The sequence below is a fragment of the Sciurus carolinensis genome, chromosome X, assembly GCF_902686445.1.
Source record: "Sciurus carolinensis chromosome X, mSciCar1.2, whole genome shotgun sequence".
In the NCBI taxonomy this organism is placed as follows: Eukaryota; Metazoa; Chordata; class Mammalia; order Rodentia; family Sciuridae; genus Sciurus; species Sciurus carolinensis.
In genome coordinates, this window is record NC_062232.1 from 91,765,107 (window position 1) to 91,887,002 (window position 121,896).

A 121,896-nucleotide genomic window follows, 5' to 3' on the forward strand; every position below is an offset into this window, starting at 1 on the left:
GGTCCTGAGGGCAGAGCCCTCATACTTGGGATGGTGCACCAAGGCACCAGGACAGTTTATTTATCCTTTCTAACATGTGAGGACACAGCAAAAAAGATGTTTTTTATAAACCAGATAGCAGGCCCCTACCAGACACTAAATCTGCCATCACCTTGATCTTGGACTTCTCACCTTCTGTAACTACTAGAGGCAAATTTCTGTTGTTTATAAGGTGCACATTTTGTAGTATTTTTTATAGTAGCTCAAATGGACTAAGACAGTGAACAAGGAACATAAAGCAACTATTACAACTATGTTCAGTGAAATGAAGAAAATACAGTTTGAATCAATGAAATGATAGAAAATATTGGCAGAGAAATAGCAGTTGTTTTTCTAGAGAATGAAATGGAAATTTAGAATTGAAAATGCTTTATACAAAATACAAACACAATGGATAGTCTTAATATCACAGAGGACATGACAGATGAAAGAATCAGTAAATTTGAACTGAGAGTAACAAAATATGACCCAATTTGAAGGAAAGTGAGAAATAAGGTTGAATTAGCCTCCCCAGGGTATTAGGGTCCTGTGAGACAGTACCTTGAGGTTTAACATAGATGTAATTGGATTTCTAGAAAGAGAGAAAAGTATGGATGGGAAAATATTTGAGGACATAATGACTAAAAACATTCCAAATTTAGTGAAAGTGTCTGTAAGCTCAGTGAACCCCACTGTAGGGTAAAAACAACAACAAAAAAATCATTCATGGACATATCTTAGACATATTTTTTAAAAACACACTTTTGAGATGGACAGGAAATGACGCTGGAGGGAACTTGGGATCTTCAATAATGACAATAAAGTGGATGAAATAATCTCTAGGTAAATATAATACACTATTCTTAATTTTGAAAAAATCAGTTATAATGGTTAAAAATAAAAATTAATGCAAATGGGGTTTTCAGTTCATATAAACATCATATATAAGGATTACAACATATGGGGTAGTTTAAGGAGATCCATATAGTGGTAAAATTTCTACATTCCACTTGTGCTGATGAAATATTAATTATAAAATTAAAAATTTTAAGTTAACTATATGCATTTTAATCCTTACAGCAATCACTAAAGATATGAGCTTTATTTAAAATTAAATGAAGTACAATAGTGAAAAATACCCAAATGATAGAAGTAAAGCTGGAGAGTAGAAACAGATCACCAAACATAAAAACGAATGAAAATTGTAGAGTAAATCCAAACATATTGCTAATTGTATTAAGTGCAATTGGTACAAAAGACACTACACAAAAGATAGTAAATCAAAGTGATAAACACCCTATACACTGAAAATTATAAAACATTTATGATGAAAGAAACTGAAAAAGAAACAGATAAAAGTACCCAGTGGTCATGAATGGAAGGATTACTATAGTTAAAATACCCATATCACCCAAAGTGATCTTTGGCTTCAATACAATATCTTCTAAAATTCTAATGCTATTTTTCACAGAAAACAACAATCCTAAAATTTGTATGGAACCAAATAGTAAGCTGCCAAATAGCTAAAGCAATCTGGAATTTTTTAAAAAGCTGAAATTATAACTCTAAAGGCTAGAGATTCCAAAGTTCTGAAAGAACTTTGTATACCTAAGCTGTACATATAATTAAAAGCTACTTTCTACTTTTGAAAAAAAAAAGCTGATCTCAAAATCTATAAAGTTCTAGTAATCAAAACAGCATAGTACTGGTATAAAAACAGACACTTAGGTCAATGGAACAGGGAAGAGAGCTCCAAAATAAATCCATTTGTTTATATCCAACTGATTTTTGACAAAGATGCCAAGAACATGTCATGGCAAAAGAATAGTCTTCAACAAATGGTAATGGGAAAACTGGATAGCCTCATAGAGAAAAAAGAAATTGAACCCTTATCTCATGTAATACACAAAAAACAACTCGAATGTATTAAAAATTTAAGTGTAAGACTCAAAGCTATAAAATTATTAGAAGAAAATATATTTTAAATATCTATGCATTTAACAACAGAGCTTTAAATACCAGACCAAAAATTGATAGAAATAAGGAGAAATAGACAAGTCCACAATTATTGGTGAAACTTCAAGATTCCTCTCTTAGTAACTGATAGAATGAAAATACAGAAAATAAGTAAGGATACAGAAGACCAAAAATATTAATGAAAACTTGGACCTAATTGCCATTTATAAAACACCTCACTCAACAATAGGAGAATAAACATTCTTTTCAAATGTGTGTGGAACATATACCAAGAGAGGGTATATTCTGAGTCAAAAAACAAACCATGAGAAATTTTAGAAGATGTGAAATCATTCAATGATCTTAAGAAAATTAAACTAAGAGCCAATAACAATGATATTTAGAGAATCTCCAAATATTCAGAAAATAACTCATTTCTACATAACTCATGGGTCAAAGAGTAAGTCTCCAGGGAAACTTATTTTTAAAATATTGCAAACTGAAAATAAAAATATAGCATGTCATAGCTCTGAGATACAATTACAGCAGCACTTAAAGGGAAGTTAATCATATTTAATGCTTGGAAATAAGCAAGGTCTCATTATGTTAAGTGAAATAAGCCAAACTCAGAAGGTCAAGGGTTATATGTTTCTCCTCATATGAGGAAGCTGTATAGGACACAGGAAAAGAAAGTTGGGGACAGCAGGGATCTCACAAAAAATCAAAGGGAAATCAGTAAAGGACCAAAGGGTGGGAAGAAGGGAGGGAGTGGGGAAGTGCTGGGGAGTGATATTGACTGAATTATATTGTTATATTGTATGCTATATTGTATGAATATGTAAAAACAAATCCCATAAACATGTATAATTATTATGCACCAATGAAAAATTTGGGAAAAAACATTATTCACAAACCATTGAGGGTTTTTTTAGTGGTAGAGCCATTATATTTGAGATTGCTGACTCTGTAATTAGTGTCTAACAATGAATAAATACAATTCACATAAACTAAAAAAGAAAAGGGAAAATGAAAAAGGGAAAAAATATGCAAGGTCTCAAATCAGTATTCTAACATCCATTTTGAGAAACTAGAGAAAGAATAGCCGATTAAACCCAAAGCAAGAAGAAATGATTAAAAAATAAAAGGAGAAATCAATGAAACTAAAAATAGAAAAGCAAATGAATATCAACAACACTAAAAGCTGCTTCTCTGAAAGGAGCAATAAAATTGACAAACCTTGGGCAAGACAGACCAACACTAAATGAAGGAAACACAAATTACCAATATCAGTAATGAAAGAAGGGGCATCATTACAGAACCTATAGGCACAATGAAGAAAATGAAGGAATATCATAAACAACTCTATGCCCATGATTTGATAACTTAGACAAAGGAGGCCTCAAATAGTCCCATGTGTATTAAAGAAATCAAATATATAGTTAGGAATGTATAGTCCAGAGTGGATGGGGAGAGTTTATTAGGATTATGACAGAGGAAGCTACTATAAGTTCCTCTGCTATTGGTATCTCATTCAAGAATTGACATTTTGGGCTGGGGATATAGCTCAGTTGGTAGAGTACTTGCCTCCCATGTACTAAGGCCCAGGGTTCAATCCCCAGCATCACACAAAAAATGAACTGACATTCTGCTAACTACAAGATTGTATGTCAAATCCTTTTTACTGGTGACATTAATGCCATATTATTATGTTGTATTTTAGAAATGGGTTCCTGTTTGTAAATTAAATTTGTTCAATATATGTGAATTAACTAAAACAAATTGAAGATACTCCCTATCTCCATATAAATAAAGTTTAAGAATCCACCAAGACTTTTACTTGTGCTCCATAGGATGACATGATGACTTGATCCTGAAGAGTCCTGTGTTCAGTCATTACTTAAGGATAATTGGGATCACACAATGCCAACTTGAGGATATATGTTGCATCTTTCATAAGATGTGCTCAGAGTACCTAAAAGAAGATAGATCTAAGGCTTCATTGAGTTTATGGAACAGGTTTTATGATGCATTATGCTTACTTTGCTAATGAATAAATGTCTGTATTAAGCAGAGTTTTATTTGCACCTTTCTTTACATTAAAATCTAGTAGGGAGTGCACAGAGAAGTAGATAGACCTCACCACCTCAAACTTCTTTGGCAGCTGTCATTATTTATGAAATAACAGTTTCACACTATCAAAAGGCCTTAGGGGAGTTTGCATCTGCTAGATATTGTTAAGCACTTTGTGCCCATTAACTCATTATTCCTCAAAGCAATGTTAGGAGGCAGGAGCAATTAATATGATAAAATATTAAGAGGAGACTCCACAAAGACAGAGACTCAGGGTGTCTGATTTCAGTGCTGGCATTTTATAAACTCTACCCCACTTCACTATTTCATATTGCTCATCCTTGTCTCCTCTCAGGATACACAGTCAACAGACAATATCACTAGGAGTCAGCCTTTTGTGGAGCTGAGGACGCCTAAATTCACAGGCCCTGGATATTGGAAGGTCAAGGATCTCTAATACTGGGAACTTAATAAGGTAACTATGTTGAGCTCAATATACCTAATGACATCACTGAACTTGTTTTCGTTAAATAACACATTTATTGAATTATAATTCACATATCATAAATTTGCCCTTTTAAAGAGTACAATTAAGTGCACTTTAGTATATTCATAGAGCTGTCTGGCTTTTCATTAATCATGTTTGGGGAGACTGATTCTTTTGTATTTGTGATACTAGAGAAACTTGGATGAATGGCTTATTATTTGACAATCTCTGCTAGCAAAAGTCAAATACTCAATGTTCCACAAGTTTCCTCCAGCATTTTTCTCTGAGAGTCTTTCACATGAGCATTTAGGGTGACTTATTGAAACATGAACATTTCTTTGTTTTTATTTTGTCAGCTTTAACTAGCCCCATCCAGATCTCCTATAGAAAATGCATCTGCAAGGTACATTGGAGACGCTCCACCCTACCCTGCTGACACAAAAATACCTTCAGTACAAAACTTTCAAAGATTACATGTGTCATTTCAATCAATTTTTCTGGTTCAGTTAGTGGTTCTTAATCCAGAGCCACAACTCTCTGGGGAGCCAAAGAATTACTGTGAGGGATATGAAAATCTGCCTGTGGATAAGGTGTTTTTTTTTTTTTTTTTAATTTTTTAGTCATAGATGGACACAATACTTTTATTTTATTTATTTATTTTTCTGTGGTACTGAGGATGGAACCCAGTGCCTCACACATGCTAGGGGAACACTCTACCACTGAGCCACAACTCCAGTCCCAAGGTGTTGTTTTTATTTTGAAAAATATATCTCACACATATATTTACTACTATTTTCAAGATAATATGAATGCTGTTACAATTAATAGAGCATTAGAGTTTCTAAACATATAGTTGAATTCCTAGTAATTTTTCATTGTATATATTCTCAATCAGCAGACACTAGAAGTACAACTACTGTCATGAAATAATCACTGAAAGTTTTGATTGACAAGAGAAGTCATGTGTAAGTAAAAAGCTGAGAAAATATTAAAATAAATAAAGTACACAATTTTCTCACTTGGTAGGACATCAATTGGTTAGCAATCATTAACACATTAGTTTGAATTAATTGTTTTGCTTCGGGGTGAGGCATTAAACAATCCCATCCTAAAAGCACAATGGGAATCAGAAATAGTCCTAAACAGGTCTAGTGAGTTAGAGAAGCCAGCCTTTGGGTGCCGTGTATGCTTGGGGATATCAATTACTTTTGTATGTATGAGAGTCACACTTCAATAGATGGATTATTGGGGCTGGGGATATAGCTCAGTTGGTAAAGTGCTTGCCTTACAAGCACAGGGCCCTGGGTTCGATCCCCAGCACCAAAAAAAAAAAAAAAAAAAATAGATGGATTATTGTTTGGTTGGTACCACTCTAAAGAGCTAAACTCCAAATATCCCACCAATGTTAGGAAACACTCAAGGAGAAACAGGAGAATTCAACCAGGGATGGGGACTAAAAAGCTGAAGTAGGCAACCAAGTATGTGACCAAGACAAAAATTTGCCTACTTCCTAGTTTGTTCTGAGGGCAAGGACAAAATGTGTGCCCCAAATTTCAGCAGACTGCAGTGTAGAGAAGACGATTAGGCTTCCTTTCCTTTTGAGGTTCTCCCTCCCCTTTGTTCTTTCCCAGAAGCTTCTCCCCCGATACTTGCTATCAAATCTTGTCCATCTCATCAATCCAGAGTCCCATTTTTCTATCCAAAGTCATTCAATCAGCTGGAATTGTCTGTGTTTTTCTGGAGGGGTTCGCTTTCCAAAGTAGTCAGAATGTCTCAGTATTTTTGGAGCTTTGTCCTCATTTCCAAAACTTCAGGGCACCCCCATAGGCCATAGTTCTTATTTCAAAAGTGCACTGACCTTTTCCTTTCAACCAAACACCCTTCTCCTTCCCCTTTGCATTGCATCAGAGCCTTCTCTCAAGGCTGTTGTCTTGCTCCAGGCATCCCCCTGACCACGGCTTGGGGTTAATATCTGGTCCTTTCCAATCCCACCCCATGTGATTATGCCTTTGTTTCAGATCCAGGAAAGTAATCATACTCAGACTGGGTCTTCACTAGCCAAATCAAAAGGGACATTTGAGGAAACAATCAGCCAGTCCTTACAGAAGGGGTTTTTCGGTTGCCTGACAACCAGCTGATTGCCTCAATTCTTCTCCCTGCCTGACATGACCTCAGGGCCATAAGTGGCTACTTTCCCCCGGCACTAACACCGCAAGTGCACAATGATGACTTCAGCTGCTTGAGAAGGGGCCATATCCCAAGAGGTCCTCCAGAGAACTGATTTTCTTAGAATTTCAGTGCAAAAGGCTCCTGAGAATTGGGCTGAAAATTCGCCTTTCTCCAACTTCTGTCTGACTGCCACCTAGTGGCATACGGGGGTGGGGTGGAAGTGCTCCAACAAGGTGCGCTCAAAGAATGGGTGCATTATCTATAAATTTCAAAACGTATTTAAAACAATGAAAATTTGGTCAGAGTTTTATTATTACCCTGTACCAGCAATTCTATACAATATCAGCGGTAAAACACTCCTGACTTTGGTATACCACTGTCCCCACCCAACACCTGAGTGGTTCACTCATCTACTTTGCAAAACAATGCTTAAGACTGAGTTGTCAGGAAATAGTTTGGATTTATATCCTTTCACCCCATAAAAATTTCCCTCTCTTGTGTCCCATATCTTTAGGGTTCTGCTCTTTATTTTTTCTTGATAAAATTACTTGGGAAATTCTCTATAGGGGAGGGTTTATAGTGGGTGCCCAGCTTTCTGTACTGGGGTCACTTAACATTGTAAGAGGAGTCACATGAAGAAGCAATGCTTTAGTCCAACAGTTGTTCAAACCCTTTTAAATCAGTGAGACCCTATTTTAAAGCAAAATATGCTGTGGAACCCCAACTTCTAACTTTGAAGTCTCACCTTAAATGTCATTTGCTCTGGAAAATCTTCTTCGCTTCTACAAGATAAAGACAAGTTCCCAAGACCTTCACTATCACAGCACCTTGAACTTGCCCTTTTCATACCATGTATCACATCATAATTACTTGTTCAGTGTCTGTATCTCTGGTAGACTGTCACCTCTTTACAGGTAGATTCTGCTTCTATCAGTTCAGCCTTGGAATCCCAGAGCCAAGCATAGTGCCTGGTCCACTAGAGGTGTACCATAAATAGCCGATGAATGAATAGAAGCTTGCCTCTGTTACTACAACCCAAAATTAAATGAATACCGGAAATAGCCGCAATACATATTATACCATGGGCTTTTGTTGAAATTATAGTTAATAATGATCCTCAGATAATTTTTAGATTAAAAAGGGCAATTAACCAGGTTTCCCTATTTTCTAGTCAAAAATGACATTTTTAAACTAAATGCAGCAGCTACAACTCCTAGTTTCTGGTGGGTAGCTTTTTCCTCCTCTCCTTGGAACTAAAGTCAGGTTCTTGTTCTAAGTCCTAGCTGAAGTTGATGGGGACAATCCCCTTTCATTTTTTACACCAGGACACCCAAAGGCTTCTCTGTTGGCTATCTCAGGTTGACACTTCCTTCAAAGCCATGCTCAGGTTCCACTTCCTGCCTGAAATTAACCCTAGCAGATGCTGCTTTCCCCCTTCTTTGACCTACTAGAGTTCCAGGATTAATTTTTTAAGGGCATTTACTGGGCCCTTACTATCATGAGGACTTTACATAATCTTATTGAAGCCTTACAAGAACCAATGAGACAGGGATTGCTCTTATCCCCATTTAACAGAAAAAGGAAACTGAGATGAAAAGATGTAGGTAACAGGGAGAAAAGGAAACATGAATCATTAGCATGTGTTAACTCGCTATCTCCTGGTTTCCTGATCAGAGTGGACTCCTCACTGGCTTTGCTCCCAAACTTATTTTATTATTAATTTTGGTGATTCCTTAAACAGAAATGAATACCTTGAGCTAAAGCCTTTCTGAAGCATTATCCCTTTCCCCCTGCTTTACCTCCTGATGAACAGCGTTCTCTACAGGAATACGTTCCCAAGCTTCAGAATTCCTTTTGCACCTGTTTCCTCCTAGGGCTAGCGCAGAACCATGCCCCAGTGAGTACCAATGGACAAAGGCACAGACCATCTCAGTAACCCATGGAGACAGCAGCCCCTTCCTCTTCATCAGCACCTCTGCTACTTTCCACAGTAAACAAACGTGCACATTTTAGAGAAGTAACAGGTTCAGAAGTAAAAGGAAGAAGTGAGAAAAGCAGGAATAACATTAATTTTTATAAGGGGTGGAGGTTAGGATTATAAAATCAGGAACAATACACATAGCTTGCTTAGTGCTGCCTACTTCTCTCATTCCCCAAAACACACTCTCTCTCTCTCTCTCTCTCTCTCTCTCTCTCTCTCTCTCCACCCCCTCTGCTACTTCTACTGTCTGAAGGATCTCACTCACTTTAGCTGTCTGCTTGTAATTTTATAATTGGGGAATTCAGTTTGAGGATAATAAAGTCTTTAAAAGTGAAATGGTATCTGAAAATTAAGCAACTATCATTCATTTCACTAAACTTGCTTCCTTCCTAATGCCAGACAGCTGCCCTGAAGAGATTTAAGATTTGATTACTGAGCCAGGTGGTTAATGGTGGTGTGTGGGGTTCTTCGTGGAGCAAGGCAGGTGGGGTAGTTGGATCCACAGTTGGATCCAAAGGATATAGTGATGCCACTGGAGATCTGGAGAAGGCATGATGAAATGGAGGGAGAGAGGAGGCTGCCAAGTACAAACTTAACCTTTGCCTTGAGATTTTGCCTAAAGCCTGCCCTTCACCCCAACCCAGTCATCCCACCCAGAAAAGGGAGAGGAAACTCCCTGTTCACTTCTCTCTTCACCACCTGCCCTTGCCCCTAACCCTAGGACCAAGCTTAGGCAGGTACTAATTAGTTGTATATATAACTTGGCTACATTCAGGGTTCAAGAGGCCCGTGTGGACTGGCCTGAGAAATCTGAGCATCAAATAGAATGGTGTTTCTATAAGAAAATGCACGCTGAATTGTAAACTTTTGGCTAATACTTCATTCCTAGATGGGGTCTGCTTAGACTTAGAGACAATTCAAAACTCCTCTTGTCTACATTAACTTGGAAGCCAGGCCCTGAGTCTCTTGTATGCGTAGTTTTGTAAAGTCTTCATACACATCAGATTGGAGGTTAATTATCCCCACCCCCCTTTCTCTCTCTCTCTCACACACACACGGAAAGGTACAGAGATGTATAAGTATTATAATATGTATTACAGGTGTTCTAAATATTATAATATGGTATAAATAGCATATATACTATATATAATATAATCACAGATGTTACTTCTTAATCATAATACTGAAGTTATAGCAAGAACTCTCCACAGCTGAGCATTGCTGTGAGACCTATACCACAAATGTAGCAATATCTGATTTAGAATTTTAAAAATGAAATTTAAATTTAAAAAGTAAATCCAATATTTATCAGTTGTTCTAGATGACATCTTGTGGCAATTCACTTTGCAAAGCAAACAAGTACGTTTTCATTTGTATTTGTTAACACAGCTTTTATTAGTTTTCCTTAGAATAGGTTACAGAAAAAATGTTCTGAAGGACTACCTAGTCCCAGCTTATTTAAGCATTCCCTAAGCTGCTTTCTTTTCCAACTGGAGAAAGAATCTCATCTGATGGACTCTTCACTTGGCAAATATTTACTGAATGTCTGGAAGTGCTGGGCACTGGGTCCCTGCCTTCTCAGAGTTCTCCAATCTAATTAGGAAGACTGTGGCTGGTCAAATATTTCACATTTTTACATATACAGTCATGTGTAGCCTAATTACCACGATATATTATGAGAAATGTGTTGTTAGGTAATTCAGCTTTTGTGTGAACATCATAGAGTATACTTATACAAACCTAGATGGTTTAGCCGATTACAAATCTAGGTTACATGGTATAGAGTCTATGGCTTCTTGGCTACAAACCTGTTCGACATTTTACTGTAGACTACTATAGGCAATTATATCACAATAGTATTTGTGTATCTAAACATATATAAACATAGAAAAGGTACAAGAAGAATATGATATGGAAGATGAAAAATGGTACAAGTATATAGGGCACATATCATGAATATATCTTGCAGGACCGGAAGCTGTCTGGGTGAGTCAGTCAGTGAGGGGTGAGTGAATGTCAAGGCCTATGACATTTCTGTACCTTTTTGTAGGATTTATAAATTCTGTACACTTAGACTACATGCAAAAATCATAATAATTGAATCTTAGATTACTGTAACTCTTCTTTTATAAAATTTTAGATTTTTTCCAAACTCTTTGGTAATAGTACTTAAAATATAAGCACATTGTACAGCTGTCAAAAATATTTTTTCTTTACATCTTTATAATTTTTTTTTCACTATTATAATTATTATTATTTACTTTTAAAACTTTTGTGTTAAAAATTAAGGCACAAACACATTAACCTAGGACAACATGAGGTCAGGATCATTAGTATCACTGTCTTCCACCTCCACCTCTTATCCCACTAGATCTTCAGGGGTGGTAACACCCAGGGAGTCATTATCTCTTATAATTCAATGGTTTCTTCTGGAATACTTCCTGGAGAATTAACTAAGGGTGTTTTGAAGTTGAAATTGTGGAAGGAGGGTGCTGGGAATCAAACCCAGGGCATTGCTGTGCCACTGAGCTATATCCCAAGTCCTTATCTTTTTTGTATAAGTAGGAGAACATTCTAAAATAATGATAAAAAGTACACTACAAAAGTTTATAATAATCATTTAATATAATTATCAAGTATTATGTACTATACATAATTGTGTGTGCTATACTTTTTATAGGAGTGGCAGGTGTGGCAGCACTGCATGTTTTCTTTTACACCAGCATCACCACAAATATATGAGCACCACATAGGTCTACCACATTACAGCAGCTAAGATATCACTAGGTGATAAGGTTTTTTCAGCTCCTTTATAACCTTATGGGACCACCACTGTATATGCAGTCTATCATTGACCGAAATGTTGTTGGGCAGTGCATAACACAGCATGTGAAAGGTAAAAATCTTTAATGTTCCCATCTCTAAAAAAATGGTCCTTACAATATACAGCTCTGGGGAAGATTAAATGAGAAATAACGATTACTACAGTGGCTGGTGCAGGGTAAGCCCTTCCGTTTTATTTCCTGTGAACACAGAGGAGGGAACAATCAACTACATTGAGGAGATGGACAAGATCTCAGATGAGCAGTATGGAGCTTTAAATGATGAGTAGGTGTTCACTAAGTAGAGACATCAGCAGATGGATATTCCAGGCAAGAGGCACACTGTATGAAGGCATAGAAGCATTAAGAACATGGTAAATTCCAGGAACAGGGATTAACCTGCCAGGGTTGGATGATACAGTACATATAAAGGCAAAATGGTGGAAAACTAGGAGGGGAACAGGCAACGCTCCACAGAAATGGTAATGTTTGCAATGGGTTTTGAAGGTTGAGAGTGGAGTTTACCAGTCAAAGAAGAGAGAAGAACTTTCTGGTGGTGGGAAGAGCATATACAAAGACACGAAATTATAAATGTGTGTGACATATTTTGAGGACTGAGTGCTGTCACTGAAGTCCTGAATTCAAGGAACCACCTATCCCATTTGGAGATTTCAAGTGTGTCTGGGCATGTTGGTTAAATTGGTGAAATAAAACTTGAAGTTAGTTTGAATGAGGGTTTTGGTGAGAAATGGAAGCAGTACTTGAGTCCCAAGGGGGAGAGAGACTTGTAGGACAGTCATATTTGTGTCTTGGGAAGGATGTACTCAACATAGACCCTGCACCCTGGCAATTGATCCCTGACAAAAGGGATGAAAGTAGTATGTGAAGGACTTGTTTCCATGAAAACTCTTGAGACTTGGGCAGAAGACATCCCTCTTTTTGTGTATATAATACACACTTCAGAATGAGTGTGCCTATTACAGAGGTAACAGTTGGGGAGGAAAAAAAATCACCTTTTATCTTCTTAGGTTTAGTGACAGTGGCCCACAAGTTAAATTAACAAAGGATGGATTAACAGAAGAAAAGGCACATTATTTTTATGAATATTTACATGTACAGAAGTTCACAAAAAGGAAGTAAAACTCAAAAAATCATCAGATTTAAGGGCTTACATACCTTTTAACAAAAGAAAGAGGGTTTGCACTTCAAGGGATTAAAAATAATGGAGAAGTCACTAGGAAATATAATTCACAGGGGGGAATTGATGGAAGATAAAGGCTATTTCAGTAAGATTTGTTTATGCAAACTGATCTTGGTGTCCACTTCCCCCTTCAGTGGTGAGTCATTCTTTTCTCCTTGGTACAGGGGAATGGGCACCTTCCTCAAAGGGATATTTGTGTCCTGCTTTTTGGCAGATCAGGGAAGGGTAGAGAACTCTTCCTGCCCCTATTGATTTTCAATTTCCTTTAGTTCAGAATAATCCTTATGCCAAATGGCAATATTTTTTGAGTGGCATATTCTTCAAGTCATATTCTTTGATTCTTCTCTAACAGTTAAAGCAAAAAATGAATTAAAGGGTAGGTAACATGTGATAGCAGGCAAGACCTCCCTTTGAGCCCATATGGGATGATCTTTGGTGCTTCCTTGGAATCATAGTGGGGACAGGTGGGTGGAGATGATGGGGTTTGGGGAAAGATCCCGCAAGAGGACTTGATAGTAGAAGCCTATAAACTTCATCTCCATTTAGGAGACCAAATTGACAAGAATGGATGAAATCTAGATGCAGTTAATCAGGTAAAGGGAAGAGAGCAAGATGGAACCAAGATGTTTGGTTTGAGTTATTTGCAGCTCCCTCAATGGAGGTGGACCAATATTAGGATTTATAGCTCATCATTCCAGAAGGAAGTAAGCTGGGTTTAAAGTGGGACCAAGCTAACAGACCAGTAGGACTAGGTGCACCTCAATGTAAGGTACTGGCCAACAAAGGTCAAAATTTCATGTAGGTGGTGGGTTAAGAATTTTGAGTTCTGTGGTGCACCATGGGAGAATGCTCCTCACTTATTTCAGATACCATTGCCCACTATCTTCAATTTTTCCTTTCTATTGTATCTTCCCCAATACTTTGATATGGTCAAATAGACCCCATTTTTAAGACAAAATTACTTTCCTTTGATCTTATTTCCTTTTCCAGCTACTTCCTTCACCATACCTCTCTATACCCTGCAAACTATTCTCCAAACAGTTGTCTTGAGCTGCTATTTCCAACTGCTCATCTCCCCATTCACTCCTACAATCCACTCCAACGAGGGCTCTGTTCCAGTCACTCCAGCAACACTCATTCTTTGTTGCCAACCCCAACACATAATTTTGTCCTTATTTGATGTCTTAGTTGCAGTTGATACATTGGAATGCTCTCCTGAAGCACTCTCATATTTTGATTTGTTACCACTCACATTTATCTGATATTAGAGGTTTGAGGGAATTTAGTCTAGATCAACATGCATGACAAAACTCTTCCCTCTCCCTATGTGCATTTTTTGTATAAAAATGATGAGCAGAGGACCAATATTGAGTTCCCTTTTAAATATAAATCAAAGGCATAAAGGGAAATGGCCAATTTCATTTTCATGCTATCCTTGAATATCTATGGTCATTAATGAATGCTCACTATGCACCAGACACTATTCTAATCACTTTATATGCATTGACAAAAGTAGACCTCACTATAACTTTGCATGCAAAGGGCAATAATACCACTATTATCCCACTTTCCAGTTGGGGAGACTGGCAAACACAGCTGGCAAGTGAAGAACTGGCTGGAAAATCTGTTAACCACTATGCTATGGTATGAGAGGGGTGTCAAGAGGACTGCAAAATCACCAGACCAACCCATCACATGTTACCCAGTCCCAGGTCAGAGAGTCAATTACTCACACGGCTTGCCTGCAGATGACTTTTCAAAATTAAAACTTTATTAATTTAAAAATCCAGAAATACAGTGACTACATAAATAAGTACCATATTCAGGTACATGTCCTGTGAGAAGAGTGAAAGGGTAATACTGTTATGTTACTCTTTACTTGTTTACATGAGTTAACTAGAAAATGGCTACAACTGCAAGGTGGTGCTTATGATCTTTGTTGTTCCAAGGGTTTATGATACAAATAAATACACAAGAAGAACCAAATCCATTCTTCTCTACTAACTACAGTGGCCTCTTTTCCCTATGTCCTACTCCCTACACAACACCAAATACTGGAGGGTTTCTACGTTGGCTTAACACAGATCCTGGCTCCTGCTTCTCACAGCACTTTAGAAAGGTGTGTCCCAGCACCTGGAGGCAGGAGTCTATCTAGGGAAGCTCTCTGGGTGTTTCCTTAAGGCTGAGCTTTCAGAGAACACCTGGGTGGGAAGGCTTTGGGGTGATTCATCTAGAAGGGGAATCACCACTTTTCTTCAGGATCCGGTTACTGGTCTCCATGCTATGGCAGTACTGCCACCTCTAAGAGAGAGACAACAGCTGCCTAACCACCCCTTCCCCCACCAGACACACACAATGTCTGGGGCATTTCAGCCCAGGATGCCTTCTTCCTGCTCCTGAGAGGAATGTGTGTGATGGGCTTGGGAAGGGCTTGTTCTATGAAGTCCTGGCTGCAAGGCCCTTGTGTCTCTTATGGGAACTGACCCTTACGCCAGGTCCATCAAGACTGAACCTTTTATATTTCACCCTACCAGTGTCAAATACACTAAGGAAAAACATATTTTCTCTCTTATGGCCATGGGATAGGAAACAATGGAATTTCTTGGTCTTCAATATTTCCAAGTACTCATTAGAGTTCATTCATGTTCCTTAGAGGAGACAAATCCAGAGGAACAACTTGAGATCCTTGCTGTTAAAATTTTTTTTCCCAAAGAGATGATTTCTAAAGCTGGATCTCAGAATGGATAATTTATGTTCTGCTATTGGGCCATAAATAGGCATTTTAGGAGCAACCTTCTCTAGAACCCTCAATGCAAATCCACTATCCTTAATGGATAAGGCAAGGATGGTGGGAGGGTTTAGTTTAGTTGAAAGATCTTTATCAGAAGTTCATGAGGGCTGAGCCTTTTTTCAAAGTAAAAAATAAACTCCTGTAACTGGAGAAGAAGAAAAACTTTCCTTGTAAGGAGCTTCTACAACTTAATAACTCCACCCCAATTTTCTGGCTAGACAACTATGGCCTCAAGAAAATTAGTATCACTCAATTAATTGGTGAGTTTCATTGCTGTGAAAACAAAAATGACCTGCTTTATTATTATCAATTCCTTTCTTCAACAATTGTTTTGTCTTACTGACTTGGATTCTGGCAATTTTACCTAATTCTAGTTTCTTTATGGAGGTTCCACATGTTCAGGCTGAAAAGAAAAAGGGTGTATCATTAGGGAAAAGTTATTTAAAACTTCAAAGTGAGTAAGCTCATGGAATAGTGCTCTTATTCTTCACCCTGCCACTACTGTTGGTGACTTCAGCAGCTACCTCAAAGACCTAAGGGCAGAGCCTTTTTCTTCCAATTCTTTCTTTTTTCTCCAAGGGTACCAACACTCTTCAAGGTACTTCAGGGCCAGACTAAGGGAAGAAGGGCAGCGTCTAGGCTGGCTTTGCCTCAGAATGGACACTGGAATTTCATGTGCATGTGGTTGTACATATGTATGTGTTCATGCCTGTGAGTGTGGGGATGTAATGGTTTTATAAAGAACAAAAGACATTCTGAGATTCAAAGATTATAATTTCATACAAATAATTGCTCTATACTCCAGAACTTCTATTAAGCAATTCCCTTCTCTTTCTTTCATTTGAATAACTTTCTAGATAGAAACCCTGGGGTTTTGTTTGCTCTTTAACCCGTAAAGAAACGTGATTCTCCAAGAAACTAGAGCTGCAGTGTGATCAACTCTGCTCCTCCCACTAATCATTCAAGACTCTTTGAGTCTCTCTAGAAAAGATGTTTAAGGTCTGACACACCACTTCACATAAAGGAGCAAGTTATGCTGTGCATGGCATGAATAACTGACTGCATTTGAGTTTGGGGTTTTAGGGCACTGTTGACTTAAGCAAAATAAGCTGACAGTCCTGCTGCAGCTTGGGTTGTCTTGCTTGACCCTATCTAATACTGTCTGTCTTGCCTAACAGTGGCCCTTTTCAGACTTCTCCAAGTACAGAACCTTGACCAAATCTTCAAGTTCTGTTCTGCACACACGACTCGAACACATCTGGCTGATCTGAGCTTCTCCTTCAGTGAATATCTTCCACTGGCCTAAAAGGCAAACACACAATATCCAAAAGAGAATAAGAGCAGAGCACAGCAAACTTGGAATACAACCAATACATGTCCCCACCCTTATCTACCTACTCATGGACCCACCAAGAGATCCGAAACACAAACATACAAATATCAGGCAGTATCAGCAAAATCGTTCCCAAAACACTTTTCTGGGAGAAGATATGGAAAACAAGGCATGGAGTTTTTACTACAACACATGGCATTTGTAAGAATCCCAAGAATAATACATAAATTCCTCTTGAAGAGTAAAACCTAAGAATTTTGGAGAGAATATTTATAGCATATTTAGCATTTGCAAAATGATCTACTATCTGCTAACTATTTAGGAGGTTCATTTGGTGCCAGATCAAAAAAGGCACTGTGGAAAATAATACCTGCTACATTGGTAGGGCTTTGCTTAGTCTTAGAGACCTTACATACTGTTGTGGATTACTTGATTATTTACCACCCTTTCTTTATTCCTGAAATGTGTTTGTCAAAAACTGTTCTCTTCTACTTCCTTCTATATCCACATGTTCTTTATACTCCTCCAACCTCTTTAAATTCCCTCCCATGGCTCCTTATAGTGTTCCATTCTCATGTCCCCACAACCCTTTCCACTTTAGGTAAACTCAGCTGTATCATTTCCATTCCCTGTTGTCTCTGCCCACCCTGGAAATTCTCTTCATTCTTCTTATTCCTATTTATGACGATGAAACCTGGAGAACCCCTAGCCTAAGGTCAGAAAGTTTCTCTTAACACCAAACCTGTTGTGAACTCATGGTTTTCCTTAGCCACATATGAACATGATTCTCTCCCCTTGAGACTTGGTGTCTTTGATCCTTTCTCCCTTGGATTCCTTGCATTTCCAGATTCTTTCTACTCAATGGGAAGGTACAAGAGAAAAAGAAGGCCTAGGCAAGCAACGAGGCTCTGCTAAGCACCTATGTAAAAGAGTTTGGTTTATTCTTCATCCTCAGGTGATCCCATAGAATCACCTCACCATTCACTTCCTTCAGATGCACAGTTTGAAGCAAATATCATCTACTTCCATGGTACACTCTAATTCCTAACTGCTATAGGCACAGAGTGTGTCTAAATAATCTTTTAAATCCTCTGGAGCCTAGCACAGTACCTTGCTAGGTACTAAAATACATTCTTTGAAATTAAATGTTAATTTCAAAAGTCACACCATTGATCTTTGGATGCTAGACCCTACCTCCCTCCTTTACGCCCTGCAGACCTGAAAGGACTCCCACTACTTTCATTCAAATTCTTATACTATTTACATTTTATTTTTTATTAGTCCAGCAGAAGACATTGTACCTAATTAACTCTATTTCCAGCTACTTATTGAATAACTGTTTTCAGATGGCTCTCAAGCATCTTAATTTAAACATGTTACAATTGATGGGAATTTAAATTAGTACAACCAATATGGAAATCAGTATGGAGATTTAAAAAAAAACTTATGAATGGGAACACTCCATATGACCTAGCCGTACTACTCCTTGGCATTTATCCAAAAGAACTAAAATCAGCATACCATAGTGATATAAACACATCAATGTTTATAACAGTGCAATTCATAATAATGAAGTTATGCAACCAGCCTGATGCTCATTAATAAATAAATGGAAAATGAAAATGTGGTGTATATGCACAATGGAGTTTTACTCAGCCATAAGGAAGAAGGAAGTTATGTCCTTTGCAGGAAATGAATGGAAGTAGAGAGCATCAGGTTAAGTGAAATAATCCAGACTCGGAAAGTCAAGGGTCATATGTTTTCCATCATATGGGAAAGCTGGAGAGAAAAAAGGGATCTCATGAAGACAGAAGACCAGTAGAGTAGAGGAAAGGGATCAGGTAGAGGGGGAATGGAAAAAGTGGAGGAACTGGGCAATGAAACTGACTGACTGTTATGTGCATATAGTTTTATGCCACAATGAAACCCACTATTCTATATCATTATTATGTACCAATAAAAATTTTAAAAATATAAATACAAGAGTTTAGCTATAATTTAGCTTGTATAAGGACTCTGATAATAATGATAATGATAATAATAACAACGAAGTAAACATCTTCCAAGTGAAACCCTCTCTTTCTTTTACTAATTCCCATTGGTGAATGGAATTACTATTCTCCATCTATGAAATTGATAATATTGGAGTCAGTTCTCCCTTTGACACCTATCTTGTTGATTTAACCTCAGAACTGTGCCTTATAGGGAGCTCTCCTCCCCTGTCTCACCAACTCGAGATAGAATTATAGCTTCCAAGGTCAGACTATTGCCAGCTCATTCACTAATAGTCCATTTCTCACTCCAACAACAAGAACCTCTTTCTAAAAAAACATGTGAATATGTTAACTTGCTTAAGTGCTTCCACTAGGATTCTCTGGTTTGGAGTTCAAATCCAACTTCTTGGCACAGCAAATTGGACACTTCAAAATCTGGCTTCATCAAAATAGGTGCTTAATGAATCTATACAATAGCCCAGAGACAACTTTCCAAAGCACCATTTTGATACCACTAGGCTGTGTGTACTTCTGCAGCAACTCCCATGGTTACTTGTCTTACCTGTGAACTTTTCACTGGCTTCTTCTAGGCCTTTTGACTACTTCCGATCAACTCTTCTCATCTTTCAGAGCACCCTATGTGGCCTTTGTGATTGTTCCTCACCCCCACCCACATTTCTTGTTTGCTCCTGTCTGAGGCTTCTCTTAGGCTGCACCCTCTTCCTGGACTGATTTCTTGACCTCGTGCCCAGTCACACCCTTCTCTTTCAAAACACACCTCCTCCCCGAAGTCTTCCCCGACTAAGCCCACCTGGCTCTCAGCTCATTGTTCTTTGCAGATTCCCCTGAGCACTTAGGTATTTAACTCCTCAGAACTATACTAATTCATACTGAAGGCATTTTCATGTTCTGTCTCGCCCATTAGAATTCCCTGTGGATAGAAATTTTGTGCTTTTTATTCCATTAGATGTGCTCCCCACCCCACCTCTCCATTGCCTAGCAGTATCTAGTCCCTAGGCTCCATCTAGCGTAGAAAGTGGGAGAGTTGCAAGCATGCTTGAATGCCTGAATGCTTTTAAAGAAACATGACCACCCAGGGACAGTTCTAAAAGACTCAAAGAGCTTTGATACAACACAGGAATTGATACACATTCCTTTTTTCCTCTTATCCCCACCACCAGAGAACATAACCTTCCAGATGTGAAGTGTCCACAATTATATCAGACCTGGAATATTGGGAGGCTTTCTCCAACCCTCTTGAGACTTTGGGTTTAGCAGTTTCATTAAAGACATTCAGGGGTGCTTGACCCGAGGTAGCTTATACTCAGACTACATCTGGGTTTCTATTCATCATGTCCAAGCTTTTCAGTTCACATTCAGAAATCCTATTTGCTGCTAAGTCCCCCAGAGGAGAAATGGGTCATCCTATAATTTTGACACTGAGCATTGCTAATGTTCACTAAGAACACAGGGACTACAGTTTTGACTGTACTGTATTGAAAAGCTGGATGCATTGTTCAGGGAGGAATAAAGAGAGGTACCACTTACTCATGGTTGTCCTGGTCACCAGCTTGAAGTGATGGAGCTCCTCAAACATCCTCTTGGAGATCTTCTCAATGTGGAAGTGCTGGAGGATGCCTGGGGCCAAGCACAAAGTAGGGCAGGTGGTCAGGCACTCTCTATGAGCATATCATCTCATTACTGGGGCTTAGGAGTATCGAGCTAGGCTGTGTAATGTGCTTAACCAGGAACTTGGATGGCTCAAAGGTTATAATTGACTCCATTTGTTTCCTTGGCTCACTGGCCTCTATTTGGCTTCTCCAGGGAATAGAGATAAGGGAGATATTACTGCTGACCACAGGACCTCCTCCTAGGGAAAGCCACATGGAATCAAGCATGGGTGCTGGTTGGAGCTTCTGCAGCCAAAGGCAGTATTAGAAATTGTGCCTTTGCCCCAAATCTGGGTAGACTACTATGTTCCTGCCAAACCACTGGGCTGCCCTCCTGGCTAAACAATGAGAGCCAGCAGTAGGATAGCAGACAGGTTATTTGTGTAAATGGAGAAGCCACCCCTGTTCCTGAACTCATTGAAGAGCCCATTTTTCTTTGGGAAATACTCAGCTCCTTTACCCTTCCTTTATTAAAAGGAAGGGGGAGGGTTAAAATAGAGTAATCTGCACAGTCTCAACCTGGCCTGAAAAGCTTTAATCAGAGTAATAGGTAAATAACTGAAAACTGCTTATTAGTTAAGGAGCAACATGTCCCTAACCCACTTAAATAATCCTCAAGAGGTCTACAGGGGGCAAAGGAGATGAAGTCTGGGTTTTTCTCTGATCAACAACACAGACCTTGATAACTCAGCACGGTGAACATGAGGCTATTTAGATGCTACACTAGTGAGTTACAAACCATCCACCTACCTTAGAGGGGTGAGAGATGTGAGGTGACAAATACTGGGCCTACTGCTGGGGAAGCCAACAGACTAGTGCCTAGATGACCAGTTATAGATACGCTATGGAGTTAAAGATGGAAAAATTGACATGCCTAGGTATAAAGCCAAAATAAGTATGGACAAAAAAACACATGTGTATACTAGTATATTTATTTTCTAAGGGGTAAGGAGGAACATATTCTTTGGAGAAAGAAAGGCTGTTGTGAAAAGGGAAAGAAAAAATTCCATAAATATTCAATCAGCATTCCTGAAAGTGTGGTCCAAGTGTCACCTGCATTAGAATCATCAGGCTATGTTTTAAACATGTAAATATTTAGACCCTACCTAAGGTCTGCTGAATTCACATCTCTGGTATAGGGCCAGATAACTGCATTTTAAAGCAGCTCTCTGCATGATGCTGAAGCACACCAAAGGTTGAGCACTCTCAAGCCTTATATGGGAGCTAGTAGCAAGAGGATGTGTATAATGTTCCAACTAGAATCTACCTCTACACTTGGATTCCTAGAAAAGTTGACCAGACTAGACCAGCACTAGCCTTGTACCTATAGAATGGTGTGAATAGCTATAGGATTTCAGTGAACAGAATATGGCTTGTTATGGTTGTCACTGTGAGTAATCAGAAAAAGAACTGGACATCATGACAGGGATTCTTTCTCTAGAGAGTCTATAATCTTCTCAAGTCAGGGATGATGTTTTTAATTTCATACCCCAGAGTATACAACATGATTCTACAGACTTAGCTTGACACTGATTGAATAGGTTTCCTGTTTGTTGAGCTTTGTACTGGAAAGGCAGAGCACAGTTTGGTAGTTTGCAACCCTGACTACAGATTAGAATCACATGTGCAACTTGAAGAACACTGATGCCCAGGCCTTACCAACACCAACTAATCAGACTCTTGGGGTAGGGTCCAGGTAGTTGGTATCAAAGAAAAATAAAAGAGAAAACTTGTTCAGATGATTCTGATATGCAGCCAGGATTAAGAATCACTCCTTCAGCTTTTGGTGGCATGTTTAGGAACCTCAAGGGTTAATACTAATCTTTAACACAGACCATGGTTAAATGTGAAAAGCCATAAAGACAATTGTGTTAGACATGTCAGTTTCTAAGCAATCAGGAAAACTTCTGATCCAAACAGAGGAACATGTTGAAGCAAAATTGAGATGAGTCTTCCCTTCCTTCTCTGTCCCCCGCACTTACAAAGACAAAAAGTTAATGTTATCTTGCTCACCCTTTCGAATGGTCCAAACATGGACTTCTACCTGAGGTGGTCTCTCGGTCTCCAGGGCTATTTTTCTGGTAGTCTCCCCATCCTCCATGAACACAGACTCATACACAGGCATTGTTTCTTCTCCACAAAAGTAGCCTTTGCTGTCAAAGTTTTGGCCTGGAAGTTCTTCTGGAATTAGGGAGCAAGTAGAACAAGTAGAGTTTTATCATGTGTTTCTAAAACGAGAAGTGAACTTCTGTGCTTACCTGTCTCATTATTAGCTATAACACCTTAGAAAATCAACAGGCACATCTTTACAGAGACAGATTCCACCCATATTTTATTAGCACAGCTCAGACTACCCTTTAACAATCACCAAATCAGAAAGGAGCACACAGTTGTTGATTGAAACCCACATGATGTCAGAATCCATAGTTGTATAGAACACTGGCCCAACAGCTAAACTGGATCTCTTACCACGATCCTTGAGAAGTGGACTTTTATGAGGAAGAAGAATGTAGCCAGGTACAAATCTCTTTGGCACTAAAGGGATTTTCCATACTGGGTCAGGATAATTCTCTGTCCAGCCCAGTGTTGCCAAGAGAGGCCCAGGGAATGGGCGGACAGAGAGCCTTGGTTAATTTCCCTGACATCATTTATGTATACTTAGAAAACACTCATGACACTCATTTATGTGCATATACTTGCCCAACGGAGCTATCCAAATTGGCTTGACATTTCTGAATGCTCTTTGATTTGTTTGTAAGGGGAATGATAATACCGGATCAACACTAGTGCCAAAACCTAGATGTCAGATTAGTCATATGTATGCTATGCCAAATGAATGGTTAGGAGACACAAAAAATTGGTCAAATCCCTCAACCATGGATCATTTAATGTGTAAACTAAACTGCTGAATTTTAGCTCCCAGGCATAAAGGTGCCAGCCCCCGAATACTCCCCATTCTACTCCACCATCTCCACCTCAGTCCCCTTCCCCAAAAAGTTCCTCCTGGTTGGTTATCAGTGAGTTAAGTTTCTTTGCTAGCTTCGTAATCAGCACCCTCTTCAGCTGCGTATTTAAAGCACACACTCAAATCAGGAACAACAAAGAGAAGCCTTAGACACCCTGAAAACTTTGAGTATGTGCAGAAGCCATCTGTAAGAATGTCTGAATTGTTGAGGATGAACCCGCTGAGTGTTGAGTGCTTTGGAGCAGTGACTCTAATTGGGGAGACTCACTGTCAGCCAATCAGACACATTTGGACGAGAAGTTGTAATCAAATTGCTATTGTATGTCTCTTGCTGACCTGATTAGCTTTCCCACCCCCACCACTATTTGGCACTGTAAGGATAAAACTATTGTCTTCTCTTGACAATTCCAGGTTGGATTACTCAATTTGTGGATTATCTCAGAATCCAGCTTCCTTTCTCCTTTTGTCTTTCTTTTCAGCTAGTTAATTACTTGGCAGCCCAGTCTTTTTGGTGATATGTTAGGCAATTAAGGGATGTATGCTAGCAATTTCCAAATGGGTGGAGGGAGGAGGTTACTGAGTTTATAGGGACTTCTATGTATTCAACTATCACCTTTAGAACAAGAGCTAAGTTCATTTGTTAAACTTTGCTCATATTATTGACTTCATATTGGCTATGGCTATGACTGATCTATGAAATCCACGATGTCACTGGAAATACCTGTAATATGCTCAAAGTTCTCCCAGTATACTGACGAGTCCTCCTGCCTCACCACCCTCTCACCTCCAAGAGCTGAATTTATTAGACCAAAGGGATCTACAAACAACAAAAGCCATTAGTGACTCAGCCCTGGCTGGCACTTGAAAATACTAAAGGAAGCAAAATTTGTCTTTTTCAGCAACATCTTCCTTCCATACTCTACTTGAAGGCACTTTCTGACCACTGCAGTCTCACCTTACTCTTATTTCCTTTCTGGCGAGCATGCCCCATTTAACATCATTTTTGACTATTCCCATTTCCTGTAAGAGTGCTCCTGTCCTGAACCCTCTAGAACTAAGAAACTGATGAACCATTCCTTATGGAAGTAGCGAAGACTGATGAAGAAATGTGTTATCTCAGCCCAGGTCAGTTTTAAGTCATAACAGGGCATTTTATGACAAAAATGCAAAAGGAATGTATAGGGAATTCTAGGTATCAGGGTGGTCTAATGGATGTGAGAGGTGAGTTGGGGACCTTCAGGAAGCGAACATCTTACCCAACCCTGTAGGTGACCATTGATGTGCAAGGCAAGGCCAGCTTCTACCAGAGTAATGGGAAGAGAGACAGGTAAAACACGTTCTTTTATTCTGGTCCTCGTTTGTTACTGGGAGAGCCTGCAATCAGTTGTTGCAATTAAACTTTTGGCTGGATCATCAGAGAATTTTATTTACCTCTTGTCCTTTCTCAACATAAATGAATTTATATTTTTTTCCTTAGATCTTCTTCCCTCCCTGGTTCTTTTTCCTCTATTGTCAGGTGTCATTTTTTAAAAAGGCTCACAATGTCATGATCTTCCCATTTCTCATTCCTTCACAGCATAGAGGACTCTACTCAAATATCATCTCTTTAGAGAAGCCACTCTTTAGAAAGTGCTTCCCACCCCAGTCACTATCAGTCCTGATCCTGTTTGGATTTTTTTTCATAGTGCTCCATCAAAACCCAAAACTATTTGATTGATTTGGGTTCACTGTTTCTCTTCTCCACTAGAAAGCCAGAACCACCCCTCTTCCCTCAGTGTTTATAACAGTGTCTTGCACACAGTAGGCACTTAGCACATGTGTCGATAAAATGTGTGAATGGGGGCATGCGCCTTGGTGCTCTGCAGTTGCTGAGTACCTGGAACAGATGCCCTGGGTCACATTACTGGGGCAATGTGACCAGCAGGGGTGATTCAACATGCAGACGAACATGTCTGGCCCAATGAGAGATATATCACACAGAATGGGACAGAAATTCTCTCCTTCCATGTTGCCCAACAAATCTGTCTCCACACATGTGATCAGAATGGGAAACAGGAAAAGCAAGTCTTTTAGAGAAACTGTTTTAGTCAATCAGATTCTTCAATATATTGCCAATTGGAATTTTGCAGGCCAGTTTTAAAATGATATTGATCATTTAAAAAATTTTCATTGGCACTTTTTAGTTATATAATAATAGGATTCATTTTGACATAATTATAAAAGCATGGACTATACTTTGCTCTAATTCAGTCCATAGTGCTTCCATTTTCCCTCTACTCCTTCCTCCCCCATTCCCTTCCCTCTACTCTGCTGATCTTTCTGATATTTATTTATTTATTTATTTATTTTTAAATTAGTGTCTTGTGAATACACATGAAAATGAGATTCACTATGTTATATTCTTATATGTACACAGGAAAGTGCATGGCAATTTTTAAAATGGTGACTTCTATTATCATTTCTAATTGTGGAAATACTACACATTTACTAGTGAAAATTTAGAAAATACAAATAAAAAAAGAAAAAAGAATTACCCATAACACAGTTACCCACAAATGATCATTGTAAACATTCTGCCATATTACCTTCCAGTTTTAAAAAGCTAAGCATATATATACATGCATATATATTTATATATCAATATAATCTAAGAATATATATGCTGATACATATATGTGTGTATATACTTCCTTTTTAACACAAAAAGTGTTACCCTCCTAAACATTTTTGTACCTTGCTTTTTGTACTTAATATATGGCAAACAACTTTTTTTGCCATCAAATCTTGGTGTGCAATGATTTTTAATGGCTGTATAATATTCCATAGTGCAACTACACCATAATTTCAACATTCTCATAATGGTGAACTTACAGATTGTTTCTAATTTTTCATTGTTATAATAGCACTGCAGCAAAAATCCTTCTTTGTATATTTTTGTGTATCTCTGATTATTTTCTGAAGATACCTATGAGTGGAAATGCTTATCCAAAGGTTTTAAAAAACATTGCAAACCTGAGAGGGAAATTATTTGAAAAGTAATACCTACTTTGTGTACGGTTCTCACAACTTTTAAGTTCTTTCCCTTTTTGTTTGAATCACTCCATCAATAAAATCCTAAGCTTTTTTTCTCCTCCAGCTCCCTAAGATGCCAAAAGGAAAGAAGGTCAAGGGGAAGAAGGTGGCTCTGGCCGCCGCCTTAGTCAAGAAGCAGGAAGCCAAGAAGGTGGTGAACCCACTGTTCGAGAAGAGGCTGAAGAACTTCAGCATTGGACAGGACATCCAGCCCAAAAGGGACCTTACTCGCTTTGTAAAGTGGCCCCGCTACATCTGGCTGCAGCAGCAAAGGGCTATTCTCCATAAGCGGCTGAAAGTGCCTCCTGCGATTAACCAGTTCACCCAGGTCTTGGAACACCATACAGCCACACAGCTGCTCAAGCTGGCCCACAAGTACAGACCAGACACGAATCAGGAGAAGAAGCAGAGGCTGTAGGCCCGGGCTGAGAAGAAGACTGCTGGCCAAGAGGATGTCCCCACAAAGAGACCACCAGTCCTTTGAGCAGGGGTCAATACTGTCACCACCTTGGTAGAGAACAAGAAGGCTCAGCTGGTGGTTACTGCACATGACGTGGATCCCATTGAGCTGGTTGACTTCCTGCCCACCCTGTGTCGCAAGATGGGAGTCCCTCACTACATCATCAAGGGGAAGGCCAGGTTGGGGTGTCTGGTTCACAGGAAGACGTGCACCACAGTTGCCTTCACACAGGTTAATTCAGAAGATAAAGGAGCTCTGGCTAAGCCAGTGGAAGCTATCAGAACCAACTACAATGACAGATATGGGGAGGGAACATCCTGGGTTCAAAATCTGTGGTTCATGTTGCCGAGCTGGAAAAGGCAAAGGCTAAAGAACTTGCCACTAAACTGGGATAAATGTACACTGTTGGGTTTCTGTACATAAAAATAATAAATTGTCCTACATCCAGTGGAAAAAAATCATAAGCACACAGTGAAATGGGATTTGGTCTGAAGGTCTGAGATTCAATTGGAATATTATATAGTAACAGGGTTTATTTTACCTTGGGAAGTTTAGGTAACTATTTTATTTTTCTGAAATTATCTTCTATTACTATTTAAACTATAGATGTTAAGACCCTTGACAGAAAATTATGTTGGTGGAATTACAGAAAGGTGCATTAAAAGATGTGGAGATCCGGTGAGACCACAGATGTGGAAGTCATAACAGTTCACCATCGTTGGATGACCCCAATATCCAAATCATCCCTAGAATGTCCTCTCTCTCTCTTCCCCTAATAAGTGCATTTCCTTGTTAATTTTTATCCCTCATTTCTACTCTATGTCATTTAGTTCTTATCCTTCCTCTCCATGCCATGCTCCATTTACTCTGGAAAGTTGGGATCATTATATTAAGGAAGATTTTGTGCCTTAAATCAGGGCCTCAAAGTTTAACATATGGTAAATTAAAATCAACTGGGGATCCCGTTAAAATGCCAATTCTGACATAGTAGGTCTGCACTGGGAGCGCAAGATTCAGAGCTGTAACTAGCTCTCAGGTACTGCTGGTCCACCAGCCACATTTTGAGTGGCAAGACCATAGTAGTTGCCAAATTTTCTGCACATTAGTAATGCCTGGGGATCTTTAAAGTTTTCCAAAGCCCAAGTCACACAGCAAATTGATTAAATCATAATCTCTGGGGATGGGACACGGGGGTTTTCAGAAGCTCTTGAAGGATTCCAATGTAAAGACAAGTTTGGGCACCACTGGTCCACATGAAAATGCTCCATAAATACACATTGACTAAGTGTACGTTTGTCTGTTAGTCAAGAGAGATTGCCTAAATTGAAGGAATAAGTGATTTAGTTCTCTGCCTACATTAAAAAAAAGTTTTTCATCTGTGTGTATAAAAATTATTTGTAGAAGGCATGACAGAAGATAAATTCATGCTACTTCATTGACTGTACAATGTTGGAACTGGCCAGACCCTAGGAAATCAGCTGCTCTAACCCTCTAATTTTGCAGAAAGGGAACCTGAAGCTCAGAGAAGTTGTTACTTGGTCTCAGTCACACAGGAAACTAGTGGCAAACCCGGGTTAGAATACTTTATTACCCATCTCAGAATTTGTCATTGCCAGGTATACCAATGATGTTTCTATTTACTCATGTCTTTAAAACAAATCAGCATTTAAACAATTACTTTGCCTTTCTAAAAAAAATTAGTAAATATTTCTACTGGAGAAGACAACAGGGCTAGAATTGACCTGGGTTATAGGATTTGGTTTTTCTGTTTGTTTGCTTGTTTTTTAGTTTGACCAGATTTACTTTTTATTTATTTATTTTTAATTGGTTCTTTTTAGTTATACATGACTGTAGAATCCATTTTGATATAATTATACAAGCATGGAATATATCTTGTTCTAATTCAGTCCCCAGTAACTCTCCCTCCCCTTCCCTGCCCCACCCCCTGCTCCCTTCCCTCTATTGATCTTTCTACCATCTACCCAGAGTTTTTACAAATTTTATTAATTTTTTATGGGCCTTGTTTTTTAAAAATATTTTTTAGTTGTCAATGGACCTTTATTTTATTTACATGTGGTGCTGAGAATCGAACCCAGTATCTCACACATGCCAGGCAAGCGCTCTACCACTGAGCCACAACCCCTGCCCAGGCCTTAGGTTTTATTATCAATTAGTTCCATGACTCTTGGGAAGTCATTTTGCATATCTCAGTTCCCTTATCTTTAGAATGTAAATAATATGATTACATGATTTTAGTGTTGGAAGATAGGGCAGGAGGGGAGATAGAGGTTAGACAACAGGTACCAAAATACAGTTAGGAGGAATTAGTTCTGGTGTTCTATAGCACAGTAGTATAAGTATAGTTAACAACAATTTATGATGTATTTCAAAATAACTAAAGAAAGAGTTCAAAGGTTTCCAATATATCAAAATGATAAATGTTGGAGAGGGTGAAAATGATAATTACCTTGATTTGTCCACTATGCATTTTACACATCTATCAAATTATCATAGTATGCCCCATAAATAAATACAAATATTATGTTTCAAAAAAGAAAATGCAAACACAAAAAAGAAAAGAAAGGGTTCTAGAGATCAATTGTTCTATCCTTCTCACATGAGGCTGATGAGGCCCAGAGTGGATATGGCACATTTTTAAAGTCACACAATAACAGATTTGGAGCTGAACCTGCTCTCTTACTATAACTCACCTATCTTTCTTCCTATCGGAACAGGGTAATGTATGTGATTGTGTTTTGATGAGTTAAACAGTAATAAAAAATAAGAGGTGGTACTGTTTTTCCAAATAATTATAATAACCTAAACTCTGCTATTTAGAAAAGCAAGGGTCAGTACAACATTTAGTGTTGTGTGGGAGGTGTGGTAGACAGGAGGAAATTCCCTAGTATGTCTGAGTAGTAAATTTCTTCCAAGTAACCATCTTATCAGTCCCTCAGTTGAAGTTAATTCTTACTAGAACTATTATCATTACAATTATATGACAGGTTGATTATGTTTCTGATGCCCAAAGGAAGTTGAGAAGAACTATGTGTGGATCTCAGTCAACCAAAGGCAGGGCCTCCATCCAACGCACCTTTTGCCTTTTTACCTGGACACACCTTGCAGCACTTTCCATCTATTTTTTGAGGATACTTGCAGGGGTATCGATTGGGGCAGTGGATTTTCTTACACTCTTGCTTGGTGACATTACAAGTGCATAACACACACTCCACAATGCCAAATGCCCGGAGGTTTGGATGCCAGGACTCGCCATGAGAATAGGTCTTTCCATTGGAAACACACACTGAAAGAGAACATAGGACTGGAAATTAAAGGCAAGGGAATAAGACGGGTTCCTATGCTCAGAACCCAAGGCCTAAACTCCTCAACACATCAAGCATTCTTTTTCTTGTCATGGGCATGGAGGTACATTTACAGACCAGTTTCTGTGACCAAAGCACAGCTTGGGTCACATTCTACCATCATCAGCTCTCCAGTTCAGCTGCAGTGGCCTTTGATTGCTCACAAATGGCCTGACACATAGTAGGCAGACTATAAATATTTTTTAATGAAGGAATAAATGAAAGTAGAGTTCTATCCATCCTGAGCACTTGATAGAGTCTATAGTAGAATGTGGTATTAATATCTGCAGCTCCACAGAAGATTTGTATGGCACAAGTGGATAGGCTTTCAGGAATGAAATTTCCCAGGCAGATTTGCTGTTCAGGAAGGCTAGATGCAAAAACCACTGCTCTTCCCAAAGAGTCAGTCTATTCCAGATCCTGAAGCAAATCCATTCAAAATGTCAAATACTCTGAGAGTCTGATCTACCAATATGGATGGGTATGGAACTTAATGCTGCTGGTCCACTCTCTGGTGTGAGAAGGGAGGTATTGTGACTGAAAGGAAAAGGGCCTGTAACTTATGAAGGGGTGGCCTTTTATGCCTCTAAGCTTCAGGCAATTTCCTCAGTCTCCCACCTTGTAGTGGCTATAGAGATTTGCCCACTGAATTACTGCCTGCCCCACAGATATCCTTCATCACTCTGGCATTTGTTGAGTGGGAAGTATAATTTGCTTTCTGAAGGGCCTTGAAAGAGCAAACACCTGCGCTGTAGGCTGAGGGACCTATGAAGGGAAAGGATCACAGAAACATCCTTCCATGTGAATCAACCCAAAACTTATTAGGCTCCTACAGTAAGGCATGGACTTAAGCTCTGGGGGAAAAAAACTGTGCAGGTTTGTGAATGGGGAAGTCTGAGAAGGAGTTGTCTCCCTTTTTTAGAGTACTGAGATTGTGGAGATTTCAAGCTATGACTGAGTCTGAGTGTGTTTTTCATTATTCCCATCACCTCATCACACCCAGGGAGACCTGTCGGCATCCCAATCAACAACATCTCTAGGGTGGGTTGTATCACTTTGGGTGGGACTGGGGGGTGAGAAATAGGCCCACTTGGGGCGTTTCTAGGAATTGACTGATTTGGCTGCAAGACAACAGCTCAGGATGAATCACTGGGTTATTTCTTTCTCATCAAATCCACTGGGTCACATTAAGAAATATGAATGATGTTGGCTGCCTCTTACTGTCCTTTGCAAGAGCTGATAGAATCCTGGGCACTCTACGGGGTCAATCCATGTAAAGATTTCCAAGAACCTTAACCAGAGAGGCTCCCAATCTTAACGTGAGTCAGAATAGAGAATTGGTACCTAAACTGGGGCTCAGGGCTGTGGACAGAATCACAAAAATACAGATCAGATGTGTTATTCTCTCGCTTGCCCTCACTTCTTGGTCTTCCTCAGAGAGTGACACTCCCTTCCAGGCAATGTGGGCAGGTGGATACATAGTCTGCTTTAAGAAAATTCAGGCTGGATTCAAGTTCAAAATGGTGGAGTACTATCACTTCTCTTTGATTCTAAGAGGGAACCAACAGATATATCTGAAAGACCAAATTATTAGCAAGAGGGCTAAGGAGAAGGGTAATCCATGCCAAGGAGCAGGGCAGGAAGTCCTCCCAGTGTTATGTAGCTAGGTTCCCTCTCTAAACATGTGGAGTAAGGGAATAGTCCAGACTGGGTGAGAGCCCATACTCCACAGTGGAATATGGTGAGGTCAATTTTCTAGAGGAAAACCCAGCCTTCTCCCCACCAACAAATTCTCAAGATGATTTTGAATCATCCAGCTGGGGAGTTGGGAGTTGGGGGTGGAGACAAGTGATTCTCCAGTGAACTATAATAGAAAGGTCAGAAGAGAACTGCTGCATCCAAGTCAATGGGGGCAGATGAATAAATGTAAACCAGCTGGAGCTTTTATACAACACAGAGACAATCAAGGGATGAGCCTTACCCTGAAAATGAAGAAGCCTTATGGAAATTATGGGATTTAGGACTTTTAAAGTCCATTTCCCCACACTTGCTTTAAGGTTTTGAAATACTTTCAAAGCAAATGATATCTATTGGGGGCAATCTGGATTGAAAATAAGGCTGCATCTTTACCTAATTCCTCCTCATTTCATGAACTTGTATCAGAATGCTTTAGAACTTAAAATATAGCAAGTTTTGAATCAAACACAGATCAATAGCAAATATTTCCAATTCTTTAATACATCACCATTTTATTGAGAATCTTATTTAGAGTGTTCTTTCAAGCCTTTAGATTTCAAAAGCAATTTAATTTTATCTGTAATCTGAAATTTACATCTAACTAGTAACAGATGTGATCAACTAGCTTTGGCTTGACTAGCATTGTTGAGATTTATAGTAGGAGTTCTTTGTAATGGATTGTTTTTCACCCCTCTTATTCAATAATTTGGTTTAATAATTTATTACCTTAACCCATTCAGAGAACTGCCTTTGATTTGTTTTTCCTTTAAAGGAAATAAAAACATGTTTGTGGTTTTGTAAAAAAGAACCAGCTGAACTGCTACTCTGAAGAGCTGGTTGACAGGATGCTTAAAACAGTAAGAAGCAGTCAATTGTTTGAATTTCTCCTCCTCCTACCTCTGCTACTGGGGTTGGGTTGGTGGAGGCCAGATAAATCAGTGCAGGAGAAAACAGGGCCTGTGCATGTGGGGGGTGGTGCTTGATGCAGCCAGTTGGTCAGTTGAGTGGGCTGTAGGTCAGTGTTAATCTGATCAGTTGTCCTGGTGCTTGGCCAGGTGGTTTCTGGGTTTCTTCCTGAATTATTCATTTCTTAGGACAATCTCATATGCTCCACATTGAACCAGAATCTCTGAGCATGGGTCCTGGAATATTTAACAAGAGCCCCAGGAGAATCTTGTTTGCAATTAGGTGTGCAAAAGGCTATTTCTAAGGTGTGGATAAGAACTTCAGAAATGTTTGGCACTTTGAACGTTGGATGCCCTACTGGTTAAAGACATCAGGAAATTTCTCAAATGATCCGTGGAGGCAACTGTGGAGGACTGTTTCACAAGCACCAAGGAGACTTGACTATGCTCCTTTGGATGCATTTTGGGAAGTCCAAAGAGTACCCTGGAGTCGCTTGTTCGTAACCACTTATGTAGATGTGAGAGTGAATGATCCATATGTGATTATGTGTTATTGGTGAGAGAACAGGTCCTTTCCCAGGTCTAGTCCTTTAAAGAACAGGGAGACTGAGACCCTTATATGGAGGTAATACAAGAGGATGTCCCTTACCTTGTCCATGCTTGTGTTTGTTATTGATGACGATCTGCACGATGGTCCCTGATCCTTGCTGGGAATCCATAAGAGCTCCCCGGTGACTTCTAGCCCCTGGAAAGCGAGACAGACTGCCAGCCTGTCGGTTTGGTGGAGGATCATGGTGAGGGCGGTGGTAAGAATGTCTCTATAAAATGATAAGAACATATTTCGTACAAAAAAAAATCCTCCAACAAAGTGGCTAAGATTGAGTTAGATACATTAGAAGGCATTTGATGATTTTGATTTTTAGTGATGAACTCAGATCTTAACTGCATGTTCCCCTACACCAACAGAAGTGAGAACGTGATAATCTGAAAGCAGCACTGGCAATGTCTGAGGTTTTTCTATTTCCTTGTAGAAGATCGGACTAGATTCAGAAACAAATTCCTGAGAGAGAAAACAACCAAAAAGGCTAAAGTGTCCTTCCTGCTCCTGAGACTCTCACATTTTCCAGTTTCAGGGTTAAGATAATAGTCTGTAACATACAGTAGAAGGTAATGAAGGCCACAGGAGAAGTCTAAAGTGCTGTGCAAATTAGGAGAAGAAAGAGAGCTGCTACTCAGGAGGGTTTGTGACCTGGGCCATGACGGGTGGGTAGACTTTTTACAGGCAGTTTCTGGGGAAAATTCCAGGCAGAGGTTTCCAAGTTGAGAAGGTGTAGCAGAGAACATAGAGTCCATAAAAGGGAACAGTTGAAGGATAACATTCCAAATGGGGGTTGGAGCCAGATCATGGAGGACTTTAAATGACAAGCTAAGGGGTGAGGACTTTATTTGGTAAACGATAGAGGTGGGAGTGTGGAAGCATTTGAGGGAAAATTTTTTTTTTAAAACAAGAGAAATAACTTGATTAGAGCTATGTTTCACAGTACTGAACCCTGATTATGTGTAGGGTAAACTAGAGAGGAGAAGCAGGGAGTCAACTACAGTCTTAATAAGATGTACTGAGACTGTAAACACAGGCAATGGCATAAGATCATACAGGAGGACTTTTATAGACAGATATTTTATAGACAGTACAAGACAGGATTACAGTGTAAACTCCACAGAGTGGAGAATTTTGTTTTGTTCACTGCTGCAATTCCAGTGTCTAGAACAGTGTTTACCATCTAGAAGGTGGCCATCCAATGGCCTATTGAATGAGAGAAACTACGATCCCTAAGAAAGCTCAGTATTGTAGTATAAATAATCTAAACATTTTGTGTGTGTGTGTGTGTGTGTGTGTGTGTGTGTGTGTGTGTTTAGATTAAACCCAGGGGCACTTTAACACTGACCCATATCCCCAGCCCTTTTTAAAAATTTTATTTTGAGACAGGGTCTTGATGAGTTGCTTAGGGCCTCGCTAACATGCAGAGGCTGGCATTGAACTTGTGATCCTCCTGCCTCAGCCTCCCAAGCCACTGGGATTACAGGTGTGCACCACTATGTCCAGCTCCAAGCATTGTTCTTCATCACAGGTTTAAGACACAAGATGAGCTCACTATTCTGCTACCTACTCCTCTCTCAGGAGATGAGGTAGACTGTGAGTACACGACAATGCAATGAGAGAAGAATAGAACTTTAAGATTTAAAGGCTTTAAGCCAAATAACATTAACTGTGTTGTGAGTTAAGGATGGGAGACTCATTTAAAAATCTTTCATAGGCAATGAAAAAGGAAGATCCTTATATTCAGAGATAAAAATAGCAGGGAATATTAGGAAGATAGTTATGGGGTCCCTTGACCCCAGCATTCAATTAAAAAAATGTTAAGTTATATGCCACAGACACACATGTTGCAAATTTAGCTTTGGGAACTAATATTGCTTTCTTGGTGGGAGGAGGGAAGAGTGAACAGGAGCAAGAGTAAGTGGACCTTTTCTATCCTTTTGGAAGAGAACATTATATCTAAAAACAACCCATCCTGGTGCTTTGCTATAAAATTCACGCACATAAAATTTTGCAACAATTTGTTATCATGCACATGGATAGGATTTTCAGTGCAAATATTTCTCATTCCCACAATGGCTCATATGTCTTTTTCTGCCATAATCACTCACATTCCACAAAGGCCATTACAGATTGTTCTGTCCTTTCTGTAGTTTGGCAAAGTTTTGCCAAAGTAACACAGAGAAGATAGTTTGCCTGGTGGGTGTCCGACTGATGCTAAAAGAAAGGAGTTCAACAGGGAGAGAATTTAAAGAGGAAAGGTCACTGACCCAGGACAAGTTGCAAGTACAAGAAGTTCTCTGATTCGTAATGGTAAGCACAAATTGGAAAGCTGTTCTTCAGCACCAGGGATTGGTAGGATGGGAAAATGTCTCAAGACAAAAAAAAGAAAAGTCTCAAGGATTTTGATCAGAGGTACTGATGTTGACTAGTAGTCCCCCACAATTTCACCTTGTTGTAGTTTTACAAATAGAGAAATCAAGGCCAGGGAGGAGAGGCAATCTATTCAGGATGACAGTGAAGGTTGAGTTTTTGGAGATGGTAGGAGAGTAAGAATAGGGGGAAGCAGAGAGGATAATGAACAGGATGAAGAGGAGAAAGAATGATCCACAAATATTTGCCTAAAAGCTGCTCCAAAAAGAACTTCTTTCAGCTAGTGTTCACAACCACATACCCCACCGGTTCTCCAACTAGGCTGCAGAGTAGAATTTTCCAAGGAGTCATATAAAATACTGATGTCTATGTATAAATATGGAATAATAAATGCAACTCTTATGTGTAATTATAATGGCCCAATAAAACTTTTTTTTAATGCTAATCCCTGGGTCCCAAATCCAGAGACTCTAAAGTAACTGATCTGGGGTGAGGCCTGGGCATTAGGATTTTTCTATAAACCTCAGGAGTCTCTAATTTGAAGCTAAGATAGAGAATCACCGACATATGGATTTGGGGTCAGAGGTGAGTAGTGGTGGTGTGTGTTTTTTATTTAATGGCTCTTTTTGTACAGGAGAATGCTCTTACACAAATAAAAACGCTTACCAAGGGCTATTCTGACTTTGTAACTTTGAGGGAAGGAGGAAAGACATTAACATTTTGGAGTTGTAAGTGAAATTGGGGCTTATCTTAGAAGTCAGTTGCAGTTAGGCTGCTCAAGAGAACAGGTCAAAATCAGTTTGTTAGAAATTACCATGCGTTGTATTTTGATCAATATTTTGGTATTTCTGGTTTACTGACCTGAAGGACTGAAAGAAAATTAAGGTTTTTGAGATGGCTCTAAAACAGCTATTTTCTGGTGTTGGAAAATACCCTCCATTGTAAAGGCTCCCCAGGAATTTTTTCTTCACTTTTTCTTGGGTTTAAGACATCAGGGTAGGTGTGGTCTCATCTATATGTTCAAATGAAAAAAGTTGATCTTCTGGAAGTTGAAAATAGAATAGTGTTACCAGAGGATGGGATAGTAGGGGTCAGGGAGGGATGGAGAAAGATTGATCAAGTACTAAGATTTGGCTGGGTGCAGTGGTACATGGTAAAGCTAAGACAAGAAGACAGCAAGGTCAAGGCCAACCTCATCAACTTAGCAAGACCTGTCTCAAAATAAAAATAAAAGGGCTGAGGATGTGGCTCAGTGATAAAGTATCCCTGGGATAACATATATGTACTGTTTATTTCAAAACCTAGAAAAAGGATTTTGAATGTTTCCACCATAAATAAATGATATGTTTGATAAGTTAGATATGTTTAACATGATTTAAACTTTATGCAATGTATATATGTATCAAAACATTACATGCTATATGTATAATTTTTATGTATCAAGTAATTTAAAAAATAAGGTGTAAGGGTTTTTCTTGGCAGAGACAGGCGAACACCTGAGTCCAGAAAGGGCCTTTGCCATGGTAACTTTGTACTGTATATTTGCAAGATATTACCATTGGGGAAAAAACTAGGCAAAGGGAAAACAAGATCTCTGTATTATCACTTACAATTATAAGTGAATCTATAGTTATCTTAAATTTAAAAGTGTTTTTACAAAGTATTCTAATCCACACAGTCATAAAAATATTATATTCTAGTCACTACTAACCTACAATAATCCCTGGTGGAAGACAGGCTGGTTTCCTTCTTAAATCACTGTTCTGACAATGTGGATGAGACATGGATTTTTACCTCTTTTATGTTGTTTCTCTTCCAAACTCCTTTTCTTTTCTAATGGCAAATTTCAATGCAATTAACTGGGGGGCAAAAACCAGAGTCTGGCTGTTGTCCAAAAACAAAATTATGCTCTTTCATGTTTTAGCTTCCACTCCTTGCCTCCTTTTCCCTCCCCACATAACACGCTCTCGCGCACGCGCTCTCTCTCTCCCTCTCCCTCCCTCTCTCTCTCTCTCTCTCTCTCTCTCTCTCTCTCTCTCTCACACACACACACACACACACACACACACGCACACGCACACACACATTACCACATTCTCCAGTGAGACAAAGACCAATTTATGTAAAATTATGACCTGGAAATAAAATAAAAATGGTTTTAGGTTTTTACAAAGAAGACATATTTGAACCACTGGTTCCTCCTCCTATTCACTTCATAAAACTTGGTAACTGATGGTTTTCAACCCTCTTGGCAAAATAAACCAATCAGCTGTGTTTCTGTAGAACTGAGGTTTTGATAGTTCCCTATAAAACAGGAACAGTCTACTGGATAGAAAAAAAATGTTTTTAGGGCTGCCTTTTTTTACCACAATGCAGGAAGTTGGGCTGCAAAGGATATTCAGAAGGGATTCTGTTATTTTTTCACATTAGGCTGGTCAAAAGAAAAAAACAAATTTAAAGAATTTCTCTCTGACTTGAGACAAATTTATGTGCATTAAAATCAGTGAAAAGCCCCATCTCTACTCTAGTCCTCTCCCATATACATTGCATACATTTCATTCCACCTTCCACACCCATTCATTCAACATGTATTTATTGGGTGCCTACTGTGCACCAGGTACATATTTTTCACTACTACAGATGATATTTATTATTCAAATCACATCCCACAATATCTATCTACTTTAGAACAAAGAAAAATATTTACTTATAATAAAGTGGAACCATCTGGCATTTTGTTCTACCATTTCCAAATGTTAGTTTCTAAAGATAGGTCTCGAACTCCTTTGAAAATCATAACTATTTCAAGGTCCTGCATTCTGTACCTAAACTCTTTTGATAGAAGTCCTAGGTGAAGTCTTCCCCTATCATTAATGGTTAAGAAAGAACAATAAAACTGAAAGACAAGAGATGAGGTTTGTGTACAGCATAAAATGAAGTCAAGAAGAAAAGCTAATTAATGGCATTACCAGAATGACCAGTAAGGTGGTTACGGTGCTTACCATGAGGCCTAACAACTTAAGGTGACTGAGCCATAAATTTGGTTTGGAATGACATCTGTTTGACAATCACTAATTTAGTCACTTAGATTCCTACCACCACAACAACAAAAAAATTGGGGCTTGGATAAAGAGGACACTCACACAGAAAATGGACACTGATACCATTTCCTGCAAGAATCTAGAAGAAATCTTGCTGTAATGGTTTAGATAAGAGGTATCTCCCAAAAGTTCATGTGTGAGACAATGCAAAGAAGCTTAGAGGTGAAATGATTGGGTTTTGAGAGTCTTAGCCTAATCAGTGCACTCATTCCCTGATAGGGATTAACTGGGTGGTAACTGTAGGTAGGTAAGGTGTGACTGGAAGAGGTGGGTCATTGGGGTATGCCTGGGGGTTTTATATTGTGTTATGATGAGAGTCTCTCTTTCTCTCTCTCTCTGCTTCCTTGTGCCATGTCCTGAGCTGCTTTCCTCCTCCACATTTTTCCACCATGATGTTCTTCTGTGCCTTGGGCCCAGAGTGGCCACCTATGCACTAAGATCTGCGAAACCATGACCCCCCAAATAAACTTTTCCACTTTTCCTCCTCTAAAATTGTTCTTCTCAGGTCTTTTGGTCATGGCAATGAAAGAGCTGACTAAAACACTATAGAACAAATACAACTGGATGGAGAAAAGCTTTCCTCAGGATCTATATTAACTGGCAAGTGGGAAGCCTACCATATCCTGTGGGATGTTGATTTTTTGAGACATCCAGAGGATAGTTCTCCACTCCCACTACAGTCCTTCTATATTCACTCAGAAACATCAATGTCTAGGAAACAACACCACTGGAGAATAATGCAAATAGAAAGTATTTAATTTCATAGCTGAGATTTTTGGGTTGGGTGATGGTAAGTAGGGGACATGCAAATTAGATGTGATCCCCGTGATGACCAGGAAGCACAGGCTCAGCAACACTGTGATGCTTATGTTGATCATTTGATTACAAAACTTGACTCTTTCCTCACACCCTCACTATCCTCAGATCTGCTCTATAATTCCCTAGGCTCCTATCTTATCTCCAATGCTTGCTGAGAACTGATTTTATGACTTTAGAAAATCAATTAAATTTTATGTATTATAAAACTAATTCATACTTATGGAAAAAATATCAAATAATATAGATAACAAAGTAAAAAGGCAAAGTCTACCAAGTTTCTCATTCTTCCTGTTCATTTCTACCCTTCTATGATTACCACCCTTAACATGTTGGTATGTGATCTTCCAAATCTTTTTTATTTTTTTTTATTTGTTCTTTTTAGATATATATGACAGTACAGTATATTTTGACGTATTATACATACATGAAGTATAACTTATCCTGATTAGAATCCCATTCTTGTGGTTATACAAAATGTGGAATTTCACAGATGTCCACATCTTTTTTATATGTATTTTTTAAAAAATATTTTTAGTTGTCAATGGACTTTATTTATTTATATGTGGTGCTGAGAATCTAACCCAGTGCCTCACACATGCTAGGCAAGTGCTCTGCCACTGAGCCACAACTCCAGCCCTTTTGATGCATTTATATACCTACACACAATTTTTACATAAGGAAAGCATCTTGTTTTGTTAGATAATATGTCTTGGAGCTATCTCCCCTTGACTACATTTATATATGCTGCATATACCCACAGATTTGGTATTTAACAACACTATTAATGATATTTAAGTTATCCACATTCGTTTTTATGAAAACAATGCTGAAATGAATGTCCCTGTACACTTTATGTATAGGGTGCAGTGAACACCTTTGTATGGTTTGTACCCTTTCATAAGCCCCTTAATATGATTCATTCTCTGAACCAGAACATCTCATTTTCAGGTACTAAGAACTTTGAAGTGTAACTCTTCTTACACATACATTTTTGTAAAGGGGTTCTACTTTGTTAATTTTCTCAAAATATTACAAAGGAACAAAAGATAGTATAACTCTATACAGAAAGATGCTTACTTATGTGGTTTATTCTAAGATTAGCACTGATAGCAAAAATGAGATATCATGGGGTGAAGGGAGGAGAATCTGGCCTGCTTTCCTTTCCTTTAATGGTATGATGAAGAGCCTTAAGACTTATGGGAAGATTTATGTAAACATGTCCAGTGATCAAAAAATTCCATCAGAAGGATGGAATAGATTATTTTACAATCCCAGAGAAGGTGCTCATTGTAGAGGATGGTGTAGTGACTTGCCTTCTTTACAGGGGAAATAAAGAATAGGCAAGCAATCCTGAAAGGGTATAGACTTCCAATAAAGATAAAGGACTAAGGTTTCCTTGTGTTTGTGTCCTGGCTCAGTTAACAATTATACAGTGTACCTAAATGATTATAGGTTGGTGATGATGTCATTCTAATTTCTCAGAGAAAAGAAAAGAAATGGAGTTAGAAATGGGCCCTTTTTTGGATTTGCTGGAATAGTAGCCACAAGGAGAGGAAGCTTGGCTTGATACTGTGGAGTACTGAATTATTTGAGCTATTCACACTTACTGCTTCTCTGTTGGCAGGTTGCCGGAAGATATCACCATCAGAATGTTCCCACGACAATTCTCCATCCCCTGTTTATTAAAAAGGAATAAAGAAAGAATCATACATACAGAGAAGGGAAAACTATCACCCTTGTGACCCAAAAACATTTTTGGTACTACGATTCCAAAGTTCTCAAGACGTTTTAGCTCTGTGGCTGCCCTTCAAGAAACAGCACTGAAAGATTTCTCTGGGTGTGTCTCATGGTTCAAAATAACTCTGAAGAAAGCTGCCACTTTCTAAACAGATCATCAAGCAACATTATCTTGAGTTTGGAAAATAAAAGGGAAAATAATCACTTTCCACCTTAATATAACCATCATTGTCAGTTTTGCTTATTTTATTCCAGTGACAGTTTAGTACTTTGCAGGTCATATTTAATTTGTGTTTAAACTAGCCTTACACAATGAGTTTTCAGAATCTGGTCTGTCATGATTTCTTAAGTTCACCATTTGTCTCTGAGAAGGTATGAGTTTATTTGAAAGTTAAGATAAAACTTGCTATGATTACAGTATTTACATAACAAATATCCACAATGCTCTCATCTATTTCTGCCTGACACAATTTTCTCTAGGTCTAATATGACCCAGTCTTTGAATAGCAAACCCCTATCATTACTGTCTTCCAGAGTAAGTGCTTTCAAGAGGAAGAGTCTGCTTTAAGCATTGGGAGCAACAAACATATAACAGATATGAATATTCCTTAGCTGATAGACCAAAACTATAGGTTAAATTCCAAGAACCCTATTTTACCTTGGAGATGGTATTAGAGCTATTTGCACAACTCTAAATGAGTACTATGTAAATTATACATAAACACAATATTCAATCAGATATTTTGGAGGATAACAAGAAATATGGAAAAGTATACATTAAGGAATTTCTGTTCTAATTACTCTCCCAAGTCTTTAAATACATAAAACTAAATATCATTTAGTTAATGGTTTAATCAATCAACTGTTAGGGAAATTTATACAATATCATTGACTTTTAAAAACTTAAAAAAGACCTGAAATTAGTTTGATAGCAATAACATAATCAAGTAGTCACTTGTTACACTGTATGGATTTCACTCTTCATGATTCAAAGAGAATATTATGGAAAAAAATGATAAGTTTCAAAGACGTCATCGTGATTGTTAATCTGTCTAAAATACCATTTTGATTGTATAATCATATCATTCCCTGATCAAAACCCTGAGTAAGCCTCCATCCAAAACTCTCTGCAATCAGCCCCCACCTCATCTTTATTGAACACCTACCTTCTATCCAATTATCTCAGCTACTCTACAATTGGAACCATTTGACCTCCTTGTTTATCATTAAATATGTGACTCGCACTCTTGTTTCTATGCTTTAGTTCATGTTCTTTCTACCCCTCCTCCTTTTGTTTTTTTTTTAGACAAAGTCTCACCATGTTGCCCAGGCAAACTCCTGGACTCAGGAACTACAAGTGTGCACCACCATACCCAACTTACATTCTTCTTTTGAAATTACCTTGCTGTCTTCCAATCCCCATACCTCCTCTATGTCTATGAAAAACATTTAGGTTTTTCCTCCTCTACAAAGTTGTCCTCAGACACACTTATGTATTTCTGACTGCTTAAAGGACTTAGTGTTATGTAGTCTTAGAAATGTAGAAGACTTCAGGCATGACCTTGTCTAACTACTCCATTTAACAGATGGAGAAACCAAGGCTCAGAGAGAGGAAGTAGCCATTCATAGCTTAGCAGTCCCTGACACACAGTAAATAGTCAATACTTGGCAAATGATGGAATTGGGAGTCTTTTCTGACCAACACACCTAATAAAATTCAACCCCCCTCTGATATTTTCTTATTCCTTTTTATTGCTCTTTCTCCTTAGAACTTGTCACTCTCTTACATTTTATATATTTTACTGTTTATTTCTATTTTGCCTCACTAGAATCTCCATGAGAATAAGTATTTTTGTCTGTAAGATTTATTGATATAATACAAGTACCTAGAACAGTGATGGACACATAGTTGATACTCATTCAGTATTTGTCGGATGAATAAGTACTAAAACATTATAAGTATTTTCTACTATTAAATGTCTACCAGGCCTGCTTTATCTCCCTGAACAGAGTATAAATTCCTTGAAATGAGAGACCATGTCTTAGACCATCTCTATATCCCCTCAATCACTACTTTGCAAAGGGTGGTCCCTATAGGGTCACATCAATGTTCATAGCAGCTCAATTCACAATAGGTGAGCTATGAAACAAACCTAGGCATCTTTCAACAGACGAATGGATAAAGAAAATGTGGTATATATACACAATGAAATACTACTCAGTCATAAAGAAGAATAAAATTATGGCATTTTCTGGTAAATGAATGGAACTGGAGACTATCATGCTAAGCAAAATAAGCCAGTCCCCCCAAACCAAAGGTAGAATGTTTTCTGATATGCAGATGCTAACACGCAATAAGAGAGGAGGTAAGAATAGAAGTGCATTGGATTAGACAAAGGGGAATGAAGGGAAGGGAGGGGGATGGAAACAGGAAAATCAGTAAAATGAATCAGACATAACTTTCCTATGTTCCTATATGAATACATGACCAGTGAAACTCCACATCATGTACAACCACAAGAATGAGAAGTTATATTCCATGTATGTATAATATGTCAAAATACACTCTACTATCATGTATATCTAAAAAGAACAAATTTAAAAAGTGTGGTTCCTAGACCAGAGCATCAGCACCACTCAGAAATTTATTAGAAATGCAAATTTTGGACCCCACTATACTATGTCAGAAACTCTTGGGTGGGGCCAGTGATTAGAATCCAGGGGATTCTAATGCATTCAGGAGTTTGAAAATAACTGCACTGGAGAATTAGCATATTGCTGGGTACATATCAGGTGCTCAATATATGTACTGAATTAAACTGCAGTAAAAAATAAAACAGAATTAAGTTTCTGGGTAGTCTACTCTCCTCATTCTGATTATTTCATATCTGAGTGAAGAGAGTAAACAAAGAGTGCATGAAGACCTAGTAGAAATCCTGACTGACCACTGTAAGAGTGAAGATGGCAACCTTTGGTTGTAACTAGGAAATAAAGTCCAAGAGTGAGTTAACATGCATTAAATGCTTTGTATTTGAACAGCCTGATACTATGGCAGGAGGAGGACAGAATTAAGGCTGAACACTTAACCTCAGAATACACCCTTAACTGGAGGTGACAGGAAATCAGTATAGGAAACAGCCTAAAAACACTTGCAGATCAAAAACTTGAAATATGATTATAATAATCATGCTTAGGAAATATTGAATAGGAAGATAAGCAGTCAGATGTAATTGCAGAAAGCTTCCTAAAATATCTAAGTCCCATTTTTAGAAGTATATGTTGCAGGGTATAAATGGACAGCAATGTTGGGCAGAGACTATATCAGCTGAACAGAATGACATTTGCAAAGAATCAGAGCTTTGGAAATAGAAGTCATACACTGGAGGCAGAAAGCAAGGTGTGGCTTGAGCAGAAACTAGATGTGAAAATAAGATAAATGGGGCTGTTAACTGCATGGGACAAAGAGAATGCAGGGAGAAGGAAGGAGAGAATGGGGTGGGTTGTTGAGATAAACAGGGGTAGTAAAAATTGTCTCATGGATTTCAAAAATAAGCTGAAGAATTCACATTTGCTTCTGTTATCAATTTTTAGGTAGAGTTCTTTCTTATGGTACAAACAGTGTTTGTGGAAGCTGCTTCTGGCAATGGCGTATAGACTAGTGAGGGAGCAAGTGCAATCTAGGAAGCCAAATCAGGAGGCTGCTACAGTAATAGCTAATAGGCCATAAGTATCTACACAAGAAAAGAGAGGAGGGGTTGAATCAAACTACTGCAGATAAGAAAAGCATAAGACCCTGATGGAGGTTCTGATCACAGAGGAGGAAGGCAGAAAAGAAAACAGTATAAAATGACTCTGGGGTTGCAAATCTGGAAAGTTGGAAACTACCATTGACAGTGATTGAATAGGGATAAACTTAGATTTACTTGTCCCATTTTAGCTGGCAGTGGTGGGTCTGAGCCAAATGAAAATAGACTAGAGAGAAGATTAGAAACCAGAAAAGACTTAGCAGCAAATGGCAAAATGAAACGTAAAAGCTATAGGATGTGGCTTCAAGCCTAATCTAAGTAGCTAAAAGAGAGAAAACAAATTACCAAAGAAAAATCATACAATAGCTCTCTTCATCAAATGCCCTTTTTAAGTGTAGATTTCATGATTGATATTGACACAACATGTTTACATAGCATGGCCTTCTCAGAAGTTCAATTCAGTACATTTAGACAATGGAGTCTTTAAAGGGCTTCTAAATTAAATAGTGTCTTTAAGTACTTATAATCCACTCAGAATGAAGCATTATAGACACATATAGTGCCTGTTACCAATTAGCAGGAAGGTAAGATGGCAAAGCAATTAGACAAGTCAATATAAAGTATGAAGTGGAGATTAATACTCTGAAATGAAGGGAAGGGAGGGTGGAATAGAAAAGACAGTAGAATTAGTCAGACATAGCTTTCCTAGCCTTGTATTTGAATACACAACCAGGGTAACTTCACATTATGTACAACCACAAGAATAGGATCCTAATTAGAATAAGTTATGATCTGTGTATGTATAATTTGCTAAAATATGTTCTACTCTCATGTATAACTAAAATGAACAAATACAAAAATTAAAAAAGACATTAATACCCTGTAACATGATTCAGGTAAATTTGTCACAACATGTATTTGAAAACCTGAACACTTGAAGACACACATATGTACCTAATTGAAATAATTTTACTCATTAAAACTACTGGAGCTATTACTTCTGAACAGACACACACACACACACACACACACACACACACACGCGCACACACACACAAAATCTCCTAGGAACTGATAATATTTGTTGCCTTTGGGCTTTTGAAGTCATTAAAATGACATTATCTAAGCATGGATGTTTTATTAAGTAATTGCTAAATGTTCCAATCTTTTAGTTATCCTATTTAATTTAAACTATGGTTAGACTGAAATGATCTTCTTAGATGTTGACACTTTGTATGGCTATAAATGGCTCTCTAGACCTGGGCAGTGTCTGTCTAGATAGCTAAAAATAGGTACTGTATGTTAATTTATTATTGCCATTATTATATCTTGGAAAAAAAGGCATCACACCCTAAAAAATCTGTTTCTTTGCTTTATTCCTGATTCCCTGGACAATTTATCTTGAGTGAGATGGAACCTCTTTCTTTCAGCCAAGGCTTTTTGTAAAAAAACCAGTGATTCTAATGGAGACAGATGGATTCTAGTTAATTCCGAGAAGCAACAAGATGTAATTTTAACCAATTTTTTAAACCAAAATGAAAAACAACTCTAGTGTACTGTATGTCAAACAATATTCATTTAACCTTAAAAGCCACATGTGTTGTTTATTCAAACCTCAATTATACTCTGAGTGGTACCCTATGGGGCTGGAATGGCTTGGCTTTTTGGTAATGGGAGAAATGGAGAACAAGCATTTGAAAAGTGGTCAAAATCTAGGCTGAAATTCAGACTGTTTATAACTCCCATGGCTTCCATTAATCTCTTGTTGGCTCGAGCAGGTCAGGAAAGTAAATCCTGTGCTCTCAAAATGACCAAGTGTACAGTGAGATTCTGAGATGCCCGCAAAGATAAGCCTCAGACAGCAAAACTACGCCAGCATGTGGCCACTTGTGAACCACACAAGACATAATAAATAGGATGGCCACAAGGCCCAATTTATTTGGGATAACCTAGTTTTATTGCCTATTTTTCTGACAGGCATAATTATTAAGATTTCCCCTCTTGCTTTCAAAAGTGTCTTGGTTTAGATGATAAACTATATAGTCACTCTAAGGCAAATAGAAATGAAATGAATCCTCAAGACTGGAGAGTGATCTCTTCATTTTCAGAGGAATCAGTTGAAATCAGCAGAATCAGGGCAAATAGTGAAAGGGCTTTTGAGGAAAAGTGGAAGAGGACAGAGAAGAAGAAAAGAAACCCATGAAATCTCCACCTACCACGTACCAGTCACTTTATTTACCAATACTCAGTAACTGAGCTAGAGATGAAGGAGAAGGTGGAAGCAGATGACCTCAGGGTGCTTCTGCCAATCATCTAATTTCACAAATTCTGCTAGGAGGAAGTAAGCATGCTGAAATTTGAGGGAAGCTTTAATGAATACTGGAATAGATTTTTTTCTTGATAGACACTTGAGTTTCCAATAATTATACACATATAGTAGTACAAGAAGTTTTCCAGTGTCTTGTAAGTGGCCAGTCGTTTTGTTAGAATACACTTTACCGTCAAATAAAGCACTTTATTATTTGGACTGTAAATATAAACTCTTAGCATCTTTAACACAATATTTGCTTGAAAAATACTAAGAATCAGAAAAGGGGTAACTTCCTGCGAGAAGCAGCAAGTCAAATCTGAAGTATATAAAAACATCCAAAAAATGAGAAATACTTATTTTTTTAAAAAAATGGATTGGGAGACTGTGTATGTGTGTTTATAGGAGGGAATCAGTAGAGAGAGGATAAATGAACTACTAGCTGTCTGGTACCCATGACCCACACTCTGCCTTTTCAGTGGTGATATGGCTAAACAGCTCTAAGTTCATGGTTAGAAATGGAGTCTTTGCTTCCCACAGTAGTCCCAATGCACCTGCTAAATTGTTACCATATTTATCTCCTGGGAACAGAGTCATCACAAAGACTCTCTCTCCCAGTGGACTTGAACATAACAGTTGCTGAAATTGCTTCATTACCCCCAAGTTGAGAGATGGTATAGTGTAATGACTAAGAGAATGAACTGGAATTCGACAGCCTGGGTCCAAATCCTGGTTCTGCTACTTCCTCCTGTGTGACTTTGAGCAAATGAATTAGCTTCTTTGTGCCTCAGTTTCCTTATTACTAAAACATGGACAATAATGGCTACCTTAGTTTAGTAGGATGATCAAATGAACTTGTATATACAGTGCTTTGATCAGTACTGGCACACAGAAATTATCTGTAAGTATTGTCTGTAAGTATCATTCCCCATTACCTTTCCTCCCCTCCTTTCCTTCCAGTTCTTTATCCTCCTTTTCAAAAATAACTTACACATGGGGGAAACCCAGCTTAAGGGACTTCCACAAATGTGATAGGTATTTCACAGAGAAAAGAGTTTAGATTAAATAAATAAAGCCTGTTGCAAAGAGCAAAGTTATGCTTTCACATGGAAAGGGAGTAATTTTGTTTCTAAAACATCAGAAGTCAGGGTCCTAGAGACACACAGACACAAAAATGGCTAAAGAGATTCCTTCAGCTCAGACCTTACTGGCTTAGAGTCTCTCATAATTATGCTAGTCATCTCTTCATTTTCATCTTTTCAGAAATTAAGTCAGTATCTTAATTAAAGCCCATTTCACACTTGGCTAAAACAAGGCTTAAAAGGATAGGTATCTTCTTTATTGAGATGTGGCTCAATTTACATAGTTATAAAGTAGAGTGTTAAAAATTCCAAGTACCCAAATAAAGTTGAGTCCTGTTCCACCACATCATAAGCTGAAAATATACAGCAGAAAAGAGAAGGGAAGGTCAATGATCTACCTGTGTTTACTGCCTGGTCTACCTGGAAATGAAAAAGAGTCAGTTGTGAGGTTCTTCCTTCCATGAACATGGTGTTGACTTTCTGTCCTACCTGGAGAGGACTAGATTACTTGGTGGAAGTAGGGGACGTGGATCTGGTTTTAATAACCAAAGCAAAGCAGAAAGTGGACGTAGTTGTACTGGTTCTTTACTTGAAAAGACAAACAAACAAAAAAAGATAATCAAGTTCCCTTTTCCTGGACCATGGAGACCCAGAATTTGTAAGCTCTTAGAGTTCTAGTGTGGGTAATAGTCAAATATGATTCCTCTGTCTGACATTACTCTTCTTTCTCATGATTCTTTCATCTGTTTTCACTTTTGTTCAACAAATCCGATTTATTCCTATAGATGTTGGAGTCTTAGCACATGAGGTCTATTCTAAAGAGAAAAATGGGCACATGCAATAGTGTGTTTCTGGGCAGCCATGCCATTCCTTGAAGTGATCAAAAAGATCACTGAAGGAAGAGTGGCCACTAGTACCCACAAAGAAATAATTGCTGTGAAATGCTTCACTGGAAATTCCTTATTTTTATTATAGAACCAGACTCATATACACTCTCTCTCTCTCTCACACACACACACATACAAAAGAAAAACCTCCAACCCTACTAACAGAACGGGGCATTATTGACCCTGATGGGAGATCCCAGATGGCCAATTCGGAATCATGGATATCATTTTGTTAAGCTCAATATGCAAGTTGATGCTGTCCCATTCACTGTCTAAAGGATTTTCTGTCTAGGAAGAAATATTCTAGACATAAAAGACATGCCAAGAAGGAACATGATGACCTCAGAGGGGTGGAGGTCCTGGGACAGTCAGTAAGCATGTAGAGATGAATTCTGAGCACAAGGGATGGAGAGAGAACAAAAACAACCCAGAAAGTTTCCATGAAAGGAGAATGATTTTACTTTGAATTTAGAAGGAGAGAAGAGGTAGGCAAGGATGGAAAATCTCTAACATGTTCCCATATTTCTGAACATAAGTGATTACTAATGGTGATCAGACTATTTTATAGTTTTGAAAAGATCCAAATACTTCAATATATTTTGAAGTGCAGGTAAGAACATATTTACTCGAAATTTGAGTTAATTTAGCTTTTTTATTTTACTGTGGCAAGAACATTTAAGATGAGATATACCCTCTTAATTGTATGTGCAATTAAGTATTGTTAACTATAGGCATGATATTGTACAGCAGATCTCTATAACTTACTCATCTTGGAGGAATAAATGGGAATTGCTAGTCAACAGGCATAAAGTTTCAGTTATGCAAGATGAATTTTTATTTTAAGTAGTACTTCTCATTAACAAGGTTTCTTTCCTATCATTATGATCAGGAGATGGTGATATTTCTGCAGAAAATGAGGGTCAATACAAAAAAATTCGAGATTGATTTGTTAAGATCTACATTTGGAGGGCTGGGTTGTAGCTCAGTGGTAGAGTGCTCGCCTAGCATGTGTGAGGCACTGGGTTCAATTCTCAGCACCACATATAAATAAATAAAATAAAGGTCCATTGACAACTAAAATTTTTTTAAAAGATCTACATTTGGAGATGTTGCTAGATCTTCCATTTTCTTCAATTTAAAAAATTTGAAAAATTGAGCAGATTTTTATGATGTTTAGAAAAAAATGAAGTATTTCATACATCACTTCCCCAAGATACCTAGATTCAAGCCAAGGTTGCATCTGAGGTGCAATTTTTAGTGTTTTTTGTTTTGGGAAAGAGAAATCAGGAGTTGGAAGTAAAATGGCAGCTGTTTGATGCTGAAACATTACTTTTAAACAGGTGCTTCCACTTTCAATTACCTTGAAGGAGTTAGGAGAAACATCTCCATTTCATGAAAAGAGACCATAGCTCTGACTTTGGGCTCATTTGAGTTGTGTTGAATTGAAAAAAACTGTGTTTAGTCTTCTGCCTACACTTAGAGCCCTATCAAGAGCTTTTTGTGACTGTGACTCTCTTTGATTTTAGTATCTCCATCAACAAAATATATGATTATTTCTATAATAGGAGATACACAGGGACACGAAATGGTCCTTTGCTTACAGAAGTTCTCAAATGAGAAGTCAAGATACACAAAACAATGGACAATACAAGAAAATATATTTAAATGCTAAATTCTATTATTGTTGTTTGGATGTGATTTATCTTTAAGAGGTATTAATGCTTTTCATGGAAGACTGCATTAGTTCTTTCAAGAGCAGGTTGTTATAAAGCAGGTCATTTCCTTTGTTCCCTCCCTCTCTTCCAAAAACACTTGTTTCCCTTTCTAATTTTTGCCTTGCATGGAGCAGCATATGGCCCTCACCAGAAGCCTAGGAGATATGGCAACACAATCTTAGACTTCCAGTCTCCAAAACTCTGAGCCAAATAAACCTCTTCATTTTATAAATCACCCAATCTCAATTACTTTGTTATAGTAATACAAAATGAACTGACATGTATGAACCAGAGTAAGCTCTGAAGGTGGTCAAAATAAGGAGATCAAAGAGTGACCAGGCAGGACTATTAGAAAAGGTGTACCTTTAGTTGGACTCTTCAAAGATGAGTGAGATCTTAATTCTGTAGGAGAGAGAAGAGGAGCTATTCCAAGCTTGTGGGGAACAAGATCTGAAGAGAGGAGAGAAAATGGGGAGGAACATAGCAAGTTATAGTATAAAGAGATCATCCAGCCAAGAGCAGGTGTGTGTAGTGATGTTAAAGAAATGAGGATGGGGAAAAAAGAGAGAAATGAGGATGGGTAGTGAATTAAGAAAGGACGTGCTTTACAGATGATGTTTAAAAACAAGCTGAAGGGGCTGGGGTCGTGGCTCTGTAGTAGAGTGCTTTTCTAGTATGCATGAGGCCCTGAGTTGATACCCCAGCACCACGAAGACCAAAAATTTTTAAAAATGCATGCACATTGCAAATGCATTCATCAAATTACTGAAATCTCTTAATGAAGATTTGCATCCAAAGGGAGAAAAAAAAGAAAACAAGCTGAAGAATTTAGATTGCATAATATGGTAAGAAGTGGTAGCTACAGTAAATCAACATGAACCAGTAGTTCCTTAAGAAGAAAATTCCTAGAGAAGAGTATTATGAAGAACATACAATGTAGAAAGAATAGCGTACAGACTACTGTATCATGGAGGGGCTGCTGGTTTCCTAGTTGGATGATGAGTTGGGGATCCCAGGAATATAAGACTATAAGACTACCACCAGTTGTATCTCGTCTCTTCTCTCCAGGAATATAAGACTACCACTAGTTATTCCCCTTCCCTCCCCTCCCCTCTTCTTCCCTCCCCCCCTTTCTCTGTACTGGTGATTGAACCCAGGGGGCATGTAACCACTGAGTCACATTTAGTTACTTAGGGCCTCACTAAGTTGCTGAGTCTGGCTTCAAACTTGCCATCCTCCTGCCTCAGTCTCTGGACGGAGTCACTGGGATTACAGGCATAAACCACTGCATTCGGCTTATCTCCTTAACTTTTGAGCCAGTCTTTCCTCAACCTGGAGAGGGTGAAGAAGAATGTGGTGAGGCTGGAGTTGAGACGTGAGAGATAGACCTAGGCATTTTCTTTTACCTCTCTGTCTAGGATAGTCCCCCTCAATTATTGGTTTTTATAAAATCTGCCCTTTGTGGTGTATGGTACCATTGCAATTTCTTAATTTACTTATATCATTATATGTTAAATGTCTGTGTTCTCCACTAAAACTTCATTAGAGCTGGTTCCATGTCTGTTTTTGTCCACCATTGTATCTCCAGCACTGGCACAGTACCAGCTACTTAGTGGTTACTTAACAAATGTCTGATGAATGAAAGAAAGTAGATATTTACCCTTGAGACTCTTTAAGCCTGACAACAGAGAGAGAGGCAGATGGGATGAAAGCAGTCCCCTGTGGTTGTGAGTGGGAGGTTGAGACCCTGATGTGGAAAGATGGGCAGTGTGGTTACTCTCTGAGGAGTATCTGCCAATCCCAATGTGCTATATTATGTCTCTCCTCCCCCTTTACTCTCTTGCACTAGGAGAGGCCCTTGCCACAGTGTTAATGAATGGTCTCCAACAAGGTGGTGTGGGGGTTAAGAATTTGTGACTCCGGAGTCAGAGTAACGATGTTTAAATTTAGTTCTGACCCTGTCATGTAGTTTTGGGCCAATCACTTAGCTTCTCTGCCTACATTTTGTTGTCTGTAGAATGGAGATTAAAATAGGTCCTACTACTGAGAGGATCAAATGAGTTACTGCATATGTAAGTGCTTAGAACACCACCTGGCATATTGTAAGTATATATCATTTACTATATATATAGTACACACACGCATCAGTAATTTGATAGTCAATAGTCTACCCGAAATACTATTCCCTTGCTTATAGTCAAGTACGCAGTCTTCCTCTTTGCTTTGGCAAGATAGACAGGAGACAGGCAAGCAGAAAAGATAAATGGTGGAGGGAAGCTGGGCGTGGGTTTGGGTTTGAGGCCTGCCTGCCCAGAATGTGGCAGCAGTACAATCTCTGAAGAGATCTGTTCTTCTGATAAAGTTTCCCTTAAGGTTCTAGTGGCCGTTTGTGTTCTGCTTCCAGTTCAGATGAGGTTTGCTCAAGTGCCAGCAATGACATGCACCCTGCCAATACTCTCCTGACTGTCCTAGCCTCACAGACATGTCTAAACAACTAAGGTTGGATTTTAGATTCAATTCACATCTAGGATGGCTGTCTGATCTAGGGAGAAAGGCACAAATTAGTGTTTGGTGACAGTGAAGAGAGGCTGTTTAAATGAGGCCCTTTATATGAAGGTTTGCAAGTTCAGCACTCAAAAGGTTATTTCTTCTTCAGTATCTGGCCTGCAGTTAGGGTGGCCAGCACAGGGGAGAAGTGTCTGGGTTCCCTGCTGTGTGAGTAATATGCTTATACAAGATACACCTTTGTAAAAACATCATTTCAACAGAAAAAAATAACTAGATGCTTCAAAAATGAGAACTTCAAAGGAGTTTCAACCACATTATATACAACTGAAAGATGTAAAGAAATGGGAGGCACAGAAAAAACAACAAATTTTATAAAAGTGTAGGATTTATTCTTCATAAGGAAAGATGAAAGGAAATGGTGTATTTAGGCTGGAGGAGAGATGGCAAAGGAAGAATTTAATGAATTGTGAAGTATATAGAGGGACAATACACAGTCAGAAGGAACTAGCTTTCATGTGCTGCTTCTAAGAACACAATAAAGGGAAAGAAATTTAAATTGTGACAAGAGAACTGAAGACAGTCCCAGGATCTGTTATCACAAGGACTAGAAAGAAAGTTCTGTCTGTGAAGATTAAATACACAAAAAGACAAAGCTATTGGAAATTGAGGAGAGGGCTCAGTTCTGTTAATTTTAGGGTAATAATTGCTACTTCTTAAGCATTTTTATAGTTGAGAAATGCAAGGTTCTAATTGCTATAGCTTGTTCAATGTAACCACACTGTCAAATCTATATATTTCTGGATTCAGAGTCTATGTCCTCTGCAATTCATTGTCTCTTGAATATAATAACATGCCTTTTCATGATTTCCTTATCTTTCTATTATTAATTGTTCTTCAGTTTAGATTTCACATATCCTTTACTCAAAACAAAATAATCTTAGCCTAACAACTGTATTGTAGTGACCAGCTGGTTACATTAACAACCAGGTATATGTTTCTGATCAGCACAGACTATTTTCCATTTGGGAAATACTCAAATTAAGTTGTGGAAAGATAAGAAAGGAGGTGAGGAATGAAACATCTATTTTTCCTGACTGAAATGTAATAATAGCATTACAGATGGTACAGATATATGTGCACACATTTTAATAAACAGATATGGAAAGATCTGGGGCCTTACTGAATAAAGCATAAATCAAATTAGGCCATAACTGGGTCTATATTAACTTTTAAGTGCTGGAACAAAGAGCATATTAAAAGGAACAAGAATATACTGGTAGTCAAAACAGAGTCAGTTCTTTCAGAAAGAAATATTGACTATTGGGTTCTAAAGAGGGAAGGAGGAGAAAAAAATCTAGGGATCAAGACCAACAACAAATAATTTCCTATTTAATATGAACTGATATATAATCAGTAATATCTTCCACAGAGGCTATGGTAATTTTCTTCTCAAAGTTTCCTGAATTAGGAGTATTAAGAGGTGATGCAGAACATTTAAAAGGTGGAATGACTATGGAGGCACTGCCCTTGGATGGCATTAAGATAGTTTTCATGAGACCCTGGTAGTTTTCCAGAGATGGTTATTACAGATAAGCAAGCCTTACCCTCTCTCCACTCTCTGGTCTCTTGTCTAGACAAGATCTGATCTTTCCCTCTTATATGTGGTTCACTATGATACCATTTGCTACAAGGTGATGCCACCAGAGAGGCCTTCACCAGAGTTGGTACCAAGCTGCTTGGATTTGCAGCCTCCCAATCAGTGGGCTAACTAAATCTTTTCTTTATAAATTTCTCAGGCTTAGTTATTTTGTCATAGCAATGGCAAACTACTACAACGATCAGTAATTTAGGGGCAAAAACACAATAATTATACCCAATTTTAATACTTTAGCATCTAAGTCAAGTCATGGGTAACTTTCTAGTAATCTTTCCAATCTAGTGTGCAGTACTTTAAAGAGCACCTACTCTATGCCTCATGCAGTGGAGGAAATAAAGATGAACCAGAAAGAATTAATGCTTTAAGAAATTTATACATTATTAGGGATGCTAAGACACAAGTATAGATAATAAAAGACAAAAGATGATAGGTGATAAATGCTACTGGCAAAGCATAGATTAAATGCTAAGGGGTCATAGAGTAGAGGTAGATTGCAGGGTTAAAAATGTCTCCAAGTAGTACAAAAATTAGGGATGGTGTTGGGAAGGCAGAGAATAAAGAAAGGCCTTCCAAATAGTATTTTTTAAAATATGTCCTGATGATGATTCCTGCATTAGTATTTAATTAGTGCTTTGGAGATAGGTCTTGAAGGGCTGGCAGGATCTCCATAGGCAGGAATGAAGGGAAGGAATTTCCCAATTAGAGGCACCATTCCCTGCTCCCAATCTTTACTGTACAAGTGCAGTTGTTACATAGGCAGCCTATGTCTATTTCTGTCTCCTTTTCCTCCCAGTTCTGTAGAATAAAATGGCCAAGGCTCATTCACTCCAAACTTGGTTACCATATGATTGGAATTAGATGGCCTGACTAATCAGAAATCAATATTGGTTACTTTTCTATAGTTTATTGGGTTTCAGACTTTTAATAGGCTGTTTCAGCACACTGAACTCAGATATACAACCATGGTTCAGGGCTATCCTCAGCTGGTTATATGACCTTTGGAATGTTTTATGAAACTGGTAGTCCATACGCTACCATTTTGCATCAGAATGATGATGCAATCTATTTAAATACAGATTCCTGGGCCCCAGTCTGAGGCTACTAGATTAGAATATCTGCAAGTGGGTTGTAGAGATATAAAATTTCAACACATCCTCTAGGAAATTTTGAAGCAAAATAAAATTTGAGAAACATTAAAAGAGAAAGGAACGAGCAAAAGTACAAAGGAATGAAAGCACAGGAAAAATGTAAGTGAAACTTTAAGTAAATGAATGGAAGAATATTGGGCTATAGAGATAAACTGAAGCCAGACCAATGGTGGATTCCAGCATCAGAGTCAGGGGAGTGACATGTATTCTAATGTCAATAGGCAGCATATATTTCAGTAGCAGAGTACCATGGTTAAGTGCTTCAACTCTTGAGCCAGGCTTCCAGGAGTCAAGTCTTAGCTCCTGGACTCACCAGCTACTTGAACTTGCATAAGGTTCTTAAGCTTTCTCTGCACTGGTTTCCTCATCCATAAAATAGTAGAATAATAGGACTTACCTTATAGGATTGCCATGAGATTAAATGAGTTCATATATGTGAAATGTTTAGAATTGGGAGGGGCACACAGTAAAAACGATGTCAGTATATAGACTTTCAAAAAAGTGTGTAACAAGGTTAAGGCTACCTTTTGGAAGGCTAAGATGGCAATAATGCATAGACGTCACCTGCCTGTTCTTGATAAGCAAATCCTATATTTCTTCTAACTCATGTTTCTCAACCTTGGCTGAACATTGGAATCACCTCCTCCTCCTGGTCTGGGTAGAAATCCACCAAGACAAGTTCAATTTGCACCCATGCTTAAGAATCAGTGTTCTAAGTATATTTCAAATCTGTCCCCTTTCCATTATGAACTATTCACTATATGCAACACAATATCCTAGGTTCTTTTCTTGCATTATATCACTTAAATTTCAGAACCATTTTTGAGGCAGATGCTAATATTATCCTCACTTTAAAGACTGTTTGGAAGATTGAACAAGGGTCATCCAACTAGAAAGGCTGGAGCTAGAACTGAGACAGTCTGGTATCAGACTTTCCACTCAAAATCACCACTTGGCATTATGTCCCCAGTCCAAATAGCCACCCTCTCACACTAGAGAGGTCAGTTCTTTGGTCTCTCCACTTGCATTATTGCCTTCCTCCATTTTAATATGGACATGACAGTCAGTGAGATCTTTTAATACATCAACTGGATCATGTCATGATCTTGCTCACAAATTTCCATCTGTTTCCAATGCACTAAAAGTTGAAATTCAATTTTCCTCCCATGGTCTTTCAAGTCCTATAGGATCTCACTCGTCTATTCACCTCTCCAGCCTCATCTCATCTCCTGTCAGTTTCAACTACAATCACCATATTCCAGTCACAGTTGTCCTTAGGCTCATTGCATGTTCCAACCTTCCCTACCTGGGGCCTTTGAACTTCTTATTTTCCTCTGTCTGGAATGCTCTTCCCCAGGCTCTTTACGTTCATGGCTCCTTTTCATCTTTCAGATATGAGTTTAAAGGTCACCTACTCAAAGGTCTCCCTGACCACTCAAGCTAAAACAAGCCTTTTTATTTTCTCAGTCCTTTATTTCTTTAATAGTACTTATGTTGTTTATGTTTAGACATTTATTTATATATTTGTTTATTATTTGTCTTCTCTGGTAGAATAGGAGTTCCATAAGAGCAAGGAACATACTTGTGCTACCAGGTATGCTACATATAGTTGTATATGTTATATACTGCATGAGGGTGCTGTAGCTAAAGGGAGGCATTCCCAGAGATTTTTCTGGCAAATGGCAATAACATATCTTAACAAGGGACTCCTTTTTGCGATACATATAATACTGCCATATAATTTAGCAGTACCCTGTATGTCTACTCTATTTGCTAATATGTACCCACCTTTGGCACTTAGTTGAGCATATGGTAAATGCTCCAAAAACATGTTGACTGGATATAGGGAAAGAGACAATATTAGGATATTGCCAGTGGGAAAATATAGGGATATTCCAGACTGCTGAGAAATTTAGTTATTTTCGAAGAGGTAACAGAGGTAAAATTAAAAGTGATTAGCTCTGACCCTAGGAGCCTAGAGGGAAAAGTGGTGCCATTTTAAAAAAAAGAATGGAAGTCAAAGAAGAAAACACTGGTTTGAGAAAATGACAATGATTCTATTTTTTATATAATTTAGAAGATGATCCCTCCCATTTTGCTGTTAGTGAGCTTGTCATCATTTTATTGTGAGATTTTAAAAATAGAACCGAATTTGCTCTGCACGGTCTTTGAAATGGTTACATTAATGCTTTTCAAGGTCTGTTCTTCCTTTAAAGGATGTACATGTAAATGGTTGTGTTTTATGATACAATAATTTAGGGACCAAGCTAGAAAGGATTAAGGAAGGAGAGATAAATATAATCACTTTCACATTAGATGACTCCCACCCAGCATTCTATGCTGAACTTCAACACAGCTTCTTTTAAGCTATGGCCCTTAAAAATCAATGTTTTAATCTTATCCCCCCTTTTGTGAAGTATTTCTGAAAACTAAGATTACCTTAGCCAATCTCCTTTCCCTAAGAGACTAGACAAATATTTTCTTCTTTTCTAAGTTCTGGTACTCAGGGTGGCAGCAGCCAAGGTCTTGGTATTTAAGACACCTACCTCTGCATACCCGGCAGCAGGAATCTGGAACCGAGACTGGGAATGCACAAGTTAATTTAGGACAAGTCTTGAGACCACAATACACATTCCCCTCCTGCCAAGGAGAAACAGAATTATGATCAGAATGATCTGGGATAAGATTTGTAAGGGCTTATCTCAGTACCAAGGATATAGTTTGGACTCAAAACATGACACTATCAGTTCTACGTATTTCCGTCATTTCATTATACATTTTTTATTTTGTTTGCTTACTATTTCTCCATGCCAGAGATTAAGTTTGAGAAGAGTCATCAATTCAAGTCAGGCATTCTGGTCAGTCCTGAGTGGTAGAAAGTATACTCCGAGGGTTCTATGAGCCTCCAAACCACCAAATATAGTCTTGTTCATCTCTTCTTTGTATACTACATCCCTTGGTCCCAATCACACCCTAGATGGATGTTGGGAGTATAAGGGCATAAGGATTTAGGTCAAAGCTACTGTTTGTAACATTCATTAGAGTCCCTCTTTCAAACCAAAAACAGGCTGTCTTTGAGGAAATACAAAATTATACAAAATGGTCTGAATTCCACAGCTCAATCCAGTGCAAGATAAGGGAGAGGATTCAATTTACTTGCTGGTTACATCTGTCTTTGCAGTAATTTCCATTTCCTAAAATTCTATCTTTTGAATGGTGTTCCTTAAACCTTCCTCTTAATTCTTAGAAGTGTATCCTTCTAGAGTTAGAAGATTTCCTGAAAGCTAATTAAGAAATCAAGGTCACAACAAAATTCTCCCAAATTACTGAGATACTACATGTCTACCATAAATCCCAAAGGGAAGATTCTAGAACTTTCCTTAGCTATCCAATGTTTAATGCCCCTTACAAGCAGTGAAGTTTTTTTTACACCTACTTTCATCCCTTCATGCTTTATTTTAAATATTCATTTTTATTCCATTTATCATTTGTCAATGATATTCTCTGGAATGAACAATTAGGTAAAGCTGAATGAGTGTATTTTATTTGTGAACTATATGCAGTTCTTTCAGCAAGTGATGTCACACAAATCATTGTAATAAAGCATATATAGAATTTTCTCATTGTAGGACACCAGGAATTATCTGGTTAGTAGAATACTTCAGAGATGATAATCAACAGACACCACATTTTTTTGTGAATTGGATTGAGTGGCCCTATCTGATGACAATGGCCATAGAATGCCAGTGAATTATCTACCCATAATATTTTCAATGCTTCAATTAATTATGAGTCCCTCCCATGAAATTTTAGGTGGTATAACAATAATCAAAAGAGGTGCAGATCAAGTCAAACAGATCATCTTAACCCACTTAAGCAGTCTTTGAGCTTTAAGCGTGGGACACAACTGGACCTGAACTCTTCAACAGAGTTGTTCAGGGTTGGTAAAAGATGGGGAGTTTGGATTGGCAGGGAGGCTCATGATTTGAATACAACTTATCTTTCATTCAAACATCTTACTATGTAAGCTCAGGGGAAAACACACAAGTAAAGAGGAAGCTTTCTTATTTGGGTAGGAGCTGGCAAGGACACAGAGAGGCAAGTTCTTACCGAACAGCTGCACTGGGTGCACTGATTGGGTTGCCGGTTCTGGAAGAGCCCTTCAGCCATGAAGAGCTCCCCGTGTTGGTAAGTAGTCCCATTGTACTCACATGACTTGCTGGTCACCTTACTGTTCACTGGGGGTAAGGAGTCTTCTGGAACAGGGCGGAGAAAAAAACACACCAAGTATTGGCATCATTGCAAAGAATTTCATAAATCCCAACAGCAGATGGGGCTGTACTACATAGAGGAAGTTAAAAGACAATCCTTACTCCAATGGCTAATGATTCAAGATAGCACTAAAACAGTCAGACAAAAATAGAAGCTGACATCACCATTCATTCATTCTTTTGTTTGTTTGGCATTTATTGAGCACCTACTATGTGGCAGGCATTGTAATAAGCATTAGAAAACACAGAACAAAGACGAGGCCCCTGCCTTGATGGTGCTAAGAGTTCTAGATGAATAAGATATTCATTTGCCTGAAAGGACGGGGTCCATGCTATCTCTTTTAAATCTTTTCTACCTAATCATTCAGAAAAGGAACAGTTTGTTATAGCTACCACAGAAACTTTATCTTCTATTGTGTTTTATATCACTTGTTGGATGCTTGTTCCAGCCTCTGCAGGTTTTGATTATCGTTAATCCCTTCACCAAGATTGCCCCTTCTCTCCATTCTCTTCCACGTACTGAAATCCTAACTCATACCGGCTCTGCTCATGTCTCCTTTCCTCCACAAAGTATTCCCTAATCCAGTCCACTATCTGGAACTCTCAAGGAATTAGATGTCCAAAGCATACAATTAGATATTCAAATATTATTAGAACTCATATTTGTGAATTATGGTAACCTAGGAAATCATTTACCAAGAAGCTTCACATGTATTATTTAATGAAACTTCAACAACCCTATGGATCAAATAGGGTAAATTCTTACCTTCACTTTTCATTTCAGGGAAATAAATCACTGAGATTGAGTGACTTATCTGAAGTTACAAAGTTAGTGAATGGTGAAAAGAAGAATCAAAACCTGGTCTCCTGAACCTAAATTTCACCCTCTATTAACCAATGTATGCATGTGTATGTATTATTTTTTGAGAACTGGAATTCTCAATTGTCTCTTTACTCCATGGAATCTAGCATAGGGTTACCATGTAGCAAAAAGTCGATGCACTTGGTGATTAATTCTAAGTCAATGATCCCTAGCAATCTTTTCACTGGGTTTCCTTCAGTACATGATACATGTTTATGCACACACACATACACACACACCCATGCACAAACATACACACACCAAATAACAATGGGCATGTTTCAAGATTAAACTTATTATTGATTTATGAATAATCAAAAGGCTCAAGGAAAGCTTGGAAAATGCCTGCCACAGGACAGCAAAAAAAGAGAAAAATCAAGGGAGTTGTATGTTTCATTAGAAGCTTACAGAGTTGGACCACCCTTGCTATCAATAAAAACTATCATGAACATTAGTTAATTCTATGTGGACAAATGATACCTCCATATAATTAAAAAAATGAAGCTGGGTGTGCTGGCACATGCCTGTAATCCCAGTGACTAGGGATTCGGAAGCAGGAGGATCACAAGTTCAAAGCCAGCCTCAGCAACTTAGCCAGGCCCTAAGCAACTTAGTGAGATCCTGTCTCAAAATAAAAAATAAAAAGGGTTGGGGATGTGGCTGAGTGGTAAAGTGCCCTTGGGTTTAATCCCAGGTACCAAAAATAAAAACAAACAAACAAACAAGGAAATGATTCTCAAGCTGTAATGAAAATGATTGATAAAGGCTAATAATACCTATAATACCAATAATAATAATATAACAAAACCTGAGCCCTAACTCAATGCTATGCACAATGAATAGTTCTTATGCATATGTTATTTAATGGCACTTACTAATCATGTTCTGATATAGACATAATTGTCCCCATTTGGCAGATGAGAAAATTAAGGCTTAGAAATTAATTGATTTGATAATGTGAAAAGAGAGCCTACAGAGTGGGGTAAAATCTTTTCCATACAAACTTCAGATAGAGTACTAATCTCCAAAATTTATAAAAAACTTAGAAAACTTCACACCAAAAATACAAACAACCCAATCAATAAATGGGCTAAGGAACTGGGCAGACACTTCACAGAAGAAAATATACTGGTGATCAACTAATATATGAAAAAGTGTTCATCATCTCTAGGAATTAGAGAAATACAATTCAAAACCATCCTAATATTTCATCTAACTCCAATGAGAATGGCATTATCAAGAACACAAGCAATAATAAGTGTTGGTGTGGATGTGGGGAAAAAGTCACACTCCTACATTGCTGGTGGAGTTGTAATTTGGTGCAGCCACTCTGGAAAGCTGTATGGAGATTCCTTAGAAAACTTGGAATGGAACCACCATTTGATCCAGCTATCCCACTCCTCGGTTTATACCCAAAGGACTTAAAATCAGCAAACTACAGTAAAGTAGCCACATCAATTTTTATAGCTGCTGAATTCACAATGCTAGATTGTGGAACCAACCTAGATGCCCTTCAACTGATGAATGGATAAAGAAACTGTGGTATGTATACACAATGGAATACTACTCAGTCATAAACAAGAATAAAGTTATGGCATGTGCTGGTAAATGGATGGAGTTGAAGAATATAATGCTAAGTGAAATAAACCAAACCCAAGAACCCAAAGGCCGAATGTTTTCTCTGATAAGTGTAAGGGAGGTGGGGTGGTGGGGGGTGGGGGTAAGAGAAGAATGGAGGCACTTTGGATTATGTATAGGGAAATGGGGCAGGAGTGGCGGGGAGGAACGATAATGGACTGAGACAGACATTATTACCCTATGTACATGTATGGTTACATGAATGGTGTGAATCTGCATTGTGTACAACCACAGAAACAAAAAGTCATACTCCGTCTGTGTACAATGAATCAAAATGCAGTTTGTAAAAATTTTTTTTAAAATTTAAAAAAGAACAAAAGATTTAATTGATTTGCCCAAGGTCACATAACTTGTCAGTTGGCTATGCCTGAATATGAATTACAAACTGACTGATTCTAGAATCTTCCATCCTAGCCACTATTAAGGGTACCAATCACTTCAAATCTGTAACAAGGAAGAGATCATTTAATTTGAAACCCAAACCAACAAAATGTGAAGGCTGTGTTGTGTCTCTACAACCATGTGGCCTAAAGTACCCAGAAAACACAGAGTGCATTTTTCTTCAGCTTCAACAATTAGGGTAATAACTCAATTCTACACTTTGCAGCATTTAAAAAGTTTGCCTTCATTTTGCTTTAAAAAAGAAGGTGACTTCACACTCCAAGAAATAGCCTAACTCACACTAAGAGTCCCTGTGTCTGGACTGAGAGTTCTAGCTCCTGCCCATATGTGCATATACCCAGACAGCTGCAGCTAGCAGGAATGAGTGAAACTCATCAGAGAAAGGACAGGAGCAGGGCCATTTGCCCCCCAGGCTCTAATTATTCCAAATCTCAGAATTTCGTGGTAAAGGAAAAGTATGATGACCTACAAAACAGTATTGGCCATGGCTCTGACAGGAGCCAGTAGTTCTTTGGAATGCCCCCTTCCCGCAATAGTTTGGAATTATTTAGCCTTAAAAGAAATTGTGTGGCTGGGGCTGTAGCTCAGTGATAGAGCACTTGCTTAGCATGCGTGAGGCACTAGGTTCCATCCTCAGCACCACATAAAAATAAACAAAATAAAGGTATTGTGTCCATCTACAACTAAAAAAAACATTTAAAAAATGTGCATCAATTTTTGAACTTGGTCTTCCACTAAAGTATAAATGGCGGGGCAACTGTGGGGTGAGTTTTTCTGCTAGAAGCATAACCCTGAGAGTCTTTCTTGGAATAGTCTTGCGAGTAACCTGGCATTGGAGTCTATTAATGCAGTCAACAAAAGACAGAGTGAAAGCAAGACAGGGAGACAAATGAGAATCAAAGAAAAAGAAAACATTATGGTCAAGCTTACAACTAGTATTATGCAATAAAGTTATCATAACATCTTCTTACTTATTATTTTATTCTTCTAACATCTTTAACAATATAGGCAGGAAATTATGAAAATGAGGCTACTGAAAATGAAATTATGAAAATGAGGGCTGAAGATTTAACCCATGTCATACAACTGCTTCAAAGGAGATTTTCAGCCATCAAGCTTGTGTCCTTTTTGCAGAATGGATGTTAAAACTTGGGGATAGGATCACCAGGTCATAACACTAGCTTGGGCACCAATTTCCCATAACCTTGCACAATCCACTTTACCTCTTTGGGGCTCAATTTTTCTAAGAATGGTGCATGAGACTCAAATCTCCCCTTGCCTATTTAGAGGGCCAACACAGCATGTTTCCCAACCACAGAAGCAAGAAAAGCCACCTCAGTCTCTACCCTCTCCTTTCCCACATTTTCCGAGGTGGCTGGGCTTCTAACCAACTGTCCTTGGAACACATTCGGTGTTCCTGGCCAAAAACTGGCAGAAAATCAGTCTAAAGCCACGCTGGCTCCAGGACCCTCGGGAGACTGCTACAACAAAAATGACCAGGCTGCATGTCTAGCCTCCCCATCTCCCCTGTTTCCAGTCAAATTCCCACAATGCACCATAAAAAGCTGAGGAAGAACATCATGCAGTAAGCAGAGCAGCAGTAAGGCATATTAGTACAAATGTGATAAAAAAAAAGCACTCTTCCCCAGGGCAGGGATGGTCTTCTATGTAAGCAGAATGGTTTCTGAGGTGCTCAAAAAGCACCACTTATCCTATCTCCTAACACCTTTTCTCTCACTGATGCCTAAAATGGTTGGATTTTTTGCCATTAAATTTTGCAATCCCAGGACTTTGGTGAGAGGCTATGCATTGTCAGTAACATCTTAGTGGGAATAACTGTGTTCTAGGCTTTTTCTGCTCTTCGAAGTGCCTGGCAAATTTTACCAAAATGTCTGTGGTCCTACCCCTCTTCCTTTGGTGCATTATTCCTTCCTTTCCTCATACTACTTTTATCCCCACTCACCGGAACCTAAAGTCTTCATTCTGTTTGCTCTTTCCCCATTCTCCCCCACCCTCAGATTTCCATTTTCTCAATGGGACAGTTCTCTGCTAGTCAGAAAAGCAGTTTGTATATATCCAGTTACAAATCAAACTCCCATTATGATGAGATAAATGCAAACTTCCTCAGAGCTTTGAGGGATCAGTTGCTAATTTCCTCAATGCCGAGCTGTCCCTTCTTTAGCATTGCTATCATTGCTCTGGTTTCTACTTTACTTTTGATAGCTCAACCTCATTCTAATGTTTCTCTGGTTTTCTGACATTTTTTACTGGTATGATCCCAGTGCGTCTGCAATGCACTGGTGGGTGTAGTGATGGAGGGGAGGAATGGAGATGAAGGCTTGAAAGAAGAGGTTATGCTCCCCTCAGTTTCCTGTGATGTACAGAGAGAGAGACACACAGATCCATCAAAATAGAACTGTATGATCCAAAGGACTTTACTCTCAGAAATGCAAGGGAGAGAATGGTAGAAAGGCTGGGAAATAACTTCATGGGATAGGTTGCAAATTGTGTTTTTCAGCTCTGTATCTCATCATGATTCAGAGAAAAAAATTGAGCCTAGTCTCTGGGGTCTGCAAACATTGGGTCTCTGGGATCGCAGATGATACAGTCTGAATGCTTTTGTTCCCTTGAATTCATAAGTTGAAATTATAACCTTCAAGGTGATGGTATTAGGAGTTAGGACTTTTATGATATAATGCTCCACGTTCATGGAATCAGGGTCCTTATAAGAGGCCTAAAGTAGCTATCCTACCCCTTCTATCATGTGAGGGCTCAGAGAGAAAGCGTCATCTAAGAACTAGAAAGTGGACCTTCACCAAACACTAAATCTGCAGGCAACTTGATCTTAGGTTTCCAAGCCTCTGTAAATGTAAGATTAATTTCCATTGTTTATATTTTACTGAGTTTATGGTATTTTGTTAAAACAGCCTGAAGGGACTAAAACATATACTTTGGTATGTTTTTGCTTTGTGATCTTGGGAAGACTACTTAATCTCTTTGCACCCAGGTTTCCTTACCTCCAAAACAAGTATGCTATCAACCTTATATGGCCATGAGGTTTAGAGATAATTTACTTTTAAAAGCCCAGAGGTACCAGTGCTCACAATAAATTGTAGAGGATATTGGGCTAGAGATAAGGCACCAAAGAATTACATAAAGTTGAATATCATAAAGGGATTTTCCTAATTTCCTTGGATAACTAGACAATTAAAAAGTGTTTGCTTTACATCCCCCCTAAAAAGTAGAACAAGGCAGGGATGCCCTTGTTCACCACTTCTATTCAACATCATCCTTGAAACTCTAGCCAGAGCAATTAGACAGACCAAAGAAATTAAAGGGATATGAATAGGAAAAGAAGAACTCAAACTATCCCTATTTGCTGATGACATGATTCTATATTTGGAGGAGCCAAAAAATTCCACCAGAAAACCTCTAGAACTTATAAATGAATTCAGTAATATAGTAGGATATAAAATCATTACCCTATGCACATGTGTGATTACACGAATTGTATGAATCTACATTGTGTACAACCACAGAAACGAAATGGTATACCCCATTTGTGTACAATGAATCAAAAGGCAGTCTGTAAAAAATTAAAAGACAAATAAAAAATATTTTTAAAAAATCAACACTCAAAAATCTAATGCATTTTTATTCATAAGTGATGAATCCTCTGAAAGAGGAATTAGGAAACCTACCCCATTCACAATAGTCTCAAAAAAAATACTTGGGAATCAATCTAATAAAAGAGGTGAAAGACCTATACAATGAGAACTACAGAACACTAAAGAAAGAAATTAAAGAAAACCTTAGAAGAGGGAAAGATGTTCCATTTTCTTGGATAGGCAGGATTAATACTGTCAAAATGGCCATACTACCAAAAGCGCTATACAAATTCAATGCAATTCCAATTAAAATCCCAATGACATTCCTCAGAAATAGAGAAATTCATCTCGAAGAATAAGAGACCCAGAATAGTCAAAGCAATCATGAGCAGGAAAAGCAAAGCAGGTAGTATCGCAATACGAGACCTTCAACTATACTACAAAGCAATAGTAACAAAAATGGCATGGTATTGGCACCAAAATAGGCAGGTAGACCAATGGTACAGAGTAGAGGACACAGAGACAAATACACATAAATATAGTTATCTCATACTAGACAAAGGTGCCAAAAACATACAATGGAGAAAAGATAGCCTCTTCAACAAATGGTGCTGGGAAAACTGGAAGTCCATATGCAGCAAAATGAAACTAAACCCCTCTCACCCTGCACAAAACTCAACTCAAAATGGATCAAGAATCTAGGAATTAGACCAGAGATCCTCCCCCTAATAGAAGAAAAAGTAGGTCCAAATCTTCATCATGTCAGCTTAGGACCAGACTTCCTTAACAGGACTCCCATAGCACAATAAATAAAAGCAGGAATCAATAATTGGGATAGATTCAAACTAAAAAGCTTTTTCTCAGCACAGGAAACAATCAACAATGTGAAGAGAGAGACTACAGAGTGGGAGAAAATCTTTTCCACACACACTTCAGATAGAGCACTAATTTCCAGAATCTATAAAGAACTCAAAAAACTCTACACCAAGAATGCAAATAATCCAATCAACAAATGGGCTAAGGAAATGAATAGACACTTCACAGAAGAAGATCTACAAGCAATCAACAAACATATGGAAAAATGTTCAACATCTCTAGTAATAAGAGAAATGCAAATCAAAAACTATCCTAATTACATAAAAATGTACTATAAGTCATGGGAGAGCTCCTTCTTCTGGGAGTAAGATAATAGGATGGATGTGAGACAGTGGTGAATCAGATATTTGAATATATATGTATATGTATATACACCTACATATGCATTCATATTCTTGAATTACAGAAATGTGTTTCTCACTCAAAATTTAAATAAATACATAACAGGGGGTGGGAAGGAAGCAAGAATGGAGGAAGGATGGATTGTATAGAGGAAAAAGAGGGGTGGGGGAAGGAAAAATAACAGAATGAGACAAACATCATTACCCTATGTATATGTATGACTACACAAATGATGCGACTCTACTTCATGTACAACCAGAGAAACAACAGTTGTACCCCATTTGTGTACAATGAATCAAAATAAATAAATCTAAAAAATTAAATTTGAAAACTATGTTTGAAATAATTTTACTTGAAATAATTTGAGTACATGATTGTTTTAGGTCTCTTCTAAACCATTAAAAGATCAGTCTTCTAAATCTGGTCATCAGAAGCCCAGATCCATTCCTACTAGTGGGATAGACCATAGTTAGGATTCTGTGTTCTCAGTTTTATTTCAATAAAGGGGTTTTCTCCTACCAATACTATTCAGCACCTATGAGAGAAGTGGAGACTATTACATTGCTTTCTTAAATAGTTTTAAAGTCCTTGTATAAATGTGGGCTGGCTTTTAGACCTTGAAATGGAGAGAAAGCAGAAGGCAGAGGTACTGCTTCAAATCGGATTGGTCCATCAGCCTACAGGTGATGCCTATAATTTAGGTTCTTCTTCTCAGAGCTCCAACCACCATCATTTATTTTTGCCTTCTGATGTGATGACTTAACTAGATCTGCTTTTTTTTTGAGCAAAGTATTATGATTTCCAGATCTTTCCCAAACTTTCTGTGGCCCACCACACTGAAGTCCTGCTAGTGGGCCTTAGCACAAATTCCATTAACTAATTCATACAAGGTGTTAATGGAAGACAGAGTCATTTTCTAGATAATTACACTGTGACATGGGTCTTTGAAAGTGCTTTATCCATATTAAGGCTGTAGAACACAGAGCAAAGGGTGTGAAACTCCAGAACATAGGATTCATGTGAGAGAGCTTGCTGAAATTATAGCTACCAAGATCAGTGCTAGAGAGGGGAAAGGACTTAGTTTATCGTGTCCCATTTGGGTTCAAATAACTAATTAATTATTGCTTATTAACTGAATGAGGCACTTCCCAGCTTTGAGTCTCAGTTCCCCTGTCTGTAAAATTGAGATGATAATAGTACCTGTTTCCTAGGTCAAAGAAGTAAACAAGATAAGATATGTAATGGGCTCAGCACAATACCAGATACATATTAGTGTCATACTCTATTATTTGTATATTAATACTAGCTATAAATATGGGATATCTGGATGGGAGAAGGCAGGGTGGTAAGGGAAGAACTGTGGTGTGACCGAGTCCTGATAGTGACCATCCTCTTCCCACACTGGCAGACCCTGCTCCTGCGTAAGGCTGATGCTGAACTCCAAAGGAGCAGTAATACTTTTTAGTCAATATTCTATATTGTAACTTAGAAATTCTCAACACCTGCACCATAGTGATAAGGATTTTTTTTCACCCTCATGCAGTCAAATACTGTTTCACTGCCATATAGAAATTCTAAGAACTTGCCAGACCTGAGTGGTGACTAAAGAGTCACTTCTGAGCCATCAGATTCATAATACGTGCTTGGGCATCACATTTACACTCCAGTTCTAAGCTGACACCATCTGTTCCATCCCCTCAGGTCAGCAGGAGGCCAACCAGGTGTGATTTTCTTGGCCCAGAATTTACTTTTACATTGCTGGTGGAGTTGCAAATTGGTGCAGTCACTCTGGAAAGCAGTGTGGAGAATCCTCAGAAAACTTGGAATGAACCCACCTTTTGACTCAGTTATCCCACTCCTTGGTTTATACCCAAAGGACTTAAAATTCGCATACTACGGTAACACAGCCACATTAATGTTCATAGCAGCTCAGTTCACAATAGCCAGATTGTGGAACCACCCTAGATGTCCTTCAATTGATGAATAGATAAAGAAACTCTGGTATATATACACAATGGAATATTATTCAGCCATAAAGAAGAATGAAATTATGGCATTTGCAGATAAATGGATGGAATTGGGGAATATCATGCTAAGTGAAATAAGCCAATCCCTAAAAAACCAAAGGCCAAATGTTTTCCCTGATAAGTCGATGATGATATATAATGGGGGTCGGGGGGTGAGAGAATAATGGAGGAATTTTAAATTACGTAGAGGGAAATGAGAGGGAGGGGGGCATGAAAAATGGTGGAATGAGACAGACATCATTACTCTATGTACATGTATGAGTACATGAATGGTGTGAATCTACATTGTGCACACCCATAGAAACAAAAAGATGTGCCCCATTTGTATACAATGAATCAAAATGCAGTCTGTAAAAATAAAAAAATTAACAAAAATGTATGATTATACAAATGGTATGCCTTTACTCCATGTACAGAGAATCAACATGTATACCATTTGTTTACAATAAAAATAAATTTAAAAATAAATAAATAAATAAGTAAACTTCCAAGTTAAAAAAATAATTTTACCTGAGGAGAAAAAAAAGAATATAACTAATAATAAATGCTGGTGAGGATGTGGGGGGAAATGTGTATTTGTACATTGCTGGTGGGACTGCAGACTAGTACAACCACTCTGGAAAGCAGTAGGCAGATTCCTCAAAAACAACCAGGAATAAAACCACCATATGACACAGCTATCCCACTACTTAGTGTTTATCCCAAAGAACTAAAATCAGCATACTAAAGTGATATAAACACATCAGTGTTTACAACAGCACAATTACCAATAGCCAAACTATGGAATCAGCCTAGGTACCCCTCAACAGATAATTGCATAAAAATATGGAATACATACACAATGGAATTTTACTCATCCACAAAGAAGAATGAAGTTATGTCATTTGTAGGAAAATGAATGGAATTGAAAACCATCATGCTAAGTGAGATAAGCCAGACTTAAAGTCAAGGGTCATGTGTTTACTCTCATGTGGAAGCTAGACAGAAAAAAGGAAAGAAAAGAGATTTCATGAAAATAGAAGAGAAACCAGTACAAAAGCAGAAGAGATTCTTGGGGAGGAAAGAGGGAAAGGAAAGAGGAAGCAAGAGGGGATGAAACAGAACAAAATATGCTATGTGCTTATATGAATGTCACAATGAATCCCACTATTATGTATAATTATAATGCACCAATAAAATTAATTTAAAAAGAAAGGAAAAAAAAGAAAGGGAGAACTATAAGGAGTAGAGGGGTCCAATCCTAAATCATAATTTTTCTCCATGTCCTCCATCATGGGATATCTACTTTCCAGGTGGGGTGGGTCTGTCAGACAGCTGAGCTAAATTTAGGAGGAGACTGATTGAGGAAAGACTTTGCTGCTTGGAATATTCAAGAAGACTCTGTGTCGGCCCACACCTTCGGCAAGGCTAGTGGCCTCCCTACTCCCATCCCCAGCTCAACCCCCAGTGGGATCCCCGGCCAGGAAATTCTTGTAGCAGATTCAGCAGATCACTCTGCAGTTAAACAGACAGACACAACATTCTGTCCCAACCAAGAAGGTGCCGAGTGAGAGGAAACAGTCATCCGATGCTCCAGCTGGAGAGAAGAGAGTAGAAGAGGGCGCTGAAAGCTCACACCCTAGTCTGATCCCAGTTGTCCCCTTTCTCATCCGGACCCCATCTGCATGCTGTTTTTCATCCCATTTCCATTAATGTTTCAGCTGCTGTCAGTCAGTAGCTGACCCTGCCTGAATATGCCATCTTGTCAGGCACATGGCTGGGAAGGATGGCTTGAGGAGAGGGTTTGTGTGAGAAGAGCCCATGTCTCTGTGAAACCAGGGGTGTTTGCATACTGGACCTACATTTGTTTTTTTTGTAGGGGGGAGGGCATGTGTATTCCTATTTGTACTACTGCCTAGCTCTGTGATGAGACTCTGTTATTTTGCATTTCTTTTTTTAACAATACCATTATTTTATTTATTTATTTTTATGTGGTGCTGAGGATTGAACCCAGTGCCTCACATGTGCAAGGCAAGCACTGTACCACTGAGCTACAACTCCAGCCCCTATTTTGCACATCTTGGCCTCGGTTTCTAAAGAACTTTCTGTATTTGTGAGTATGTATGTGCTATGTTGGGGGTAATCATTTCACCTACTTCTACTTTACAGGGATGTGATTACTTTTTGAAAACGTTCAGGGAGTAACGAAGCCCTATGCAACACAACCAATTGATTATGGATGCCTCAATCTAATTAAGTGAATTCCCAGTGAAGGCAAAGAGATTTATGGTTGTGCCCACTCTGATAATCCAGAATTGAGACATTACTACATTCCATGCGGGTTCTGCCAACTCAGAAAAGGCCCCTTGGTTTGGGATTTGCTGCCTTTCAGGTAGCAATTCTAGAATTGCAGTGTCAGTCATCTGTCTGGGAGCAAGCACCCAAGAGCTGAAGCATCACAGATGGAGCGGCATCACAGCAAGGTTCAGTCAGGGTCATGAAGTACAGCTCAAAGATGCCTCCACCAAGGATATACCACTTGGCTAACCAATGCTCTACTGGCTGGTCTGGACCCCTGTGACTTCCTTGCCAACTCTGCCCTGACTCATGCTAGACTCAACCACCCCCACAGACTACCCTTGTCTTACTCATATCCTTTTCAGGCCCAAGGGTCTGTCAAGCACATTCTGATTTCTTCCAGCAATTCTAATGGTCTGCCTTTCCCCTACTCTCTAGTGCCTAACAACAGGTGTATGTCTTTCTAAATTACTAAAACCCACAAAAGAGATACAGCTTGTCTTGTACTTCTCCAAATCCTGCTGGCTCTGACACTAGAACAGAGCATAGCATGGAGGAACAAACATGGTATATGCTTACATGTTGAGAGCCTATTGTAAATTTCAGTAAGATATAAACATATCTATCCAGGAACAAGGTGGCTTATCATTTAAGGCCCAGATAGAAAGAAGTAGTGTGACTCTCAAAAGTGATTGTGAGGCAAGTTACAGATGTTGAGTGAATGAGAATGTATACATATACATTCTGCTGGGAAAAGGGTCAGTGGGTTCTACCAGGATCAGTGTTTCAGGATGCAATGAACAGCTAGGGACCTACGTGACTTCAGCAGTTCCAGAGCTCTTCAAGTAACTCTGGTCCATATTCTAGAGCTCTAGAGTAAAACAAACTCATTTTCAGCTTTCTGTGTGATGACAGCACTTACTGGTAGCTGTTTCTAATAATCCACTCTTCAGAGGGAACCTCTACGTTCTTCCCTGTCCAAATTTCTTCCACTCTACTGAACAGCTTTATCATCAGCTCCATTATTCAGCTCATGGACCATTCCAATCTCATTACATAAGCCTCCTAGGATTTCTCACATATATCCCCAAGAGAAAACTAGAAATGACCTTCTCTTCTGACAAACAGAAATGAGGTACCAAGATGCAAGAGGGATACTATTATTTAGTGCCAAAGCAAGGAATCAGATTTAGGTCTTTCAATTTTACTTACAGCCACAAAACATGAGGACTAGAGAAGCCCAGGAAAATCCAGTCCAATAACTAAGGAAGAAACAATACAAATCCTACTGTATTCGGAGGCTAACTGCTCAAGCTTGAATCTTCATCTGAACTTGGATTATGTAGCCCAACAAAAAGAACCCCTTCTGAAGTGGATCTGATAGGTTTGTATTATTCCTTTGCTACTAGACTATGGGTTTTTAAAATTTTCTAATGACCAAAAGGTATAACAGATGGGTTTGTAAATGCAATGAAAATGCTATGTCTACTGTTCTGCATGATGCCTGATTGTTAATGAAGGGTTTTGTGGTAGCATGTGTCACTCACTGTCTTCCTCCTCTCCTTAAATAAATTAAGAATGAGTTCTACTATTACTTGGTTAGTTCTAATCCTTTGGGAACCAGGATTTTTTGAAGGTCACTGACCCTTTGAAATGGACAAATTAGTCACTACCCTCAAGCAGCATTTACAGAAACAATGTGAGGCATCTGGATGAGACAGTGGGGAGTTCAGTGGAGCATTCCTTTGTATTGCCTACACCAGCATTTCCCAAGTCTGCTCTGCAGAGCACTAGTAGCCCACAAGATGTTCTGTGAAAACAAAGTTCTGTGCTTCAAATAAATTTTGAAACGAGATCCATAGTCCAGGTTCACAATGTCCCTCTCAGCATGTTAAAGGATCTCCGAAGACCCAGAGTAAAGAAACCTGCTGAATTACAACTTAGCATTTTCTTCGACTGACTTTACTGACCCACTGGGAACTTTTTTTTCACCTGGGTAACAACTATGAAGATCCTAGGACCATCCCCTTGGGAAGTACTGCCCTGCACCATATCTAATAACTAAATATTTTAAGGATATGGATATTTGCCATCTCATGGACATTATTAACTACTGAATTGAGGACCCAGTTCCCACCCTGAGTTACTCAGTTTCAGTTAAAACCAAATATATTTTTCTTACTTGGCTATGCAGCATCTCTTGTATCTCTTCTTTTCTTTCTTTCATTAGCAAGCCCATTAAATCAAGGGGGAAAGCCCCCTGCTTTACCCCATGGAATACTATATGGTGCTAATAATTGAAATCTCACATTTTGCCACCTGCAAGGATAGCCCAATGCCATCTGGCACCTGGGGATACAAAGAAGTCAAGCCAAGAAGTTTCCATTTTTTTCTGTATAAGAAGTCAGTGAAGTGATTTGATGAGATTTTATTTTTGTTTTTTGCAGTACTGGGGATTGAACCCAGGACCTTGTGCTTGCAGGGCAAGCAATCTACCAACTGAGGTATATCCCCAGCCCGATTTTATATTTTTGAAAGAGTGTTCTGGGATGATTGGAAGAGACAATGAAGTTGGAAGCAAGACCTCCCAGAAGGTGATTGAAAAAACCTATTGCTATCAGATCATATACAAAAAGGAAGAAAAGAGGCATTCAGTACTTGAGGATTGAGAAAACTTATCTCCAAACATGCATTTTGTTGTGTTTGGAAAACTGTTAGCAGCAGGCCTCAGAAAGTGGTCCCTGGGAGTCACTGGCAGAGTCTGCAGAGAAAGTGGTGACAGGGCTCCAGGTTGCTGGTGCAGGGAGAATAGTCTTAGGAAAATGCAGTCTCCCTCTTTCTGGAGACCAAAAGAGGGGGCTCATCTGCCATGTCATGGAACTATTATAGGAAAAGAGAAAGTATCATGTTTCTTCTCGTAGGAAATCCTTTAAGAACCAAAAAACAAAGGTCAAATGATCTCTCTGATATGTGGATACTAACGCACAACAAGGAGGGTGAAGGGAAGAATAGAAGCTCATTGGATTAGACAAAGGGGAATGAAGGGAAGGGAGGGAGATGGGAATAGGAAAGACAGTAGAATGAATGGGACATAACTTTCCTATGCTCATATATGAATACACTACAATGAATCTCACCACCCTGTACATCCACAAGACTGGGATCCTAATTAGAATAAGATAGACTCCATGTCTGTATATCTAAAAAGAACAAAAAAATAAAACAAGCTGACATACTTCACACACACACACACAAAAGAACCAAAGTCAAAGCCCCATGCAGGAGGGAGAGTAATTTAGGTAGGAGTCTATAATACAGAGAAAGGAAAGGAAAGGTGTTAGAGAATTTAAATTCAAAAGAACTCCATAGCTGATTGCCAAGGGACGGTGACTATTCCCAGGAAATGGTAGTGTCAAAAGGTAAAAAAATTGTCAAAGATTAACAAAAATTTACAGTTTGAAACTGAGATTCTTCTTTTGGCAGCCAAATGCTCCTACAATGGCCCCAATCCTTCATATTAGTGCAAAGTTATTAGAAAGGTGATTGTAGGGGTTGGGGATTAAGAAATTAAATCAAGTGTGTTAACATCTTGGATTTACCAATGTTGGAGAAGCAATGTGGTTCAGTCATTGTTTTCAGACTGGAACTTCTCAAAAGGAGAGCAAGTAGACCAGTCCCTGGTGGGAATGGTTTCAAACTTCACATGTTACCTCATCCTTCACTAAGAATCACATAACATAATTAGAGATGTCACTAAGGGGAGTGCAGCTCATGCAAATAATGTAGAGGCATAAAAGAGATTGAAGGTCACAGTTCCAGTAATTACAGTAATCACACCAATATATTAACAATGAACATTTACAGACTCATGCTGTCACTGAGCAGGCTCTGTGCTCAGGACTTCAAGTTTGTGTTCATTAGCTCTTTTATCCCTATAGAAACACTCTGAGGTAGGTATTGCTATCACTTCTCATTATACATGAGAAAATTAAAGTTAGGAAGTAGTCAAACCAGAATTGGAACTAAGTTCTATGATCCCCAAAGTGGAGTTACATTGTATTGTTCTAAAGATGGAGACTGCATTATCTGAAAATACAGGTAGGATAAAATAGCCACCTACTCAGAATCTTTTCTGTGTCTAATGGCTTTTCCCAAATTCTTTTGTTTCCTCATTTCAGCTTTAAATGGTTGGGGAGAGAAGGGGGAGGCTATCACCTTGGGCTGTACCTGGAGAATTACATAAAAAAGGAATGTTTGAAAATGGCAGATGACTGAAGTTACTGGGTCAATGGAATATCCTGGAACAGAAAAATTACCATTACAGAACCTGAAAATGGCATCTCAGATACCAGCAACTCTCTCCTCAAAGTGTGGTACGGCAGCATTAGTGCCACCTGAGAGATAGTTAGAAATACAGAACCTCACACATCCACACCAGATCTATAGAATCATTGCACCTCTATAAGACACCCAGAACTCATGTGCACATCCAAGTTTGAGAAATGCTATTCTAGGGCTTCTGTTTTTAGAGCTCATCTTATTCAGAACTTTGAATGATGCCCTATAAAAGAGTCAGATTCTCAAAGGTTAATAAGAGAGTATTGAGAAGCCTTTTTCTCCTACTTCTGAACACAGAAATGCAGAATTTGTTCAAAACTGTCTCACTGTACACCCCATTCAGGTATAAATGCAGGTAAACTTAGAACTGAACTACATGCTATAACTTTCGTCTCAAACTCCCATCTCTGTAAGAAATGGCAACATGTATTTACCTACAGACTAGGATCCTAGTAAAGTAAGGGTATCTAATCAAAAGAATAAAAGGACTATAAGATTAGAAAGATAGTTCTCAACCAGGGACAATTTTTCCCATAGGAGATATTTGGTAATGCCTGGAGATATTTTTGGTTATCATGGGTGGAGGGGTTATTACTGGCATCCAGTGGGTAGAGAAACCCAGAATCGAGGAAATAACAGACAGAATTATCTAAATATTCAAAACTCAGCTCAGGAGAAAGGGAGTCTGAAAGGTCTTTCTCAATTTTAACAGCTTTAGATTAGACAATGAAGCTCTAGCTGCCCTTAAAGGAGTGATATGCTCCTTTGAGTTTTCTTTGATTTAAAATAATTCTCCAAAACCACACCATGTAAAATGAACTGTTCAGGAAATCATAATATACACAGAAAAAATCTTTCTCACAAATACCAGTCTTCATTCCTAGCATCAAATAAAACAGGAATAAACAACACCTACATTTTTCTCTTTTCTGCAACACACAGTATATAACATGAAGTAATTAAAAATTCAAAAAACCTGAACCAAGAAGTAACTAAAAGAAACACCAACTGATAAGGTTAATGTGATTGTTATATGTAAGTGGAAAAGGATCTTGCATAACTGGGAGCCAGGGCAAAAGCAAAAAAGGAAAGATTAGTTATATAGTTCCTTATATATGATATATACATATATATGTGTATATAAGCACACACATATATATTCATTTTGTGTATGAACTTACATAAGTTCATTTTAATGGCTTTCCTTTCCTTTTTTTTTTTTTTTGCAGTGCTGGGGATCGAACTCAGGGCCTTGTGCTTGTGAGGCAAGCACTCTACCAGCTGAGCTATCTCCCCAGCCCTTTCCTTTACTTTCTAAGAGTGTGAATGGTTTATGAATGGTTCTAGATTCAGAATGAGTTGACCAGGTTTATTTCAGTCAATGTCATCTCCTTCATGTTCCCGCCCCAAGGACTTACATTTCAAGCTTCTGTGTCAGTGAGAATATAATTGTCCTTACATACAGATCCAGAGACCATGAGAAGTATAAAACAAAATGTGAGATTTGGGGAATCAGATTTATCTTATCTCTATTTATAATACAAGGTCTCTGAAGGCAGAACTAATCTCCTACTTCACCAAGGCATACAATGCCTCATGAGTGGCAAACTGTTTAACATTGGGGTATTTGGTAAAGACTTCAGTCTAAGATTTAGCCAGTTTGAACTCTTCTTATGAAGAATCACTCTGGCTTCAGATATTATACAGAGGTATACACAATATTGTGGGCTTATCAAATCCATTTTGGGACCCAGCTACATGACATTTCATTTTAGTTTCACCTGTTGTTAGGGGAGTCATGTGAATGTGTTCTAGTTAATGAAATATGGTAAGAAATGATGTATGTGCCTTAGAAAGTTGACCTGTAAAATCTTCTACACAACTTTGCTTCTCTTCCCTCCAAAACTGAGGGTCACATGCAGAGAATAGAGAAGAGGACTCTGAAGCCCTAGGGGAATATGAAGTCACTCAAGTAAAAGGCACCTGAGTCCCTGAATGACTGCATGGAGCAGAGTCCTCCCTTTTCATGGCCACCCACTTTACCCTCATCATATTTAACCATTGGAGATTTTAGGATTATTAGAATAATTGGTTTATCCTAACTAATTATTTGGTCTTCGCAAATGTATTCCCTTCTCCAAAATCATGGACCGTAAGTTTCACTTCAGTCTATAACACTGCATTGATATCACCTATGTATTCAATCTCCATGTCCCTCTTCCATCTTGACAATTGTTATCCACAGCAGTAAGGGGAAGAAATGCCTAGAGTTCAATGTGCTTAAAATTCCCTTTCTGATTCAAATTCCCATTAAAAGCAAATCAAAGTGAAATCAAAACCAGAGACATGGGAGGTTCAATTGTTGTCAGGCTTGCTGCCCAATGGCAATCAATTCTTGGATCCAATGGCATGTAGGACCTGGCTCAGAGGCCTGAGTTGTTGCTCATGGCTGGTCTACACAGCATTTCAAGGAATTATTAGTGTCTTAATACTTTAGCTCCTAAGCTATGTTCCCATATATCAGGGACTAGAAAGGCTGAGGAAAGGCAGGCAGGGTTATGCAAAAGATAAAATTAGACCAATAATTTAAAGGTGAGGCAAGGAAGAACACAAAGAAGAAACCTAGGAGAGAGCTCATGGAGTGTTTGTCTATCACAAGGGTTGTTCATTAATAATCCAGTTCTCCCTGTCCAAGCACATGGTGGTAGCAATTTATTTCTCTGTCCCCTAGAAGTCAAATCATGGCCATATGACTTGCTCTCACTAATGATATATGAAAAGAAGTAATCTGGGCAAAAGTTTTTAAAAGCCAGGGCACTGTTTGTTATGTTGCCTGCCCATACCACTGGAACTAAATTCCAGATGGTGAGGATCTGTCAGCCAGGGTCCCTGGATGAGGATGACATATCAACCTGAGATGGACATGTGGTCTGAGTAAGGAATAAACCTTTATAGTTTTAAGCCCCGATATTTGTGCATTTTTAATGCATCGTAATTTAGTCAATTCCAATTATTACAAGGTATCCAATACTTGGTGAAGAATGGACTTTGTTATTCAAAATGGAAAAGATGAAAAAATTCCTACAACTTCTATATATTCTCTAAAAAGAACTGAAGATAAGAACACTTCTTCAAAGTGATGCAGACACTCTAGCAGTTGGAACTGGATTCTGACCTACTAATTTGTTATGTCTACAACAGGAGTTGTGGGACAAATCTGACCCATGACTTGTTTTTCTAAATAAAGTTTTATTGGAACACAGTCACACCCATTAATTTACATATTGTCTATGGCTGCTTTCACACTGCAATGTAAGAGTTGTTGCAAAAGTTGCCTGCAAATGCTAAAATATTTACTATCTGGCCCTTTGCAGGAAAAAAATTGCCAGACCCTTGTCTAGAAGAAGCCAAATGAAAACAGATCCATGGAGGATCTGGAAAAGAAATCCAACATGCACAGTCACTCAGAGTAAAGAATACACACTCTTGGTAGCCATGTAGCCAAAAGCAGACACAGATCAAGAGTTGGTACTGGCAGGACTTTTCAATGAGACTCAAGTGTTTTGGAGGCAGAGAGGTAGAGGAAGCCCTAATTCCAATGACTTCCAATAAGCACATCATTAAAGTTCTGTTATTTATACCCCTACTCCCCCAGAATCAAGATAGGGACAGAATCTGAACAAAGGATATACACAGTATATGTCATGATTAGTGAACCTGACAGTCCTCAGGATGACTCAGTGGAAAGTTGCTTAAGTGCTTGCTCAAAATGATTCACTGCTCAGAGAGTCCATGGCAAGTCAGATTCTTAGGTTAAACTGGGTGGTACGGTTTGTCCACCTCCCTGAACTCAGCACAGGGTAAGCAGGCAGGCCCTAAGTGAGGAAGCAGACTCTTGGAGGGTCTGTGGAGGGTCTCAGCCTGCTGGATGTGGCCTTTGCTGTGGCCACTGGCTGCCCTCCGGGGATGGGGGTGTATATGGCGTGGCTGGAATGCTAGGAATCCTGGGCTGGCTTAGCAGGCACTCCAATTGGCTTGGTGTTCTACATGCTCCAAAGACTTTCTCCAGTGTCCTTGGCATCCAATGACTGTACTTGGACTTCAGATTTTTAGGGCTGGGTGGGTCCTTGGAAGCCTTCTATCTCAGTACCAGATCACTCCTTCATTAGGTGGTACCAGCAAAGGAGCTGGTCATTCCACTGCAGATGAGACACAGGCTATTTGCCTCCTTGCCTCAGCCTGGCTCTTGGCAGGGCTGACTGGAAGAGCCAGCTGCCTGGCTGAAACTCAACCTTTGGTGGCTGTTAACAGGTTTTGCTTCAATTCAGCTATTGCTGAGTTACTGTTGGTTGGCTCTGGGTTAGGGGCGAAGGCCTGGAGTGGGGAACAGAGAGGAGAAGAAAGATGAAAGGAGACTTGACTTGGACCTATGAAATGAATTGTCTTCCCTTTTACCAGTTGATTCTGGGGTTAGTTTGGACCGGGTGTTTTCTCTTGCTCTCTACGGTGACCAGAAGGATATGACTCCCAAGTCCTACCTGTGGCATCTTTCATTCTAGGTTACTGTGGAAAGGTAGAGAAGGGAAGGAGTTATGTGATATCCCTGGTTACCATCAAGTGTAGAGAATTCAGAATATAAAGACACCCAGAACCCAAACTGTTATAGCCTCTTCATCAGCCTGTCATGCAGCTTCCCAGAATTATCCTAGTTTATACCTGAACAGATAGAGGCCATGACTCCCTGGACTGAGACAGAGATGGCATGAGCTCTGGCTGACTCAAAGGCACTAAGACAGAAATGAAGTTTCTTGAAAAATATAAAAGATAACAAGCAACAGGGTTAGGGAAATAATTCTCTCATCAAGCATTTGCCCTGAGTCTACTCTATGCCTTGGCACATGAGAAGATAAATATAGACTTGGACTCCAAATTATTTCCAAATGTCAGGGGATGAATCTCAGTTATAAGCAGTGAAGAAAGTAGTATTTACTCTTTGAAAACTTGTCTGCAAGGAAGACAGTGGTAGAAAACACAATCCGGGAGGGAGAGAGACCTGGTTCCAGGCTCATTTAAACTTACTCAGGAGTAAGGCCTGCAGTAAGTTACAATCTTTCTCAGTTTGCTTTGTTAAACATGGGGAGAAGGGGTTAGACAAAGTATCTCTGTAGTTATAGAATATCGATTACTGCCCTCAAGTAATTTATGATCTAATTGCAAGACACTTAAACAAATAGAATGTACAAAATTAAACTCAACATTAAATTCAATGCAGCATAAAATATCCAATGAATGGGAGAGAGTTGTGTCATGGACTACAGTAGCCTCTAGTCACATGTGTCTAGGTATGTTTAAACTAATGAATACTAAGTGCAATTTAAAAAACAGTTCTTCAGTTCTCACAGTAGTCACATTTCAATAGTTACACATGCTAGGGGCTACCATAATGGAGAGTGCAGAAAAAGAATATTTTCATCATTGCATACAGTTCTATTGGACAGAACTGGTAAATACAACATGTACTGAAGATGTCAAGAGAAAACAGAACTTCCCCTCTATGCCTCCTCGGTCTGAGCTCACCGTGGCTGTTCAGCTGTGACCAACACAGATCCTCTGAGATGGTGGTGTACTGTGTGTCTTGTGACAGCTATTGCCTTGTTTAGAGAGCTGAGTAGCTCCACTCTTTCCCCCATTGTCTCTGTTCCTTTGATCTCTCCCTAGGGCCTTAAGGAATGCCATAGCCATCCACTCCTCTCATGAAAAACTCCCTTTTAAGCAGACCTATGAATAATCTAGATAATCCAGGAATTCACGCATCTTTTAGACTTCCCTGGGCTATTTGCTCAAGAGGTATTGTATGCAAAGTCCCACAAAGACCAGATCCACTGATCAATAAAAGCCAGCATTACACTTAAGAGTTTGGAGAACCAAGCGTGGCCAGGACTGAGGAGAAAGTCCTTACATGCTCCCTCCACTGCACTATTAATAACATTGAAAAAAAAATATCCAGTGTCATCCCAAAGACAGATTTCAAATCAAAACAAAGCAAATAAAGGAAAGCAAAACAAAAGAACAGCAAGATAAGCACAAGGGCTCCCCAGGGTATCTCAAGCTTATGGGAAGGGTGTGGGTGTGGGTGTGAGTATGTGAGTGTATGTGAGAGTTCATGTGTTTGAGAGTGTACATTGAAGTCACATGTGTGTGAGTGGGACTGGTATAGGGGAGAGACTCAGAGGCTTTCAGGGTTAGGGCTAGGCAGATATGTTTTTGACTCAGAGGAGGAGCCTGTTTCTTCTGGTGGGGAGAGGAGAAAATAACTTTTGTCGAACAACCTCATGCCTGTCCTTGAAAGGGGGGCAGGGAAGACAGTGTCATAACACAGAGAGTGTTAATGGCTGCTATTTTAACAATCTAAACTTACTGCCCCAGGGCGCCAGTAGAAGCTAAACAGTCTTACTGCAAAGGATGCAATTTGTAAAAATCAAATAAATAGCTGAAGGCACACTCACACTGAACTTGTGCCCAGCTCGGTGTCAATCAACAAGTTTCCATTGAATGCCAGACAAGCCAGCCCCTCTTCCAAAGAGAACACAGAAAACATTGTAAGTTCACTTTGGGGGCAGCTGGATGATCTTAAGTATCCTATCCTTCCCATTTTTTTTCCTCCCCTTTTGTTCCTTCCTTCTCCAGCTAAGACTTTTGTTCCTTAATCCAGCCCCTCCCAAGTTAATTTTTTTCTAATTCATCTCCTTGGCTCTGTAGTGAGTGGAGTGGTCTATTTGGTGTTCCCATAATGAGGACAGACCTGCTGACTTGGGCCTCAAGGCAGATGCTCACTTTGTAAAACAACAGCTTTCCACTTACCATGAATTCTAGAGTGGAGACAGAGTACACAAATGTACACAAAATCATACCCAAATGTACACTAAATAATGTTCTGGCTCCACCTGGGAATATCTGCATTCTGATAAGCCAACATGCTGAAATATTATATTATCCCAGTGTCAGGATGTGGGCCTAGGCACGTATTTGAAACTAGCCAGACACAGCTGCTAAATCTTAACAGAAAATCTTCATCTCCATTCTGTCCAGCATGTTCCCATTTCTCCAAAATGAGATCTGTCCCTGTACCCTGATATAATAACAACAATTGCTTAAATTGAGGTGGGTAGATACCATGCCAATATTTGATCCTCAGAATTGAGCTCTATTTAAAAATTTGTTTAAATCATCAAATAAAAATAGTTTATATTTATAGTAAAAATATTAAATTGATGAAGGGCTGACTATGGGCGAGGCACTGTGCTATACTCCTTACATATCTTAACTCAGTCAATCTTCATAACACCTTTAAGACAGATGATATGGTCCCATTTCTCTTCCTCTTTCTCTTTCTCTTTCTCTTTCTCTCTCTCTCTCTCTCTCCCTCCCTCCCCCCCCGTCACACACACATACATACATACACAAAATCTCTCCTGCATGTATCCTCACACACATGCTCATGTCCACTCCTACTCACACTGAGTTCATTTAAAGTACTCCATCTCCTTGGGTGCCCAGTACATCAAAGATCACTTCCCAAAGTTTCTCCCACTGACATCTGGAATTCTATCCTTTCAGTATTCTTGTAGCTCAGCATTGATCCTTTGCTGATAAATAGCAAAACCTTCTAGAAGGAGTAACCCTGCCTCATCCCCATCAGGAACTAGTGACTGCTTTGAGAGCTGAGTGTCTGGGAAGAGGCAAGAATGGGAGGGATTGCAAGAGAGGAAAAAGGGGTGCAAAGAAGATATCTGGGAGCACTAAAGACAAACTTTACCTACTTCCTGCTCTTAAAGTGGGCTGGTTCTTCAAAATAATATCTAACTATAGGACATGGAAGGTCCTCTGGGACTGGGCCTCCATCAACTTGACCTTTCTAGCCTCCTCCCTCATGTACAAACCACATTCAACTGCAGTCATGAGTCGCACACATGCCTTTGCACGTGCCCTCCCAACCTCTCCCTTTTCTGTCTGGCAAAGTCTCATTCATCTGTCAGAACCCAGCTTGAATGCTGACTCCTCTCTGAGGCTTTGCCTGGTTCCTGGCTCTTATAGATTGTCATTCTCCTCTTTCTGCCTATACAGGCATTGTTCACACCCCTACCAGAGTACTCATCACGTTCTGTTTCAATCAATCATCTTGTGATGCCCGTTACCCTCACTGGACCCTGAGCTCCTTGAGGCAGGGACTCTAATTTATTTATATAAATAAATATTTTATATATATATATATATATATATATATATATATATATGTATATGTATATATAAACGATCTGGTCCAAAGCTTGTATTCTATGTACTCTGTAGATGTTTATGAAATGGATGAGTAAATGAATGAATGACCTCACATCACCAAATCAAGGTTAGGAGTATACTGCCTTCCCTGAACCTCTCCGGGTAAGGCTGTTGTCCAGTATTTCTCAACAGGGTCACCACTGGAATTTTGTGTGGGACAATTCTACAGTGTATTGTGTTACTACGCATTGTGGAACACTTATCATCCTCACTTTCTGCCCACTAAATGCCAATGACATTCCCCATCATATCACCATGACAACAAAAACAATTCCAAAACCCTGGGAGTAGTGTGGTGGGGAGGAATGATCCTCCTTTGTTTGAAAGTGGCACTACATCAGTGGCTCTTTTCCCTGATCTTGGTGGTCTAAGAGGCCCCCTTTAGTAGGGTCATGCTGTTCTCCAACAAGAGGTGCTGGAAGATGGGTTATGGCCAGAGCAAAATTTAGTAAGAAAGGAGGAACCAAAACAGTCCTGGTCACCAAACAGGAATCATGGCAGCCTAATCAGCATGTAACAACACAAAGCAGAGAATCCTGCTCCTTAGTTTTATGATTTGGAAGGGGGATGGGTCAGGCCTTGCCAAAAAAAAAAAAATAAAGTCCCCCTAAAGTTTGCAGGCAGTTCAGAGACTTTTTACCTTGTCTCTGAGTGCATTCTCAGCACTACCCATGTTTCTGCTAAGGGCTTTCTCAGCTTTGAGAAGAAGGTCAGCATTATTGTGCAGTGTGTTCACTCAGGCACCTCTGAGAATCTAATCAGAAGAAAATAGAAAGGCAAGGCAGAAGTGATGCCATTTATTTTATGTCTTCTGGGTGACAGTCACTAAATCTATCACAGTTTCCTTTGGACCTTCCACATCTTTTCCCTGACTGGAGACCCATGGTCAGTGCTTGGTTATGGGGCTGCTGTTGGTGGCATCCTGGGAATGAGTATCAAAACGCCAAGGCTCCAGCTTTGCCCATAGTACAGATATGCCCAAATGCAATCTGTGTACAGAAGTCAAATTCCTTCTTTCCACTAGTGAACATTGTCTTGCCTTCATATACCTACTTTTCAAAGCAATTTCCCACATCAATGTTTTTGTTCACCGTCAATGTAAACCTTAGGAAAAGGTAGGGATTATCACTCATTTTACATGTTGATACAAAGAGGCTAATTTACTCTATGAAAGTACCACAGTGAACTGCAAGAAGAGCAAGGACAGAATCTCTTTGCTGGCCTCATATCTTTCTCAACCCATGATAGCAAAATCTACCTTCACCTGGGAGAGGGCATGTATACCCAAAAGGATCAGAGTTTCCCTATCTTTCATAAAGGTGGTCCTGATCTGCCTGACTTCTTGGAAGTATAATGGGTCCTCTGGTCAGTGATCTAAGCCTGGAGCTGGATGGTTTCATCCACACGACAACATACTGTGCACTCTGCAGCTTAGAGATCAAAAGCCTCAAAATGACCCACATGCCTTCTTACTAATTCCAAGGGCACATCTGGAGGACAGAGGGCACACCTTTCTGTAGACTTTGACACTGCTCTGCTTTGTACAAGAAAAAGATGAAAGCAAACACCAGGAAGACCAAAACTATGTAAACAACTGCCTCACATGCAATCAAACACATATACAGAAACTTATGCTTGGTCACAATCACTCGAGGTCATCTTTTTTCATATTTTAAATTTTTATATTTCCATATTTAATTATACATAATAGTGGGATTTGATAAGGTCTTCTGATTATAACTATCCCAAAAAAGTGAAAATGTAATATCACTGAAAGGATTCTATGCTGGGAAATATAATATACATATTGAAAACATGAATGTGCAATTGAACTGATGATAATAACACAAACACCCATGTGACCACCATGTAGATGCAGAGAGCTTATTGGCAGCACCCCAGAAGCACCCTCCCAACCCTCTGGAGGTCACCACCATCTTGACTATTGTGGTAAACATTTCCTTGCTTATCATTGTAGTCTTATCATATTTACATATATCCCCAAACAATATAGTTTAGTTTTGCCTGTTTTGAATTTTTTATTAATTGATTTGAAATGCATGCATTTGTCAATTTTGTGTCTTGCTTTTTACTCAGCATTAAGCTAGAGCTGTAATATGCCAACTTTTAGATGACATTTTCTCCCCTTATTCATGTCTAGAAGTATCTCCTTGTGAATAACTTTCTTATGCTGAAGCTAATTTCTACCCATTCTTCCCTCTTGGAGGTGGAAAGAGAAGCCATTTATTTTTCTGAAGCTCACTGAAGTCCTCTCTTGGTCTTTCTTTCACCAGGATCAGTAATTACAGATTTCCTTCAACATTGCCTCATAGTTTTGATACTCTAATCCTTTAATAATCTTTCTACAAGAGAATCATATTGAATGGCTCCAGACATGAATTTCCTCACAAAGCAATCTTGGGGGAGGCCCTTTTGGAAATGTACTTCTCCAGAAAAAGGAAACCGGGATGCATTTCTACCATTATGGATTTTTCCAAAGCAAATGTAAAAATTGATGGTAATCAGTTCATAATAAATTATACTCTCTGAAATTCTCTGACATACATTAATAAGAAATATGCTTGCCTTTCAAAACTTAGTATCTCATACAGTCATTAATGCTATCTCCTGCTTGCCATATCTGTCATTGTCAGAGACAGGGTGGTCTCTGGAGTCTTCTTCATTCTATGAAAGGAGTACTGAAAATCAATAGTTTCTAGATTCCACTAAGACCCTTTTGCGTGTCTCCTGAGTTCACTTCCTCATCTCTATCACCAACCTCCTCTCAAGTGTCTTCTCATCTTTCTTCCCCATTTAAAAAAGAAAGACATGCCATGAATGAACCTTGACAACTATGCTACATGAAACAAGTCAGTCACAAAAAGTCAGATACAATAGGATTCCACTTCTATGACGTACTTAGACTAGTCAAATTTATAGAGATGGAAAATTGATTGGTGGTTGTCAGAAGGTGTGGGAGGGAAAAGTTGTCATTTTGTGTTTAATGGGTACAGGGTTTCAATTTGAGAAGATGAAAAAGTTCTAAAGATGTTGCTGGTAGTTTTACAAGAAAGTGAATGTACTTGATGCCACTGAACTATACACATAAATGGATTAAATGGCTAATTTTAAAAATTTTTATATTATGTATCTTTTACCTGACAAAATAATTAAAAATTAAAAGAAAGTGAATAAAATGTAGGAAGGAAGGAAGAAGGGAAACAAAATAAAGGGGGGAAGAAAGCATATTTCTCTGCTCTCTCCTCAAACCTCATTTCTCTTCTATTAAAATAATAAATGAATACACCACTAAACCGTACAATGATGAGTGTGGGTTCTGATTTGGCCTTAGATCCCTGAGGGCATGATCCTGTGAATATGGATAAATCGAAGTTGCATGAATTAATTCAAGGAAATAAAACAAAACTTGCAGAGACAGGTATTGCATTTTCATGTTTTTAAAATCTCTGCTTCCTCTTTCTTCACAATTAAACTAAAATCCAACCAATCTTCTTCTTCCCCCTCTTGAACGCAACTTTGATGTAGAGTCATTTCTTTAAGGATACAGTACATATACTTTTTTAACAGCCTCTCTTCAATTTTAGGAGTACAACTCTAGAAAACACTTTTTAAGCAGCCACATGTACATTGCTGAACTACTTCCCATTCTCTGGCTCTTAGCATGTATGTGGCAAACACAAGAGACAACAAACACATCAAGACATTTATAAAATAGAATATTTGGATGGTCAAAAAATGGAGTTCTGTGAGGAGGTAGCTTTTGGAACATATTTCAATAACTGACACCCTAAGTCTGCCAGTTTCTAAAGTCACTTTTAGGGAATAGCTGACAGTGTAAAAATCTAAATACAAAAATCAGACAAAATCATTCTAATAAAGACTGTTATTTATCTTAGTGGCTACAAATAATCTGGCAAACCTTTTGGGTTATAGTTATTTTGCATCCAAAACCGAGAAGTGAAACCCTTTGGCTCTAGGCAACAGATAGCAAAGATATTTGGTTACTTTGAGAACATATTGGTTTTAAATTAACAACTCCAAAATAAAAAAACTTGAGAGCTGGCAACTCATTCTAGAAACCACTATGTCCTCTGCCACGAATAAAGAACTTATCCTTAATATTAGTGAGAAGGTTGGTGCCCGTAGCATTGTGGAGAAGGGACAGCCTGGTGTTCTAGTTTCCTCCTTTGACTCCCTGCTCCTCCATAACTCTTCTAGGTACTGAATCCAGCTAGTGGCTTCAGGATCTTTTCCCCCAACACCCATCTCCTCTCTCTGCAATCAAATTCTGCTTTCTAAATCCAGTGTTGAGATTAAGTTAAAATAATTACTGAGAATTAAACTGCCACTTCCAAAGATAGATGAATGAATATATCAAGAAGCAAAGCTTACATGAAAAGGATGAAGCTGTAATAATGACAATTGCAGGTGTCAGGCAACTTGGCAGAGAACTGGGGATGACGGTGAGCAAGGTTGATCTGATGTCTCAATGGGTCTTGGAATCACAGGTCACAGGAAATCAAGGTAATCATCATCTCCTTTGCTTACTCACACAGAAATCAGGCCCTGGTTCAAGGGTAAGCCCTGCAACTAGGATGAAAACCCACTGAAGGACATTTAATAATCCTTTCCTTAAAATACCCTAGATGTGACTCTTATTTCAAGCTAAGTTGAAAACAGACTAAGTTGAGAACACTGATTTTATTTCAAACTATGTTGATTGCTTTTCCCTTTGAGAGTTTCATTTGTTTATCAGCAGAAATTCCTGGGCTAATTCCGAGAAATGCCATTCATTTCTCGCCAACAAGTCATGAACAATGGGCGGGATAGAGGGGGGAGCTCCCCACGGAGGGTCCTGATTTCTGGACATGACAGCCAGGGGCTTTGAATGTGCAAGATGGCAGAAGAGAGAGGCTTTGGGCGGGAGCCCTGGGAAAGCAGAAGAGGCAGACCAGATGGCACACTGTGCGCATGCTACTACAGGGTTGGTCCTGGGGAAATGCCACACAAGCAAAATGTGTTTCCAGGATGCCTATGCTCCCCATTATAACAACAGCATTATCATGTTGCTCACAGCCCTTTGCAGATTTCACAGGTCCGTCTATTCCAAGATATTACCCAGGACTGCTCTCTCACATCTCCTGACCTCCACTCTCCTGGGCCCTATTATTGTAGTACATTCTCCAGTGCAAGTGATTAGAATGAATGTGGTGCATGCTTTAAATGCATGGACTCACTGAAGATCAACAGAATCACAATTTTTAGCACAGGGCCTGAGAGTTAGCATTTTACCGAATTCCCCAAGGTTACCCTTGATCATGTTAAAATTTGAATAACACTAGTTTCAAGTCTTGTGCAAAAATGATCTGCTTCCCAAATGAACAGCTGCAAAGTAAGATACTGTGTGTACCAATAACTTATTGCTATGACATAAATAACTTCCGGGAATTGAATGACATAATGCAACACTTCCTAAGACACATTAAGGAATACTTATCCTACAAAGTGTTCTCTTAAAAAATGTGGCTGAATAAATTTGAAGAACACAGCATCCTACATATTTCTCTGGTAGATTCATAATATGTAATAATTAGTTAAAGCTCTGAGAAGTCCTGCATTAAAAGAAATCTGTTTGTTTCCCTAATTCAGAAACTCAAATTTATTTAACCATATAAATATTTTCCCTAGCAAACCCTAATACTATTCCATAAAATTACATTCCTCAAGGCAAACTTTGGGAAACACTATATAAATCCTGAAAAGTGATTATAAAGGTAAAGGTTTCTCTCATACGGAAAGCAAATGAAAGATTTATTCAGGACAAATGGGGGTCTCTTGGTATCCCTCTAGCAATGCTACCTTCTGCACCTTCATGAGGGACCAATGCTATTTAATATCCACTGAAAGAAATAGAGAAAAGTGAATAGTTCTGCTCTACTATAATGGAAGGTTACATTTTTCCCTAGAAGTCTTTGTTTTTAAATGACTCAGGACTTTAGCATGCTAACAGGAAATCACATTCTTTTTAATGCATTTTTATTGGTGCATTAGAATATAAATACTAGTGGGATTCATTATGCCATATTTATACATGCATGTGACATAATTTGATCAATCTAAATCACATTCTTTTAAAGAAATCAAGTTATAGAGTTTACTAGAGGCAAAGATGACCTCACCTGGCAGGAAGCAAGTTGACTATCACTTCCCTGGGAAAGGACACTTCACACTGAAGTATCCAAGGACTAAGTGTAGGAGAAAAAAATGGAAAAAAGGTATAAAGACAGTCAAAGCAGTCTAATAAAGCAGTTAGTATAGATATGGAGAGTGTAGTGATAAACAGTAAACATCTTCTTTGGCAAATCTCAACTATTAGTGTAAGAACAATGATAACAACAACATGATGACAGTAATGGAATAAAACTTCTGCTATCTAAAGATCAACATTCTAGGATCCTAAAGCTTTTAGTTAGCTTGGGATTCCAGAAAATACTTTTTTTAAAAAATGTAATCTTTTGCAGGCAAAGATGGCACCTGACTGATCATCTTGCATACTAAATCTAGGGTAGTCACCTTACTAAAAAGGATAGGTTATTTGACTGTTATTGTGTAAAAGTAATGGACCTTTTCAACATATTCCTGGAAGCAAGTGAATACAGAATTCATTAGAGAATAAGAGAAGAGAAAAGAAGGACCATCAGACACGGATAATGGCAACAGCAGCAAATCAGTAGCAGACATGATGATTGCAGACAGCCATCAAAGAGATGAACCAAAAGAAGATGGAATGGTAAATCAGTAAAACAGAAATTGTTCAATCAGTAAAAGAGAATTACCACATGGCCCAGAAATCCTACTCTTAGTTGTATTCCCAAAATTGAAAACATGCCACACAAAAACGTGTACACAAATGTTCATAGCCACATAAGTTACAGTAGCCAAAAGGCAGACACAACCCAAATAACCACCAACTGAAGAATGGATAAACAAGTGATATGACCGTGCAATGGAATACTATTCAGCCATAAAAAGTAATGAAGCCCTGGCATGTGCTACAGCACAGATAAGAGACTTGAAAACATTATGGTAAGTGAAAGAAGCCAGAAGCCAAAGACTGCCTACTGTATGATTCTATTTGTATTAAATACAGAAGAGGAAAATCTACAAGGAAAGAACATAGATTAGCAGCTGCCAGGAGCTGCGGGGGAGGGGAATGAGAAGGGACTGTGTAATGTGTACAGGGTTTCCTTTTGGAGTGGTGAAAAATTTCAGGAACTAAATTAGTGGTGGTGGTTGCACAACATTGTAAATGTTCTTAATGCCACTGAATTGTATACTTTTAAATGATAAATTTTATGTTATGTGTACTTTACCACAATAAAAAAAAACCCTCTTGAACTTTTGCCCTTGGAAAAAAGAAACTTGAGGAAGTAAAAAAGAAAAAAAGTCTCTCTCCTCGATTACTGTAACACTGGAATCGCAGACATAGCCATAAACCAACATCTCTTTTTTATATAACTGTATGGCATGGGAGGGCAGGGGAACAAAATGTTCAAGGTCACAGCAGAAAGTCCAAAAAACAGATACAGAATGGTCATGTGACTTAAAACAGCTATCTACCTCATCTTGTGTAGTCCGTTTCTGCTATACTATGAATTTGTACAATATAAAATTGTTCATATTTGTTTTAAATGAGAGAATGAGGTTAAGAATTGCCTATGTACATACATGATATTTCTCAGCAAATGAATATTCTGCATTACCAAATAACAGTAGCTAAATGCCAAATACACTAAGTCAATTGAAATCAGCAAGCCATAAAGAGATACAGTAAGTAATCTATCCTATTCCCATTCACTCTACTACATTCTTTTTATTGGTTGAGTTTGACAGCTTGCTATCTTCTCAGTGTATATTACATGATTCTCCCTTATATTGGTGCATTTTTCTCTTGTCTCTGTAAATCATCAGATTTAATCCTTCCTTACATCCCCTCCCTTCCATCCAATGTCACTATTTTAAAAGATGAACTCTATATTTCATATATTCTTTTATTTATTATACATGTAAGCTGTCTTTTCAAACTGTGCTAGTATTTTATTAGTATAGTTGTTTTGTTAGTACTCTGGTTACAAGCTTTCATAAGTTTTGAGTGGTTTTCTCCAATCTTGTTTTTTCCTTAAGCCCTGTTATTTTTCAGTGTATAATTTTGCAGAATGTGAGGGTTTTCTGAAATGCATATTGCATTGTGGCAGTAATGCCTATGTTTGATAGCTCACTCAACCCAAAAACTACTAAAAGAGAAATGACTTGGGGTTTCCAGCCTTTTCCTATGGGAACATGGTGCATTGCTGGAATTTAGAAGCCTGAGCTCACCCAAGGTACCTCTCTTGGCAAATCACACTGTCACTATCCCTATTAAAACCATATGACACAGCCAAACTTTTTCACACCTAACCATAAGGAAACATTGTGGATTAGGTCTCTGGTAACGAGATCAAATCAGTTATTTTGGCAATTTTATAACAGCTCTTTAATAACCCAGGAATGCTGGAATACCTCCAAGGGAACCCAAATTTATTAATTCTGAATAACAAATTCTCAGTGGAATGACCATAAAAAACCCTTAGATAATATTATTATTTAAGCTCCTGGTCAGTATAAAAATCTTTCTTTGGTGATAAAATTATATGTAAAAAACAAGGGAATGAAGTCGTCTGTTTCTCTCCACTTCCTCTTTAACACTTCATTCTACCAAAAGATAGGGAATCTCATTCTTATTTCTAATTATCAGTGACCACACAGACTCCTACTAAGAGATCAGGATGGATTTAACGATTTTCATGACTTGTGCAGTTTTTTAAAAAAATTGTGTGGGTGCATAATAATTATACATAATACTGGGATTCATTGTGGCATATTTGTACATGCACATTTTGACTTTTCCATTTAAAATGTTCCAGCCTCCATGTAGCACCAGCTTCTTTGGGCCCAGTAGAGCCCTGTGGTATGTGACCAAGACTTGACCTCTAACACAGAGACTTGGACAAGTGCTGCTGAAAAAATTCATTTGCTATTCATGGAAATCAGTATATATTTCTCTCTGGAAACTCTAGAAAAGTAGTCTGTATACTCTGATTTCCATGGTTTAGCCAGAGCTGCAGGGGACAACCTCAAGTACAGGTGAGATGCTTGGAAAATTCAAGGGCAAGGAGTTTAGAAAGTCAGAGCTATGGAAAACTGAAAAAAATGGAAATAGATGGCTCCTCTGTCTTTCCCAATGGAAAAATTCCTGCCTAAACATGGCAAGTAGGGCACCCCCAACAAGTTTGTCATTACCTACACGAATGTTCCTCCATATCATACTGCTTGCTATAGGACAGTAAGTAAAAGTAGTGCCTTATATGGGTCACTATCTGGTTTTCTTTTTGGATAGAAAACTTGTTCAGCATCTTGGTTTTAAATACTCCTTTTTTAAGTGAGGACATTTTCATTGCAGTGTCTTCTGTTAAATTAAGACAGAAAATGAGAGCCCCTTACTTTGACCAAATATTTCTGTGGCCCTGAAGGCATGAGTTTCTTCATGCCTAATATTTACTGGGGTGGAAGGAATACAGAGGAGTCATCATGTCCATTGCCCTGGCTCAATGCAGCGCTGTGCCAACACTATCTCAGAGTGTGGGTACATTTTATTTCTAGAAATAGTAAAGAGACTAAAATACTCTAGTTATTTATTGCAGAATTTAACAATTGTAGCCCAGAGGTTTTCCTTTATCAAACTCCATCCTTCTGTGTTATGGTTTAAACTCACTTGATTTTGCTTTATATTTAATAGAAAGAATAGCTAGTTGTATTCTGGTTCAACGTGGCAAAGATAGCACAGGAGAAAACTTTTCCAAATACAGAAAAGTCATAACATGTGAAGCTAAAAAAATGAATGAAACTTTAAAACTGAAAAATTATAGAACCAAAATAAAATTCTTTGTGGAATAAAATATAGGAAGAAAGATCAGCAGTTAAAGGGGTTCAAAGTCATATGGTCCATTGGCAACTAAGACTAGATACAGATAGTTGGTTCTAAACAGCTCTAGAGAACTACAGCCTGCAAGAGGCTTCCTATGTGAAGGTGGTGTGATGGCTTAGATCTTGAATGTTCCCCAAAGACCCATGTGTTCAAGGCTTGGTCATCATTCTATGACATTATTGGAAGGTCTTAGAACCTTCAGGATGTGAGGCCTAGTGAAAAAAGTTAGGTCACTGGGAGATTCCCTTTAAAAGGGGATATTCGGATCCCAGTCACTTTCTCTCTCACTTGTACACACTTTCTCTTTCTCTCTCTCTCTCTCTCTCTCTCTCTCTCTCTCTCTCTCTCTCTCTCTCTCTCTCCCCCCCCCCCCACCACTTCCAAGCTGCTATGAGGTGAGAAGTGTCCTTCAGTATGTGCTCCCCACCATGATATACAGACTATTCACTTGCCCAAAGGTAAAAGGGTCAGTCAACCATGAACTGAAATCTCTGAGACTATAAACTAAAATAAATCTTTCTTCTTGTAAATTTATTTTCTCAGAATTTTATCACCATGATAGAAAGCTGACTCATATAGTTGGTTATCAGATCGTACTTCTCACATGTAATAAGGGGCTGACATAGTTCTGCCCACCCAAAGTTGTTTCCTAAAGTACACTGATTGTTCAAGGTAGGCAGCTGTACCTGAGGTATCAGTCCAAGATCATCATTATTAACAACTAGCACTGCACAAGAAAACAGGCAGAAACAGATCATGTAGGTATGAGGAACTCAAGTTGGGACACTAATAAACCTGGTTTAGAGCTAAGTGAGTCACAAAATCACAAACAACCATTCCAGAAAGAAGGAAGGGTTTATGCAAGACACAACTCCCAAGGATAATGAGCTTTGAAACAAAAACTACAAAGCCAAGAAAAATTCAGAACTAAAAAGAGTTTCCGAGAAACCCAAAAAGAATCAGAATTTACATCTAAATAAATACAGATATTGGAATGATAAGAAGTGCACTTTATATGCATTAAAATATTTTAAAGAAATAAAAAAGAGAAAAAGATCCTCCCAAATAACATGAATTACAAAAGAGCAACCTGTAGATATTTTTTAAATAATTTGTAAATGTGGAGAAAAATGTATTTATTGAAGATAAAATAAGCAGAAAAAAAACCAGATGGACTAAATAGTTTACATGAAAAAATACATAAATTGGAGCATAGAGTTGAAGTAATATCATTAAGTCAAGTATACCAAGACAGAAAGAATAAAGGAAATATTAAGAGACTTAAGAGGACAAATTGAGATACAAAAACATAAAAAAATAACTTCGAGAATAAGAAAAAAGATGGAAGGTGAAAAGGAAAAATTCACCAAAATAATGACTAAAAATTAAAGAGGAAATTAAGTACTGTGGCTGAAAAAATAATATGTAGAGCAGGGTAAACAAACATAAATCACATATCTATACATCTCACTGTGTGCATCAAAGAAATAAAAAGAGAAAATACAAAAAACTAGAAGTGGAAAACAAAAGACATACCAAAAAGTATGATCAAATAGACTTTTATCCACAAACAAAGGAAGTCAAGAAACCATTTAATATCTTCTAAGTGCTGAGGGAAAATGAACATGCACCTATAATTTTATACCCAGTCCAATTATCATTCAAATATCAAAACATTTTTGCACATAAGGATTACAGAATTTTACCAATATTATTCCTAGAAAGATCCCGCATAGTTAATAAGAAGTAGAATGAACTGACAAAGAAGTGAGCTGCAAGAACAAGAAGGAAAATGAAAAGGAAAGCTTGTTTCTGTAATTTGTAATATGAGATTTTTAAGCCCTAATATGGTATTCAATTATTTCTGTTTCCTCTCCTTTGGGATTTAGGACCTCAATTTTTATGATTTTTATTGGTGCAATACAACTATACGTAATAATGACTTGATCATGATGTTTTTACACATGCACATAATATCATCTGAGCAATCTCATTTCTAGTACCTTCCCTTTCCTTTCCCTCCTCTCCCTCCCCAAACCTCTTCCTCTACTCTTCTGGTCTCACTTCTACTTTTTTAGTTGGTGCATCATAATTATACATAAAAGTAGGATTCACTGTGATATATCCATACATGCACATAGCATAATTCAATCTATTTAATTCCACAATTCCTATCCTTTCCTATTCCCTCCTCCTGATTTCCTTCCTTTACTGTACTGTTCTCCCTTCTGTTTTCATGATATCCCCCTTTTTATTTCCCATTTCTCTCTAGTTTCCACATATGAAAGAAAAAATTGAACCTTAAACTTTCTGAGTCTGGCTTATTTTACTTAGCATGATGTTCTCCATTTTCCTGCAAATGCCATAATTTCATTCTTCTTTATGACTGAGTAAAACTCCATTACGTATATATACCACATATTCTTTATCCATTCATCTGTTGACAGGCACATAGGCTGGTTCCATAACTTGGCTATTGTGAATTGCACTGCTATAAACACTGATTATTTTAACATGTTCTTTTTGTCTTCAAAAAACTGCTGGCCTATACTTTCCCTTTTTCTCAATACTTGCTTCCTGCCAGCTGCTTCCCAGGCAGTTGGAGTCAATGACAGCCATACTCTACTTTATGCTCTTCTAGGTTCTGTGCTTGGGCCATGCCATAGTGGTTTATAGATAGTTTCCTATGGTATTTGGGGATTTCTAGGAAAGAAAGCTTTGATAAAGCAATTAGATGGGCTGCCTGGCAGGTTAAAAAAACAACAACTTCAGAGTAGCCATTTTATCAGAAATATTACTCCCATTTAACAGAACCCCTCACACACCACACCCTTGTAATCCAGCTTAAGTGGAAACAAATAATCAGATACAAAAAATGGTCAGCCTCACATAAGAATTTATTCCAAAAAACAGTTTTCTGGTTGGTCATATGCCAAATCAATCTCTCATATCTTGAAGCATGTACTATCATCACTAATACTCAGAATGATAAACCTGTGACATGGTAAGATCTTTCCCATCTGTGGGAGAATTGCCTGTGTTCATCAGTGTATTCACCGATATAGGAAAGTATTCTTTATAAAGAAAGAGCAAAAACAATACCAACTTAGGGATACCAATAAAGCTATGGATCATCTCTAAAAGAATTTTCATCTGTCCATAACTACACCAAAACTGCCTTCAATTTTAAAGCATTCTCTGACTCCTTAAAATCTGCCCAGGAACCCAAAATCAAGAACTTCTGTCCTAGAGGGAAATAGAATTGACTTACAGGATGACAAGGCTTCTACTTCACAGATCCGAAGACTGTCACATAGATTTTCCTAGGATTGCTGTTGGGAGCACAGACATTCTCTGAATCATTCCATGCTTCCATGCCTTTGGTGTGGGAACCAGGCTCCAGTCAGACATGAACAGTGTCATTGAGGGAATCCCTGCCTCAGAAAAATACCCTAACCACAAATCGTGAAAGTAGTGGTCCTAATGGTCTCATGAAAAAATCTCTGCCTGGCTCCCCCCAGAGTTGCTCTTAACAGCATGTACATAATAACTGTGCAATGTGGAGGAGGTGACTATTCAACAGGCAGGCAGCTTTATACCGTCATAAACCTCACTGGCTCAGCTCCTTTGATTTATGAACAGCCCCTCATCATTTCAAAGCTATGCTTGGATGCAATTCCAGCACTAATTGCTGCAATGCTGCAACTCCCCTGGTGCCCGCTGCCCATGGCAGGAAGAGGCTGTTTATGACAGAAAATCTCTGAGCCACAATTCCCTTCCCCCAGTTGATATTCCCCTTCAAATGATTAAAAGCCCAATAAAAATTTGTTACTGGGTACCCAATAACTTATTAGAGCTTAGAATGTGTCCCGCTTGGGCTATAAACAGTATTTAGGGGCCAGTTTAGGCTGCCTAAAAGTGTCCTACTGTTATTTCTGTCTGGCAGTTTCCCTTCTGGGAAGCTTAAGGGAGATAGGTAGAACTGGGTGAAGAGGGAAGAAGGAGAACCACAGACAGGAATAGAAGAAGCAAAATGGTTTACCTGGACAGCGAGGGCAGCACAGATGAGGGATATGCACAGGAGAGAGGCAATGAAGATTTGGACATCTGACTCGGCTGCAAAGCACATTCCCATTCTGAAAGAAGGAGGCACCAAGAAAAAATAAATGTCTTTCAAAGGTCACTGGGATCGTGCCAGTTTGGAAAACAATCATGCAGGGACTCACCCAGACAGTGAATAACATTCCCAAGAAGCTGAATGCAATCAGCATTTTTTTTCCTTTCTCATCACTAGCACCTCTTCTGGGTTGGTTGATAGCTTACTGGCATGTTTTTCTAAGGCTGGGATTACTACTGCTCCAGTTTTTAAAGACTCCCATTAATTGTGGGAAGCTTCTTCTGGTCTGACTCTGGGCATTTTACCCTTCCCCAATTCTCTAGCTGCACGTCTTTTCCAAGATCCTACTCTGATTTCATAATCACCTGCCCACTGCCATTTAAGGGAAAGGATGATGAGCCATGGGTCCCTTCAGTGTTTACCCTCCCCTGGCAAGAAAGCATCCCCAACACATGGATTCTGGATTCTATGTGTAAGTCTGCCTTGGTCCAGTAGGCTGAGCAACAATTCTCATTTCCCCTTTCAGCCAGAATGTTTTCTGAGAACAAGCTAGAGTTAGGAATTGGGCTGATTAGCTAGTATGCCTGGGTGGGGCAACTGGGTCCTTGCCTGATTTACAATTACATGATCCCTAACTCTGACAGCTCTCAAACATTGCTAGAACAAAGAAAAGACTTTCAAAATACATTTCAGATTTACATTTCCCATCCATAATTCATTTGAAGCAAGGGCTACTTGTATCTGTCAGGCTGTTTTGGGGAAAAGGGTAGTGAAGAACATGGAGAAAGAGAAGATGCCTAGTGCATCAGCTTCTGGCATTGGGATCATATTAACATTTTCACTGTCTTGCAGACATCAAAGCTTTGGCCCCCAAGGGTTAGCTGTCTATCTCCAATGTGTTGGGTCAAGAATCTGACAAAATCATGCCAAACCAGGCAATTAATCAGTCCCCCAGTGCTCTATCTAATACATGCCCTATCCATTTAAAGAGGCAGGCTTCTTTTATACAAAGTGGAATCACTTTATCACAATCTATTTTCTTTTATAGTGTGCTCTCTATATTAAATTTTTGGAATGTTGCATTTGGAAACACCATGGAGGCTCCTTATGCACCACACTCCTCAGAGCCAGGTCATATCATCTGGAGGTGAGATCACCAAAGCACATCAGAAACCACACTTCCTGGCTGAGATCTAAACTTATCCTTAATGCTGTACACCAAATTGTGTTCTAGGGTTAATAGTTTAATACTAATAGTAATAGTAAAGAAAATAATAATCATAACTCCAATGATAATGATGATGACAATGATGGTAAGAGCAGTTATTGTTTCTTGGATGTTTATCATGACCAAACACTGCTTTAAGTGATTTAAATGAATTAGTGATTGTAATCCTCCAAATATATTTAATCCTTGAAATATATAATATCTATGAAATAGATAATATCACTATCTCGTTTTAAAGAAGAGGAAGCTGAAGGAATCTCAGAGAGGCTAGGTAACTTGTTCAATATAACATGGCTCATAGGTGGCAGAGCCAGGGTCAGAAACTTTATCTGTCTTAATCTAGAACCCCATTGCCTCTTATATCTCCTGATGTTACTTGAAGCTTAAGTTTCTGCATGTTCAAAATTGTTTAAATGGTGAAAGGATCAGGCTTGGAAAGCCCAAAGTTCTGTTAAATGGAAAAAAAAATCAAGCTTGCAAGTGAGTGTTCCTGCTCTAGCTGGGCAAGTGGGAGGAATTTCATTCCTTAAACAAGTATCACATAATAGAAATGAGAGAATGGTCTTGAAATTTTTTCCTATATGATCAGAATTCTCAATCCTTAAGGTCTAGTGCAAAGCTTCCTTTCCCAATTTGCTTAATGCACTGGTCCTCCAAGGGTGATTTTGCTCCTCAGGAAATTTGACTATGTCTAGAGACATTTTTGGTTATCATAACTGGGCTTTTGCTATTGTCATTTAGTGGGTACAGGACAGAGGTGCTGCTAAATATCCTACAAAGCACAAGACATGCCCCCACCACAAAAATATCTATCCATAAATGTGAAAAGTGCAGAAGTTGAAATTCCCTGGCCTAATATGATGGTAGAAGCTTATTCAGAAAGATAGACCATGGCTGTGGTCTTGAGTCAAGACCATTGGAGAGAAGATGAAACTACCTGCTTCACTTATGGCAAAAATGGTAGTTAAGCTATTCAAATGCTTGTTTAAGTGATATATAGGAGCAAAGACCAAAGCAAGAGAATTCTAATCCTCACAAGATACAGGCCAAGGTACCACAACCTGTCTTAATTAAAGTTATTAGTTGAGACTACATAAAATATACTCCCATTGAACCCGTATATAATATGTCCCAATCTCCTCTTTTAAGGCAAGGCTCAGTTATGTCTTACACTCTAGGCACTATATTGACCTTTTTCCCCACTACCAAGCTCTTCTGTCTTCTACCACCATGCTCTATGTCATTAGTCTAAAAGACCATAGGGTACCTGTCTATAGTAAATATTCAAAGATTCCATACAAATCAAGCCAAAAAGCAGTAGAGAAAAAAAACAGATGTTTACTTTTCCTTGCAATCTGCTTCATTTATTTTTCCTTTTTCTTTCCCTTTTTTTTTGGGGGGGGGGACTGGTGATTGAATTCAAGGGTACTTTACCACTGAGCTACATCCCCAGCCCCCATTTTTAAAAATTTGATAGTAAGTTACTCAGGGCCTCACTAATATGCTGAGACTGACCTTAAACTTGGGATCATCCTGCCTCAGCCTCCCAAGCAAACAACACTGTGCTTGGCTGCTTCTTAATTTGGTTAATCCTTTATCACCCACACTGCCTGGCCATCTGAGCATTGCTGCAGAACAAAAGGGGAAATTGCATGTCATGTGGGATTGTACCTCTGAGCAGATGCAGTTCACGCAGTAAACCAACCCATAAGGTTCCAGATAAGGATGCCATTTCTCACCCACTCTGTACTTTTTGTCTTGAAACATACAATATGTCTCTGAATCTGTGAGAAAGGAGATGGAGAAAATTCCTGTTAATAAACATGAACAAAGTCACAAAATCTAAAGTCAATCATATATCCATCCATTACAGTAAACATAAATCCAAGAAAAGCATATCAAGTATCAATAGAACCGTACCACTGGTTTTGTGTTTTATTAAATCCTCACAATGACCCATAAGGTAAATATTACCAATAACCTTCCTTTTATAGATGAAGGTAATCAGGAAGCATATAATCAGTAACTGAGAGGAGACTCAAACCCAGATTTGTCTGAGAGTCTTAAATCTTAACTACTGTTCTGTTATGATTATTAAAAAAGGAAGCATATCATGTGTCTTTTTTTTGAAAAGTTTATATTCCCTTGCTTTGGGAAATGCAGGTTAATATCTGAAATGTGGATGTATGAGAACATTCTAAGAGCTGCTTAGTGGTAGTGTAGAAGCTGTGGATTACACAATTTGTGTTAGGTCTCTATAAATGGCTTTGGCCACACATGTTAACATCATCCAATCATTTAACAAGTATTTGAGCACTTATAGTTTGCCAAGCACTGTGCTAAGTGCCAGGGATAAAACAATGAACAAAATTTTTATAGACAGTTCCTCCTCCCATTCAACTTACAGACCTCCTTTTGTATGAAGAACTCCCAATTAACTCAAACCACACACTTCCCTTTGTGGGAATAAAAATTTGGATAGCCACAGCTTATCTTGTAGTATACCACACTTGAGCTCATACCATGTTACTTGTCTTATTTTACATGGTTTATTTCTCCATCAGAGTCCTCAAAAGTAGGCATCATGCATTCTTTACTCTCTATCCACCACATGGCCTTGCACACTATGGCTAGTAAATGTAAATAATTGACACCTGATTAGTAAACTGAATTTCCAAATCAAGTGGTTTATCCTCTAACCCTATCCTCTTCTATCTTCTAATTTCCATGAAACAAGGTCAAAATAAACCAATAATACTCTTCTTGTAGGAAACATATTACTTTTCCTCACTTCAGAACATATTTCTTTGATTATTGAAATCAAAATAGTAAAGAAAAAGACACATAGGCAAGAAACTGGGAGAAGATATTTTCAAAAACAATAAACAAGGTAGTATTGGAACATTTTTAATCATTCAAATTAATAAAAGAACAACAAACTCAACAGAAAAATGATTTAAGAACATGAACTGGCAATTCATGGAATAAGAAATGGGAACAAAGAATAACATGAACAAATGTTAAACCTCTCTAATAATCAAATGAAAACAATACTGAGATAAATGCTCCATACCATTTATTGATTTAAAGACCTTTCATAAATCTTTCCGACTACCCACAAAATGAAATTTACTTTTCAAAGTTGTATTTCCATTTTCTTCATAACCTAAGGATCCCAAAGACAACAAAGGAGAAAAAAGAGGGGAGCAGAAGGATCACAAGTTGGAGGCCTGGGCAACTTAGCAAGACCCTGCCTCAAAATAAAACAAAAAGGGTTGAGGACATAGTTCAGCGGTAGAACACTTACGGTTTCAATGTCAATATGTATGTTTCTATTGATGAATCTACACTGACCCATAATTATCACTGAGAGTCCATAGTTTATATTACAGTTTACTCTTACTACTACACATTCAATGGTTTTAGATAAATATATAATGTCATTATTCATCATTACAATATCATACAAAGTAATTTCACCACCCTAAAAATCCTTTGTTCTTTGTCTATGCATTCATTCTTTCTCTAAACCCTGTCAACCACTGAACACTTCATCATTGCCACAATTGAGCATCTTCCAGACTGTCATGTAGTGTATGTACCACTTTTAGATTGGCTTCTTTTACTCAGTAATACACATTTACATTTCCTGTATGTTTTTCATGGCTTAAATAGTTCATTTCTTTTTAGCACTGAATAATATTCCACTGCCTGGATTTACCAGTTTATTTATCCATTCACTCACTGAAGGACATCTTGGTTGCAACCAAGTTCTGCCAATTATCAATAAAATTGCTAGAAACGTATGTGTACAGGTTTTTGTATAGATACAAGTTTTCAACTCTTTTGGGTAAATACCAAAAACTCTAATTGCTAGACAGCATAGTAAGTGTATGTTTAGTTTTGTAAGAAACTGCCAAAATGTCAACCAAAGTGACTGAACCATTTGGCATTCCCATCAAAAATAAGTGAGATTTTCTGTTGCTCCACACCTTTATCAGCATTTGGTATTGTTAGTATTTTGAATTTTGGCCATTCTAAATAGGTATGTAGTGGTATGTCATTTTAATCTGTATTTCCCTGATGATGTGTACATGGTGTACAGTATGCTTTTCATGTTTGTTTGTCATCTATATATGCATTCTTTGGTATAGTGTCTGTTAAGGCCTTTGCCTATTTTTTTCCAAATGGTTTATTTGCTTTTATTATTGAGTTTTAAGTGGTGTTTTATATATATATATATTATTTTATATATATATATATAAACTTATATATATATATATATTAGTAAGAGTCTTTTATCATATGTCATTTGCGAACATTTTCTTCCAGTCTGTGGTTTGTCTTTTAATTCTATTGAGGTCTTTTACAGAGCAGAAAAATTTAATTACAATGAATTTCAGTTTATCAATTCTTTCTTTTATGAATTGTTCATGTGGTGTTGTATCTAAAAATCCACTGCCAAACCCAAGGTCACCTACATTTTCTCCTATGTTATCCTCCTAGGAGTTTTGTTGCTTTGCACTTTACATTTTGAAATTTTTGTGAAGGGTCTAAGGTTTTTTTACCTTTATTTTATGTATATATTTTTATGTGGTTCTGAGGATTGAACCCAGTGCCTCACACGTGCTAGGCAAGTACTCCACCACTAAGCATAACCCCAGCCCCGGGTGTTTTATTTCTAATTTTATGTATTTACTTTTGGATGCAGACATATACTTGTTCCAGAAACATCTATCAAAAAGACTGTCCTTGCTCCACTGCATTGTTTTTACTCCTTTTTTGAGGATCAGTTGATGATGTGTATGTATATTATGAGCTCTCCAATTCTGTTCTATTGGCCTATATGTCTATTCTTTTGCCATTATCACATAGTTGTGATTACTTTACCTTAATACTGTATACATCCTTGTATATCAAGCTCTGTGTACAATGATGTTTTTAATAAAAATTCTTAGAAGCAGATTTCTTAAGTCAAAGATTTTGACGGCTTTCAAATTCATGATCTACATTACCACACTGTCTTCCATAAAAGCTATGCTAATTTACCTTCCCATTAACAGTGACCAAAGATAGATATTTTCAGTGCTTAAAACTTTTGACAATTTCATATGGAAAATGGAACAAATATTTCTTTTTACTAGCAAGGTTGAATATATATTAATTTATCAAAATTTTTATTCCACCCCTTATATTACCATTTTGTTATTAACATAACATATTACCATGTTATTATATTAACATCTTATGCTAATCTATATTTCCTAAGAGTATGTGCTCAAAACCATTAATTAATTAATTAAAGAACATAAAAAACTAAAGAATACTTCTTAGGCAGAACTTGTGCATTTCTCAGCTAAGATTGAGCAATACAACTTTCTTATGTAGACACAAATTAGACTTCTATTCCACAATATTAGAGTAAGAGTAAGAAATAGTTTAAATATTTTAACAATCTCAGCATCTTGAACTGATGAGAGATGGTCAGGATTTTCCCAAGACTAATGTTTAATTGTGGCATCTTTCCCTACCTCAGAGAGAGAAGAGTGACAGTTTCTATCAATAAATTTAATGTCTTATTGAAAAATACTGAAGTTATTTGTATTTCACATATACAACTTATTTTGGCATTTCAGAAAGAATCTAAGTATACTTGGAAGCAAATCCATGAAGGAGGGTCTTTCAAATGGCATTATTAGGCTAGCATAAATAGTAATAACTTCACAAGTCTGGAACCACTAAAACTTGAATGGGAGTAAATTAGAAGTATTTTGTAGGATTTAATTCACATTGCAAAGTAAGACAGAACCTGTACATTATGCATTTGTTTCTGTATTATTAATTTTCTTGCTTAAATTACCACACTCAGGTTGACATCAGATCTATCTATTTAAAATATGAAATTGGATGAGCTTTGCTATCAGGTATATGATCTGCATGATTGGATGACCCATCCCTTTTTACTTGAAGAAATCGGATAACAGAAGATAAATACTTCTGGAAGACTAAGCAATTGCTAAAATAAAATACGCTGTAAAATGTGGGTTTCATGTGCATTTGTACATTTTTAAAACACTCATTCAACTTGTTAAAGATTTTAACATGTAGGAAAGTCTGATCCCCAAAAGACAGCATATACTGATGCCACAAGGCAGGTATTCTTTATTACTTATAAAGAAGTTGCTCTTTCTTCTCTGAAATATCTTTAAAGCAAATTATTTCACTGACACTATTAAATGAGTCACTTTAATATGTCTGAGCACAGCATTATTCATGAAAAACAGGGATCACCCAAGTAACTGATTTCAACCAATATGTGCAGTTTTCCCCAAAATTCTCAGCCAAAAAGGAATATTGTTAGACAAAGTGCAAAAACTGAGTGATATAAATTTTCCTCCTCCAAATTTGACTCAAAAACCAGGAGATAAATGATAAGTGTAAAAAGCAGAGGAAGAAATAGGTCCTGAAAAATAGAGCCCAATGAAAATGATGATCATAATAATAACAACAAAAAGTACTAATATTCATGGAGCACTTTCTAGGAGCCAGGCTCTGTTCTAAGGGCTTTACATATATTAATTCACTAAATTCTCACAATAATTCTACAGTGTTAGTCCCATTAGCTCCATTTTACAGATATGAAATCAGAGACATAGAGATTTGGAAACCTGCCTAAGTTGACATGATGAGTCAAATATGGAACTGGCATTCAAGTCTAAATAATCTGGCTTTAGAACCAATGATTATGGTCATTATATAATTGTGTTTCTCCTGCTATGTAGTTGGTAAGATACAGGGCACACATTTTTAGAACTTGAGAAAGGTTTCCATTCATTCTTATCTAATCTTTTTTCAAATTACCCTTACACTCCACTTTTGACACATAGTTTTCATCACCTTTCAAAGAACTGATGTTGTTTGTAGTGAAGGCAAGTTATACTCAAGATAGACTATATCAAATGGTACAGATAGTAGAGATTTATTTTGTATTTTTGTATCTATAGCAGTGGCAAAGCATAAAATACATGCTTATGATCTAAAGGGGTTTGAAATCTTGTTAAGATGACAAGATTTCCCAGTTAAAATTTTGTTTCATTCATTTTAAAATAAATGGCACTTTCCTCATGTGCTACATGGCATTTATTCCACATATTATAGTACTTTTCAAACTATGCTTCTTAAGGGTGCAAACATCTTCCTCAAACACTAAATGCTGATAGAAAGCTGTTTCTAATACAACATAGTGGTTTTTCATCAAGTACATTGGTCTTACTATCTCCATGGTATGGGATTTGTCCACTCTTGCCACAGAGAAAAATCCACAGCTCCTTCAAGGAGCAAATTTAGGAACTAGATGAAAACAGGGAGCTGAATATCAACATCATTTGTGTTATTAAACAATGCTTCTGCAATTTCTAACAATGATATTTTTCAAGCACATGACAATTGTAAGCACCATAATCTTCAAAACATGGTTTAGCATGGTTGTACAAAATGGAGTGGTTAGTACAATTTTACTGATTTCTCCATGAACATACCAGATAATATCAATTTTCAAAATTTATGATAAAGTCAATTTCAACACATACTTTTAAGTTTGAACTTTTAAAATGTGTTTGGCTCCAGTTAGAAGAGAATTTAATGAGTTATATAGTATAACCAACCACTCCTAAAGTCCCAGTATGTCATCTTGGATAAGTTGCACAGATGAGATGATTTCATTGAGACAAAAATGTCTCATCAACTTCTAGAAGACATGAGGAAGAAAAGTGATGTGATTACTTGTCAATATGTGAGAGATACCAACTGGAGAATACATGACTTTCTATTAAATAATGGTTATCTGAGAGTAGAATTTGATCCCAAAGAATTCCAACTGTATGTGAAATGCACCTTCAACCTGCATCATCATAGTTATTTTTCAAATGGCTCAGCTGGCATTTAATTAGAAGTGGAAATCCCTGCTATTTTAGTGGCCCCTGTTAAGAGGAACAAGAATTCCAAAAAGTAATAGCAAAAGGGACGAGGTCATTTTACTACCAATGTTTTATCCAATCATTACTTCTCATCTCCCAAGATTAGGTCAAAAGGCCAATAACCCCATCACCACTCCAAAAGCAAGAAAACATTCCATGAGCTGTTTTGATAAGAGCTATTACTGTAGACACACCATCATGTCAGTATTACAATAATATTTATTCTATTATAACACATATGGTCAGTGGAGAAGGAGAGATGAATCTTTGCTGTTCATTATATGAGTGAATACACCAAGTAAACAAATTTCTTCTTTTTTTCAGGGGTTTAACCCAGGGGAACTTAACCACTGAGCCACATCCCCAGCCCTTTTTATTTTATTTTGAGACAGGGTCTTGCTAAGTTGCTTAGGGTCTCACTAAGTTGCTGAGGCTGCCTTTAAACTTGTCATCCTCCTGCCTCAAAATCCTGAGCAACTGGGAAAAAAATTCTTTTTTAATTATTTATTTCTGAAAATGTTCCTAGAGCAGTGAAGAAAACCAAAGACATAAATACTTCTTTTCTGTTTATCAGAATTAAAGCAGGATGTAGGAAGGGCAATATATAGTAATTACATAATTTTTTTTCTTATTTCTCCAGCATGGACTTTCTCAAGTTGAAGACTATCAATTCCCTCAGGTCTTTAAGACTTCAATTCCAGGCTGTGGAAACCACAGAAAAGGGAAAGCCAGAAAGAAGTCAAATTCTTCATTCTATAAATACAGCTGATTCCCTCATCCTGGACTTATCTTATTCCTACTCACAGGATCATTTGCTCCAAATTATATATATGTATATTCATGAACATACTATTGAGTGTACTATTCACAGTATGGGTCTCCTGTTATTTGTCTTGGGGCTATTCAGTTTTTTGCTAACAGGTGGGCAAAGTCAATGAGAAGAAAAGGGCTTATAATTCAGAGGTTTGACAGTCAAGCAAGGTGACACCATTTGCTAAGATGAAAACTGAAGATTTCCATGAAATTCCAATTCATTGTGACCTTCTATCTCTGATTGGTATGGAAAACTGATAGTTGATGGTGTTCTCATTAATCTTTTTTCTAAGGACATGGGGAGATCCTTTCATAGAAATATTACTTGGCTGATGTAACCTGACCTGAATATTTTTTCTAGCTAAGATAATCTCTTTCATGTCTTATGGCATAGGATTTTGGGCAAAAAAATACAAGTTCCTGTTCAAAGATAAAACCAAATGTTCTTCCTGTTGGCCGCCTCAGCTCCACAAGTCTCAGTTAAAGGGACACTTTCCATTTGGTCAGGAATAGTTCTTTCTCTTTGGTCAAGAATACAAGGTGGATTCTTAAACTTTTTACAACAGAATCAAATTTACATCCCATTCAAATGTAAGCCCTAATTTTCATTTTAGATAGCATGGGACATTTCTTCAATATCAGTGCATTCTGGAGACTCCAATTGTGAATAGACATAATAAACCCTGATCTAAACTGGTTAAGAGATTGCTTAATTTTGTAAAATAATATATATATATATATATATATATATATATATATCTGAGCTTAGAAAAAAGCATGCACACCAAATAACTATGGTTGAGATTACTGTTGATTTTTGTTTTCCTTACAGCTTTATGTATTTTCTGCATGTTTAACAATCAGCATCTATTTTAAAATCAGAAAAAATATCATGTAATATAAAGGTTGCTTAGGGCATCTGGTAGGATAGTTGACAATTCAGTGCAGTAACATATTAAACATCCATCTGTTTAAGAGTTCTATGTTTCTATCTTTTCAATTAACTAAGGTCACTCAAAGGTAAAGGACCAGAGTTACATTCCCTACCACTTATAGGAAGATGTTTATTAAGTTATAATTTAATGTTTACACTCTTCTTTCACTGAGGGCTAATAAAGAAATACAAAATAGATAATTCTCTCTTCTATGAAAACCAAGATTACACATGATCTTCTTGTACTACCAGAATGTGCTTTATTCAAACATCTCATAATCAATACTGCTTAAGTGGTAGATGAGAGGTGGGAATAGTCTGTAGCTGAATCTGCAAGTTTTCCAACAAGCCTGAAATTTCTATTTTTATTCTTTCAGGAGGAATAAGCCAAATTCACAGTGCAAATGCTATAATCTACTAAACCACAATGCTAAATACATCTATTCTTTCTGTTTTCTTCAGATGACCTCTGTTTTATTTCATCTTTAAAATCATTATTTTCCACTTAGTCTTTCATCTCTAACCTGTATTTAACCTTTTTTAGAAACAACCAGGCTATAAATCTTAAATAAATAAAATTATCTTTGCAATGACCCTGTGGTAATATTTAAAGTCCAGGTGGTTTGCTCCAAGTACCCAAAACCAGGGCCTTGGTATCCCTTGCTCGCCACCCTAGTCCCTATTTTCTTTTCCCTTAGTTCTCAGTCAAGGAATCAAGAATTCTTCTCAGTTTATAAGCAAAGAATTTTTACTTCAAAGGACACAAATGACTCAACCAATACCACACAGCAAGCAACAGGGGACTGACCAAAAATCAGGTATCTTGACTTTAAGCATACTCTTCCTTCCATTAAACTACTAGGGACATTCCAATCCTACTGAGAAGTCAAGGAAATCTAAGAAGTATGGATATAAAGGTACATATTTTAACCTTCCTCAAACTTTCCTTTGCTTAGATTCCTAAGGATCCTGAATATTTTCAGTCCTAGTCTCAGTCTTTTACCTCCCAATATTATACTGCCTCTTTTAGGAATTCCTGCTATAAAGTTCTTTATTCATTCACTTGGAACATCTCTAATGTATTAAGTAGCTACCATGTGTAAGAGACTGGGCTTCTGTTCAAGAGAATGAATTGGCTTCCTCAAAGAATTGCTAGAGGCAAATTGGTGTAGTAAACAGAACACTGAATTTGGAGACCTGGGTTTCGGTTCTGACTCTGGCTACAACTTACTCTCCATCCCTATATAGTCATTTGACCTCATTTGGTTTCAAATTTTCATTTTAAAATTAAAGTTCTAATATCATTTGGCTTGTCAGAGAGTTGCTCTAATAGCTACCATTATTAAAAGCTAACTATGAAGGCTGGGGGTTGTAGCTCAGAGGTAGAGAGCTTGCCTAGTATGGTGAGGCACTAGGTTTGATCCTCAGCACCACATAAAAATAAATAAATAAAATAAAGGTCCACTAACAACCAAAAAAAAATATTTTTAAAAGCTAACTATGAGCTCTCTCTTCCTGGCTTTCACTCTCCTCTGTCCTCCTCACTCTTGGGCGCTCTCGCTCGCTCTCTCTCTCTCTCTCTCTCTCCTCTCTCTCTCTCTCTCTCAACCTGCAGGGAGACACTTTGCCTGTCTGCTTAATAAAATCTCTTGTGTGGAAAAAAAAAACCTAACTATGAGCCAGGCACTGTGCAAAAGCACTTGGTATACACAATTTCATTTATTCTTCAAATGACCATGATGATGATCATTATGCTATTGCTTCCCCTGTATACTGAAAAGAAAACTACTGCTGGAGTGGATAAGTAACATTCCCAAGGTACATAAGGCAGTTATGGAGCTGGGAGCTGAACCTAGGCTAACTGCAGAACCTCCACACCAAACCCCATTATACTCTCCCAAAATAAAATAATAATTTAAAAATGTACTTTAAAAAACATGAAACTATCTAATTTTAAGGTATAATTTCTTTCTTCTACTTCCAACTACTTAACTTCTAAGATGTGAATTGGTATACTCTTTTGCTTGCTTCTTATTATTCTCTGAAAATCACCTCAAATGTCCAAGGAGAACCTGGAAAACTCATGCCTTTCTGGCTGGCTTTCACAACAAAGACAGAGAGGTTCTGGTGGCCTCTGTAAGATGACGATTCAGGTATCTCATGCTTTCTAAGTAGCTTCTTCCTTCTCTTCAATCTTTTGTTGGCCTTCCTTTCCTGAGAAGTCCAGAGATCCACTTTAAGCCAATTATGGATGTCAGAAACTTTTCTCTGAGAAGAAAAATGAATGAGAACCAGGTCCCTTGAAGATCCAATCAACTCACCTTATAAAGCAGGGATGGACTCCATGAAATAGATACATGAACAATTTCTCTCTTGAGAATCTTTGCCAGACTTGGTACAGGCTGGCCCATTAGAATACATAATAGAATATTCTTAATAATTCAATTCTTCAACCTCACTTTGATCAATAGTCATTACCTAAGTTAGATCTGCCAAAAGGGACAAACTCTTCAGCCCATTTGTCCCCTATTTGCATGAATATTATGCTGTGAATGTTACGCTCCTTTGAGCTTCAAAAGAACTTCCTGGCCTCATTGATTACAACTTTAACAACAGAACATAATGAAGTAACAGAAAGATCTTTTCCTGGCTAAAGAACTCAAACCTTGCTGGGGGTGGACAATAACAAACTTTTACATAAGCAACAAATGGCTCATTCATCCACTGAAATGCACTATCAGTATTTCCTGATCTCGGAAGCCTGTCTTCTCTCTTATGAAAACAACTGTAACTGTGGCTAATTAGCTAGCAGCAAGTGGCAGCACAAACCTTCATCATTTCTTATCAAAGAGCTTTCCTCAATAAAGTATTTTTTTTCCAGCCTTTGTCATATTTCTACAGCAACTGAGAGACCATCTTTCACCATAAGGCATTCCCCCATATCCATTGCAATGCCCCAAATAGGAGAACAAACAGACCACAGACCCCCTCCAAGTCCTAGAAGCTTATATTCAAACCAGTCCCAGAAAAAAACTTTGGCTTCCTTGAGCAAAATGGAATGAAGCAACAAGGAGAGATGTGAAGGTTTATTGTCCTATGTTTACACATTTCTTAAAGTTTTCCCAGTTACTTTTTAAATTTAAAAATAAACCACCTTGATCTTCATCAACTCACATATCAACTACGGCGTCTCTAGAACTGGACAGTAAAAATATGAGAAATGTGATATCCTTTACTTTAAAAGACTTTTCCCTGTTGAAAAAGCCATACTTGCCAACTGTGGAAACTTTGGAATAGATAGAAGCAGCACAAAGAAGAACAAAAATAACAGTCATAAACTTAACATCCAGAGACTTTAAAAAAACAGTTCCTATTGCATACCATACATGAATATAAATTTCAAATGGAATAGAGAAATATGGATAAACTCCCAAATTTTGGCAGAAGAATAAGAAAATATAAGAGTATAGGGTGGGAAAAACCTTCTTAGAAATAAGAAATCCAGCAGCCATACAGGACATGAATGACAGATCTGAATACATAAATTTTAAAACTTCAGTATGAAAAAATAAACTTATACAAAGTTTAAAGCAAATTACAGACTGAGAAAATAATATATGCAATACAAAAGGCTAGTAACAAAATTTGGAGTAACAAAGGTTAATAAATAAGTTTTTATAGATAAATAAGATATGCAGCCCAAATGAAAAAATAGGCAATTCACTGAAGAAATTCAATTGAACTAAAATGTTGCTGAAAAGATGCTACGGTAATAGAAAAAAATCAAAGCAAAACTGAGATTTCATTTCTCCCATTAAACTGTTCTCTAGCTTTAGAGATTAATACTTTCTGAAATTATTATAAATGGACTCCCAGACACAGATGGTGAGACTATAAATTAATATAACTTATTTGAAGAGCAAATTGGCAGTATTTACCAAGAATAAAACTGAACATGCGCTTTGTCTAAAATTTTCACAAATACTTTCATTAGTATCTAAAGATGTTCACTAATGCCTTCCTTGTAATGACAAAAATTGGAATCAATCTTAATATCTACAAATAAAGACTGGTTAAATAAATCATGGTACATATATGCAATGGAAACTCTAAAAACATTAGAAAGGATATGGCACTGTTACATTGCATGTTGTGACATGGAAGGATGTCCTAAACATATTGTTGAGTAAAGTATGTTACAGGAAAAAAAAAAGCATGTTACAGGAAAATGTGTATAAACTCCAATTTCTATAAAAGAAAAAACATACAGATATGTGTGTATAGTTTCTGAAGACAAAAGTTTTGAAGAGCATATAGCAAAGCACTAGTAATCTTTACTTCTGGAGAATGAAATGGAAGTTAAGGGGTACATGTTCTTTATTCAGTTTAGATATTTCATATTATTTGAATAATAAGCACTTATTAATTTATAATTTAAGATATCTAAAATAAGCTAGTATATGCATTTTACAGGGCCACCAAATTTTCAATACATGGTATTTTCAAATGATAGCATGATAGTATATTACTTTGATTATTTTTGTAACCAATCCCCTATGAATTGACATTCCCACTGTTTCTAACTTCTCATTGTTAGAAGTGCAATATAAATGTCTGTGCATGCATATTTGTGTGTGCGTGTGTGTGTGTGTGTTTTAAGTCAACTTAATGGGACATGCACTTTGAGGTTTCCCCTTTAATGGAGATGACTTTGTACATCTTTGAGACGGTTAGCTTGGGTGGCAGCCACACGGAATGAGGCTCAGTGGCTCATTGAGGGAATGAACTTGGCTTCATCATATAACTATAATCCTGAAACAGTAGACCAGAACTGGGTGCCTTAGGCAATCTGTTACACAATTGCTTTTATGCCACCTAGATATTAAAATGGCTGGGGACAAATTCATAGGCACTATGAAATGTTAGAAAATACTAATTTTAGTGCATAAATATTTTTTAATTGAATCCTTCTTTGGTTTTTCAACAAAGCTCTAAGTTTCATGGACTATATTCTTCAATTCGTCTTAAAGATGGAAGTCCTCACAGAAGAGATGATCTAATTAGAGGTCCAAGCTTTATCCATGAAGCCATCATAAGAGACCATAATGGAAGTTTCTTTCTAAGAGAGGAGGAATGTTTAATTCCTGCTGATTATGAGTTGAGCTAAGAATGAATGGACAATATTTCTATCACATCCACTTCAATCCAGGAGGGCTTCTGGAAGAGCAATGCTCTGAAGATGGGCTGTATTCAAGCAGAAGCAGAAGAAGGTAGTTTGACGAATACAAGGGGAAAGGGGCATGCATCCAAGTTTCCTTACTGAGATCATGCCCTGCTAAACTTCCTTTTGTGTCCCAAGCTTACTAGATAGCACTACAGAACACTCCTGCTTAAAAGCCTAATGAAAATCATCATTTCTCCTGGGAAGAAGATTAAGTTTACTATGAACATCAGAGTGGGACAGAAACACACTTAACAATGGAATAGGCTTGGCACCCTCCTCCTTGTCAGCAAGGCTTCTGCCTAATATATTTAACTTATGCTGATAAAGGAGATAAATGTTTAAGTGATGGCTTCAGATGCTGCTGTGCCGCAGCTCCTACCAAGAATATTTTCATAGCTTCTTCTCTTGAATAAGTTCAGTGGAGCAGAGAATGCCCCTCTTGGACCAATTCCACTTTGTGCTTCTTTTTGATGCAGCCATAAAAGGGAACTAGTGCTATGTTTTTTCCTTCAAATTTAGAGCAAGCATCCACCTAAGGGGTTGCTGAACATGGCCTGATGAAGGTAAAGCCCACACTATGCAAAGGCAGCACAAAGCACCTAACAAGAACAGAAATGTCAATGGTTCCTCATAAATCCCCCAAATGTGGTGGTAAGGAGGGTTAATTATCACCCTCTCCTGCCACTCTCTGCTTTCTCCAATGTGTTAGCCCATCACACGGATCGCTGACTTTCTAGAAATATTCCCTGGCTTTGCAGGGACGTTCCTTTCAATACATGGCATCCAATTTACTAACGGTCCCTGGAATCTCAATTTCCTCAAAGGATTTTTCATCTGAATCCAGTTCATGTGAAGGTTTCTTCCTTCCCTGTTTTTTCAGCATAAGGGAACCGGCAGAGCCGGCTTTACTTTTCCTTTTCTTCCTTTTTTTTTTTCTTTTCTGTGTTACTCTTTTTTATAAACTGAAAACCTTTGCTGAAGTGTCTGAAATTTGGGAAAAAAATCCAGCTCATCTGTCAGATATTTCTAGAGTTACATAAAGTAGAATGAGATTTGTACAATTTAGAAAAGGAAAGGGGAAATAGGCTAATGTGTCATGTGTTCTATGAGATGAAACTATATGATAATCAGAAAAACAGCACCAAATTTAGTTGGCACTATTCGAAATCCTCATTCTTTTATCATCTCATGCGTAAACATTCACACATTCACTTTCTCCTTATAGAATAACGACACGGCCACATTTGGGTTAAATCACAATCCCTACAGAATACAGCACATTTGCAAAGAAATTATAAGACAGTATATTATTTTTAACTCAAGACACTTACGTTTTACTTGTTCTGTTTTGCTTCCTTCTAGGAAAAGAAAGAACAACAGGAAGGAAAAGATGTATTTCATGCCTTCCATTTTCCACTTTTTTCTCATTTGGGTCACTGCAATATGTAACTCAGAATCTTCAAGGAGCAATGTATTCAAGCTGTGGGAAGAAGCAGAAAAAAGACTTAAATTCCTTGGAACTGATAGAGATCACTGCTGCTTAGGTGTCTGACTTGCTAGAAAAGAAGTGTTGGAGAATTTAAATCAGTGCAAGCATTGTTTACCTACCTAAGAAAGAGGACTTGCCTCTCCTGTCTTGCAAAGATGTGAGAGAAAATTCAAACGAATGAGCATGTATTCCTAACCAACACTGAACCTGAATCCTTACAAGCAAGTCATAGGGAAATAAAAAAATAAATTGTGAAATCCTCCTTTCTAAGGGAATTAAAGTTGATTTCTCAAGAAATTTTTTTTGAGAGAAAAGGGAAACTGGAGTTTGCAAAAGGGATATTTTGGCAAGCAAGGTAAAAGTACTAGGCATGAGACTCAAACAATTTCTGAAATAAAAGTTAATTAATCTTAGCTTCAAGACTAATGTTGTCATTAATCCCTCAGGGATCAAGTACAAATTGATCAATGTTTCTCCAGTGTCCTCTATGAGATCTATAAGTATCTTCAGTTTGGCTACTTATGTTGAAAGAGAGATGTAACAAGCAAATGGATGCAATTCAACACCTGAAAATTTTTATTGCTTAGAATGGTTCAGACATATTCATACCCATAAAGTCCATTGTAAAATGGAAATTTAAAATGGACCATTTTAAGGGAAGTTAGGCCAACCTAAAACAGGTCATTTATTCACCTGGTACCACCATGCTAAAGACCATTAAAAGAACTGCAATTCTTTAAAATATGAGATTGGCATTTCCAGTCTAAGGGGTAGAAATCTTAAGCCTTTTGAGCCTTGGAGCACAGAAAGTTTGCTGTAGCTCATACCCAGTCACGAGTCATTTCCATAGACTTCAGAGTTTGCAAAATTCTTCCAATAGGAGATTGGAAAATATTTAAATAGTCAAGAAACACAACACTCAATCTGGGGTTAACCGTGCCTAGGAACTGAACTCAATGATCTTTTCAGAGAGTCCAACCTAAATATTGGGCATGAAGAATTTGAAGGAATGCAAGATGCTCATTTTGGAGCGCTGAAACTCTTTGGGCTCTGAAGTAGATGCCACAGCTCAAACTTCAAATGCTGTGAAGCTGCCAGAGTCATTCAAAACCCATTGTTTTCAAAATATGCATATGCAACTGAAATAAACTGATCATAGAGAATAATTTATGCTATCATGCAGGATTTGCCGTGCCCATCTGCCTTCTTTCTCGACCTTTTCCCTGCTCCTTATAAATGATCAAATTCTCTTAAGACATTGTTCCTAGTTTCCACAGCCTGGATTCTGAAGTCTTCATCTTCTCTGTGAGTTTATGGTTCAATTTCAATATCTTGAAATATCTCTGTACACTGAGAGCTACCAGGTTCCCCTGAAGCAAGACAACTACTTGAGCAGTTAAATGCAGTTTCTCACCTTAGTGAGATTCTTCCTGAGTCTACTTTTAAGCTTATCCCGCAAGCTTACTCAAAAGAGAGAGCTTTTTAACTGCTGAAGTCCAATTTATCACAATCGTATATAGATCTCAGGGGGTATTTTTGAAACCATGGCTTTTGGGTCTCCCCATGCAAGAATCAACAGGGTTGTTTTTCTTGTACAATGGTTGGGCGATTCAGCGAACAGTAGCATTGCTTCATAACTCAAGCTGGCAAGAAAACGGCCCTTAGAATTTTTTGCTTTTCTTGGGTCCCAGTTAATGTTATGAGCAAATAGAAAAGTTGGTGACTAGAGAGCAATTAATCTCTTTTGGCATTCCTGTCATCTGTGTGGCCTCCCAGGCGGTGATGGAGAACATCAGAAAATGAATCGCTTTATAAATATTCACTTTTGATTTACAAGATCCTGAAGTCCTGCCTTTGTATTCTGTGCAGAAATATGAACCGAGAAGAGTTCCCTCCCCAGGTCTCCCCACCACTCAATTTCTCTTTATCTTTTTAATTTTTTATTTTGGGGGCAAGGGTGGTTCAAGACATTTGTTGGGACTGCAGGAGTAAACACAAGCAAGCATTGCTCAGCAAACATCCGACTCTTATTCTTGCAAAGAGCCAAACTGTCCTTAATTTTTCAAATTATACTTTGACCCAGTTAACTGGAGTTATTTCTGCATTAACTCTCTGCTTCACACAGGCTGTTGGGCCATCAAACTTGTACTGACTCTTTTACAGGTTACTTAGAAACATAGCCATTGACAGGTTTCAGGGGGATCCAGGACCCAACAAGAAAGTGACAAAGAAAACAAATCCTACAATGAATACTGGGGGTGAGCGCTGGGCTGGGAGGGCTGTGGGCTTTATAAGAGAACAAGGAAAGTGTCTGATACTAAGGAAAAGGTATTGACTAAGGTGCTTCCCTGAAACAAGCATTCACATTGTTCCTTTAGATCAAGCAAAGAGATCAACTGCTCCTTGCCAGCTGTAACAGCAAAGCAATCTGGGCCATCAAGTGACAGGAGGCTACACTCAGAACAGGTCTCCTGGGTAGAACAGAACCAAAGAGACATCCCCACAGGAAGGCTAAGAGAAGATGAGCACATGTTAGGCAGTTCTTTATGCCCCACAGGTGTCTCTTTAATCCTCCGAGAGGCTTGACTGACCTTGTAATCTCACATTCACTATCATCTGTGGGACAGCCCCTAGGGTAGCAATTTTCTTTCTGACAAACAATAAGAAAGACACTAGAGTCTCAGGCCCTTGTCCATCAGCTGAAATCGTCCTCTTCATAGTACCACCCAACAAGAAAGCTCAGTTAACTCCTGGTGGGTTGCCACTGAAAAATGGCAGGGCTTAGCCCAGGATACCTCTTGTCAGAGGCAATACCTTCCTTGCTGCTTAGGATTGGCAAACAATGCCTTGTATTTGGCTTACAAAACACCTTTCTCTCTGTCATTTAACTATTCCATGCAACTCCACCTTCAAGATGGATATGGAGAAGGGACAGAGTGGAGGACAGAGAATTCAAATAAATTGAGTTAGTGGCAGGGATGGGAGGGACTGGAAGGCAGGTTTTCCAGGCCTGTGTTCTAGCAATACCACTGCTTCTTGAGCCTAGTGTCTCAAGTTCTGACCCCTGCTGCCTGGCCAGAAAAGAGGCAGATGTCCAGAGGAGAGGGGAGCCTCTTGCCCCTCCACCCACTTTCATTAACTTTAACACGTATTAATCAGACTCTGGTCCAGGATACCAGCAAATGAGAAAACAGGCTCGTGGGCACACGCAGAATTAAGGGGCCTGCAGAGTCCACTTAGGTAGCACGGCAGGGAGTATACTCTCGTGGCCTCCGAAAAGCACGTAGAAACGTAGGCCAAGTGAGGAGTGGCGAGTTGTGAGTTCGAATCCAGAACCCCCAACCTGCCTGGGTCCGGGCCTTGGGCCCCACCTCCATCCCGGCGGCTGGCAGCTGGACCACAGGACGTCTAGGATGGTAGGTCCGAGAGTTCAAGGCTCCCCAGGGTAACTACCAGGGGACGGCTCCAGCCAGCAGAAGGTACCCACCTGTGCAAAGGCTGGAAAGGGAGATGGGGGGAGCGGGCGCCGAGCATTGCTCACTGACCTGGGCACTGGCCTCCGTCTGCCACGCGTGCACGCGCTCGGAGCTCCCCGGGACGCTCCTCCGAGGTCTGGGACTCGCAGGTTGTGGCGAGAGCTACAGTGCGCGCGAAGGGGGAGGGGGGACTCAAAAGTGGGTGGGAGGAAAAACATCACCGCCCTCACACCACGAGGGAGCAGAGGCTCGCTCGGCTCCCGGGGGCAGAGCCAAGGCGCGGGCGCGCCGGCCCGGGCCACCTGCCCGCCCGCCTGCCCGCTCCCCACTTGGCCCGAGAGGCGGGCCGCTCGCTGCTGGCGGGAAGTCCGCAAGCACGCAGCCCCTGCAAGCACGCACAACGCCTTTATTCCTGCTCCCCAACCCGAAAGTTAAAAACCGGGAGAAAGTGTGAGGCTCAGCCGGCGACTTTCCCATCACGCAGCCCCCCACCGCACCCCCCCTCCTTTGGCTAGGCGAGCGTTGGGGTCTTAAAGGGACCGCACACCTCCTCCGGCCCCTCCTCCCCCTCTGCACGGGATGCACCTAGGAGCTTCCCACCGCTCGCGCGCGCCCTGAAGACCCTGGCCACCCTCCGTCTTCCCTGCCTGGAACCCCCACACCCTCTTCTCCCGAGGCAAAACGACTTTTTCGGGCGCACCTGGTATAGTCCAGAGCTGGTGCCCGCATACAAGTTGGGCTGGCCGGGCAAATTACGCCCTAGCACTTCACTTTAACATTTCGGGGCATTTCGCAGATTTTTATTGTGGCAAGTGACAAAGTTTTGGCATCCATAAGGCGGGATGGATATGGGGGGGGCGCTCTGGAGGGGACTTTGAAATCTACTTTCTGCCACAAAGAGAGCTCCCAAGCCCCATCGGAAAGGGCCTCTCTACTAACTGTTA

At 38.4% G+C, this 121,896-nt stretch overlaps 1 protein-coding gene and 1 pseudogene across 5 annotated transcripts; one reads left to right on the plus strand and one right to left on the minus strand.

The window, feature by feature from the left end:
* Window positions 1–14,453: 14,453 nt before the first annotated feature.
* Window positions 14,454–121,402, minus strand: Chrdl1 (chordin like 1). 5 transcript variants are annotated; one of them, XM_047536885.1, is made up of 12 exons: window positions 121,022–121,402; window positions 117,319–117,467; window positions 102,712–102,824; window positions 99,738–99,831; window positions 60,783–60,925; window positions 59,219–59,312; window positions 41,492–41,559; window positions 33,643–33,811; window positions 30,099–30,293; window positions 22,506–22,673; window positions 20,371–20,460; window positions 14,454–16,797 (listed from the first exon to the last, which is right to left on the minus strand). In XM_047536885.1, the coding sequence occupies exons 1-12, from the start codon at window positions 121,168–121,170 to the stop codon at window positions 16,667–16,669; spliced, it is 1,563 nt and encodes a 520-aa protein (XP_047392841.1). In that variant the 5' UTR covers window positions 121,171–121,402; the 3' UTR covers window positions 14,454–16,666. The 5 variants fall into 5 exon arrangements, with proteins under 5 accessions (XP_047392841.1, XP_047392842.1, XP_047392840.1 ...); XM_047536886.1 differs by having other exon boundaries at window positions 22,506–22,670; window positions 60,783–60,928; XM_047536884.1 differs by having other exon boundaries at window positions 60,783–60,928.
* Window positions 26,527–27,384, plus strand: LOC124972463 (60S ribosomal protein L7a-like; annotated as a pseudogene).
* Window positions 121,403–121,896: the final 494 nt, after the last annotated feature.

Coding starts and splice junctions, on each gene's coding strand:
- Chrdl1 (XM_047536882.1), bottom strand. CDS start 121,170: ATGTTTTTCCTCCCACCCACTTTTGAGTCCCCCCTCCCCCTTCGCGCG. Junction 59,313..60,782: donor GCACCCAGTGCAGCTGTTCG/GTAAGAACTTGC, acceptor TCTCCTTGGCAG/GAGGGGAATGTGTATTGTGG. Junction 41,560..59,218: donor CTGCTGCCGGGTATGCAGAG/GTAGGTGTCTTA, acceptor TTTAATAAACAG/GGGATGGAGAATTGTCGTGG.